Genomic DNA, 144,179 nt, shown 5'->3' on the forward strand with positions numbered 1-144,179 from the left:
TTTGTAGTAGCTAACCCGCACTCCTATTTTTTTATTCATTATTAAACCTACTCCTGCATTACCCCTATTTGATTTTGTATTTATAACCCTGTAATCACCTGACCAAAAGTCTTGTTCCTCCTGCCACCGAACTTCACTAATTCCCACTATATCTAACTTTAACCTATCCATTTCCCTTTTTAAATTTTCTAACCTACCTGCCCGATTAAGGGATCTGACATTCCACGCTCCGATCCGTAGAATGCCAGTTTTCTTTCTCCTGATAACGACGTCCTCATGAGTAGTCCCCGCCCGGAGATCCGAATGGGGGACTATTTTACCTCCGGAATATTTTACCCAAGAGGACGCCATCATCATTTAATCATACAGTAAAGCTGCATGTCCTCGGGAAAAATTACGGCTGTAGTTTCCCCTTGCTTTCAGCCGTTCGCAGTACCAGCACAGCAAGGCCGTTTTGATTAATGTTACAAGGCCAGATCAGTCAATCATCCAGACTGTTGCCCCTGCAACTACTGAAAAGACTGCTGCCCCTCTTCAGGAACCACATGTTTGTCTGGCCTCTCAGCAGATACCCCTCCGTTGTGGTTGCACCTACGGTACGGCCATCTGTATCGCTGAGGCACGCAAGCCTCCCCACCAACGGCAAGGTCCATGGTTCATGGGGGAAGCAAGTTATGATATTATCAACCAAAACAGTCTCGCAAATGGATGTCTTAATTTTTTCGTGGCCTGCCTTCCAGTTTTTGTCATTGGGATTGTTAACATCATTGTTGACCATCAAGATGTCTTTGACTGAATGAATCCAGGCAGTCTTTTGTGCACATCCACACACAACTCCCAAGAAACTAATAAACATCAGCCTTCTCGGAACAATTTTTGATGACTACAGTCCAAAACATCCCATGCAGCTCAAATAAAAGTGAGAATATACGAGATTCAATGGTTTTGCAGATCTAGGTATGTAAATATGTTGTAGGTTCCACCATATAAGGCACCCGTGCCGAAACTTTCGAACGTTCACTTCTGTTATTTCTTCATCCGTGGCTGAAGTTGACGGGCAGTATGGGAACAAAGGCAGAAATCTTCCAGTGAAACTTCATCAAGTGAGTTGCAGTTACCTACAAGAAGCACAGTTTTGCACTTTTTAACACTCAGGCATGTTATACATCCAGACTTGACACTGGTTTGTGTACTCACATGGCAGTTTACATGTTTTTGAAGCAACAGGGATATGCAATTTTACTGATAAGTGGCAACTTCAGTTTCTCTGGCCCACTGACAATGGTGGAAGCATGTACTGTCACTGTCTTTGCTGAGCTGCCCACAGTAGCCAATTTCATTTTATACAGTGGGGGATTGTCAGGTATGACTTTCTAAAGGTCAAGATTTGTCAACATTAAATATGTCATTGGTCATACAGTCCTTTCAGGACTCCTAACACACTTTTTGCACACATGTAGACTTTTTCTCTTAATTCTAGCACGGCCCCTTTAATCTAATGACACAGTAAAATATTCAGTTTTCTTATCTGTAACAGTATCTGCTGAGTTTGCTGAATTACTGGTCCTCTTGGAGGAATTTACACAGCACCAAGTTTAGGTATCGACTGGATTAAAGCGTCATCCAATTCACCATATCTCAGTTTTCACTTTATGGTGGGTTTTTGCCCCTTTACAAGCAATTTCTCAATGTCCTTCCATTAGCAAATATCAAAGTTGGCCTTCCAAGGGACTGCATAGATTCTTTATCAATGGCATCTTGTTTTCACTGTAGTTCCACAAGACTTTCGAAATCTGTTTCCCACTAAAATGCTTTCTTTTTTTACACAGGCATTGTGAAAAATTATAAACATTTAATGCACAGCATAAGTTTGTTGTATGAGCATACACTGTTACAACCGAGCAAATGATAAGGAAATCTTGGGCAACTTTGCCTGTTGGCAGCCAGAAGTAAAACACAGTTACAAGAGACATTTCCATGTCCTGTTGTTAATAATAGCTCCTTTACCTTGTGCTACCCGATAAGTAGCCTGCAATAACTATTGTATCCTACACTGTCCATTTGAACCTGCTTACTGTATTCATACCTTTGTCTGCCTGTACAGTTTTTACTGCCAACTGATGCCCATGGAAGTACATACACTCTGCTAGCTTTTGGAAGTAATTACTCTTTTCGCAGGAAGGGCAAGGTTAAAGAGGGAAGGCACATCAAAAGAGAACCCAAGGGTATGTAAGTTACTGCACTACCTTCCACACTTACCTAGTAAAGATAATTTGAGTTTCACATGAGCTTACTGGACGAAGTGTTAGTCCCCCTTACATGACCAAAATGTTCACTTTGGAGAGCTGTAGATGGTGTAGAGCTGGTTATGGGATACTCCATTTCTGGTGTAAGTCATTGGCAGTGAAGAAGTGTGTATGTTTCTATTGGTTGTATGGTCAGTGCAGTAACATGAGTAAACATTGAGACATGGCAGCAAAGAAGCTATTGTATTTAGATGAGGTAGTCACCAAATTGTAAATGAAGAGTTTTGTCTAACAATGTGGAATGTCCAATATGTCTACCAGGAGTGCTGTACCACTCGCAGCCACGTTACAGTGTAAGAATAGCGGTCACAAAAAATCCTAACTGACAGACCATGGACAGGTGTCACTCCTTGTGAATGCTAGTGGGTTTGAAAAACTATAGGAATTGCTGCTGTCAGTGAATGCAGGTCCCTTTCAACCAGTTTCCAAGTGAATTTATGTCAACTGTTGCACTAAATCACACTACCTTAAGCCAATAAAAAATGTATTTTGAACAGCTTGTGAAATATAGCAAGCAACATCCCCACAATATGGTAGATCTAATGGATCTTGTCAATGTGGTGTCAGTTGAAAGTGGACACTATCACCAGACAAAGCATTATCATGGTTAGAAGTGTGTTACACAATATTAGCATTATGTCTCCCAAGGGATTGGGGGACTAATTTTTTTGTCCTATGTGCTTATTGTGTACTGAGATTTCTTCTACTTACCGAATTTATAAAATTTCAACTGCAGCACATTTTGCTTGTTTATGTGACTAGATGAGAGTAAATATAAGTTGAAACCAACAATTTTTTGGGGAAAACTGTATTATGTGGATCGATGTTCAAGAAATTGCACAGTTGTTAAATGTGGCAACATTTTAATACTTGAAACTTACAAGAAAATGCCTTAACAGACACAGGATGATTTGTAATTAGTTGAAGAGAGAAGCAGCACAATCAAAACATTCTTTGTTTCAGAATGATGCAAGTAGTTGCTGCTTTCAACTTCGTGATCAAGTCTATTGTGTTTGTGTGAATACCTATTGATTGTCCCACTCAAAGACTACAAATACATACTGAATCCATTACATGCCATACTACAGTCCACAAAAATTGAAGTGGCACAATCAATGACAATTTTACGATGTTATAAAACAAAGTAATTTATGATTAATCTTTCTGCACACTGTTGTATGTCCACATCACTAACTTAACACAGTTGGATCAATGTTACATGTAACATCAGAATGAGAATCTTATAACTTGGTTCAATCAGAGCATCATGTCACCGATGTTTCGGTTCTGCTTTTTCCAAGTATAATACATTTCCACATTTGTTACATGACTCACAATGCCACTAGTATTCCCAATCATTCAATTACCCTTTTGCTTATTTTTGTTAATTTATAGGCTGAGCTGGTTGTTGCATTTTACAGCTGTAGACCTTTTGCTTGTTCTGTAAGCCACCATATTTCACAAATTTGCAAAACACATTACTGAGAACAGCATCTTCCTCATATTAAACAAAACCATGCCGAAGTTACTCTCAATAATAGCTGTCACATCTGTTATTTTTATATATGTTTAAGCACAGTTTCTTTATAATGTTAACTTTCAAGCAATGATAGGCAAGAAGCTTGTTAAACAGTAAAGTAAAATCTGAAAACAAGTTTAACCATTGTAGATTAATTTCACAAAATAAATTGATTATATGATGTACACTGATGAGCAACTGAAACCAGTGAAACATGGGACCAAAAAGTTTGTAAACACATAAAAGTTTATGATACTATTTTTTACCACTGCATTATTATTTTTCAATTGTTTTGCAAATTATTACATTTTTCTGGATATTAGGTTCTAAATAATCCCATAAAGCAACACACAAGAACATGCCTATACAAATTCACTGCGTTGATGAAGTGGCCAGACAGTAAGCAAGGAACAAAGCAATCACATTAGCTGTACCATTTATGGCACCGTAAATTTAAGTCCCTATTGTGTGAAACTTCAAACGTCAAGAAGTGTCTTACATTTCACAGTGTGATCTACAACAGTCTTCCACACTACACAATTGGGAACATTGTGATATGTATTGTAGAAATAATAACAAAGAAATATCTATTTTTTAACGTCTTAGATTTTCTCAAGATCTGTTAACTAGTACAGTCTTGACAAGGACACTTACCAACATTTTAAACACCAGTAAGTAGCATGGCTTTTCATTTTAGTGAAAGTATAACTTTTTTGTCTTTAACTACGAAACTTTGTTAGGAAGTCTTCTGCAACAGCATTTGTGGTGGAAAAAAAACCCTTAAATGAGGATTCTATTTTACACTTAAGGAATCAGGAGGTAAAAGACTGAAAACTCAGATACCAATAGTTTACAAAATATAGTTAGTGGGATAAGAAAATAAAATTTTCAATTTGGTTAACACTTCAATTTATCTGTGGGTAATAATTTAAAGTTCAAAACAATTCTTGCATCTTCATCACAGACAATGTTTTACATTCAGTCATACATACTGAAATGCGGCATTTTAAATGCAGTAACACATACTTCAATGTATTCAGACACTTTTTGAAAAACTGGCATGTGTTCAGCCTTTAATAACAGCAATTGGTCGTAATTTGATACACTTCTTGCTAATACCTGCTTCATGGCATGTATCAACAACATCAGTCACATTCTTGTACGATTCAGGTGCCTCTTCCATGACCAGTTTTGGAGAAGCAACACGAATTGAGATACCCATTTCTTCTAGTTTATTGAGGACATCTTGATAGTCCAAGTTACGTCGTGACTTCGCCCGAGAAAGGGCTCTACCCTGAAACAAACATTCTGTTCTTCAATCTAAACTCAAGTTAAAAAGAAAATTTTAAAAATTTAACTTTTTTAGAATGAAATGTTAAGAGATCACCTACAACAAGTACAGATGAATAGGAAAAATAACTAATCCAATGGTTATCCCCAATATGTCATGAGTATTTGATACAAATGTCTTATCACCCAATTTCACAAGCCACCATTCAAGATTTAGTCCTAGACGCACAATAACTGAGGTACAAGGCACAGATTAGTTAAAACTTACAAGCTATAGGTATAGTTTATAAACACATGGCATTGATTATTTGTCAACCAATTTTGATATCAATCGAGAGAATGTTGTCTACTCCCTTATATAGATCCTGTACTTCCTGGTTTCAACTTTTAGCTTTCCATTTTTGCTCATTACTGGCTTACCATCTGCGCTCTTGATACTCCTACAAATGGTTCTGTTCCCACCAAAGGTCTCTACCATTTGTACAAGCAGCTGTCTTTCCACTAGTCATATGTTTCTACAGCTGTCATGTTCCAATTCCTTAATTTAATTCAGTTTGAAGCAAAAATTGTTGTCTATCAAAATACTAATATTAGGTGAGGTACAACAAAACTTACCACTTCATCTACCTGTATACGATGTGCATATACAACTAACTTTGTGGGTGGGAGTTAATAGAAGTCTTAACTCACCCCTTCACCCCTAGTTGATACATCATTGTGGAGACATTTAGTATCTTTGCAAAATATGAGCAAATGAAATGCAGATAAACGTGATTAAAGCATGTAATAGTTTGACCTGAAAGTACAGTTAACAATATTTTGAAGGAAGGAACATCTCGCATAGGCATACAAGAGTACTAGTGGTACAGGACGTATACGTAAATTGCCAAAAATTTACGATTTAAACAAGGCCTCAAAAATATTGGTACATCTGTCATTTTAAATTTCTCAGAAAAATGTAATTTAGAAAAGAACTGTCCTGGCCCACTTATATTCTACAGTGGAGAAACAATACTGCTTTTCCATCTTGAAAGTCCAATTACGAGCTTTGAGGAAAGTACAACTATATTTAGTGCGCAGTTGGCTAATAATTTTCAGATTCAATTATTATCTGCAGTTACAAATCAGTAATTCCAACAAGTGCATTTATGTAAACAAGTATATGTTAATGAAAGCAAACGTCGCGTGCTGGATGAAAAATAATCATTCAGACCACGATGGGCACGAAGAGATCACTTTCATTTAGTAACACTAACTATATTAACAGTTGCAGAGAGCATTCCATTTAAGAGGACTGAAGCCTCTAGTGCTAAATGTTACAGCAATGCTGATTATGCAAGACACAGTGACATTTGATTATGGGAGGAAAATAAACTACATGAACATGTAAATAGAACTGTCAACTAGTTTATGAGAAAAATATTACGCAGTGAATCACACAACCAGCAACAGGCAGCAGTGTTCTTACAAAAACGTGAACATTTGTGAATTAATCCTCTAAAGTATGCGTGCGAGACTTGAGAATGTGTAAAATGATGTACCTGAGCAACAGGAAAGTATTTGATGGGAAACTACAGACTTAAATTACGCTAACAGTGCAGAAACTGCGGCTGACGCAGCAACAACGGGATCTGTGAAATTGTCGAAAAAGAGCTGAATGCACACTTTCGTGTTGCCGCAGTTTTAGAGCTAAGGGGTGAAGGAAGTTTGAAGCATAGCATCTGCTTCGAAGTAAAAATAGAGTATGGTAGTGTGAAAGTAAATATGTAATGTATGTTCCATGCTATATAACTTAAGTTTTTGAAACCTTTTAACTGAGGATATGGAGAAAGTTTTTTTTATTCTTAGAAATTTATGTCTTATCTTAATAGTTATTTTGTTGTCATGTGTTTAATAAATGTTAACTTTAATAAGTGCATTATACTGTAACAAAAATAGAAACATACAATTTTCAATAAATGCCAGAAAGTGACAACTCAATGATCAGATTTGAGAACCTGGTTTTCATGCACAGCATCTACATCGATCATGCAGATGAATACTCACCTGGACCTGGACCTGGACCTGCACACGCTTCCATGCCGAGTGTCTTGTTCAAGCATTAAAACAGCATGTGCTTCTCAGAGCCTCCACTTTTGAGAGTAGCTTTTCATACAGGTAACAATGAATGGGTTGGACATGGATAGTAGTGTAAAATGCCTGGGCATTTTTAAGTTGCGGCGAATGCCCATGATAAATGCCTGGGCGAAAGCCCAAAATTCATAAACACCTCGGCATTTACGCATTTGAAGTTTAATTGCTAAGTGGTGATTATAAGAAAAAAATTAACCTGATATTTTGTACTGGAGAAGGTGTTTTGCAACACTACTTCTTCAGTGGTTGAGTAATCAAGATCAAGAAGCTGCTTGGGAATTATGGGAGAGATGTTAGTGAAAATAAATTGGAAAGTAAACTTAGCTTTCTACATCTTTAATGAGGTCAATTTTATCGTCACAACAATATAGTCATACAGACGTAGATTAAGTAATGAGCAGAATAAAAGACCATAGTCTGATTCAAATGTCACTATATCTGAAAAAGCATTTGTTTTTCTTCACTGAAAGCAATTTAACATTTAAGAATACATTTATCATCAAGAAACACATGCCAGCTGTTCAGTATATTTGGCAATAATCATTACAAAGCAACTCTCTGAGAGTGTCTCAGAGACACCGGTTCTTTTCACCAGTTCTTCTTCCTCTCTGTCTCAGAGAGAGAGGAACTGGTGAAAAGAAGAGAAGACACGATAAATGATAAGCAGCTGTCAACAACATGCCACCCTTCCTTGGTACATCAAGTTGAAATACTAGAGGGAAAAAAGCTTCTCTCTTCTTTCCTTTTGTTCTTAGTATTAAAGGCAATGAACAATATACATAGGTTTAAGTATAAACATTTACTAACTTTCAATATCTGGAAAACCGCCCCATCCCTTATTTTAATGAGTAAATTATACATGCCAGCAGTAAAAGGTTTAAGAAGTACTTTACACATATACTGATTTTAGTCATGAAGCCTGGTTACACCCGAGTGGTTATGTCAAACTACAGAATCATGGATTCTGGGCAGTGGATAACGTGCATAATCACTGCATGATCAGAATATAGGGTTTTGGTTTGAAGTGTCTAAACAACATTATTGCGCCAATCTACTTGTATCAGATGCTGACTTCGGGGCATTACCTTTCCAATGTTTTAAAACCATTTGTGGAAGCATTAACAGAGAAGGAAAATATCTAAAGTTACTTCCAACAGGATGGAGCACCTGCCCATACAACCAGAGGGACCTTGGAGCACATTTACGCAATCTTTGCATCTGAGTTGTTAGCATATGAGAGTCTGGTTGTGGCCCTAGCTGGTCAACCACATCATGTGATCTAGTGTGTGATCACTTTGTATGGGGAGCCCTCGAATCTAATTTGTATCACAACATTCAAATCTAAGGCATATTTCAAACACCCTCATAGTCTTCAAGAACTGCAGCAGAACATTGGGGATGAGAGTTTAGCAATTCCAGCAGTCGGGCTTCGATCTGCCTTCAGCAACTTGCTGATAAGGGCCTGAAAATGCCAAGACATGAATAATGGTCACTTCAACATCTGCTGTAGTCAAGGTTAGTACTGTATTTCCTTTCCTCTGCTGCGTTTCTTTGTATCCTGGAACTCTGTTTTCCGGGCCACTTATTTGCCCCACAATGTACAAGTGATACTCTTAAGTCAATAAAAAATTTCCTTATTTCAAGCCTGGAAATATATTTCGACGTTCATTTTTCTCTTTTCCTGCATATGCACAAGAGTTGGTGAACTACCACCAGTACTTATAAAGAAGCTTGTCCAATTGGCAATGGGTACATACAAATAAAATGTGAACAACTTTTTACTAGTTTCCCAAAATTCGATGTCTTCAAAATCAATCTTAACTTGTATAAGCTGCGAAACTCTTCAAATAATAATGAAATTTGTCAGGTTAATATTAAGACTGAATCTTCATGAGTACATAGCTTCAATACTTACTGCACCATGGCAAGTTGAGCCAAAGGTTTCTCGCATACCCTGTTCAGTTCCAGTTAAAACATAACTGCAGGTCCCCATGGTACCTCCAATCAACACTGGTTGTCCTGTCAATTGATAATCCACAGGAATTAGTGGATGGTGGGGAGGAAATGCCCGAGTTGAGCCCTGCAACAAAGGAAGCGCTTATACTGCTTGTCCTCGTTGGCATTTACATATTTAAGTCTAACATATTTTAAGAATTCTTCTAGTTAAACTGCAAACATTACAAGTTACTTCTGAATGCAGAAAATTACACTCAAAACATTAGCTATGTACAATCACAAGACACTAATTAATGTAAAGCATTACTAGGGACATTTTATCAGATGAAATATTTGAGGCAACAGGTAAAACTTAGCAATTATGTAGAGTGCAGGACAAAGTCTATGTAGAATGCCCATTTCTGGCTCTTAATCCAACTATAATACATATGATAAATAATTGAGAATATAAAGTGTAACTGCTATTCTGTGACAAAAATGTTGGCACAAGAGAGGAATCCATAGCAGAGCCACATAAAATGAGTGAGGAGACCAACAAAAAAATGGTACTATAACACAGATCTTTCAGAAAGAGTTAAAAAATTCATCTTGAGATTTTTTTGGATTTAACTTCACCACATTTGAGTTTTATTTAACAATAAATGTTCTGTTGGGGCCACCATGAGCAAAACAATTTCCTATTCTTTCTACATCCACCCAGGTTTTGGTGATTTATCAACGTGCTGCCAAGTAAAAGAGAAATCCACTGATAATTGTGAAACTGCACCAAAACATATTTGAGTGCAGAAACCCCAAGAAATTGTTTTTCTCACAAGGTAGAATCTCAAAAATATTTAGTGTAATGATATAATTATGACAACCATTAAATATGGTTTCAAACTCTGCACAACAAACCATTTCTTTGTGTTTCCTTCAGTAAAAAATTACACAGCAAGCTTTGCTATTGGTCAGTCTGGCAATGGCCGTTCATTTGACTGGTGAGCTTACTGATACACATGTCATATTAAACACTGTGCATAATTTACAGCAGAACTGGTATACAATGACTTTTCACATGTGTCCTTGCTTCAGATGGGGTAAGATTATGTCCACAATAGGATTGGAATGGTATGTGCTGGGTGGGTGTATGGGACATATCCCTGAAAGACCCAGAAAGGAAGGCATTAGGAACTGTAGCAATATGTATTAACACTGCTTTCCACTACAGCAAAAAGATCTGAACACTAGCAAAGAAGGTGTTCTCTTGGATGTAAATGAGATGAGCTCAGGATTAACAATATTTCTTCACGTATAGCTCACATTCATAGGTGGTCACCCACAATCTTTTAGTTGTTAGCCTTTCAACAGATTGCCAAAAGAAGTCTGTGTGCTTTTTCACTTTGACATTTTTCTGTAAATGCTACAAAAATTTGCTCTAACAGTCAGCCATTTGTGCAGGCCCTCTTTTCTACCATACTCTACTATTTACATGTATTTTGCGAGTAATGGACTGATCTGAGAAAGTTTTTATGATTCCTTTACTAATTTTTTTTGAAATCAGAACTCCAGAAAATGGTGAGAAGATTCACAAAACACATGCTCACCATATACAATAGCTCCATTTGTATGTCACTGACCTGCACGACAAACAACAAAATTCAACATTCAGAGGCACTCATATTTTGATTCTCATTTTTTCATTTTCGCTTTATAAATTCTTGTTTAACAGGTAAAATCAGTCAAACGTGAACACTAACCAATTCTTCATTGATGCTTATTCCATCATGTTATCTTTCATTAGCTTTAATGTACACTAGACTTAAGACTTAATATTCAATATGGTGCATAATTGGTCATTCTTTAAATTCATACTTAACATTCATTGTGCAGCAAATAGTCCTGCACAACTGGAGAGAGAGGGAGGGCGGGTGGGGGGAGGGTGGCATGTGCACAATCACTGGTGAGCGACCATGCTGGCCCAACTTTGACGGGATTGGTCCACTGGTGGCAGTGGGCTCAGCCCGACTTAGTCTGTTGGGGCCAGCTCGGCTCAGACCAGCACGCTGGGCTCGGCTGTAATGGGCAGCCTGGCAGGCTGACAACAGCTAGTGTATTGTGGCACAGGCTGTACCTGCTGAGTGACTCGCTAGCTTACAGAGACACCACCACCCTTTTTCTCCAACTCGGCAGATTGCTTACCTGTAAGCTGTCTCCAAGTGTCACTGACTTGCATAAAATTAAGAAGAAATATGAACTACTGATCATCGAAATTTCACTAGCACTTTCTGATGAGTAAAGTTGTGGCATTCCACAAGTATTTCGCTTTATTTGCACCTAACACAAGGTGTGATTATCCGATAAACATAGCTTATGAGGATATTCAAATTATTTGTCTGAAAAATAAATTAACCACGTAAACATGTCATACATGGTGTGACTATGAGTTTTAGTGGCAGTAACAAGGATCTTGGCCCAGCGTGGGGTACTCAATGAACCCAGGGAGTTGTTGGAAATGGTATGCCCTGACCCACAGAGAAAACAGCATGTAAACACATTTTTTATGTGTGTCAGATGAAAAACTGATCAATAAAAAAGGACAGCAGCCACTACAGTTTCGTATGACAGTATTATAGAACAAAGGGAACTGACATTTGTTGAGTATTTTTAGTAAGTATTGTTTGAGGTCACTGATTTGTGGTGGATGAAATCTAGCGAGAACTACTATATTGAGTGGTAATGCATACATACTGTGAATGCTGTTTTATCACAATTAAAAGAATGGGGTGTTACTGAGTATATTATGGATGGACGTGTGAACATTTAAATAGTTGAAGGAAAGAAGTAATCTGAATAAATAGCTCAGGAGAGGTTTTTGGATTGGAATAAAGTCTCCAGCTTTCAGTGGTAACCTCCACAACCAAAAGCTTGTGGTTTTATCTGAATGATGTGTGAAGTTACAAGAGTACTTTTTACTTTAATGAGCTGTTGCGAAAGAAAGACTTTTTACGAGTGGAAAACGACAGTGTCAAGTCAATATTCTTTTGGCTTTATTATTTTCTTGACGTGGCTACATTCACTGACTACATTCTGTGATTGGAGGCCATGTAGTACGGCGTAAAACATTGACTTTAGAAGATACTTCTGTCATTTATATTTATTTGCACTGTCTCTTGGTTTGGCTCTGACACTGGCAAGAGCCATATCTGCAGTAGCCACCAGAAAGATCGCAGGAGGCGCACATCAGCACGGCACGTCACGGACGGTAGCTGCCGCAAGTACAGTCCCGTCCACCAGAGGGCACGCGAGAATTCGGACGCAACCTCTGCCAGCGTAACAACAACAACAACAACAACAACAACTCAGGCAGCACGGGCCGTGCCCAGTCAGTTAACATCGAACATGCCTAGGGCACAGTCCCGGTCTACGCCAAGTGAAGTGTGACGTAAACATGAAGAGTGTTATTACACAATTGGCAGCGAGTAGGGTCCTTCTTTCGCGTGTTGCGTCGTTGTTCCGGTTTCGCAGCTTCTCCATGGCATGGAGGATTTAGTGCAGGTTTTGGTTGAGCAGCAGACGGAACTCATGGCCACCATGAAACAAGTGCTTCCGGCGTTGCTCTCCACGCAGTCTGCTCCAGCGCCGTTCCCTCCTCCCTTTCCCCCGTATGACGAGACGACGGAGGATTAGGACGCATATGAACATCGCCTTCGGCAGCATTTCCAGGCGATTCATGTTGCCGATGCGGAGGTATGTCGTGCTCTCTTCTTGTCTTGGATATCTCCCTCGCTGTATCAAGTTTTGCGGCAGCTAGCGCTGTTGCAGGAACCCTCATCCTTGTCTTTTGACGCACTGTGTTCATTGCTGTCTTCATATTATCGCCGCCGCACGCATGTTGTGGCGGCTAGGGTCGAGCTCTATCAATGCAAAAAACAGCCCCATCAATCTCACCGGGTGTGGGCCGCTACCCTACACGGTCTTAGTCGCAAGTGTCATTTTGTCACGGAGCAGTCGCGAGAGTCGTATGCCCACGTTATGGTACGCAATGTCATTGTTCGTTCGGCCCCTGATAGGGAGGTCCGGCAATGGGCCCTGCAGTTAGAAGACCCTTCCCTCGAGAAAGTCCTGTCTATTGCTCAATCGTATGAAGTCTCTCACACCGCAGGTCAACAGCTGGAAGCGTGGTGCGACGTCGCGCCGGTTCAGCGCGGTGCGGCCACGTCCACTGCGTCCGGGGTGGACGACGTGCGAGCGGTACAATCCGGCCGTTACGGCCACTCCCGCACGGCGCATAAACAGAATTCCGGCCGCCGGCCCATGTTGCCGTCCTGTGCGTTGTGCTATATACATCATGATCGGTCAGAGTGCCCCCAGCGTTGGGCCGTTTGTCGCAAATGTAATAAAAAAGGTCACATTGCTAAAGTTTGCCGCTCAGCCTCAAAAGAATCGAAGGAAGCAGGTACAGAGGACATGGACGCTGACATTCAGGAAGTTTCATCGGGCTACGCTCCCGACGCATCGGCAAACAAACTCTTTATCGAGGTGTTGGTTCTGCCGCGCCGGTTACAACTGCAAGTAGAAACGGGCGCGGCAGTTTCGTTGTTGAATGCACAAACTTATTCAGACCTTTGATCGCCCCCGTTGGTGCCAGTTTACCGGCGTCTACGGGGTAGTGGTAAACAGTTCATTCCCCTACTGGGTCAATTCACTACCGATGTGACTTACAAATCAGTCACTCGGCCTATTACTTTTATTGTTGTCAGTGACGCGAGCTCCGCTAACCTTTTTGGCCTGGATGCCTTTCAAGCTTTCGGTTTTTCTATCGCTGACACCATTCAGTTGGTCTCCGAAGACGTTCCCTATCCATCATTGGAATCTTTGATCTCAGACTTTCCAGATATCTTTGAGGAGGGCCTGGGGCGTGTTTCAGATTTTGAATCTCACTTAACGTTGAAGGCGTCGGCTCGCCCGCGTTTTCTACGCGCGAGGCAGATCCCCTTGGCGCTCCGCCCTCAGGTAAAGGAAGAGCTAGACCAGCTGACAGCCCTAGGGGTCGTTCTTCCCATTTCTTCTAGTGAGTGGGCTTCGCCCCTCGTTATTGTAAGGATGCCCTTGGGAAAATTACGTCTTTGTGGCGATTTCAAGGCCACCATTAATTCCCAATTGGTGGTGGACACCTATCCTTTGCCTCGTGCTGATGAATTGTTCTCCGCCGTGGCGGGAGGCCAATATTTTTTGAAAATCAATCCTTCAGAGGCTTATCATCAGATACCACTTGATGAGGACTCCAAACGGCTGGCGGTCGTCAACACCCCGTTTGGCTTTTACCAATATCAGCGGTTGGCCTTCGGAATATCCAGTGCCCCAGCGATATTCCAGCGTTATCTTTAGCACATCACGTCGACAATCCCTCATTGTATTAATTACCTGGATGACATAATTGTCACAGGCCACAGCACGAAGGAACACTTCCACAACCTTCGCACCCTCTTTCTCAAATTCAGGTCTGTGGGCTTGCGTTGCAACCTGCATAAGTCAAACTTCTTCCAACCGTCCATTGAGTATGTGGGCTACACCATCTCTCAGCACGGCGTCCAGCCACTAGGAAGTTTGGTCCAAGGTATCGTTGACCTTCCTCGGTCCGCTTCGCTGAAAGAGTTACGAGCTTTTTTAGGCAAGATAGCCTATTACCACCGGTTCATTCCCAGGGCTTCCACCATAGCCCGCCCCCTGTACTGCCTTCTGTGCAAGGGTATTCCTTTTGATTGGTCGCCTGCATGCGAGCAAGCGTTCAACTCGTTGAAGGGCCTCCTCACGTCAGCTCCTTGTTTGGCTACTTTTGACCCCCATAAGCCGTTGGTCCTGGCTACAGATGCTTCGCAGTATGGGGTGGGGGTGGTCCTGGCCCATCGCAACGCAGATGGCTCCGAGCAACCACTGGCGTTTGCGTCTAAAACTCTTAGTCCCGCGCAGGCCCATTACTCCCAGGTGGAAAAAGAGGCTTTGGCCATTGTCTACGCTGTTACCAACTTTCACCCTTTCTTGTATGGCACAAAGTTTCAGTTAATCACTGACCATAAGCCGTTAATATCGTTATTTGGCCCCGCCTCTCAGATTCCGGATAGGGCGGCCCAAAGACTACAGCACTGGGCCTTGTTCCTCTCTAAGTACCATTACGACATTCATTTTCGCCCTACCGGACAGCATGCCAATGCTGACGCTCTTTCCTGTCTTCTGGTGGGCCCGGATCCTAAGTTCGATCGAGAAGAGATTATGTGTTTTCATTTGGATGTGGCGTCCCGCCATGCGGTTGATGGCTTCCCGATCACTAGTTCTAGAGTCACCAGGGAAACGGCAGCTAACCCGGTTCTCCGGCAAGTAGTTCGTCTCATTCAGCAGGGGTGGTCATCCCGCACTCCAGGCCGGGCCTCGGACCCTCTTCGTAATTATTTTATTCTACGAAACCGCCTCTCCGTCTTGGAAGGAGTTCTCCTTCTGGTTACCGATGATACAGCTCCTCGCGTGGTTGTTCCTGCCAGTTTACGAAGGGAGGTCCTCACGTTATTACATGTGAGGCACTGGGGTGTTTCCCGTACTAAAACCTTGGCTCGCAGACATGTGTACTGGCCCGGTATTGACAGAGAAATTGAGCACTTGGTGGCCGCCTGTTCCCAGTGTGCGAGCCAACAGGCATCTCCCAGGGCAGTGTTCTCTTCCTGGCCGCCGGCAACCCAAGCATGGGAACGTGTTCACATCGATTTTGCAGGCCCGTTTCTCATTGGCTTTTGGCTCATTGTCATTGATGCTTATTCCCGATTCCCATATGTGGTTCGCTGCTCCTCAACCACTTCAGAAGTTGCAATCCAGGCACTAACAAAAATCTTTTCTGTGGAAGGTCTGCCAATCACCCTGGTCTCAGACAATGGACCGCAGTTTATTTCGCAGACCTTCCAGGATTTTTGTAGGCGCTTCGGTATTCGGCACGTTTGCTCTCCCCCCTTCCATCCACAATCGAATGGGGAAGCCGAGCGCATGGTGCGCACATTTAAGACGCAGATGAAAAAGTATGTGCACGAATTTCCTGCAGAGGAAGCCTTGACTTTTTCTTGACGGCATACCGGACCACACCAATGGGCGACCGCAGCCCCGCAGAGCTCCTCCATGGGCGTCAACCTAGGACTCTGCTGCACCTCCTCCGGCCTGGTCCTCGCCAGTCTTCACAAAACGAAGTACCTGGCTTTCCACTGGGTATGTCGGTCTGGGCACGTGGGTTTGGTCGCAATCCACATTGGATACCGGCAGTGGTCCTGCGCCGAAATGGCCGCCGGCTCTATACCTTGCAGGCAGGGGACCGGGTGGTACTTCGTCACCAAAATCAGCTACGTCCACGTTTGGGCACCCACCCTCCGACCTCTCGGACACCGGCTTCCCCATTGCCGGCACCCGTGTTGGTTTCTCAGGGGACATTACCGCCTCTCCCCGCTGTGACTGCCGCACTGCGATGGTTCTCAGCCTTGGCAGCCTCCAGTAGCTCCAGCACCGGCATCGCCATCATTCGAGATGCCCCAGTGAGAGCCGGTCCCCCCTCGCAGGCCCGGTTTCTCAGGAGGCTGGTTCATCTGTGGTCGTCCCTTCCCCATCGTCCCCGCCACTGGGTCTTGCGCCTCCCGAGGTGGCACAGGATCCGGAGTTCGACAGCTTGTCGCCCGTTCTGTCGCGGGCTCCGGTGGTGGGACGACAGGGGCCTCTTCGTGTGGGTCACTTCCAGCCGTATTCGAAGGTTCCGGCTCGAGGATTGGCAGATCTCCTCGACTCCGGCCTTCCAATGGATGTGGAGGTCATCGCTCCTGCCCGATGCTCCACCTTCCGATGCAGTGGATCACAGTGGCTTCACCCCCCGAAGGAGGAGGAGTGCAGTAGCCACCAGAAAGATCGCAGGAGGCACACATCAGCACAGCGCATCACGGACGGTAGTTGCCGCAAGTACAGTCCCGTCCACCAGAGGGCACGCAAGAATTCGGACACGACCTCTGCCAGCTTAACAACAACAACAACAACAACAACAACAACAACAACTCAGGTAGCATGGGCCGTGCCCAGTCAGTTAACATCAAGCATGCCTAGGGCACAGTCCCGGTCTACGCCAAGTGAAGTGCGACGTAAACGTGAACAGTGTTATTACAATATCTGCTTGCCCATCTGTTTCTTGCCTTCCTGTTGGCTCTGCCATTTGTTTTTCTTTAAGTACATCTTTCAATCACAACTAACACTGAGCAACTTTTATTTCTTGTCTCACAATTTTAATTTCTTCTTCTGGTAGTGAGGCAGTAAAATTTGAAGGCCAGTATCTATTAAAGTAGGTGTGATATTCACAGTTACACTAACGCCCTCTACATTTGCAAAACTGTGTGCATTAAACATTTTTGGAAGCTATCAGCAGCCTCAAGTAATGTATAAAATGCATGTGTGGCCATCAGCTGCTTTTATTTTAAACTCAAATGTCAACAGGTTTAAGTCTTGGACCATCTTCACAAGTAAGAGTTAAAACGGTTTGAGCCACAACATTACATCTGTTATTACTTATGTACGGGGCAACGGCCTTGCCACAGTGGATACACCGGTTCCCGTGAGATCACCGAAGTTAAGCGCTGTCGGGCGTGGCCGGCGCTTGGATGGGTCACCATCCCGCCGCCACGTGCTGTTGCCATTTTTCGGGGTGCACTCAGCCTCGTGATGCCAATTGAGGAGCTACTCGACCGAATAGTAGCGGCTCCGGTCAAAGAAAACCGTCATAACGACCGGGAGAGCGGTGTGCTGACCCCATGCCCCTCCTATCCGCATCCTCACCTGAGGATGATACGGCGGTCGGATGGTCCCGATGGGTCGCTTGCGGCCTGTAGACGGAGTTAGTTAGTTTTAGTTTTTTATTACTTATGTACAGGGTGTACATAAAATCTGGGAACACTTTCTATTATTTATTGTACAAGAACTAAATATTGTACAGATAGCATACACAATGCATTTTTTTACAAATATTCAATATGCAAACCATGAGTGTCCCAGCAGACATCAATACGATAATTGAATTCTTGCCATACCCGTCCCAGCACGGCATCATCGACTGTGGCAGTTGCTTCCCGTATTCTCTCTCAGTGCTCTGCTGCATCGCATGGTACAGGCGGTACATACACCAGATCTTTAACGTATCCCCACAGAAAAAAATCACACGAAGTGAGATCTGGTGATCGGTGACGACATTTCATGAAACAGCTGTCCCCTTCTGTAGCACAGCCGATCCATTGATGCGGCAGCTCCGTGTTCAGGTACCCATGAACTTCATGATGAAAATGGGGTGGAGCCTCATCCTGCTGAAAGATGAACGGAGAGTCCGACTGCATTTGAGGCACAGCCATTGCTGCAACATGTCCAAGTAGGAATGTTCAGTGATAGTGCTATTGGTGAAGAAGAATGGCCCGTACTGTTTTCGACGTGACAAGGCACAAAAAACATTTACCTTTGAGGAATTTGTTGTGTCAGTGGTAAATGGCCTTCCTTGCTGGTGGCTTCTTACCATACTTGGCTCTATACATCTGTTGAACAGCTGTAGCACACTTGTTTTTGTCGAACTCCAACACAGAGAAAGCTCATTCTGCACCTGAATTCACCATGTTTGCGACTAGTGCTGACTATCGGCAAATTACCAAACTACACTGTGGCGGTACAAATGAAAAGAACTATCTGGGTTTCTCTTCAAAATGACTTATGTATGATATTTATAAAATGTTTGGCTCTTGTGCGATTAGTAATTGAAAGTGTTTCTGAACTTTATGTACACCCTGTATAGGGCATGTCATGAATATCAATATGCGATACGGGACTTTTGGAGGCAAACACTAATACTAAATGTACACAGAGCAGAACTAAAGAGAAGAACAGGACGAAGTATGACACTGTACAATGTAACAAAGTTGTGCGAAGTTGCTACACACCATATAGCAGAGACGCTGAATCACAGATAGGCACAACAAAAAGACTGTCACACAGCTTTCGGCCAGTAAGGCCTTCGTCAAAAGCAGACAGCATGCACAAGCACTTTCACACATGCCTGCAGTCTTGGGCAACTCTAGCCACACTGCGAGCAGCAGCACCAGTGCATGATGGGAGTGGCGACTGGGTGGGGGTAAGGAGAAGGCTAGGGCAGGGAGGAGGTGGGGGGGGGTAGTAGGGTAGGGGTGACCCACAGTTAAGTGCTGCAGGTTAGACAGAGGGCAGGGGAGAGTTTGGGGAGGGGGGGGGGGTAGGAGGGAAGATAGCGGAAAAGGAGAGAAATAAAGAGACTGCGTATGAGGTGGAATGAGGGCTGTGTAATGGTTGGTTGGTTGGTTGCTTGCTTGGTTGGTTTGTGGGATTAAAGAGACCAGACTGCTACGGTCATTGGTCCCTTTTTCCAAAACTTAAAAACATCCACATAGAATAAAAACGAAAAAGACGACAGACGACACAGGACAAGAAAGACGCACAGACAGATCAGACAAAACGATTTAAGATCACACAGTGTGTGACAGTGGTTGGCTGACCATAGAGATAACAAAGGAAAAGCCAACCACTGAGAACACATTAAAAACTCAGTCTAAAATCGTAGGCCAAAGGCCAGAATCAAAACAAAAAGGACATAACAAACACTCAGATTAAATAATAAAAACCCCCTGCCCGAATAAAACGCAAAACTAAGTCCACCGTGGCAGAGTCATCCGTTAAAAGTGCAGGGAGCGTGTCAGGCAGTGCGAACGTCTGCCTGAGCACAGCTAAAAGTGGACAGACCAACAAAATGTATACCACCATCAAAACGGAGCCACAGCGACATAAAGGTGGGTCCTCACGTCGCAATAGATGGCAGTGCGTCATCTATGTGTGCATAATGCGCAGCCAGCAGAGGACAACAGACTCCTTGTGAGAGACCCGCAAGGAGGAGCGCCACACACCGGTAGCCTCCTTGATGGCCCGAAGTTTGTTTCGTGAAGGCAGGGTGCACCATTCAGTGTCCCAAAGTTTGAAAATTTTGCGGCGTAAGATCACTCGCAAATCAGTCTCCGAGCGGCCAATGTCCAGAGATGGTTTACTGGTGGCCTCTTTCGCCGGGCGGTCAACATGTTCATTGCCGGGTATCCCAACATGGCCTGGGGCCCACACAAAGACCACAGAGTGGCCACAACGGGCAAGAGTATGCAGGGACTCCTGGATAGCCATCACCAGACGAGAATGAGGGAAACACTGGTCGATAGCTCGTAAACCGCTCAGGGAATCGCTACAGATAACGAAGCACTCACCTGATCAGGAGGGGGTATACTCTAGTGCACGAAAGTTGGCGACCAGCTCAGCAGTGAAAACGCTGCAGCCAGCCAGCAATGAACATTGTTCGTAGTGGGCCCCTAGAGTTAGAGCATAACCGACATGACCAGCAACCATCGAACCATCAGTGTAAACAACGCCAGAGCCCTGATACTTGGCTAGGATGAAATAAAAGCGGCGGCTGAAGGCCTCCGGAGGGACTGAGTCCTTCGGGCCCTGTGCCAATTCGAGCTGAAGCCAAGGGCGAGGCACATACCACGGGAGTGTACGCAGAGGGGCCCAGAAAGGAGGTGAAAGGGGGAAAACCCCATACCCGGAGAGAAGCTCTCTGACGTGGACTGTGATCGTACCACCCGACCGGGGCCAATGATCTGGGAGACTGACGACCGACTGCGGAAACAGGAGACGATAATTAGAATGCCCGGGCAAGCTACAAACATTCGTAGCATAAGCGGCCAGTAAATGTTGGCACCGTAACCGCAGTGGAGGGACACCTGTCTCCACAAGTATGCTGTCCACAGGGCTGGTCCGGAAAGCACCAGTTGCAAGTCGGATCCCACTGTGAAGGATTGGGTACAGCACCCACAACACAGAAGGGGATGCTGAACCGTAAGCCAGGCTCCCATAATCCAGACGAGACTGGATTAACACCTGGGAGAGCCATAAGAGGGTAGATCGGTCGGCGCCCCAGCTGGTGTGGCTCAAGCATCGCAGATTATTTAGATGCCGCTAACACATCTGTTTAAGCTGCTGAATATGAGGCAGCAAAGTCAACCAGGCCTCAAAAACCACACCCAAAAACCTATGTGACTCCACCACAGCAAGAAGTTCGCCATCAAGATAAAGCCGCAGCTCCGGGGTGAACAGTGCGTCGCCGGCATAAATGCATAACGCAGGTCTTGGCTGCTGAAAACTGGAACCCATGAGCTATAGCCCAAGACTGCGCCTTCCAGATAGCGCCCTGTAGCTGACGTTTAGTAGCTGCAATGCCAATAGAGCTGTAGTAAAGGCAGAAGTCATCAGCATACAGGGATGCGGAGACAGAATTTCCCACCGCTGCAGCGAGCCCGTTTATTGCAATTAAAAACAGGCAGACACTGAGGACAGATCCCTGTGGTACCCCGTTCTCCTGGACTCGGGAGGAACTACGGGAGGCCGCGACTTGCACGCGGAAGGTACAATACGACAGAAAATTGCGGATAAAGATCGGCAAAGGGCCCCGAAGACCCCATCCATGAAGCGTAGAAAGGATGTGATGACGCCATGTCGTATCGTACGCCTTCCGCACGTCGAAAAAGACAGCGACGAGGTGCTGACGGCGGGCGAAGGCAGTATGGATGGCCGACTCCAGGCTCACCAGATTGTCGGCAGCAGAGCGGCCAGTACGGAACCCACCCTGAGACGGAGCCAGAAGGCCCCGCGACTCCAGTACCCAGTTCAACCCCGGCTCACCATCCGTTCAAGCAACCTGCAAAGAACGTTGTTGAGGCTAATGGGACGGTAGCTGTCCACCTCCTGAGGGTTCTTGCCTGGTTTCAGAATGGGGATAACAATACTTTCCCGCCATTGCGACGGAAACTCACCCTCGACCCAAATGCGGTTGTAAAGGACGAGGAGCCGTCGCTGGCAGTCCACTGAAAGGTGTTTCAGCATCTGACAGTGGATGCTATCTGGCCCAGGAGCGGTATCAGGACAAGCGGCGAGGGCACTGCGAAATTCCCACTCACTGAATGGAACATTGTAGGATTCAGGATGGTGGGTGCGAAAAGAAAGGCTCCGACATTCCATCCGCTCTTTAATGGAGCGGAAGGCCAGTGGGTAATTGGAAGAAGCAGAACTCAGAGCAAAATGCTCTGCCAAGCTGTTGGCAATTTCGACGGAGTCTGTAGAAACTGCTCCATTCAGTGAGATGGTGGTGGTTGTTGGGATGTTTAAGGGGGACTAAACAGCTAAGGTCATCAGTCCCCCATTCCAAAAAACAGGCGAGACAAAGGCGCGGAGCAGATAAAACCCCAAGGGGAACGAGACTCCCCCCAGGCACTAAAAGAACACAAATGCAGCAACGAAGACTACAGACAAGAAGAGGACAGACAAACACCAGACAGAATTAACAGAAGAAAAGAAGATGGCCGGAAACTGGTTGACTGACCGCGAGACAAAAAAAAGGGAAAGAGTCAACCAGCAGACTAAACACCAAAACAGCAACAAATTCGGAGAGACACGAGGACAAAAGACACAGAATGGGAAAGGTGCAGGACCTCCCTAAATAGAACCATAAAAAGGACTACCACGGATAAAATTTAAAACATTGTCAGCCATTGAGGCATCGTCGCATAAAATCAAAGGCAAAGTGCCCGGGAGATTAAAAGTCCGCCAGAGGGTGCGCAGTCGGGGACACTCCAATAAAATGTGGGCGACCGTCAGCCAGGACCCACACTGACACAGGGGGGGATCCTCCTGACGCAAAAGATGGCCGTGCGTCAGGTAGGTATGGCCGATGCGCAGCCGACATAGGACTACCGAGTCCCTGCGAGAAGCCCGCAGGGAGGAACGCCACACATCGGTCGTCACCTTGACAGCCCGCAGTTTATTCGGGGCAGTCATGTCACGCCACTCAGCAGCCCACATCCCAAGAACCATACGGCGCAACACCAGCTGCTGGTCGCGAGCCGTAAGGCCGATCTCCAAAACTGGGGCGTCGATCGCCCCTTTGGCCAACCTGTCGACACGTTCGTTCCCCGGGATGCCAACGTGACCCGGCGTCCAAACAAAGACCACCGAACGTCCAGAGCGGGTAATGGTGGAAACAGACTCCCGAATATTGGACACCAGAGGACATGAGGGATAGCAGCGGTCGATGGCCTGGAGGCTGCTCAGGGAGTCACTGCAGATGACAATGGACGTATCTGAGCAGGAACGCATATGCTCAAGAGCGCGCAATATGGCCACCAGCTCTGCAGTAAAAATACTGCAGCCAGCCGGCAGGGAGCGCTGTTCAACGTGGGCAGCGTGAGCAAAAGCGTAGGCAGTGCGACCATCAACCAGGGAACCATCGGTGTAGACAGTCTCGCATTCCGAAAAGGAGGCGAGGAGCGCAAGAAATTGGCGACGGAGGGCCACAGGCGGAACCGAGTCCTTTGGTCCCTGTGCCAAGTCCAGACGGACGGACGGCCGGGACAAACACCAGGGAGGCGTAGGAGCACGGACCCGGAAGGGAGGCAGAAGATGGAAGGAGCCCAGTTCCGACAGCAGGGACTGGACGCGGACAGCTACGGAAAGCCCAGACCTAGGTCGCCGTTCGGGCAGATGGAGGACCATGGCAGGGAAAAGCAGGCGACGATTGGAATGGTCCGGCGAGCAATGCACGTGGACAGCATAGTCGGCGAGCAGTCGATGGCGGCGAATCCGCAGCGGGGGAACCCCGGCCTCCACCAGTAGACTATCCACGGGGCTGGTACGAAAAGCACCAGTTGCAAGCCGGACCCCGCAGTGGTGTATGGGGTCTAACAACTTCAACACTGAGGGTGATGCAGACCCATAGGCCAGGCTCCCATAATCAAGCCGAGATTGCACAAGGGCTCTGTACAATCGCAGCAGCGTGCAGCGATCTGCACCCCAAGACGTGTGGCTAAGGCAGCGGAGGGCGTTGAGGTGCCGCCAGCATTTTTGCTTCAGCTGAGTAATATGAGGAACCCATGTGAGCCGGGCATCAAACACGAGTCCCAAGAAGCGGCAAGTGTCCACCACTTCAAGCAGGTGGCCGTCGAGGTAAAGTTCAGGATGAGGGTGGACCGTTCGACGCCTGCAGAAGTGCATAACTCGAGTCTTGGCTGCAGAGAACTGAAAACCGTGAGTCAGAGCCCATGATGCTGCCTTCCGAACGGCTACCTGCAGCCTGCGTTCGGCGACTCCCGTAGTCGTGGAGCTAAATGAGATGCAGAAGTCGTCGGCATACAAAGAAGGAGACACCGACGACCCCACGGCTGCAGCCAGACCATTAATTGCCACTAGAAATAAGGACACGCTCAACACCGAGCCCTGCGGGACCCCATTTTCCTGTGTATAAGATGAACTAGAGGCAGCACCCACTTGCACCCGGAAAGAGCGGTGCAATAGAAAGGTTTGAAGAAAAGCCGGGAGCCGACCACGAAGACCCCACGCATGCAGCGTGGCAAGAATGTGATGCCTCCATGTGGTGTCATACGCCTTCCGCAGATCGAAAAATACAGCAATGAGATGCTGACGACGGGCAAAGGCCGTACGGATTGCAGATTCCAGCCGCACCAAATTGTCCGCTGCAGACCGGCCCCGACGGAAGCCACCCTGGGATGGAGCGAGGAGACCGCGTGACTCAAGGACCCAACACAAACGCCGCCCCACCATACGTTCGAGCAATTTGCACAAAACGTTGGTGAGGGTAATGGGACGATAGCTGTCCACCGCCAGTGGGTCCGCATCGGGCTTCAAGATGGGGACAATAAGACCCTCTCGCCATTGCGACGGGAACACGCCTTCGCTCCAAATGCGGTTAAATACCGCGAGAATGTGTCTCTGGCAGTCCCTGGAGAGATGCTTCAGCATCTGCGCGTGGATGCAGTCCGGTCCTGGTGCTGTATCAGGGCAATCGGCGAGGGCAGCGAGGAATTCCCGCTCGCTGAAAGGAGCATTGTATTTCTCAGAACGACGCGTGTGGAACGATAACGGCGTCCGCTCGGCTCGCTCCTTGAGAGAGCGAAAGGCGGGGGGATAAGTGGCAGTCGCAGAGCTCTGAGCAAAGTGCGCAGCAAGGTGTTCAGCAACGGCGGCAGCGTCCGTGCAGACAGCGCCGTCCGAGGAGAGCCCAGGGACACCCATAGGGGTCTGGTGTCCATAAATCCGCCGTATCCGGGACCACACGAGCGAGGGGGAGACACGGGAGCCCAAGGATGAGACATACCGCTCCCAGCACTCCTGCTTACGCCGTGTAATAAGACGACGAGCGAAGGCACGTAGCCTCTTAAAGGCGATGAGGGTCTCGAGAGATGGGTGCCGCCTATGACGCTGGAGGGCCCGCCTACGGTCGCGAATAGCCTCAGCAACCTCCGGCGACCACCAGGGGACAGCCTACCTCCGAGGGAGTCCAGAAGAGCGGGGGATGGCAGCCTCGGCCGCCGAAATGATGGACGTGGTTAAGACACGGACCACCTCGTCAATGTCACCCTGTGGGGGAGACTCAATGGTTGCCGCGGAAGTAAAAGCCGGCCAGTCAGCCCTGTGGAGAGCCCAGCGGGGCGGGCGCCCAGAAGAATGACACTGGGGCAGTGACAAATAGATGGGAAAATGGTCACTACCACACAGGTCAGGATGCACTCTCCAGTGGAGAGATGGGACAAGGCCGGGGCTGCAAAGAGAAAGATCGATGGCCGAGAACGAGCCGTGGGCCACACTGAAATGTGTGGGAGCACCGGTGTTCAGGAGGCTAAGGTCGAGCTGAGCCAACAATTGCTCCACGGCACGACCGCGGTCATCGGAGACAGTCCCACCCCATAGAGGGTTGTGGGCATTGAAATCGCCCAGCAACAAGAAAGGTGGCGGCAGTTGTGCTATCAGAGCAGCCAGGACATGCTGTGCGACAGCACCATCCGGTGGTAGGTAAATACTGCAGACGGTAACAGCCTGTGGCGTCCACACCCGAACAGCGACAGCCTCTAAAGCTGTTTGTAGAGGTACAAACTCGCTGTGTAGAGAGTTAAGGACATATATGCAGACGCCACCAGACACCCTTTCATAAGCTGCCCGGTTCTTAAAATAACCCCGATAGCCACGGAGGGCGGGGGTTCGCAGTGCTGGAAACCAAGTTTCCTGGAGAGCAATACAGAGGAAAGGGTGAAGGCTGATAAGTTGGCGGAGCTCAGCTAGATGGTGGAAGAAACCGCTGCAGTTCCACTGGAGGATGGTGGTGTCCATGGCTGGGAAAGGCGTGACGGGACTGGGAAGGCAGATTACGCCGACGGGTCACCTGCTGCCTCCGATTGAGCACCCGCGCTAGTGTTATTCATGGCGTCTGAGGGACCGCCGAGATCGAGGTCCTCAGCGGACGCCAGAATCTCCACCTCGTCCTCCGAGGCGGAGCTTGTAGTAAGCGGTGGGACAGGTGCCACCGCAATGTTGGTATTCTTGGGGACTTTCTTCTGGTTCTGTTTCTGTTTCGCCCGTTGTGCCTTCGGTGGTTCAGGCTTGGAGGGCTTAGAGGGCTTCACAGGGTCAGTCTCGGGGACAGAGGACGACCGGGAGGCCCTACGACCAGGGGCTGGTGGTTGTTTGAGCCACTTGCCGGTGTCTGCTGTCCCGCTGGTCGGAACTTGTGAAGGGAGGTCCCCAAGGGACCCCTTCCGTACGAGAGTAGCCGAAGAAGACTTACGCTTCTCCGGCTGGGAAGGGGGGACTGATGTCCCCGATGGTTGGGAGGTTGTTGTTCCTGGAGAGGATGGAGCAGGAGCAACAGGGTGTGAAGTGCCCCCCACGAGCAAGGGGGCTGGTGGATGCTGACCGATCTTAGAGCCGATTCGTGATGATGGCAGAACCGTCGTTGCAGCAGCGGCGTAGGTTGACGTCATTGCCACAGGATGGAGCCTCTCATATTTCCGTCTAGCCTCGGGGTAGGTCAGCCGGTCCAGGGTCTTATATTCCATTATCTTTCTTTCTTTCTGCAATATCCTACAGTCCGGCGAGCAGGGCGAATGGTGTTCTCCGCAGTTAACACAGATAGGAGGCGGGGCACATGGAGTATCGGGATGCGAAGGACGTCCACAATCCCGACACATGAGGCTGGAAGTACAACGAGAGGACATGTGCCCGAACTTCCAGCATTTAAAACACCGCATCGGAGGAGGGATATATGGCTTCACATCACAACGGTAAACCATCACCTTGACCTTTTCGGGTAATACATCACCTTCGAAGGCCAAGATGAAGGCACCGGTGGCTACCTGATTATCCCTCGGACCCCGATGGACGCGCCGGACGAAGTGAACACCTCGTCGTTCGAGGTTGGTGCGTAATTCATCGTCGGACTGCAGAAGAAGATCCCTGTGGAATATAATACCCTGGACCATGTTGAGACTCTTATGCGGCGTGATGCTAACTGAAACATCCCCCAACTTGTCACAATTGAGCAACCTCCGTGACTGGGCAGAGGATGCCGTTTTGATGAGCACAGAACCAGAGCGCATCTTTGACAAGCCCTCCACCTCCCCGAACTTGTCCTCTAAATGCTCCACAAAAAACTGGGGCTTAGTTGACATAAACGATTCTCCATCGACTCGCGTGCACACAAGGAACCGGGGTGAATATTCTCCACCGACTTCTTTTGCCATACGTTCCTCCCATGGAGTGGCCAGGGAGGGAAATGATCGCGGTTCGTATTTCCTGCCGTTGAGGTTAGACCTCGATCGCTTAGAGACTGCTGGTGGAGGCCCACCAGCGAGAGATGATGTACCACGCTTCATTGCGGGTCATCCACCCTGATGCCACCTACTCCGACCAAGGGCCCTCCCCACGGGCGCCACCCAGCCGCAGCAATAGCCACCTGGCAGGATGGCCATTGCCGGGAGTCCCGATGCCCCAGGGAGATGGGCATCTACTCCTTGGCATACGTGGGGAGTTGACGGCGCAGGCATCAGTAGAGCGATCCCTGTGTTGTCAGGGGGCTACAACCAAGAGGGTACATGGCGGCCCCACCACAACGGACTGGCTACCGTGCTGGATCTTAGGTGCAAAACTGTCCAAGGTCGTCGTCGCAGTTAAAAGAAACACTGCAGAGTGCAGCGTGGTAATCGCCCATGAGATCGAAAACGAGCGGGACATCATTGCAACGACGAGAAATCCGGCTAAAGGTCTAATTGCACGACGGATACAGTGCACCATGTAAGGCGCCCTTCCCCAATTGGCTCGCTCTTCGGAATAATTTAGAAATATGGGGGTCAAACCCGAGAGGGGACCATCACGTAAGGCCGAAACATGTGAGACTCCTTTTAGTCGCCTCTTACGACAGGCAGGAATACCGCATTCAGTGAGAGCGCAGGGACGCAGACAGGGGTCCGATAGCCATAGAGGCGTCGGATCTTGGCCCACACCTGTGATGGAGAGACATGGAGGCCAATGGTGGACACATACCGCTCCCAGCACTCCTGCTTGCTTTGGCGGATAAGGCGGCGGGCCCGCGCAAGCAGCCGTTTGAAGGTGATGAGGTGTTCAATGCAGGGATGTCGCTTGTGACGCTGGAGTGCCCGCCGGCGATCTTTAATCGCTTCAGCGATCTCAGGCGACCACCAAGGCACAGTCCTCCGCCGAGGGGACCCAGAAGAACGGGGAATGGCAGATTCTGCGGCAGTAACGATGCTGGTGGTGACTGAGTGAATCACCATATCAATGGCTTCATGAGAAACAGGGTCAATAGTGGCAGTAGAGGAAAACAAGTCCCAGTCAGCCTTACTCATAGCCCATCTGCAAGAACGCCCAGAAGAGTGATGCTGTGGCAGTGACAAAGATCGGAAAGTGATCACTACCATTGGACAGGAGGTAAGAGGCTAGGGCTGCAGATCGAAAGGTCGATGGCGGAGTACGTGCCGTGTGCCACACTGAAATGTATGGAGGCGCCATCATTTAAAATCGAAAGGTCTAGCTGTGTCAATACATTCTCAAATGTGGCGCCTCGACCTGTTGCCACTGACCCACCCCATAGAGGGTTATGGGTGTTGAAGTCACCAAGTAACAGGAAAGGTGGTGGCAGTTGCGCTATCAGCACAGCCAGGGACATGCTGCGGGGACATCACCATCTGGTGGAAGATAAAGACTGCAGACGGTAACAGCCTGTGGCGTCCACACCCGAACAGCGACAGCCTCTAAAGGTGTATGCAGAGGGACAGACTCGCTGTGAAGGGAGTGAAGAACAAAGATGCAGACGCCACCAGATACCCTTTCATAAGTGGCCCGGTTCTTATAATAACCCCGATAGCCATGGAGGGCGGGGGTTTGCATTGCCAGAAACCAAGTTTCTTGTAGAGCAATACAGAGGGAAGGGTGAAGGCTGATAAGTTGTCGGAGCTCAGCTAGATGGTGGAAGAAACCACTGCAGTTCCACTGGAGTATGATATTGTCCATGGCTGAGAAAGGCGTGAAGGGACTGGGAAGGCAATTTACGCCGCTGGTTCATTCGCTGCCACCGATTCAGTACCCGTACGAGTGACATCCATGGCATCTGAGGGACCAGCGAGATACAGGTCTTCAGCAGACGCCAGAATCTCGACCTCGTCCTCAGACGCTGAGCTTGTAGGAAGCGGTGGGATGGGTGCCACCACAATGTCGTGATTCTTGGGAACCCTTTTTCTTTTTCAGCTACTCTCGCTGTGCCTTCCGTGGTTCAGGCTGGGAGGGCTTCACTGGGTCAGTCTCAAGGACGGACAACGACCGTGAGGCCGTACAACCAGCAACCGGTGGTTGTTTGAGCCGCTTGCGGGTGTCTGCTTTTAAACCGGTCGGAACTTGTGAAGGGAGGTCCCCAAGGAGCCGAAGAAGTCTTACACTTCTCCGACTGGGAAGGGGGAACTGATGTCCCCGATGGTTGGGGGGTGTTGCTCCTGAAGTAGATGGAGCAGGAGCAACAGGGAGTGAAGTGCCCCCCACCATCAAGGGGGGAGGTGTGGTTCCCTGACTCAGAGCTGACTGTGTGTGGTGCAGCTATGGAAACTGTAATAGGAGCGACAGTGGCGGCATAAGTGGACGTCATGCGTACTGGATGTAGTCTTTCAAATTTACGCTTAGCCTCAGTGTAGGTCAGTCTATCCAGGGTCTTTTATTCCATTATTTTCCGTTCCTTCTGTATAATCTTACAGTCCGGCGAGCACGGGGGATGGTACTCCCCGCAGTTGACACAGATGGAGTATCAGGATGGGATGGTCGACCACAATCGCGACAGATGAGGGTGGCAGCACAGCGAGAAGACATATGGCCAAACTTCCAACACTTGAAGCACCGCTTGGGGGAGGGATATAGGGTTTGACATCACAACGGTAGACCATCACCTTGACCTTCTCAGGTAATGTGTCACCCTCGAAGGCCAAGATGAAGGCACCGGTGGCAACTTTATGATCCCTCGGACACCCGTGGACGCGCCTGACGAAATGGACACCTCATCGTTCTAAGCTGGCGCGCAGCTCTTCATTGGACTGTAAAAGGAGATCCCTGTGGAAAATAATGCCCTGTACCATATTTAAACTTTTATGGGGCGTGATAGTGACGGAAACATCCCCCAGCTTATTACAAGCAAGCAAGACCCGTGACTGGGCAGAGGATGCCTTTTTATCAATACCGAACCGGACCGCATTTTGGACAAGCCCTCCACCTCCCCAAACTTGTCCTCTAAATGCTCTACAAAGAACTGAGGCTTCACAGATGCAAAGGATTCACCATCAGCTCTGGTACAGACGAGATACCGGGGCGAATATGTTCCACTGTCATTCATAGACTTTCATTCCTCCCACGGTAGGCCAGGGAGGGAAACGATTTGGGGTCATACACATTACCTTTAAAATGAGCCCTCGAACACTTCGAGATTGCTGGTGGCTGGCCACCAGCAAGAGATGATGTACCACGCTTCATTGCGGGTCATCCGCCCTGATGCCACCTACTCCAACCAAGGGCCCTCCCCAAGGGCACCACCCTGCCTCAGCAAGAGCCACCTGGCAGGATGGCAATTGCCGGGAGTCCCGATACCCCAGGAGGATAGGCATCTACTCCTTGGCATACATGGGGAGTTAACCGCGCAGGCATCAGTAGAGCGATCCCTGTGTTGTCAGGGGGCTACAACCAACAGGGTACATGGCGGCCCCACCACAACGGACTGGCTACCATGCTGGTTGTTAGGTGACATGTTGTCCATGGTCGCCGTCAGTGCAGAAAGTGGCACTGCACAGCGCAAGGTGGAAAGTGCACACAGGAACGTATCCATGCCCAAGAGATGGAGAGCAGGCAGGACTGCAATGCAACGACGAATAAGCTGGCGAAAGGTCTGATCACAAGATGGACACAATGCACCAAGTAAGGCACCCTTCCCCAATAGGCTCGCTCTTTGGAAAAATTTTGAGATATGGAGGTCAAACCCGACAGGGGACTATCACAAAGCCGAAACGTTTGAGACTCCTTTTAGTCGCCTCTTACAACAGGCAGGAATACCGCGGGCCTATTCTTACCCCCGTACCTGCAGGGGGGGGCTGTGTAATGCTGGAATGGGAACAGGGAAGGAGCTGGATGGGTGAGGACAACGACTAACCAAGGTTGAGGCCACGAGGGTTACAGAAACATAGAATGTATTGCAGGGGAAGTTCCCACCTGCAAAATTCAAAAAAGATGATGATGGTGGGAAGGATCCATATGGCACAGGCTGTGAAGCACTCACTGAAGTGAAGGATGTCGTGTTTGGGAGTGTGCTCAGCAACATGGTGGTCCACTTGTATCTTGGCCACAGTTTGTCAGTTTCCATTCATGCAGACTGACAGCTTGTTGATTGTCATGCCAACATAGAATGCAGCACAAAGGTTTGAGCTTAGCTTGTAGATCACATGACTGGTTTCACAGGTAGCCCTGCCTTTGATGGGATAGGTCATGTTTGTGACCGGACTTGAGTAGATGGTGGCAGGACGACGTATTAGACAGGTCTTGCACCTAGGTCTATTACAGGGGTATGAGCAATGAGGTAAGGGGGTTGGGAGCAAGTGCTGTGTAGGGATGGATGAGTATATTGCGTAGGTTTAGTGGATGGTGGGCAGGACATTTCTCATTTCAGGGCACGACAAAAGGTAGTCTATGGCAGAGAATGTAACTCATTTGCTATAGTCCCAGGTGGTATTGAGTTATTAGGGGAATGCTGCTCTGTGGCCGGACAGTGAGACTTTGGGAGGTGGTGGGGGACTGGAAAGATAAGGCATGGGAGATTGGTTTTTGGACAAGGTTGGGACAATAATTATGGTCTGTGAAGGCTTCAAGTGACACCCCCAGTTTATTTCAAGAGGAACTGTTCATCACTGCAGAGGCGACAACCACAGGTGGCTAGGCTGTATGGAAGGGACTTCTTAATATGGAATCTGGTGGCAGCTGTCGGAGTGGAAGTATTGCTAAGGGTTAGTAGGTTTGATGTGGATGGAGGTACTGATATAGTCATCTATGAGGTTGAGGTCAACACCTAGGAAGGTAGCTTGTTGGGCTGAGTAGGACCAGGGGAAGCTAATTGCGGAGAAGTGGTTGAGGTTCTGGAGGGATGTGGATAGGGTGTCCTCGCCCTCTATCAGGTCACAAAGATGTCATCAACAAATCTGAACCAGGTGATGGGTTTAGGATTCTGGGTGTTTAGGAAGATTTCCTCTAGAAAGTTCATGAATAATCTGGCAGAGTATGGTGCCATGCAGGTGCCCATAGCCGAAGTACGGGCACTCGGCATGAATAGCCACCATCAAACTGTAGTGAAAAACAAGTGGACCAACCTGCTGCTGAGCACACTGCCAAACATGACATCCTTCATTTCAATGACTGCTTCACAGCCTGTGCCATACAGAACCTTCCCACCAACAGCAGTTTCTGAATTTCGCAGGTGGGAACTTTCTCTGCAATACATCCTACATTCCTGTGACCCTCCTGGCTTCAATCTTCATTAGTCATTGTACTCACCCATCCAGCCCTTTCCCTGTTCCCATTCCAGCACTACGTAGCCCTCATTCCACCTTCATGCCCGGGCTTTTTACTTCTCTCCTTTTCCACTAACCCCCCTCCCCACCTCTCCCCTGCCCCAATGTCTACACTGCAGCACTTAACTGTCTGCCACCCCTACCCTACTATCCGTCCCCCTCCCCACCCTGCCCACCTCCTTACCTCTACCTAGTTGCCACTCCCATCACCCATCATGCATTGTGCTGCTGCTCGCAGTGTGGTTACAGTTGACTGAGACGTACGTGTGTGTGTGTGTGTGTGTGTGTGTGTGTGTGTGTGTGAGAGAGAGAGAGAGAGAGAGAGAGAGAGAGAGAGAGAGAGAGAGAGACTAAGGTCTTATTGGCCAAAAGCTTTATTTGTGACAGTCTTTTTGTTGTGCCTATCTGCAACTTAGCATCTCTGCTATATGGTGAGAAGCAACTTTCCTTTTCATAATATTGTTACATTCCATCCTGGCTTTTACAGGTTACAATGTAATATTTATAGTTCTGATCTCTTCAGTACTGCTCTCTGTACATTTAGCATTAGTATGTTTTCCTCTAAAAGTCCTGTGTCCTATTGATATTCATGACATGTTCTACACTTTAAGTAATGACAAATGTAATATGGTGGCTTCAACCATTTTAACCCTTATTTGTAAAGATGGTTGAAGACAAACTGGTTGATATTTGAGTTTAAAATAAAAGCAGCTGATGGTTAAACATGCATTTTACACATTGCGTGAATTGTCCACATCTTGAGTGCTGCCTGTTTCATGCTGTCTACATCTACATCATACTCCACAGGCCACCTAAAAGTGTGTTGGAGGGTACTTCTCACACCACTAATTGATGCCGTCTTCCCTGTTCCACATATGAATGATGCATGAGAAGAGTGATTCTCAGTAAGCCTATGTATTAGCACTAATTTCTCTACTTTTCTCGATGTGGTCATTCCGAGACATGTTTGTGGGAGGAAGTAATATGTTGTCAAACTCTTCATAGATAAGGCTCCTTAACAATTACAATAGTAATTTGCTCTATGGTGCACAATGCCTCTTGTAACGTCTGCTACTGGAGTTTGTTGTGCATCTCAGTAAGGTGAGAGCACAAAGAAAGTGGGCTACCTGAGCGGGGGAGGGGGAGCAGTGGGATGTGGCTTCACCCAGTGCAGAAAATATCCCATTGTTACCTAATGAGGCAGCACAGTGGCAGCCAGATGGTGGCGTTCACTGGCATAGCCCTACAGCTGCCAACTAGCCAGAATGAACGCAACAATCTTTGCCCGGTTTCTGTGCATTAGTTGGCAATGAGCTGTGCTAACAGAATCAAAGCACATGCCATGAAATCTTTCTCAAATAATTTGATTGAAACTAATCAGTAAAAAGAATTGATTTTCACTTTGGTCATAGCTTTGCATGTTAGCTTCATGGTGAAGTGCTCAAAATTTTGATAATGGTCATACTTAAAGTGATATTCAAATTTAGGAATGACTCTCAGGGTATTTGGAAAGTTTGCAATGAAAAATAGGGGTCACTATTATTTTGCATTTGGTACATATTACACCATATGTTGCTGCGAATAAACTCAGCTAAGATATTGAATTTTCCTGTAGACATGGCAGAAGGTTTCTGTCTATCTCCAATCTCAAGAAAATGGAATTTATGTAGCACATTCACTTCGAACCGCTCACGAGCATGAAATATTCGTAACATATCTTGTATCTAGTAACCTGTTTGAGATATCGAAATGAGATTTTGGCAAATTGTAGGACGCAAAGAGGAGAGTATTTGGCTACAAAGTTAACATACAGAGCTTTCTTATATATAGTGATATAGCAGAAGTTTTTATTTTATTTTTTCAATCCAGCACTAATTTTTTCAAGATTCAACATATATTGAAAAGAGAATTTGCTAGTATGAAAATAAACAGGAAATTTCTTCTCTTATGTTACTGTAAACCAGAACGATGAGGCTTTCCACAAGCTATTGACCTCTCTGGTTGCCAGTTGCTTGGTTAATATGTCACTGTTTCTGAATTACATCACAATACCTATCGCAAGGCGAGTTTGTCCAAATTATACTTTGTTTTGGCGAAAGAAGCAAAATTAAAGCCACCAAGAAAAACATAGCTGTTACTCATAACTGATGAGGCTTCTTCAAAAGATAAAAGGTTAACAAATCAAACAAAAATAACTCAAATTTTGAAGGAATCCCATAGCTGATAGTATTTTTATTAGTGAATGACTGGTAAAGAAATGCAAAAGGATTTTCTCAATGTTCTTCATCTGAGAAATATGAAAATAGTTCACAGCAAATATGGTGCATCTTTTTGTTCCCATCCTCATTTTGAGTGAAGTGGTGTTCTTCACCTTGTCTTTTGATGTGTTAAAGACAGATTACATATATTTATTTTCTATTTTAATCTTAATATGTAGTCTTAAGTGATCTATAAAGTAACTACTATCATGTTTTTGTAATCTTGTTATCCACAAATACACAGGCACAAAATTTATTATTTTAAATAGCACAATGCTGCAGAGTAGAACTGACCCAATAGAACTCTTTCCTAACTCTACAGTTATGAACACATTGATGATGTGCAGAGCTTTGCAAACTATGTCAAAAAATGCTACTAATAAATTAAGTTATCTTTAGCAATGAGATTCACTCCCTCACTGTACAAGCATAGGAAAGGAAAGATGGTACACTGTTTGCTGTACATTTTCATATATCAAAGATAACAGAAGTGCAAAAATTCAGTTCTTTGGCTCGTTTCAATCCCAGCTGCTCATTATTAAAGATACACTGGGTTACAGGATTTCCCTGAAATTGCAACAGAATTGACGATTTGTTTTTATCTGTATTATTAGCCATTTATCGTTTGAAGAAGTATCTTTCTTGTCCAAAGGTTTACTTTTTTTCCAAAATTCACCTTTCAATAGCTATTGTGACAGAATCTTGAAACACAAGTGTCTTATTAAACATGCAATAGGCAGCCAGAGAGGTCAATACCTTACAGAAAACATCTTTGTAGGTACAGGTATTGTTGGAAGTAAACATGGTGCACAAATTCCGATTTCTCAAGACTGGAGACAGATGGAGACCACCTCCTAAGACTAAAGACAAATCAAATATCAGGTAAATTTCATTTGCAGCAACATATGGTGGAATATGCACCAAATGCAAAATCATAGTAACCATAGTTTTCACTGCAATCTTTTTTGATTCCACGCAGCGTCTTACTCAAATGTCAGTATCACAATGAGTATAACCATAGCTAGATGATGGGCTCTTCACCGAGTAGCTCACGGATGAAGCTATATGTAATATACAAATAATTTTTTTTATGGATAGTTTCTGTAACATTGTGTGAGAAACACTACAGAGCTAACTCAGTGTGCATGACATTCTACCCATAATGGCCCTCCTGCACCTTGTCTAGCAGGCTAATCAGCGAACACTGTGTGCACCTGAGGGCACGTATAGCTGATCTGACTACCTGCTTTCAGTTGTTACACAAAAATCCAGGTAAGTGTGAGTAGTACTTGTGCACTGAGGATTGCGTACAAACTTAATTTTATATATTAAAAAAAAAATTGATCCATCAACCGTATCAAGCATTTCAAAGATTTTTCCCCCTTATCGATATTGGCAAGATAACAAAATATGAGACATAACTACGGATGAGGAGTACTTGCAGACATAGCTTACGGAGTGCACATTGCTGCCCGGGGCCTGGCCACAGCTCATATGAGCAACAGGGAGGTGTGGGGGGAGGACCCAGCCAGGCTGAATAGGCCAGCCACAGCCTGAGTGTTGGCACAAGCTCAGCAGGACTGAGCTGGCCTGCCTTGATGTAAAAGCTCCAATTTTTTCCATCGCCTAGGAACCACACATTTAAATATGCGACAAATTTCAACTTGATATGTCTACCCAGTCCTGAAAAAAATGGTTCTTAATATTCTGACTGCAGACAGACAGTTGGACAAAAAAGTTATATTATAAGAGTTCCAATTTTATCAACTGCGGCATGGAACCCTAAAAATTGAGCTTCCCGATTTCTATTCTTGCTTCTTGCATATTACTTCTTGAGAATGTTCTACAAATACGATGTTTTGTGGTAATTTTATTTGAAATTGACATTTTTTCAATTATATTTCATTAAATCCATTGTATGGAAATATAGAAGTACTTATGACTGTTCATGCTTTAGCAGAATACATCTTCCAGCTTTGGATTACTTAAGTAGTTTATATGAAACATCATGGTCATTAAAAATGTGGATGAGGAATGCTTGCAGGCATAGTTTTCGGAGAGTGCATTGCCGCCCAGCACCTGGCCACGGCTCGTGAGCAACAGGAGGGGGAGGAACTGGCCTAGCTGTACGGGCCGAACACAGCTTGAGTGTTGACAAGCTCCGCAAGAATGAGCCAGGCTGGTGGGCCAGTGAGTGAACAGCCCTCCTAAAATGGACAAACCTGCCCGCAGTGGGCTACAATATTATTAGACAGTAATAATCTCCTCAATCAAAAGTCTTTTAAAACACATCCACAGGCAAGGCACCCGAGTTTGCAAAGCACAAAATCTAGGCAATGATTGACGAGAATAGAGGAAAGGAACACAGTAGACAAATGGGTAGCTTTAAGAGCTGAAATACTGATGGCAATTGAGAATCAAATAGGTAAAAAGACAAGGCCTAGTAGAAATCCTTGGATAACATAGGAGATACTGAATTTAACTGATGAAAGGAGAATATTTAAAAATGCAGCGTGAGAGATAGGTGAAAGGGAATACAAACATCAAAAAATGAGTGACAGGAAGTGGAAAAGTGCTAAGCAGAAATGTGTAGAGGGCAAATGTAAGGATTTAGAAGCATACATCACTAGACGGAAGATAAGATACTGCCTACAGGAAAATTAATGAGGCTTTTGGAGAAAGAATGTCAATAGTTCTCATGGACAACCAGTCCTAAACAAACAAGGAAAAGCTGAAAGATGGAAGGAATATACAAGGGAGACGTACTTGAAAGCAATACTGAAGAAATGGTAGAGGGTGTAGATGAACACAAGATGGGAGATACAATACTGCGAGAAGAATTTGATGGAGTACTGAAAGTCCTAGGCAAGCAGTGGTAGAGGGGTTGATTGGGGGGAGATCAAGCAATAAGGCCATTGGTCCCAAGATCTACGATGGCAGAAATCGAGGGAGGAACGACACGCACAGCATGAACAGCATAGTCCAGTCAAGGGGAAGGGACAACGTACGAACAAAAGGAAAACAGATCAGTGCAGGAGGAAAAGGAAAGAACAGGAGGGAAGTGGATGTGTGGGTGGAAATGAGGAGAGCAGGGGTGCCCCAGAAACATGACGTGCTATGTGGCACCTGCACTATACCATTTTTCACGATACAAGAGGGAGAACACCAGGGGAAGAAGACACAAGAAAAGGGGAAACAGAACAGTACAAAAGATCAGACAAACTGTAGGGAAAACACAAGGAGAACCTGTCTAGTGTGGATGCAAGGTCGAGGCCCTCACAACCAATGCCCCACTAACTAAGGGACTCAAATTCCAGAGTAAAATTCAAGAGCTTATATTCGATAGGACAAACCATTTTTGTGAAGGAAACTGAGGACAGATGAAACCATGCAACAGTTGTCTGCTAACACATGAGACAAGGAATTTTGGAGGGCACATTTAGTGCGAAGGGCCGAAAGGAAGAGGCGGTATAGCAAAATATTTATCATCGTGAATGGATTCCCGCAACTAAAAAGGAGGGGGGGGGGGGGGGGGAGGGGTCACTACTGAGTAACAGAGCAGCAGAGGATGGTAGATTCTCGCTGGGAGAGGCAGAGGGAAGAACGCCACATGGCGGGAGTCCCATTCATGTTGCGAAGTTTGTTTATGAGAAAGGGACGCGGGGGGTGGGGGCAGCCTCCAAAGAGTGAGCCATGATTGAGCAAAAGGGTGTTTGATTTAAACTGCAAATCCACCCCCAGAGGGGTCACTGAGAATGGGGTTAAGAGCCACCCCCCAGCCAGATGAACAGCAAGTTCACTACCTGGGATATCTATGTGGCCAAGAACTCTCAGGAATTTGACCGAGGAAGCAGAATCTCCAATATCAGCAAGACTGTCATGGATAACAGAGACCAAGAGATGGTGGGAAAACAAACAAGTGATAGCCTGAAGGCCACTGACTGAGTCTATACAAAACAAAACTTAGGGAGGACCATTTAATTAAGTAGACAGACTGACAGATGGCCATGAATTCTGCAGTACACACAATACATGACAGACGAGAGATGGTGTTCCATGCCAACAGAAGATGTAAAGGCATATATCCCAGATGATTGGCAGATTTAGAGCCATCAGTGTGAAAAAAATGGCATCTTTAAACTCTCATAAGAGCGTTCGGAACAAACAACCGAACACCATTGGAGCAAAGGAGGCTTTTGTAGCCCCGTAAGAGATCCAGCTGAATCCGTGGCTGGGGAACTAACTAGGGGATGATGGTTGGGTGAGAATGGGGGTAAGAGGACAAGGAGGAGAGATTGAAGTCATGACAGAAGCATGGCAAAGCGCTACCAGTAAACCCATCCGATGGCAGGTAGCAAGCAGGCAGCCCGAAGCTGTGAAAAGAATACAGTAGAGTAGGAGGGGGTGAGGAGGGGAAGAGTGGATAGTGATGACATAGGAAACAAGGAGATCGCATAACAAAATCAAACCAGAAGGCTACAAACAGGGCTAGTGCGAAAGTCACTGGTGACTGACCAGATGATATGATAATGAATCAGATCCAAGAGAAGCAGCATCGAAGGGCATCTGATCTATGAACTCTACAAACAAAGTCCAGACAGGACAGAACTAATGCCTGGTAATGGTGGAGAAGGGTCAAATTATCCACACTCCACGAGATGTGGACAAGGAAACAGCTAACCTTCTGATGATGGATTTGAAGCAACCAACTAGGTTTGTTGTCAAAAAGAAGACCCAAAAAATGGAACTGACAGACCATGGTCACGTGTTGGGCATTAAGGTAGAGCTCCTAATCAGGGTTAATGGTAGTATGTCGGCAGAATCGCAGAACTGAAAACCATTTGAGAGTTTCCACGTGAAGCACACCGGATGGCACTCCTGAGCCGTCGTTCTGCAGAGGCCACCGAATGGGAGGTAGCCAAAATACAGAAATCATCCAAACATAGAGCAAGGGTGACCAATGGCCTGGCAGAGGCCCAAGTCTATTAATAACAATCAGAAAAGTAGGGCACTAAGAATGGAGCCCTGTGGAACAACATTCGCCTCGGTTTGCGGAGAGCTCAGAACAGTGAAATATCGGACTCTTAAATAGTGAATAAAAATAAAGAGGGGCCCCCATGAAGACCCCACTCATGGAGTGAAAAGAGGACTTGATGGTGCCAAACTGTGTCTTACACCTTACGAAGCTCAAAGAAAATTGTGACAAGATGGTGGCGGCGACAAAAGGCCTGCCAAACTGCAGTTTTCAATTGAAGCAGACGATGTTTCTGAGACAGTCTCATGTAACCCACTCTGGTAAGTGGATAAAAGTTCCCGAGATTCAAGAACCCAATTGAGCTGATGAGCCACCATACATTCCACTAACTTGCAGGGGTCCACTGGTCAGGCTGATGGACCAGTAACTATAGAGGGATGACAGATCCTTGGCGTGCTTAAGGACAAGAACCACAATACTGCCTCTCCATTGAGATGGGAAAATGCCTTTGAGCCAAATACTGTAAAAAACCTGGAGGAGATAGTGGCATTGTCGAGGATTGAGGTGTTGAAGCAAATGTCTATGGATGGAATCTGGGAAAGGAGCTGATTTGTGGGGAGAAGAGAGGGCCAGAAGAAGCTCCCGTTCAGTAAAAGATTCACTGCCAGATTCCACCTAATAAAAGGAGTAAAATGTAAATGGGAAGCTTCAGTCCGCTGTTTCCGGAGGAGGCAGCTAGCTGGATAGGACGCTGACACTGATGCCATTGCAAACTGATAGATCTATACAAAGGCCCACTGGAAAAGCAAGCCATAGAATGGAAGACCACCACTGACAACTGTGGAAGATGCAGAGTTTGGCCCACACCCATAATGAAGGAACAGAAGAACTTTGAGAGGAGACAAAGCATTTCTAACATAACCATTTGCTCTGTTTGATTAAGTAACAGGTTTTGACATGAAGATGCTGAAAGGTGATAGCGGCAGAGGACAGGTGCCCCTTAAGACGTTGCAAGCCGCAATGATGATCACAGATAGCAGTAGCAATGGCCATGTTCCACCAAAACACCAATGAACTGACACACAGCACAGATCATCTTATCAGTCAGATCACGGATGACTTCAACAACAACTTGACAAAGAAGATTGAAACACGACCTGGGAGGTATATAGAGGCCAATCAGCACAATAAAAAACCCAGCAGATAAACATGGTCAGCGGGAGATGGGAAGGAAATGAGGGAATCAGCAGGACGTGGCCACTAGCACCAGCTAAGGAAGGAAGAGGAGACGGCAAAGAGAACAAAAGATCAATAGAAGAAAAATTGCTGTATGTGGAACTAAACTGAGTTGGGGAACCATCATTAAGAAAGTGCAGGATGTGGTCCACAAGAAATCTGTCAATGAAGAGCCCCCAACTAGATATTGAAGCACTGCCCCACAAAGAGCGATGGGAATTAAAGTCTCCAAGGAGGAGAAGGAAGGAGGGAGTTGTTTAAAGAGGGCAGTTAGGGCAGGAGGTGTAGGTGGCCTGCCTGGAGGGATAAGGAGAATGCAAACCATGACAGCACAGTCCAAGTGGACCTTAAGGACAACTGCTTCCAATGGAGTTTGAAGTGGGTTGATGTACTAAAAATATCTGTATGGACCAACATGCAGATGCCATCAGAATCCCTCAACAGACTGACCCAATTACAACAAAGCATGGAACGCACGAAGGGTTGGTGAGTGAGCATTCCTGGAGAACAACACAAACTGCTGAGTAAAAGGCAATAAGGGACTGCAACTCTGGGAGATGACAGTAATATCCATTACAGTTCCATTGCATAATCATGGAGAGGGTATGCAAATGAGAGGAAAATAGGCTAGAGCCAATCACACCACCAGGTCACCGTCCGTCACCAATGACAATGGGGTGACATCTATAAATAAGATGTCAGGCTTGGGTTGTGAGGGGCAAATGGCACCTCCGGGGCACCAGATAGGAGGAGGGAGGTATTGTCCTGAGACTTGCATTCCTTCTTCCTCTCATTCATAGGTTGAGAAAGCAGATCACAAAGTAAGAGCAGGACACTGCACGATCCGGAATGAAAAAAGAGCGGACGACCTTGGGGCACGCAGACTGTGTGACACCAGGGGTAGGGGTCCCAGAAGGGAGCCCAATCACCAGCAGACACCAAAGATGCAGAGCACTTCTTCAGCAGGGTGGTGGGGGGGGGGGGGGGGGATGCAGCATTCAAATGGGAGGGTATGAGAACCACAGGCGAGGTGGAGAGGAGAGGGGGACAGGACTGGGGAAAGGTCATAACAGAGGCAAAAGTAGAAGCCATCAGCAGATGGCTAAGTCTGTCAAATTTCTGACAAGCCTAAGAAATGATCCAGAGACTTATACTCTTCAATCTCCTTTTCTTTCTTATATGCTGGGTAATCTGGTGAGCTTGGTGAGTTACAGTCTCGACAATTTACACACATGGTTGGCGAAACATGGGAGCTCTCCTCATGGACTGAGTTTTCACAGCCACCACATATCTGGACAATGTGCCGGAACCGCAAGCACTGAAAGCACCTCATGAATGGCAGGATGTATGGCTTCACATCACACAGGAGACACACAACCTTGACCTCCTCTGTTAGAGAATCTCCCTCAAACACCATAATAAAGGCAATGGTATCAGTGTGGTTGTCCTTCGACCCCTCTGCACACGCTGAACAAAATGAGCACCCTGTCTTTCCAGATTGATGCGGAGTTCCTCATTAGCTTGAAGGATGATGTCCCTATGAGAAATGACTCCCTGGATCATTTTCAAGGACTGGTGAGATGTAATGGATACCGGGGCATGGCCAAGGTGATGACCAGCAGGAGGAGCTGCAGACAGAGGCAGATGATGTTTTGATCAATAGGGAACTCAACCACATCTCACATAGAGACTCCACTTCGCAAAACTTTTCTTTGATATTTTCCGCAAAAAATAATATGGCAGTGAACATATGCCCATCTGTCCTAGTACAGACCAGGTAGTGGGGAAAGTGATTCACCTTAAACTGGCGAGCCTGGTCCTCCTCCCAGGGTGTATCCAGGAAAGGATAGGAGACACAGTCATGTGAAGCAGCATTCAATGATCCATTATCACTTTAAGAGAGAGCCTTAGGAGAACACTCAATTGATACATTTCATATGCAAAACCTCTGCTCTGATGCTACCTACTCTGATCTGGGGTTCTCGCCACGGGCGCCACCCAGCCATAACAAAGGGCTGTCTGGTAAGGTGGCCTTTGGCAGGGGTTCCAATGCTCCAGAATAAAAGCAACCACTCTTAGGTAAATGTTGAGAGGCAACAGCTCAGGTACGACAAGTGTGATCACTTTACTGTCAGGAGGCTGAATCAGATGGGTATATAATGTGCTGGTGACCTATTGAGGCAGACAGTGCTATGTCAGGGAAGGAAGACAGAAGGAAGGTGGGAGAGGAGTGTACGTCGCAGACGCTCAGGAGGGACTTTGCCAAATGGCTCACACTACGAAGAGAAAATTTAGCAGTGGAGGTCAAACCCCAAAAGAGGGGAAAGAACATCAAAACAGAAGGATGAAAAGAAAAGGCAAGGGGAACAAATGTGCAAGAAATATAGGAAACATGATACATAGCCAGGCTGACATAAGTAAGAACACTGAGGCAGGGGAAGGAGTGGGGAAACAGAGGGAAACAGTCCAGGAAGGAAGAATGGGCTGCATCAGGTTGGTTGGTTGGTTTAAAGGCAGGAGAAGGGACCAAACTATGTAATCAGTCCCTTGTTCCTAATAAAACAATGCCACAAGTGTGAGAATAAAATTGACAAAACATACAACACAAAACGGAAAGAAAGGAAAAGTCACAAGAATGAAGGGAAGACAATGAACACTAAAAGGAACAAAAAAGGATGAGAAAACAGAAGGATGCTAGAAACAGAAGAGAGTAAAACATGAAAGCAGATTACAGTGGCTGGCCAACCAAGAGAATAAAAAGGCAAGGGCAGCCACTCTGCAACACATTAAAACCTCCACCCTAAAACCACTAGGGTGGAGGACACAGAGGGACTAAGGACATGCGCTAAAACCTACATAGAAGTATAAGACCCACTCTCATGGATAAAACATAAAACTAAAGTTGCTGTGGAGGCACTGTTGCCCAACACAGAAGGCAGGGTGCTGGGAAAGTTAAAAGTCTGCTGCAGAGTGGCTAGATTCCCTGCTGCAAAAGGCCTGCATGGAAGACTTCCACTCATTCATAGTCTCCTTAATGACATACAGTTTGTTGTGCGTGCTGTTATGCCATTCCGTCTCCCAAAGCCTGCAGTGTAAGACAGAACCCAGGTCAGCTTCGGAGATGCCTATCTCCAGAAGCGGTTTCCGCATCGCCTGTTTGGACAGCCTGTCAGCAAGTTCGTTGCCAGGGATTCCGATGTGTCCTAGGGTCCACACAAACCCCACAGAACGGCGGGAATATACCAGGGCATAGATGGGCTCCTGAATTGACACTACCAGCGGGTGGCGAGGGTATCACCGGTCGATAGCTTGTAGGCTGCTCATTGAGTCAGTACACAGGAGAAATAACTCGCGAGAGCATGAGCGGATGTACTCAAGAGCACAAGATATGTCCGCCAGCTTTGCAGTGAAAACACTGCAACGAACTGGCAAGGAGCGATGCTCAATATTTCCTCCATGAACATATGCAAAGGCTATGTGATGATCAGCCATTGATCTGTCGGTGTAAACCACTTTGACTGATGACCTCAGATGTTAAGTCCCATAGTGCTCAGAGCCATTTGTAAACCACTTCACAGCCACGGAACAAGTCAAGAATCAAGATGAAGTGACAGCGGAGAGTGGCGGGGTTAACAGAGTCCTTAGAGCCATGCAAAAGGTCCATACGAAGCTGCGGCCGAGGCGTACACCATGGAGGCATACGTGAACGGACCACAAGTAGAGGTGGTAAAGGGAATGACTCCAGTTCGGAGAGAAGGGACCGCATGCGAACCGTAATTGCTAGCCCCAATCTGGGATGCCGACGCGGGAGATGGGCTGCGGTGGGCAGGAAAAGGAGACAGTAATTCGGATGCTCAGGGGAACTATGAGTGTGTGCTGCATAACTGGCGAGCAGTTGCACACATCTGATCTGCAGTGATGGACACCAGCCTCCACCAGTACGCTGGTCACCGGATTCATCCTAAAAGCTCCTGTCGCTAATCGAACCCCCACAGTGGTGCACAGGGTCGAGTAAATGCAATGCTGAAGGCGCTGCTCAACCACAAACCACACTCCCACAGTCAATTCGGATTGGACAAGGACTCTGTGGAGCTGCAGCAGCCTACACCAATCTGCACCCCAATTGGTGTTGCTCAGGCAATGGAGGGCATTGAGGTGCTGCCAGCACTTCCGCTTAAGCTGACAAAGATAAGGGAGCCAAGTCAATCATGCGTCGAAAACCAGTCCTAGGCATTTATGTGTCTCCACTACAGTGAGTGGATCGTTGTTAAGGTAAAGTGCGGGTTCCAGACGAACGGTACGATGCCGACAGAAGTGCATGACACATGACTTTGCGGCTGAGAACTAGAAAGCCATGGGCTAGAGCCCATGACTGCGCCTTGTGGATGGCTCCCTGGAGGCACCGCTCAGCAACAAAAGTACTGGAGCAACAGTACGAAATGCGAAAGTTGTCTGCATACAGAGAAGGTGAGATGGAGGGCCTGACAGCTGCTGCTAGACTGTTAATGGCCACTAAAAATAGAGAGACACTCAATACAGAGCCCTGTGGGACTCCATTCTACTGCATATGGATGGAACTATGGGAGCCACCAACTTTGACACGGAAGTACAGAACGACAGGAAGTTTTGGATAAAAATCTGGAGTGATCCCCAGAGACCCCACTCATACAATGTGGCAAGGATATGATGTTGCCAAGTCGTGTCGTATGCTTTAAGTCAAAAAAGATGGCAATCAGGTGTTGCCGTTTGGAAAAGGCTGTTTGGATGGCAGACTCTATGGACACAAGATTATCAGTGGTAGAGCGACACTGGTGGAAGCCGCCCTGACATGGAGCCAGCAAGCCACGTGACTCCAGGACCCAATCCAACCGCCGACATACTGTACGTTCTAGCAGCATACAAAGAACGCTGGTGAGGCTGAAAGGCCGATAGCGATCCACATTAAGTGGGTTTTTACTGGGTCTGAGCACCGGAATGATGGTGCTCTCCCGCCATTGCGATGGAAAGACGCCTCGCACCAGAGCCGGTTGAAGATGACGAAAATATGTCATTTGTAGTCAGATGAAGAGATGTTGAGTCATCTGGCTGTGGATGCAATCAGGCCCAGGAACTGTGTCTGGGCAATATGCAAGGGCACTGAGAAGCTTCCACTCTGTAAATGGGGTGTTATAGGATTCATTGCAGTGTGTAGTGAATGAGAGGACGTTCCCTTCCAGCCACCGACAGTGTGCGAAATGCTGGGGGGTAATTCTCTGACGCAAAGGCACAAGCCAAGTGCTTGGCAATCTTGTTTGCGTTGGTACGTAACTCGCCATTTATGGTAACACTGGGGACAGCTGTTGGGGTCTGGTACCCGAAAAGACTTTTGATCTTTGCGCAGACTTGGGAAGGTGACGTGTGGCACCCAATGGCGGAGATGTATCTCTCCCAACACTCCTTCCGTTGTTAGAAAAGGTAGCAAAAACAGGCACGGAACTGTTTAAAGGCTATGAGGTGCTCCAGGGAACGGTACTGCTTATGCCACTGTAGAGCTTGCCGATGCTCCTTAATTGCTTCAGCGACTTCCGGCGACCACCAAGGGACTGCCTTACGTCTCGGGCACCCTAACGAGCGAGGGATCGCGTTTTCTGTTGCAGAAACAATTGTACTAGTCACCTGCTCAACCATCACATCAATATTACCGTGTGGGGGAGATTCAACAGCGACAGCAGAGGTGGAAGTTCCCCAGTCCGCCTTGTTTAAAGCCCATCTGGGTAGGCGTCCATGTGCCTGACGCCAGGGCAGTGAAAGGAAGATGGGGAAGTGGTCACTACCGCACAGGTCGTCATGTGCTCTCCAGTGGATAGATGGGAGATGTCCTGAGCTGCAAATTGATAAATCAATGGCCGAGTAACTACCATGAGCCACACTGAAATGTATGGCAGCCCCAGTATTTAAGAGGCTGAGGTCGAATTACGACAGTAAAGTTTCGACATCTCTGCCTCGGCCAGTAAGCATGGTACCACCCCACAAGTGATTATGGGCATTAAAATCTCCCAGAAGCAGGAAAGATATAGGGAATTGATCAGTCAGTGCAGTTAATACATTCAGGGGTACTGCACCATCTGGACAGTTATTTCTTGCGTCGTACTTATTCTGACAGCCACAGCTTGAGGGGTTTGAAGGGGCACATGTTCACTACAAACCGAGCTTAGGACATCAACGCAAACTACACCTGACACTTTATTATAATCGCTTGGGTACCTGTAATATCCCTTATAGCCACGGAGGGCAGGGGTCCGCATTGCTGGTAACCAGGTTTCCTGGAGAGCAATGCAGAAAGCATGTGTAAAGCTTAACAGTTGCCACAGCTCAGCCAGGCGGTGGAAAAAACCACTGCAATTCCACTGGAGGATGACATAATGAGACAGGGAAAGCATGGAACATTCAATGAGGCAATTTACGCCTCAGAGTCACCTGCTGCCACCAATTTATTGCCTGAGCAGTCTATATCCATTGTGTCGGGCGAGAATTTGATCCTCAGCGGACGCCAAAATCTCCACCCCATTCTCAGCCGCAGAGCCGGTAGGTAGTGGTGGTGTGGGTGCCACTGCAATTTCCTTGGTGTTAGGGGTTTTCTTTTTGGATTTCTCTTGCTGCTCCTTGGGTTTCCCTGGCTGGAAGGACTTCACTGGTGGGCTCTTCAGCCACTGGCAGGTGTCATATTTCCCCCTAGAAGTAACCTGGGAAGGGAGTGACCTAAGGGACCCCTTCCTAGCAAGAGAAGCCGAAGAAGACTTACGCTTCTCCGGCTTAGAAGTGGGGACGGACATCCCCGATGGTTGGGGGGGGGGGGGGGTGTGTGTGTGTGTGTTTGCTCCCGAGGTAGGTGGTGCAGGAGCAACAGGGAGGGGCAGGTGTAGTCTACCAGTTCTGAGAGGTGACCTGGGTTGGCAGAGCTGATGGTGCCAGAACTATTGTAGCGGCGGTGTAAGAGGATGTCATACGCACAGGATGCAAGCGTTCAAATTTCCTCTTAGTCTCAGTGTAGGTCAGTCGGTCCAGTGTCTTTTACTCCATAATTTTCCTTCCTTTCTGGAGAATCCTGCAGTCAGGCGAGCAATGCGAATGGTGCTCTCCGCAGTTGACACAGATGGGAGGCGGGGCACATGGAGTATTGGGATGTGACGGGCATCCGCAATCTCAGCATGTGATGCTGGAAGTACAGTGGGAAGACATATGGCCGAACTTCCATCATTTAAAGCACCGCATCGGGGGAGGGATATAGGGCTTTACATCACACTGGTAGACTATCACCTTGATCTTCTCGGGCACTGTGTCACCCTCAAAGGCCAAGATGATGGTACCGGTGACAACCTGCTTATCTTTCGGACCCTGGTGGACACGCCGGACAAATGTACACCTCGCCACTCTAAATTGGCATGCAGCTCGTCGTCGGACTGCAAAAGAAGGTTGTGGTATCGATAGCTAAGATGCCACGGCATAGGTGCAAGTTCTTAGGTTGGCATTACGACACCGACACCAACGACAGTGCCCCCTAGCCGGTGCTGTGCAGCTGTACGAGCGCCGCTCCATATTCAGCCCAGTTGATTCCGAGGAGACAACCAAGCAACACTGTTCCTATTTCATAGTGGGTGAGCCACTACAGATTTTATCTTTGTAACTTCTAGATGTTGTTAGATTTGATGGATGAACGGCTTTGCAACGATGTGCTCATCTGTACACAAAGTTAAGTAAAAGAGTCATAACCTAATTGCAGTACCTCACCTGCTGCTCCTAGCTTCCTACATTCGGCCTACACTTCAGTTTTCAAGAGCAGATCCACGTGCCGCCTTCCAGGTGGGATACTAAAAAGGTCTCTGTGAAATATGATACCCTGGACCATATTTAATCTCTTATGGGGCGTGATGGTTACAGAAACATCCCCCAGCTTGTCACAATTGAGTAACTCCCGGGACTGGGCAGACGATGCTGTTCTGATCAAGACTGACCCAGATCTCATTTTGGACATGCCCTCCACCTCCCTGAACTTGTCCTCTAAATGCTCAACAAAAAACTTAGGATTCATCATCATGAAAGATTCCCCATCAGCTCTTGAACATACAAGGTATCGTGACGAATAAGATCTGCTGCCAACCTTAGCCTGACATTCCTCCCATGGTGTGACCAGGGAGCAGAACCATTTGGGGTCGTACTTCTGTGGGTTGAATTAAGCTCGTTTTTGCTTTGAGACTGCTGGTGTTTCACCACCAGCAAGATATGATGGACTACACTTCAATGCGTGCCATCTGCCCCGATGCCACCCACTCCTACCAGGGGCCCTCTCCACAGGCGCCACCCAGCCGCAGTAACGGCCACCTGGCAGGATGGCCATTGCCGGGAGTCCTGATGCCCCAGGGGGATGGGCATCTACCCCTTAGCATACGTGGGGAGTCAACGGCGCAGGCATCGGCAGAGCGATCCCTGTGTGGTCAGGGGGTACAACCAACAGGGTACATGGCAGCCCCACCACAACGGACTGGCTACCATGCTGGATATCAGGTGCAAAGACGTCCATGGTCATTGTCGATGCAGAAACACACACTTCATAGCGCATAATGGAAAATGCACCCAGGAAGGTGTCCCCGCTCAAGATATGAAGAATGGGCAGAACTGCAATGCGACGACGAGAAAGTGGGCTAAAGATCTCAATACCTCGGGCCTATTCTAGCCCCCAGACCCGTAAGGGAGGTAAGGGGGGGGGGGGGTTCAATCTTATTCATTCTGTACACTGAGCAAGCAGTAAAAAACCTAAGAATACTCTGGGTAGGAATTAACATACAGGGAGAAGAAATAAAAATTTTGAGGTTTTCCGATTAAATTTTAATTCTCTCAGAGATGGAACAGGATTTTGCACAGCAGTTTAACGGAATGGACAGTGTCTTGTAAAGGAGGATATAAGATGATTGTCACCAAAAGCAAAATGATAATGGAATTAAGATTGATTAAATCAGGTGGTGCTGAAGGAATTAGATTAGGAAACGAGACTGTAAGCAGCAGACGAGTTTTGCTACACGAACACCAAACTTACTGATACATGAGCACCAAAATAACTGATGATGGCCATAGTAGAAAGGATATGAAATGTAGACTGGCAATTGCAAGGAAAGTGTTTCTGTAGAAGAGAAATTTGTTAACACTGAATATTGATTTAAGTGTTAGGAAGTCCTTTCTGGAAGTATTTGTATGTAGTGTAGCCACATATCAAAGTGGAACATGGACAGTTATCAGTTTAGATGAGCCCTAGAAGCTTTTGAAATGTGAAGCTGCAGAAGAATGATGAAGATTAGATGGACAGATCATGTAACTAATGAGGTGGTACTTTACAGAAGTGAGGGGAAAAGAAATTTGTGGTGCAACCTGACCAGAAGAAGGGGTAGATCGAAGAGTTGCCCTCTGGAGCCGACTAACTTTTTGCGCGGTGCTATTTTGCTCAAAGTAGAATTCATGTCCTACCGTATTGTGTAACTAACTAGGGGTAATACCACAAAGCAAAAAGAAGGGGGTAAGAACAAATTACGTTGACTGTACAGAAGTCAACTGTTTGTTGCTAAGATTCTGTGAAAGTGGGGCACCTGTAATGGAAACTTTACACAAAGTTGTAAAGTGACCCATTTCTTAAGTTGTGTCCCAATATTTCAGTCCTTTGAGTCCTTACCACGCAGACATGGCAGTATACACAGATTGGTTAGAGAGGTGCACTGCTAGGATCTAACATTTCAGTACAGATCATATGGAAGTATACCAGAGATGTTAAGGGAACACAAATTGAAATCTTTGGAAGAAAATGTTCTTGTCAGACACTGTGTGATAAATTAGAAAACTAGAATTTCAGAAAAACTTCTGCTTTCTCAATTTTACATTCCACTTAAGGACCATGAAAGTGAAATTCTAATGATCTGAGCACTTTTTATATCCCCATTTTTCTTTATAGAGCCACCTGAACAACGATTACTTTAACCTGTCGAAGTTTGAGTATTAGTGCCATTTTTTTCTGTTAGTACTTATAATAGCAAAACGTTTCTAGTTACTAATAGTATTAACTGACAGGTAATAAATACACTATACTGGCAGCAAAGGATCCAATTCATTTTCCTGGGATACACCTCACACTACATCCACATGTTTCTAGTACACAACATCCAAGATAACAAGTGATCTCTGTACCAAGAAATCCTTAAACCCGTCACAAATTTTGTTTGACACCCTTGGATTGGAACCAACACTAACACTTTACGAACATCAAAAAATACTGCATCCGCAAAGGACATGATCCATGGCTTTCAGGATGTGATGGGAGAAGAGTGAAAGTCAGGTTCTCCTTAGGATACAGAGACATTTCTAATACAACTTTATTTACTTGCAAATTATTAATTCCCATTCACTGTCGTTAGAGCAGCAAACACTGCCATTAAATGAAACCAGTTTTTGAAATAAGCATCTCCTTCATAGTAGCACAGATTTTTTAATGTGTATGTTATTGACAGGAACGAGTCATTTCGTATTTTGCATATCTCTAAAAAGTTTTCTGCAGAATTTGTCCAATCAGTGTAAGTAACATTAATACTAATCAGTTTGATTTTATTCCAAGCAGTACAAAGTCTTTGGGCATATTATGTTCCTAGTCTCCCAAATAACCTTCAGTACCCCAAGTTTTCTATTTCAAGTATCTGTTGGCAGTCCAGTTGCATTCCGGCATCCATACCACCACTTTCTACACAGCGTCTTTATGCAATCATCCAAACCTGTTATATGATAAAAGTAATGTAAACCTACTACAGTTTTAATTCTCACTGCATGTTCCTTGCCAGTGGCCTTTAACCCTTGAGCAGCTGCACCATCTTCCATAAAAAGTGGGCACATGGCATATTAGGTACACATGTGTAGAATAGCTGTCTTTTATGTTATGAAGGTGAACATGTGTGGTAGGAATCACAGTTTAATCTCTGATTAATTAAGCAATAGTAAAATAAACTTTCATTAGATTAGTTAAAGCACTGTTTAATTAAACAATAATGAAATAAACTTTCATTATATCACTTTGTTGCCATGTACAAGTGTCACCTCATACTAATGATCCACCTGAATCACTGAACAGTGCAGTTGCAACACATCCCAGCCAACCACTTATTTTATTACTAACTACCTCTTAGACAACTGCCTTGTTGTGGTATTGTGCAGCTAACTCCAAATCTGGGGCACTTTTTTTGCATGGATTGTAAATTTTTCTCACTTAGCTCACTGTTTATTTTATATTACTGATGCTCACTTGGACATATGACAACACAGCTTATCACTGTGTTAACTGAAGCAATAAAGAAGGAACAGATACTTGGTTGCAGCTGTAAAACACCAATGTAATAGTACAAGACAATGTTATCTGTTCAAATGGCTCTGAGCACTATGGGACTTAACTTCTGAGGCCATCAGTCCCCTAGAACTTAGAACTACTTAAACCTAACTAACCTAAGGACATCACACACATCCATGCCCGAGGCAGGATATGAACCTGCGACCGTAGCAGTCGCGTGGTTCCAGACTGTAGTGCCTAGAACCACTCTGCCACCTCGAATGTTATCTGTGGTTGGCGCACTTTATACATTAGCGCGCCCACTTGAGGATTAACAGTTTTAAATATTTCAGTCACAAATGAATGTACACACCAATCATTTTCTGTGCCAACTTGAAACTTATGTTTTGATGCCAGCATTGTTGCAATATATACATTATGATACACCATAATTCATTTTAATTACAGTATGCATATCAACTAGTGACTATTGCTAATATATCCCAACTACTTTTGTTGCGGAGTATACAACATGCAACAAATGGTATTACCTGATAATCCTCTCAATGTTAATCACTGAAAAAGTTTATACCAAAGTAATTACATGGAATCAACTGTCTTTTGCACAGAGTTCATAACACTGTGAGGTATATAAAGAAACAAACCACAACTTAAGAAGATAGAGAAAAGGAGGGGAAACTGTGCTGTTATCTGCAAGTGATAGCTAAGAAAGTTTACTCTTGATAAATTATTAAAAAAAAAGTACAGTCATCAAATAACATAATTCAACGTAACTCTACTCACCAACTTTTAGCAGGAGAACACACACAGAAAAGAAAGGTTTTACATATGCAAGCTTTCAGAGCCAATGGCTCCTGGCAGAAGGGTTGAAGGGAAAGGAAGAATGTCGATTCCAAAGAACTGGAGAGGTTTAGGAAAAGTGTTAGAGTTCAGATAAGTCACCCAGAACCACAGGTTAGGGGAGACTTACCAGATGTGGTGAGCAAAGAAGACTCATCCTGCCCAGTAAGTCTTCTCTGACTCAGTGTTTTGGGTACTTTTCCACATTCTGCCTCTTTTCCTATACCTCTCTAGTCCTCTTCCTTCACCCCTCTTCTTTCCCCTTCAACCCTTCTGCTATAAAGAGCCACTGGCCCCTAAGGCTTGCATAAGTAAAACTCACCACCAATTTGTGAGTAGTTTTTTATCTATCTAATTACAGTATATTGTCAGTAATCAAATAATGGATCACTGAAGTTCTGGAATAAATGTACCTATAGATAAGCTCCAAGGTCCATAAATCTCAGTTCAAAGATGTTCAGGAATATTTGATAAATTTAGTACATTTCCAAGAATGCTCATACTCATCAAAATAATCTATAATAGGTATTAATGGTAACATTTAAATCCTTAAATGTGATTGGCACTTTGTTTAATCATTCTGTTTATAGGTAAGAGTAGACTAAATAATAATCTACACAGAACCCCATTCGATGGAGCCTTGCATTTTTAATACACTGCATGTTGCTAAATGTTCTGAACTGAAACTCGCCACAACCTCAAAATAGCTCTAATTTTACTTGCCAGGAATCACTTTTTGGTAAGTAATCTGCTTTTTCATTTAAATCAAAGAACTGTAAACAGGCATCAATCAAACCTTTGTACAGAAAGTCTAAACTCATCATTCAGAATGCAATTCTCATACCCCAGAACTCTTCTACTGCAGAATCCTCCTTTCCACAAGAATTATTTAGTACCCTCATCCTTAAATGAAATTTTTCTCAGTTATTCTGAAATTAGTGCCTGCACCTTACAATTCTGATAGTAAAACAAATCAGAAGTATGACTAACACAAAATATGTCTTGCACTGTTTACTGGAAATACTTAAAGAATTTGTCGTGGTGGTGTAACTGTTGTTGAACCAACATTCTTTGAATCACACTGTAAAAACTTCAACACACTTATGAAGCATCATGATTTACAAAAGAAATGCAACTGAAACAAAGGAAGAATGAATTCTTATGGAGTAAATTAACGTACAATTAACTACATAGCACATACAATATTTACAATTTTAATCACTTAAAATTGTACACTGTCAGTCAATAGCTATTATTCTTACCTTCCTGTGTACCAGCAGTGTCTTCTGTTTACCATCAATATAATGTTCCTCAACTTTAGCAATGTTGTGGGAAACATCATAAATTACATGCATATCTAGGTCATCAGGTGTCATCCGGAATTGTTTAGCAAAAGCCTGGAATAAAAGTGCCACACACAAATTGATTGATAAGTTTAGCTTCTTGTTTGTTACCAGGATCACTACCACAATAATCCACTACGACATGCACAGTCAAAATATCAGTTATTTTTCAAATGATTCCATGATGGCTGTTTTGGTTCAACTTCTGATTTATATTATTTTCACTTTCCTCAGACCAATGTTTATATTCCAATTAGAATTTTTCCATCAACTTAATCTCTACAATAATTTAATGAATTACCTGCCGACTGAGAAATGTCATTGAGCTCCTGTTGACCCACGCAAAATTTGCAGCTGCAGCCATAGCTTTGAGGTAATCCTGACCCTCTGGGGACATAATATGTGCACATGCCAGCTGTCTATCATTGGTCTCAATGTTATCACGTTTCATAGCTCTTTCCATGGCAACTAATGCATCTACAAATAGATAGCAAAAACATGGATTTCAAATGTTATGGTACACACTGAATAACCTTACATAATAACTGTTATTGTGATTACTCACTATAATCCCATGTCTCGAGTGCTTGAACTTTGAAGAGGAGATGGTACAATGGAGATAGAGACATTCTTGGCATTAATGTAACAGCTGCCACAACCTAAACAGAATCCATTTTTGGCAGAAATACTAGGAAAACTTGGCAACAATTATCCACCGCAAAGATGTGTGAAATATTGTGAAAAGCAATTATGATGCTATTACAGGGACATTATCACCAAATGTAATGACATATAGAAAACCAAGAGTATTTGTATATGGTGACACCTACACTGTACTCTCATTAGTATGTCCCTCATTACTCATTTTTCCAAATAGTTTATCCATTTTTGGATCTGCCAGTCCCAATTGCATTAAACATGTTAAACCAACTTGTTAATGCACTCTCCCTCCATGCTTAGAGCATTCAAATTTGATGGTATTGGTCTGTTTGGTTGCTGCAACTTTTGCTGCTGAGAGTTGTGAGAGTGGTGGGACGAGGACATTCATGGGCACATGGTGCAGAAATATGCACGAAGACACTGCTATTCAGTGCTGGCAACTTTGCGTGTCACATGGATCGTTTGTTATGGTAGAAATGATGGCAGAAGTAATGCCTGTAGATTGGTAGTAGCTCCAACAACTTCAATAGCAGTCAAGCAAACTGAATAACTTAATTCAAATGCTTGACTTCTTTGTTCATTTTAGCATTTGACTGACTCCACTTGTAATTTTTTCATTTTTTTAGTCTGATTTTTTTGTGTTTTAAACAGTTTATCTATTTGTCATTGATAAAGACAGTGAGATAGCTTACAAATGAAGAAAGTGGAACACTATTCAGGGAGTACACAAAAATTCATACATAAAGCTTGTTAATATTGCACAAAACATGAACTTTCCTCCATCAATATTACATACAGAAGTGAGCAAATGAAAAATAACTGAAGCAACATGTGTGGAAACAGCAAATGTCACATGAAAACGAGAATGAGTTGGTCAGTTTCCAGAACTGGAAAAGATGCTACTTAGTGGATGAAATAAGCTCATGCTTTAAACATTTCAACTGACAGTACAGTGGTTCATGCAAGAGCAATACATTTGACACAAAACTTGGAACTTGTGGATTTCAAGGCATTCGATGGTTGGATTGGTAGGTTGAAGAACAGACAATGTAAATGTGTTCAAGGTGGTGCAGCAATTGTGAACATTTACATTGTTCAGTCATGAAAAAAATACTCTCCCAACAATCATGGAAAACTGTTTTTAATGCAGATGAAACAGGCTTATTTTTTTCACTTTCTGCCTGATCAACTCAAGTCAGAGGAGAAAAATACCATTGCAGAACATTTCGTAAAGAGAGGTTAACTGTTCTATTATGTTGCAACAAAAGTGGAACAGTAAGGTTGGTGCTGCTAGTAACTGGAGGGCAAAGAGAATCTGATGCTTCAAAAATGTGTGGACATTTCCACATCAATATATGAGGGGTGTAAAATAAGTAGTGCAACATTTTTTTTCTCAGCCAACTTTGTTTGACAAAAATGTGGAGTTTGCTGTGGGATAAATATTCCTGCTTCAACTCCTATAAGTTTCACAAAGTTCTGACAGGTAGTGGCGTTTATGTAACCTTCAAAATGGCGTCTCTAACATAGGTGTATTACAAGCAAAAAGCTGTCATCAAGTCTTTTGATGGAAAACTAGAGCATCACAGCTATTCATAGGCACCTGCGTAATGTCTATGGTGACCTGGTAGTGAATAACAGCATGGTGAGTCACTGCCTGAGATGTCTCCTCATTGGAACAAGGTCTAAACCTATCCAATCTTCCACAAGCTGGCTGGCCTCAAACAGCTGTGACTCCTGCAATGGTGGAACATGTGGACACACTCACTTGAGGTGATCAACAGATCAGAAACACCTAAATGCTCAATTGGACATCTGTTAGTAGTGTTGTCACTCTTCTACCGGTTAAGGAAGTAAAGGTGTGTACCCATGGGTCCCTTGCCATCTAATAGAAGACCATAAAGAGTAACACAGGACCATCTATACAAAATTGCTTATGTGTTATGAGGCAGATCATGACAATTTTTGTTGAAGGTCAGCACAGGCAATGAAACCTGGGTTCATCGCTTTGAACTGGAAACAAAACAGCAACCCATGAAGCAGCACCACACCACCTCTCCTCTAAAGAAAAAGTTAAAAGCTGCACCTTCAGCAGATGAAGTTATGGCAATAGGCTTCTGGGACTCTGAAGGGTTATTCCGTTTGATGTCCACCCTGACAGCACAACAATCAACTCCAAAGTGTACTGTGCTACCCTCATGAAATTGAAGAAATGACTTCAGCATGTTCATTACCACAAAAATGCAGACAGATTTCTCCAGGGCAATAAGGCCTGTACACCTGAACAAAGCTCACAAAAATTCATTTGACTGTTCTTCCTCATCCACCCTACAGCCCATATCTCAAAATTTCTGCCATCCATCTATTTGGCCCAATGAAAGAACATGGAAGATGGGGAGATTATTGATGCAGGAAGACATTAGTCCCATTGCCTACCAGTAAAGTGGCACCATGCAGGCATACAGGCATTCCCTATAAGTTGGTATAAGACTGTCACACTGAACAGAGATTATGCCGCAAAATAGGCTTCAGCAGACGAGAGTCGGGAATAATATGCATTGGAATCCTCAATAAAACCAACCCGCTTTCATAAAGGAAAAATGTTGCATTACTTATAGAATTCCCCTTACACCTGATGCATTGGTACAGTGTGTGCAAAATGCTATGCTTGCTAGATGCGCTGTTGGCTGGGAAAGTGTGGGGAGAGTGACAGTGATGGGGGTTCACTCAGATGGGGAAATGCCAAGTGGTGGAGGGGAACTGCCGTTCTGAATTGAAGCCTATGCTCACATTTTTGGTAAATATTAGGCAGGGCCCCTCCACACCCACAATTGCATGGTGACCATTGAAAAAGATCTGTCACCCATTCTTTGGCTCGTACCTAAAAGGAATTCTGCCAAAAATTCTGTGATTTATTTTCCTCTGGTTTGTTAACCATATGTAACTATCAGAGAAGAGTGACAAGTGTGGAATTTTGAGTAAAACCTACACATTTATCTTGTTGGCACATTAAAATTTGCTTCTTTTGCCAAAACACAGCCGAGTTTACACAGTCTCACCTCACTAACATGTCGTGCAGATGCAACTGCTAGAGAAATCTGAAATAGTGGTTTATTGAGGAACTGAGGAAAAGTAAGGTCAGCATCTTATGAGAAAGCACATCCTTGGTACAAAATAAATGTCATGAGTTCACTTATGTTGTTCCAAAACTGATAGAATTTCATTTCATCAGCTATCGATGGTCCTTAAAAATTACATTCCTTCATCAGAAAAGTCAGTAGTTAGTGGAACACCATGGAAGATAATGAAGTTTTGCATAATAACCATATGACGAAATGCTCTCCTCTTTGTGTACTATCATTTGGCAAAATCTCATTTCGATATCTCAAACCATTTATGAAATATGAGGAATGTTGTGGGTATTTCACTTTGGTTTTATCACTGGTGCAATGCAATCACAAATAAGACCTACGTCGGACCAATTTTCTCAAGACTGGTGACAGACCACCAACCAAGTCTAGAAATATTTAATATGTTCACTAAATTTCATACACAGCAACATATTAGGTAACATGCACCAGATGCAAAATCATAGCAACCCCTATTTTTCCATTGCAAACTTTTTCGAATTTTGCGCAGTGTATTACTTCCACGTAAATATCACAATATCTATGACCATTAACAAAATTATGGGCACATCATAATGAACCTGATGTAGAAAACTACAAATTAAGTGAGAATGAATTTTTTTACCAAATAGTTTCTGTTAAGTCATTTGAGAAAGATTGCAGGGCGTACACATTGTCATCGCCGACTGGCCGCAATGTGACAAACACTTGCTGGCCACCTCTTCCGAACAAACTAATGAACTCGTCCAGTTCTTTGGATGAAAACTGGTCACTGCGCATTGGCCACTGTGTCCTGTGCGACCTATAACTCCAACTATTTTAGAAGAATTCTTGCATGCCTGTGCTGCAATAGTGGGCATTAGAAATACGAAAATCATGTCATTTATTGATCAGTGTGTAGCTTGACTTGCGACAGCAATAAAAACTCTTAGGTAAAGCTAAATAATGACGACTTACGAACTTCCCTGTGTATGTGAAAATATTTTTGTCTTTTCGTTCACGATTTAACATGATAGTGATATGAGTACTCAAAGTGTTTCATCCAGACTGTGGTAGATGGAAGTAGTTGACAGCTCTCAGTATAATGTGCAATCTGGAAAACCTCATTCTCTTCGAAAAAGCTGTGTTATCTATGACTTATTCCATCCGTATCTGCATTATCATTACTTTATGCAGACATATTTAACTGCAAGTAACACCATGGGGCCAATGCTAGTTCAGTAATATTGTCTTAACATAATAGTATTCAAATGAAGCTGAAAAGGGATGGCATTAGCAAAGTTATTAAAACATGCTAAATTATTGAAGGATTATACTCACGAAGAATAAGCAAAATGTTTATCCAAAATCACTGTAGCGTACCCTTCAATTATTCATTTGTTAGTTACAACTATTTTTATCTCTGACTATCTGTATTTATTTCTGTGTGTGTCTGCTCATCGTTGGTGAAGTGTGATAAATGAAAATGTACTGAAAGATTAAAAACTGATCTATTTGATATTACACTGTTACTGAAGCCTGAATGACAAAACTGGGCATACCTTGCATTACATTGGATGAATGAAACTATAAACCCATTTTCACATGTATGGCCAAGCTCGTAAGTCACAGAACAGCTTTCTCTAAGAATATTTATTGCTCAATAGTTCACAGATTTTTGCTCACTACACTCAGCCACTGCCACATACTGCAACCAAACTCCCTTACTAATAGGATGAGACCATGGCAGTGGGCAATCATGAAGCACGGCCTGTCCATTACCTACACACACAAGGCTTTTATATATAGATATAGAATGGACTGTAACAGTTACAGTCTAGCACGACTCTGCTTAATGTTTAGAATTAAAAGTTAAATAATAGCCATAGAGAGTGAATTTTATAAAAAATTCAGCCCATAAAAAAAAAGAAAAACTAAGAACAGCCGTAGAAGCATCAACTAGAGACAGGAATTTTTGTCCTGACAATGGTTTTAAGGGGGTCAAAAAATCCAGCAATTATAGCGTTAACATTTGCCTCCTTTTCTGAGTGGTCAGCAAAGCGTGCATACAAGGCCCTACAAAAGAATGAAAAGTCTACGGTGCACTGCACATGGTCCCATTTTCTGGTAGTACGCAAATCTGACATCTTTTATTATATTCTACAGTTGTTTAGTGATTTCTGTGGAAGCTAATATCCAAAGTACTGATAACTAGGAAATGAGCTTGAGTCAGAAAAACTGCAAATAAGCAGTCTTCTTTGTTTTTTAGGCATTTCTACAACATTCATCCCTACAAAGTTATTTTTATCAACAACGAAACTGAATAATGGATCCGATAAAAAGAACAGTTTTCTCAATTTTTGTTGCTCTAACAATCTGAAGTGATCACATTTGGAAAGTTAATTTTTTTGGTTTTTGTCTTATCAAAATTTCTTCTCAAACAATCCCATCAGTGACATCTGACCAGCAGCAGTTTTCCTCGTGGCATTCTACAGCAAATTAATGAAACCTGTAAAAAAATTCAAGTGCACGTAGGCTCAGAATTTTGAAAGAGATGAATTCTAGCTATGGCCTCCCACAGTTGTAGAAATTTAAAGAAACACTCACCACGCTTGTGAACTTGTGGTCAAGAAACCTACCCCTGGCTCCTGTTGCCCAGGTATTTAACATTGCTCCTATGACAATGGGGATGCACCATGGACCATAGCAACAGCCTTATATAAACTTCCTGGCAGATTAAAACTGTGTGCCCGACCGAGACTCGAACTCGGGACCTTAGCCTTTCGCGGGCAAGTGCCAGGAAGTTTCATATCAGCGCACACTCCGCTGCAGAGTGAAAATCTCATTCTGGAGCCTTATACAACTTTTGATCTGCACACTAATGTTCCACATAAACTGCAAATTATGCTGACACCAAGTACATTTTACCTTAAACCAGAATTAAACTGGTGCATCAATAGCATTACACAGCAAAAAGACATACTAATAGTTCTCTATAATATGAATCCATCAGAAAAAATTTCAGGAAGACTTCTGAAGTTCTTCAAGAACTACAATATGTGACAAAGTACACGTAAAACCTGAAGACCGTTTATACAAAGTATGCAGCAGATGTTAATTTTACTACCATAATCTCCACCGTCTGGGAAATACACAGTTAAATTGTGAAAGTCTTTTCATAGTGCCTTCCCCAGAGACAAACAACTGCAGAAGATAAGAAAAGATGTCAAATTTAATTTAAGTACAACTGGAAAATGGGCCCATTTTCGACACACCTCTACCTTGTCTTCTTTTTTAGGGCCTTACATGCCTGCATTGCAAAATAAAATACATGTTTTTAGGTGGATTAGAGCATTGTCTTTGTAATAAAAACAGTTTAAAAAAATTTGCAAGATATTTTTGTAAAAGTGGGCCAAAAATATCGACTTTTAGCGTTTTTAGAAAAATTGTTAACTTCGGCCTCAATTTGTAAGTCACTGGAAAGCAGCAGTAGACTAAAATTTAATATTTTAAGATTTTGTATTAGTAAGTTGATATGTGGTAAGTTTCATGTTAATCCCATAATTACTTTCGGAGATATAAAAAGCTTAATTTCACATTTTTTCAAGCATCTATTTTTCCAGTTGACTTTGCTTCAAATTATGCAGAGGGAAAGCTTTTTTTACCGTTCCGCTTAAGCGAGCATAAAAAGTTTTAACAAGATGACCAAGTTTTGTTATTTTCCAAGATCATACTGCCAGAGATATCAGCTCTTGAATTTGCCAAAAACTCACAGATGCCCTGACGATAGTTGCGCTATGGGGTGAAACAAATGACTGCATCTCTATAAGTATTAAACTGGCGAAAGTAAAATATCACCAATGTGACGTGCGAATGTTCATACAAAACTGCAGTAAAATCCGCGAGTCATACGGTAATCTGTAGACCACTTGGCACGGATCGATCTGATAGTAACCACGCATAATTGCAGGCTCCACCATATACAACAGGTAAGAACAGCACTTAAAGATGTGGAACTTTCGTGACATTCTTTATAATGTATGCCCAATATACATAAAGAGGTTTGAGAAGGAAACATCTCTTACAACAAAGTTACAAACATTTCTTGTTATGAAGTATTTCTACAGTGTAAATGATCTTTTTACATATCTACAATCTATGCTGTGTGTCTTTGCACAGAAATATTTCTACTTTCGGCTTCCCATTTTCTCTGTTTCACACGCAGAAGAATATACTGCCTTAGAGAAATAAATATGTTGCAAGAGGGGTAGTGATGGTTCTGGTACTGTCAAGTGTTGTGTGTGTACTTTTCAGAAGTGTAACAAAGTTTCATGTTCTAGTTAAATCACTGATTGTATTTCTTGTGCATGATGTAAGCTCCTTATAGACAAGGTACACATGGTTTTCTTTCGAAATCATACCAGCTGCGATGTCTAAGGAAGTGTTAATGCACTGGACTTGCATTTGAGATGATAAGTACTCATCGAGCCATACTGACTGTTTGTTCCATACTGTGAAGTTGAATACTTGGATGGTTCCACTGATAAGGCCATGGCCAACTTCCTGCCCTACCCTAACCTAATCTTACTTTGTATATGCTTTATAAACTTAAATATTATTTCTGTAATGTATGAAAAATTATACTTTTGGGCAGAATGGTCGAAGGACAAGTAAATAAAATAAATCTACGAGCAAAATTATGTATCAACATTGGTAACATCAGTGATAGGATCCTAGAACATATTTTAAGCTTCACCATTATGTTATTCCTAGAGGAAAAGTAGCCTCTATTGAAGTATCAGTGCAGATTCAGGAAAAAGCCACTTTCGTGGAAAACATCTCACTGTTTTCACCCACACTATCATGTAAATAGTAGACTCATGTTATCGGGCAGATTTCTGAAAGGTGCTGAACAATGAGCCACGTCGTCCTCTAATAACCAAGGTACGATTGGACAGAGTATCTTCACCAATGTGAAACTGACTCAAATTTCTTAATAATAGATTCCAGTAATGGATGGCCAATATAGAAAAACTAGTAGCACTGAACTTGACAGTAACATTACAAGATTTGTGGTGATCATTTTCAGCAAATGTTACTGTACAAGCAATGAAGGGTGATATTCAGATGCAATACATACACACACCAAAAGGTTTGCATCACCCCAGTTCCCAGAACTCTGGAAGATAAGACATTGACTATGTATATTGTATCACATAGTCCCTTTGACTGTTCATAGATGTCAGTAAACCCACCCAAAGAAGTAAACAACCATGCATGAGCAGCACCTATTACTCTGAGGGGGTCTGACAACTGATCAGTTCCAGTCATCCCACCAGGAAGGAAGTACACGGCTATGTAGCTGAACCATGCCTAGACGGCCACTACTGCAGTTCAATCGCATCCGCATTGTTACTTTGTGCCAGGAAGGGCTCTCAACAAGGGTAGTGTCCAGGCACCTCAGAGGGAACCAAAGCACTGTTGTTCGGATATGGGGGAGATACAGAGAGACAGGAACTGTCAATGACATGCGTCGCTCAGGCCGCTCAAGGGCTACTACTGCAGTGGATGACCACTACCTACAGATTACAGCTTGGAGGAATCCTGAAAGCAAAGCCACCATGTTGAGTAATGCTTTTCGTGCAGCCACAGGACGTCTTGTTACGACAAACTGTATGCAATAGGCTGCATGATGTGCAACTTCACTCCCGACATCGATGGTGAGGTCCATCTTTGCAACCAACATGCCAAATGGACAGCTCAGGATTAGCATCACATGTGCCTTCACCCAGACAATCATCCGAGACGTGTTTGGAGGCAAATTATGCAGTTGCTTGGTCTTTGGCGTTGTACTCTTATCATACCAACTCTAATCAGCAATACAATAAAGCATGTTCCTAAAATTGCATCATATCTGGCTGACAGTACACAGGTTAACAGTTACACCAAAGGTTAAAGGTAGTTTTCAAGGTTTACATACAAATAATATCACAAAAACTCACATTAATGAATATCTCACCTGTAGCAACCTGATGCCCAAAGCCTCTGCTTCCTGAATGGATCATGACACATATCTGTCCTTTCATTTCTATTCCCATTTTACTGGCAGCCCACTTATCGTAGATCTCATCAACTACCTGTATCTCAGCATAGTGATTCCCTGCTCCCAAGGTACCTAGCTGAGGCAGTCCTCTCTTCTTTGCTCTCATGCTGACTTTACTTGGATCGGCATTCAACATGCGGCCATACTCCTCACAGTGTTCTTTATCTTCAGCCCATACATAACCTGAATCAAAGAATCCATATGACCTTTGTTAAATATGTTAAAATATCCTTCAAAGTCCATGCATAAATAAATTAACATACTGTTAGCCATTCTCCAAAATTTTCTGATACATCAATCTTTACAATATCTGTCATATAGTATTTCCCTTTGTTCTTGCAGTATTTCTCTGAAATACAAGCATTAAAGTTTTATTTCCAGTGTCCTAGCCTGTATTCATATCACAAAGTTCAAACTTGTCTACAAATGTTACTGTTGCTTCATATCAACAAGAGAATATTTTCTTGGTTTAAAAGTACCAATCTCACAAATTCATAGTTCTGAAATTTTTATAACTAGAAAAGTTCATGACAGCACAAAGAAAATAAAAATTACAGTACAGTCACAATTTCAGTGACCATTTCATTCTGGATTTGCACCTATTGAATATAATTTCTCTATAAAGACAAATGTTAATAGCTTGAAATATTAATAAAGCAGGGCACTTTGTAGTAAAAATAACCTACCACATTAAGACTGCAGTTTTTATAGACTGCAAATATAAGTAACATTAAACAGTAAAAAGGAGATGGAAATGTTCCATTCCCACAGTGAAAGTATTATAGGAATCAGAAACATTTCTCTTTCACGTAACATTATTTAGGAAGTATTAACTAAGAAAGGCAAATGCCACCAAATACCTTCACGAAGTGACCAATCCATTCCCATTTCCAGTGCCTCTTCCATATCTCTTGCATTCATAGGGATTATTCCCTTTGAGCCAACACCAACAGGAATATGATCAAACATGCTCTGAGCTAACTGCTCCTGTAATTAAACAGTGTTAACAATCCTTTTTTTAAAGCTTAGACAATTTGTGGAAGAAAGTTATCCTCAATCCAAAGACTAGTGTGAATACTGCAATGCTTTCCTAGGCACAGCCCCATTGGAAGTGATAAGCCATTGCTTTCCTATGATCTTCCAAAGAACTTATCAAGCAATTTATAAGGGAACCTACATTTAACACGGGTTCTGAACCTTGGTACAATTTTTCATATTAAGAAATTGTAGCCAGGGTTGAAAAATGAACAGAAAAAAGTTATGGTTCATTAAGGACTGTGCCCAGGACCTTTGGATTTTTTTTGTCTGGCATCCATGTACATTTAATGTAAATACACTAATTCTTCCAATCATGTGCCACACTATCATTCCATTGTTGAACATATGACTTAAAACAGTATGAACAACCACATAAGCAGATGAAAAAGAATGTCTTCTTGTTTAGCATATCCAACTTTTTCTTGCAAGGTTAAGTTTCACCCTTTCACACAAGTAATAACTGGATTATACAGCAAGATATGTATGGAAGATAACATAAGCATGGACAGTAGGTGTAAAGGGATAAACAAAAAAAGAAAGTGACAGATCATCCATTTATACATCATTTTGCATAATGTTATGGATTTCAGCACAATACAAAGAAAAACAAAACATAAGTCATTCACCTGCTCATGAAAATTACAGTTCAATGAAGATTTATATGTATATTCTGAATAATGCTCTTCAACAGACAAGTCCACTGATCACTACTACCCCCCCCCCCCCAAAAAAAAAAAGGAAACCCCTGCTGCCAGGACCATTACAACCACATGGCTTTCACATTACATCATTTTTCTTTTTGCATTGCTTATTCTGAGAATGGAGTAAGCATCCCCAGAAGGGGTTTACGATTTCACATTACGATATTTACGGTGAAATAATAATGTAGAATGACAACAGTTTTTTAAATTTTTACCTGTCCACTTGTACTATCTAATTCTCTACATTACAATAAATAAATAATATTTATGTAATGTACTTGAAATGCTTGTTTTTATGTTAGTTTGGTTTTTTTTTTTTTTTTTTTTTCCTTCCCTGATCAAACATTTCTGAGTTTTCATTGATTTTTAATATTGAAAATAAGACTGACTGACAGCCCATGACAGAACAGTGGGTGCAATGTTGTGCAATTAGTACATCTTTTTACTTGTGTAGTTGCAATGATCTGAATTACCACTTATTAGGAACCTTTGACATGGCATGGGAACTATTCATAACTTATCCACATCATTCCAAGAAATGACTCCACAGCCAAGCACTCCAGTATATGTAAGGAATGCTATGTAATTATATGTACAGCGACAAAACTCAAAGCATGAGGTGCTGCTTATGTTATATTTGTTATGGTCTGTACAATGTGCTCTTTCCACTTCAGCTGACTTCCAGTAAAAAAAAAAAAAAAGGGGAGAGTTACATAATTACAGGCCAGTGTGCACATGGACAAGATTCTTTTACTTGTAAGTTTAAATTCATGCAATTTGTTTTCCTGTTATTCAGTGTTACATTTAAATTCCTCCGGAAAAAAAAAGAAAAAAAATCCCAAGTTAGAACAAAAAGTGCTAATATCTCTTTGAGCTATAAATTCAATGTAATGAATAAAATTTTGCTAAAATCAGCAGTTACAAGTCACTAACACACTACTGAATCAAGATTGCTAACTGTAGATTTTTCTTAAGTAAGCAAAAATTTATCAATTTTGGAGGCTTTACCACAACACAGGAATAAATTTTAGAAATTTGGACTGCTTTTTTGTGGAGAATAAGTAGCTAAATACACATCTGCAGTATTCAACAAAATTACTTCACTACGATCAGTAATTACGTCATAAGCAATTAAGACTTACTTTATTCGATAGGACAGAAAATAACCTGTTTCCTCATGTGCACATACTTCAATAATTTCACTTCTTGTTTATTTTATAACATATAAGCCCCTAACATAATTTTTAATGATTTTTACTACATTTCTACTTCAGGTTTTGCTGGGTATTAAAGTGTGTTCCATGTGTGACAACTCCATCTTTATACAACCCTTTTTGTTAATTTCTTTATATGTGCTATGCATTTGTTGCCTAATTTTTATTATTACTATTTTTATTTTAATCTGTTCTTGTTTCATAGGCCTCGTCTAGTTGGCTATCTCGATGTTAAGAAGCTGACGCCTTTTTAATAATACTATCTGGAACATCTGTGTTATCAATTATAACTTCTTTTTTTCTTTCTTTCTTTCTACGGCTACACAATGCCAAAGACTGCTAGTGCAAGTCCAAGTCAAATGCAAAATATGCGTGAATAACCGTAATGCGAAACCTAAGAGTTTCAAAAACGGAAAACGAGTGGATTTCGCAAAAAGGATGAAGAGCAAGGTACAACTGAAGGTGAGACGAATAAACTTTGAGTAAGAGAGGTATCTGAAGTGACTGCTGAGGGCAAAGAAAAGGGCTGCAAGCTTAAACAGTAATCTCCCTCTACCTCCTCAAGGATATGTGGGTCCAAATCAATGTTTGCAGTTACTTGGAAAGGCCATATGTAGAACAACTGCTCTGCCCAAATTATAAGGGAAGAAAACAGCTCTTTTGACATGCATAACAAAAAGCACTGGTTTATCATTAGCCATGGAAGTGTTTCATTCCAATGCAAAATCCAAAATAGATTACTCTAAAATGAAGGATTTCTCCTTTACGCCACAGATTGTATATACATGCCCAAGAATGAATGACTGTCATTATCTGGGAGAATGGAATCCAGGAAAAGTTACAACACACACACTATATGACCATGTTCTTACAAGTAACTTTCTCATTTTTAAAGAAGAAAACAAAGGGCTTATCAATTTCTCCAAATTTTGTACCTAGCAACCAAAGAATGCTTTACTTCCGAAAAACATTCCATCTGATCAATGCAAGTGAAGACTACACATGCACTATTTTCAGACTTGAGCCTAAAATACACTTATTTAAACTCTTTCTAAAAGAAAATACTGTAATGTGGAAATCTCTTCTGCTTGCTGGTAAAATAGATGCTGCTGTAACAATCTCTTGCTGATACTAGAAACTAAGGCTTCCAAAAAACTTGATCTCTGGGAAAACTCAGTTCAAGGATTAAACTTTCTACTAGAGAAGTCCCCGTCTGAGATCTATTTGAAGACGAAGGACAAGATCTACCAAGCTTTAAAGCCAACATAAATTTCCAATGAATATATGCTGCAGCATTTGAGAATGATAAACTGGAAACAAGTGGTAACTGCATTTTTGCTGAGCAATTTTTCCATGTCTTTCTCATGTGAATACAGGAACGAAATTATGAGTGTACTATCACCTAGACAAAGTATTCTGTACTCAGAGTGGCCTTATTCTTTAAAGGAAAATGTCAAATATTCCTTCTTCGTTTCAACACTAAGAACAATGAATTTTTACTTCCACTGATCCTTTTTATGATTTTCAGTAATGAACTAACAGTTACAAATTTTCTGAAAAGGTAATTTGCAGTAACAGCGGGGCCTCTGCATTTAAAAGCAGATACATGGCCAATGTGCTACACTTGCTGTTTCAGAAAAACTGTATAAAGTTTTCAAGGAAGTATTTCGCACACTATGGAAAGGGAATTGATGCAGTAGTGGGGAACTAACAACTTTTTCATGAGAACGGTAATGAGCTAAGGAGAAAATGTCCCTGCTGTTCAGAGTGCCAAAGATTTTACTGGTCTTGCTGCAAAAATCTCAACTAATGAAGAACATCTATATTTATGAACAATTCATCAACAAAAAACTGAACAAGAAAAACCTTGGTTAGAGGGTCTACCTAACCCTGTAATTTCATCATTTCACATACTGAAATCAAAAGCACTATCCACACAGTGTAAAAAATATGCCCCCCCCCCTCCAGATTAAATCAGCCTACTCTTGGAGTTGAGGCTAGTATGGTCCATCTTTTGCACATAGCTATCAACCAGTAGGGACTTAATTACGATGTTGTTCACTACAGAGGACAAATTTACCACAATACTGTGAAAGGCCCCCCCCCCCCCATGAACCATGGACCTTACCGTTTGTGGGGAGGCTTGCGTGCCTCAGTGATACAGATTTTAGCCGTACCGTAGGTGCAACCACAACGGAGGGGTATCTGTTGAGAGGCCAGACAAACGTGGTTCCTGAATAGGGGCAGCAGACTTTCCAGTAGTTGCAGGGGCAACAGTCTGGGTGATTGACTGATCTGGCCTTGTAACACTAACCAAAACGGCCTTGCTGTGCTGGTACTGCGAATGGCTGAAAGCAAGGGGAAACTATGGCCGTAATTTTTCCCGAGGGCATTCAGCTTTACTGTATGGTGATTGCGTCCTCTTGGGTAAAATATTCCAGAGGTAAAATAGTCCCCCATTCGGATCTCCAGGTGGGGACTACTCAGGAGGGCGTTTTTATCAGCAGAAAGAAAACTGGCGTTCTATGGGTCAGAGCGAGGAATGTCAGATCCCTTAATCAGGCAAGTAAGTTAGAAAATTTCAAAAGGGAAATGGATAGGTTAAAGTTCGATATAGTGGGAATTGGCGAAGTTCAATGGCAGGAGGAACAAGACTTTTGGTCAGGTGAATACAGGGTTATAAATGCAAAATCAAATAGAGGTAATGCAGGAGTAGGTTTAATACTGAATAGGAAAATAGGAATGCAGGTAACCTACTACAAACAGCATAGTGAACGCATTATTGTGGCCAAGATAGATATGAAGCACACGCCTACCACAGTAGTACAAGTTCATATGCCAACTAGCTCCGCATATGACAAAGAAATTTATGAAATGTATGATTCGATAAAAGAAATTATTCAGTTAGCGAAGGGAGATGAAAAGTTAACAGTCATGGGTGACTGGAATTCGGTAGGAGTAAAAGGGAGAGAAGGAAACGTACAGTACTAGGTGAATATGGAATGGGGGTAAGGAATGAAAGAGGAAGCCGCCTGGTAGAATTTTGCACAGAGCATAACTTAATCATAGCTAAAACTCAGTTCAAGAATCATAAAATAAAGTTTTATACCTTGAAGAAGCCTGGAGATACTAAAAGGTACCAGATATATTATATAATGGTAAGAAAGAGATTCAGAAACCAGGTTTTAATTTGTAAGACATTTCCAGGGGCAGATGTGGACTCTGGCCACAATCTATTGGTTATGAACTGTAGATTAAAACTGAAGAAACTACAAAAAGGTGGTAATTTGAGGAGATGGGACCTGGATAAACTGAAAGAACCAGAGGTTGTACAGAGTTTCAGAGAGAGCATTAGGGAACGATTGAAAGGAATGGGGGAAAGAAATACAGTAGAAGAAGAATGGGTAGCTTTGAAAGATGAAATAGTGGAGGCAGCAGAGGATCAAGTAGGTAAAAAGACGAGGGTTAATAGAAATACTTGGGTAACAGAAGAAATATTGAATTTAATTGATGAAAGGAGAAAATATAAAAATACAGTAAATGAAGCAGGCAAAATAAATGAAGCAGGCAAAAAAGGAGTAGAAACGTCTCAAAAATGAGTTCAACAGGAAGTGCAAAATGGCTAAGCAGGGATGGCTAGTGGACAAATGTAAGGATGTAGAGGTGCACATCACTAGGGGTAAGATAGATACTGCCTACAGGACAATTAAAGAGACCTTTGGAGAAAAGAGAAGCACTTGCATGAATCTCAGGAGCTCACATGGAAACCCAGTTCTAAGCAAATAAGGGAAAGCAGAAAGGTGGAAGGGGTATATAGAGGGTCTATACAGGGGCGATGTTCTTGAGGACAATAATATAGAAATGGAAGAGAATGTAGATGAAGTTGAAATAGGAGATATGATGCAACGTGAAGAGTTTGACAGAGCACTGAAAGACCCAAGTTGAAATAAGGCCCCGGGAGTAGACAACATTCCATTAGAACTACTGACAGCCTTGGGAGAGCAGGCCTAACAAAACTCTACTCTAGTGAGCAAGATGTATGAGACAGGCCAAAAACCCTCAGACTTCAAGAAGAATATAATAATTCCAATCCTAAAGAAAGCAGGTGTTGACAGATGTGAAAATTACCGAACTATCAGTTTAATAAGTCATGGCTGCAAAATACTACCACAAATTCTTTACAGACGAATGGAAAAACTGATACAAGCTGACGTTGGGGAAGATCAGTTTGGATTCCGTAGAAATGTTGGAATGCATGAGGCAATACTCACCCTACGACTTATCTTAGAAGATAGAATAAGGAAAGGCGAATCTACATTTCTAGCATTTGTAGAAAGAAAGCTTTTGACAATGTTGACTGGAATACTCTCTTTCAAATTCTGAATGTGGCAGGGGTAAAATACGGGGAGCGAAAGGCTGTTTACAATTTGTACCGAAACCAGATGGCAGTTATAAGAGTCGAGGGACATGAAAGGGACGCAGTGGTTGGGAAGGGAGTGAGAAAGGGTTGTAGCCTATCCCCAATGTTATTCAACCTGTATATTGAGCAAGCAGTAAAGGAAACAAAAGAAAAAATTTGGAGTAGGAATTAAAATCCATGGGGAAGAAATAAAAACTTTGAGGTTCGCCGATGACATTTTAATTCTGTCAGAGACAGCAAAGGACCTGGAAGAGGAGTTGAACGGAATGGAGAGTGTCTTCAAAGGAGAATATAAGATGAACATCAACAATAGCAAAATGAGGATAATGGAATGTAGTCGAATTAAGTCGGGTGATGCTGAGGGAATTAGATTAGGAATGAGACAAAGTAGTAAATGATTTTTGCTATTTGGGGAGCAAAATAACGGCTGATGGCCGAAGTAGAGAGGATATAAAATGTAGACTGGCCACGGCAAGGAAAGCGTTTCTGAAGAAGAGAAATTTGTTAACATCCACTATTGATTTAAGTGTCAGGAAGTCGTTTCTGAAAGTATATGTATGGAGTGTAGCCATGTATGGAAGTGAAACGTAGACGATAAATAGTTTAGACAAGAAGAGAATAGAAGCTTTCGAAATGTGGTGGTACAGAAGAATGCTGAAGATTAGGTGGGTAGATCACATAAATAATGAGGAGGTATTGAATATAATTGGGGAGAAGAGGAGTTTGTGGCACAACTTGACTAGAAGAAGGGATTGGTTGGTAGGACATGTTCTCAGGCATCAAGGGATCATCAATTTACTATTGGAGGGCAGCGTAGAGGGTAAAAATCGTAGAGGGAGACCAAGAGATGAATACACTATATAGGTTCAGAAGGATGTAGGTTGCAGTAGGTACTGGGAGATGAAGCTTGCACAGGATAGACTAGCTTGGAGAGCTGCATAAAACCAGTCTCTGGACTGAAGACCACAACAACAACAACAACAACAACAACCACAACAACAACCAGTGAAAGCTTATGTTATGCATGATCCAAAGGCTCCCAATGTCTTCAGATGGAACAAATAATGGTATCAGATACCTTAAACCCATTACGAAATTTTGAAGATAATTCCTGGACCGGCAATAAAATGGGACTACATTTATTGATAGTTAACAATTTTGGTCAACTTTAATGTTGCAACATTGCAACTTTAACAAATGAGTTGATATGTGTTTACTTTCCCTGACAAATCTAAAAGAATGAATTCACACTATGTCCTCTAGGCGACAACAGCATGCCCCACGCGAAAAATCAGACAAACCTATTTTTTCAATTTGCTCATTCTTTAAAATTTATATTTATGTTGGATATGTTGTTACTACTAAAAAGTTATGTTACAGCAAAAAGTTCTCAGGTTCACAGAATTTATATATCATAAGTTTTTCCCACCTCCAACACATGACCGTAATCTCTCTCAGTATTTCCAATACTTATGTACATTCTAAATACTCCTGTAAATAACAAGTGTGTGCATGTAATTTTCATTCTTACACTGGCTGGTTGATATATTTAATGTTTTAAAGCAGAATAGTAAAAGAAAGTATTAATAAAAAAAGTATAAATGTACCAAACATGAATGTGGACTGCTCCAGCTGCAGTGTTGCTGACACCTTTTCCTTCATTCTGAAAACTCTTTGATATGTACAACAACAATACTGGTATTAAGATGCTACCAAGACACTTTAAAATTAATGTAGTTTTGATATACCAAAAGTTTTAAAGGAACGTGGACCTCATCTAAGTCCCTTCCTATCTCTACCCCGTTTACTTATTTTCCATTTGTAGCATTAACCAAGAACTATGTAGTAGATTTCCATGGACAGCACTGGGTCCATTGCTACTGATTCTTTACATAAATGATAAGAGTGCACCAGATGATGATAATAGATCTCCTATAGCTACTGGTAGCATTGGTAATGAACTGGAGAAAATACTTGCTCTGCATATAGGAAAAAGCAACCCAGTATTTTAGCAGTAAAAATTTCTTCATAAATGGAACAAAAATAATGAACATGGAGGTCCATGCCAGCAGAAAACATTACATTGAAAACTTCAGCCTGAAGTTCCGAATGCAGACAAGCAGATATCTTTAGGTTTAGTAACAGGTGAGTACTTTCCCCTGGGGAAAATCACACTGACAATATATTTTCAGAAAATAGCTCACACACATATTCATAATGAAGATGTCTAGCACAGTAAATACTGACACTACTAAAGATGGACTATGATACATAACTTAGTGCTATCTTGTCAGAATCACATTTTTTTGTTACTTTAATCTTGCCTTGCATAGGGTACTTCGGTGACAAATAGTGTATATACGTTGATAACATGAGTTTTGCTAGTGTTGAATGTTCATCTTATATTCTCCTTTGAAGACACTGTCCATTCCGTTCAACTCCTCTTCCAGGTCCTTTGCGCGCACGTGTGTGTGTGTGTGTGTGTGTGTGTGTGTGTGTGTGTGTGTGTGTGTGTGTCCATACAAAGAAATTTAATTTGTCTAAGGATGAATAAATAATATCGGTTAAAAACCAGTCTTGGTTGCAATTTTGGTTTTTTTATTTTTCAACGACATTTCGCCTTATTTAGGCATCTTCAGGTTATCAATACTGTTAAGCACTGGTTTGCTGTTATGCCACATGTGGCCTGGAAGAATTTCTATGAATAAATAAAATATATGTATGAATAGATTTTTGAAGGAGATCTGCAATAAACTCTTGCCTACTACACCACGTAAAATCAGCATCAATGGCTTCATTAGTAACACTTTGGGGCTGTCTCTCTACATGATTTATTTTTGAGAGTCATGACAAATATACCAGGAGTTTACATCTTCGGCTATATCGGATCAACGACTAACCGCAATGTCCTTCCTATATATTTAACTGCCACTTCCTGCTCTACAATACCAGTAGCACATCCTGCACTATAAAGAATGAACCATGAAAATAATAAAGAAATCTAAGTACAAACTACCTGAATTTAAATATGGAAGATGAACTTTGCCACTTCAGAAATGTTGTGTGTATCTTAATTGCTATATGATTTCCAGTTCCTAAAGTTTAGTACGATGCAAGCGAATTACGTAAGCACGTGCGTACAATATCTTCATAAAAAACTAAAATTTAACTTACTTTAACAGGCTGAACATCCCTTTCATGAAGATTCGTCCTCAAGAGCCTCACACCACAGTTTATATCGAAACCCACTCCTCCTGGAGACACGACGGATTTTGGATCACCCATATCAAAAGCTGCCATGTTACCTGAAATATTGTAATTTGACGGTAGTAATAGTTATCGCGTATCCCTACGCACAGTAGTAAACATAACTACTCACCTATCGCAAAACCATAGCCGGAATGCACATCCGGAAGACCAACTGATCTTCCTACAATACCCGGCAAGGCAGCCACATTAGCTATTTGTTTTACACCAGGTAGAAAGCCTCCAACCATGCCAGGCCGACATGCATTGCGAAGCTCATCGAACATCAATTTTTCCAGGTGATTATTAACATAGAACACACCTTCAACCTATTAAAAAGAGCAATATAATTTAGTCTAGTAATATTAGCAATAATCGAACAACTTATGTACAATACCAGCAAACAACATACATTTATTGTATGTTAACTTACATTCATGTTTGGTTGGAAACCTTTCTTAATTTTCCAACAACTTTGCGAAATCTTCTCCAAATACTTAAGCTCTTCATTGTACTGCCTAACAACCATAGCGATAACTTACACTTATAGAGTACGCAAATACAGTTACGGACACTCTTTAGTCCTACCACGACTCAATACGACAGTTAGGATTAATTGAACGTTTATCAACTCTAGCTACATACGATTGCACAAGTTGTCAAATCAAACACAAGCCGACCAACTCACGCTGCTTACGAATCACAGAAGTTCACCCACATGTCAAAACTGTCCAAAGTTGAAAGGTTAAATTCTTTGCCGCAGTAGTACTATCTGCGACGTTTTTTTCTGGCTTAATGGTTGGTTGGTTTTTTGGGGAAGGAGACCAGACAGCGTGGTCATCGGTCTCATCGGATTAGGGAAGGATGGGGAAGGAAGTCGGCCGTGCCCTTTCAGAGGAACCATCCCGGCATTTGCCTGGAGTGATTTAGGAAAATCACGGAAAACCTAAATCAGGATGGCCGGACGCGGGATTGAACCGTCGTCCTCCCGATGGCTTAATGAAAGCTTGCAAGTTGCAAGTAACGTAGCGGTCGTTTGCATGTACGAACATGGACGTCGTTCATACTAGAGGAATTATTAAATTGCTAAAGAGAGTTCCAGATAAGACCCAAAATAATAGTTCATTAATGGAAAACTATTGCAAGAGACTACAATTACGTCAAAAAGCTGAGAGTCAAAAGTATGTGCGTTGTAAGTTTTTCAGAAGCAATTAGGATTTGCAGAATGACAACAGCTTATTGGCAGTTCACGTCTGCTGCGTATAATACTAACATGGGAACTTTATTCGAGTACCAAGTAATAGCGTTTCCGCTCACTACATGCAGTAGTGAAGCCAATCCACAGAAGTGGAGCAAGGGATGAAATAGTAGTAAGATGGTGCCGAATGAAAATGACGAATGCAATAGCTTCATAAGTAAAATTAAAAATTACGATGGAAAGTACATAATGTGCGAAAAAGTCAGTAGTTATTGTGATATACCTGTCTGGCGCCATATATTATTAAAAAAGTTAATAAAAGAAGAAGTGCAAACACTGAAAAATACGAAGATGAAGTTGTGTGTGCAGCATCAACTACCATCACGAAACATTTGCAAGAAAATGGGACGTCTTCCCACTGCTATTGTGAAAAACGCGCTGACAAAGGAATAATGTGTCTAAAATGTGAAACAGTTTACCACTATAAATGTGCAAACGTAAGTTCAAAACGAAAGACTTAGTACTGTTTGAATTGCTGCAAAGACGAAACGCACGAAAATGTAAACAGCAAAGACACTAAAGACGATATTATAGCGTTTCTGTTAGATGAAACTCATGGGTTAAAACTGATGAACTCAAACAACAGTGTGAATCTCCATTGTACAGTGATGTGGTAACAGAAAATTGACTAGTAAAAATACAGGCGACAGGACCAATAAACATTGTCGAAAATGCTGACCAAGTCTGAAATGTGTCAGACTTAGTCAAAACGTAAAGGGGACACTAAAGTGAGCTGTGCACCAAATCTAGGTGGCTTGACTTCACTGTATCAGAATGTACAAGGACTGGGCAACAAAATGTGTGAGCTGGAAGTAATTTTAAACTGTAAACTTAAGGAGGTTTCTGTGCTGTGTATCAGTGAGCACTGGCTTTGGGACACTCAGATCTGTGCAGCAAATATACCAGACAAAGATTTAGTAAGTAGCTTTTGCAGGGAATCTTATAAATGTGGAGGTGTATGCATCTATGTTAGAAGTAATGTTAAATCTAAGGAGGTAAAACTTAGCAAGGTGAAGTGCACAGAAAAAGATTTTGAATGTTGTATTTGCGAACTTACAGACTGTCAAACTATCATTGCTTGCATCTATAGTTCCCCATCAGGTGACTTTACCCAATTCTTATATTATACAGACGATCTTTTAAATGAATTGAGAGGCAGGTCAAAATGCACAATAGTTCTTGGTGACTTTAACATTAATGTTTACAAAAATAATAAGAACAAGGTACAATTATTAAATCTGTTTAACACATACAACATGCAACCTACAATGCAGAAAATTACCAGATATGGGGATGTGTCTGAAACAACACTTGATCAGATATTTACCAACAAACAAAGCTGTCAGTACAGTGTTGAAATACAATGGTGGAAATATTTATTGCATCAGCATGAATTACTTCGCCTTTTTGTCTTTTGCAGCAGTTTGCTTCAGGTTATCCCTGTCCCATTGTTACTAAACTTTGATGACATATTCTTGCCTTAATAATCTGACTTCTTCACGCATGTTTTCCAGCAATACACAACTCTTTGTTGTTGTGGTTTGGTTTTACAATGAAACTATCGTTTATAATGCCATTTTGAGTTGAGACTTTGCAGTGGGAAGATGGGCAGCTCAATTGAATTAACGGCAGAAAAGAAAGCTGCCATACTTGCTTATTCGTCTGTTGGTCTCAGCACCAAAGAGATAGCCTTTAAGACAGGATTTAATCAGTCTACGATTTCGAGATTACTGAAAAAATTCAGAGAATAAGGAAATGTTGATCGTGAGGAAGGAAGAGGTGGGAAAAGGGCGTCTACTGGCAAACAGGACAGGGTATTGAAAAGGCTTTCGCTCAACGATCGTCGTCTCTCATCAACTGAAATAAAATGAGACTGAGACATCCCAGTAACCAGTACAACTGTAAGAAATAGACTACTGGAGGCTGGGTTCTCAGCCCTTCGTCCTAGAAGCAAGCCTTTATTGACCAAGACAATGTGACAACAGAGACTAAAATGGGCAAAGGCACATGCATCATGGACACCAGAGATGTGGAACAAAGTAATCTTTTCAGATGAGTCCAAATTTAATCTGCAAGGCTCAGATGGAAAAGTGTTTGTGCGTCAAAGAAAAGGTGATGAATTTTTGCCATCATGCATAACACATACAATCAAACACCCACAAGGACAGATGGTCTGGGGGTGCATTTCCAGTCATGGAGTAGGACGTCTCGACTTCATCAATGACACTGTCAATGCAGATGCCTACATAAGCATCCTTGAAATGAACCTTATGACAACATTAGAGACCAGTTTGGAGATGTTTCCAATTGCATTTTTCAGGATGACTCCGCTCCCTGCCACAGAACTTTGAAGGTGAGTCCTATGTCTAATATTTGTACCAAACAAGAAGCAGATTACTTTCTTGGTTAATTATCGTGTACTTCTAGATTTCAGGTAAAATTTTTCCTTCGCAAAATGGGATTCGAGTATTATAGTGACGTGGAAACAGCCCTGATCTCAGTCCTATTGAGAACTGTTGGAAGGTTATGGGAAATGCTATCACCAAAAAGAAGCCATAGAATAAACGGAAGCTGTTGGAGACCCTTGTGCATGTGTGGTTTCATGAACTGAGTGAGGAGTACTTTAAAAAGTTAATTCTTTCAATGCCAAGCTGTGATTAAGGCGCGTGGTGGAGTATCGAAGTATTAAATGCAACAATGTGTTCATATGAGGCAATATAAACACTAAAATCCATCAGTGTTATGTTACAACATTAATATGCAGTGTTTCTTTCAACATTAGTATTCATACTTCAGAATACCAAACAGAATAGCTGACATATCCACTTACACTCATTTCTCAAGAAAGTGTTACATTATAAAAAACAAACATTTCTATAGAAACATAAATTGAGAATAAAAAAATTGAAAAAGTTATTGTGTATATTCATTTCTGGTAGAAATCAAGAGAAATCAGGCAAATTTAGCTCAGTTATTTAATGATTGTAACAAAAATTGTTAATTGTAAGAGGTGATGCAATAAATATTTCCACCACTGTAACAGATACAGGCTTTTCTGACCATATGGCTTTAAAAATGATGGTAAGGAATGAGAACAATATGAAATAAACTGTCACCGAAAAATATGTACAAAGAAGACTTATTAATGCAAACAACATAAGGGTATTTGATACTATGCTAAAAAGGGTGCAGTGGGGCATAAAACAAACTGATCATGCAGCAAAAAGTATGACAGTTTTCTCACTGATTATAAATATTGCTATGATGCAGATGTTGGCAGCCCTGCAGCCAGGCGACTAGCGCGAGTTTTGGTGTACTCGTAAAGATTAGATTAGATTAGATTAATACTTGTTCCATAGCTCATGAATGGGACACTTCGTAATGATGTGGAACATGTCGGTTAATAAAAGATGTCTGTACAAGATATTACATTACACAAAATATTGCATGACACTAGTGTTTAAGGTTTTTTTTTGCCCCCCTTAATTTATATCTAAAAATTCAACCAATGAGTAGAAGGAGTTGTCATCTAGAAATTCTTTTAACTTATTTTTAAATGTTAGTTGGCTATCTGTCAGGCTTTTGATGCTGTTTGGTAGGTGACCAAAGACTTTTGTGGCAGCATAGTTTACCCCTTTCTGTGCGAAAGTCAGATTTAACCCTGCATAGTGAAGATCATCCTTTCTCCTGGTGTTATAGCTATTCACACTGCTATTACTTTTGAACTGGGCTGGATTATTAACAACAAATTTCATAAGTGAATATATATTCTGTGAGGTTACTGTGAGGATCTCTAGATCCTTAAATAGATGTCTGTAGGATGACCGTGGGTGGGCTCCAGCAATTATTCTGATTACACGTTTTTGAGCAATGAATACTTTTCTACTCAACGATGAATTACCCCAGAATATGATGCCATACGAAAGCAGTGAATGAAAGTAGGCATAGTAAGCTAATTTACTGAGATTCTTATCACCAAAATTTGCAATAACCCTAATAGCATACGTAGCTGAACTCAGACGTTTCAGCAGGCCATCAATGTGTTGCTTCCAGTTTAACCTCTCATCAATGGACACACCTAAAAATTTTGAAAATTCTACCTTAGCTACAGACTTCAGTTCAAAGTCTATATTTATTACTGGAGTTGTGCCATTTACTGTACGGAACTGTATATACTGTGTTTTATCAAAATTTAAAGAGAGTCCGTTTGCTGAGAACCACTGAATAATTTTGTAAAAAACATCATTTACAATTACATCACTTAGTTCTTGGTTTTTGGATGTTATTACTATACTTGTATCATCAGCAAAAAGAACTAACTTTGCATCTTCATCAAAGTGGAATGGTAAGTCATTAATGTATATCAAGAACAGTAAAGGACCTAAGACCGAACCATGTGGGACCCCGTACTTGATAGCCCATCAGTTTGAGGAATCAGCTGTTGTTTTAACATTACATGAACCACTTATTTCAACTTTCTGCATTCTTCCAGTTAAGTATGAATTAAACCATTTGTGCACTGGCCCCCTCAAACCATAATGATTTAGCTTATCTAAAAGAATTCCATGATTTACACAATCAAAGGCCTTTGAGAGATCACAAAAAATACCGATGGGTGATGTCCAGTTATTCAGAGCATTTAATATTTGATCAGTGAAAGCGTATATAGCATTTTCTGCTGAAAAGCCTTTCTGAAAACCTGACTGACATTTTGTTAGTACTTTATTTTTACAAATATGGGAGGCTACTCTTGAATACATTACTTTCTCAAAAATTTTTGATAGAGCTGTCAGAAGAGAGATTGGGCGGTAGTTGTTCACATCCGACGTATCCCCCTTTTTATGCAATTAAGATAATTCATTTTAGATTATAAAACATATAGTTTAGTACTGATTACGTCGTAAATAGGTGTATTAGTGTGCCTTTTAAGTGTAGCATTAAATGTTTCATTTTTATTTGCGTAATATAGCACAAAACGCGAAAAGATCGTTCAGTCGTATTTTCTGTTTACGTTTTGCTGCAGCAAATCTATAGAATTTCGTTTAGTTGTTCATTGCTCCCTCTAGCAATTTAACTTAGCGTACCTCTTCATTATTTAACTAGCTTTTCCGGAAAGTAGCGTAAAGTTTAAGTTGTTATTTCAGAAACATTGCCCTCTTGATTTTGTTTACACACAGTTGCGTATAGGTCAAATGTGTGAAACCATATTTTCGTGTTTATCTGTAATTTAACTGACTTATTCTTAATAAACTATTACGTTTATCATGAGTGAAAAGTGCTTGACTTGCCGTAGAATTGTTAGGTCGGGGCTTTGGTGTGATGGGTGCTGTAGTTTTTACATGTGGGTGACTGTAGTGGCGTGGGAATAGGGGAAGTAAATGAGATTCATCAGTGGTTTTGTAGGATTTGTAGTAGAGATAGGAAGATACTAGAACAGGAGGGGAAAATTGCCGCCCTTCAGGCTGAGTTAGACAAGGCCAGAGGAGATCTCGACAGGTTAAGGAGGAAGAAGGGTAAAGAGAGGTGGGAAGTGGCAACAGGCATCAGGAGGAACAGGCCTAGAACTTTGTCTGACCGACCTCATTTGAACTCTTCTGTCAAGAGAGTTAATTTGGAGCTGGAACGGTAGCTTATGTCAGGTGCAGGGTCACATATTGGTGTGGTTCCTGTTGATTCTCTCAGTAGGTGGGATTATACTAAGCATGGCCTTCACCTCAACAGGAAGGGGAAGGGTAAACTGGATGGGGAAATAGCAGGAAAGTTAAAGGGGGGAGGCACTGTCATGAGTGGTAAAATACCAGTGGTTATAGGGTTCAGAAAATACCCTTTTTAGGGTAGGGAGGACAGAAAGAAAGCAAATTTTAAGAGAGGTTAGAACTGAAACAAACCTTCAGTTTGAGAAAGAAATCAAAAAAACATAATTCCAGCTTATTACATCAGCATAAACAGCTATCGGTTAAGAATTTTCAACAGTCAGCAGATATTTCAACTCTACCCAATTTTAGCTCAGTCAATGTGAAATTCCAGCTGTCTTTATTGAATCAAAATATTCGAGGACTGAGAAATAAAATTAATGAATCAATTATCTGCCTAGCTGAATTAGAGTCTTCAAACCCAGCTGACATAATCTGCCTCTCTGCACATCATGTGACCACTGGTATACAACTTTTAAGTGTTACATGGTTTAGGTTAGCATCTTGCTTTTGTAGATCAGAAATGGAGAAAGGAGGAGTTGCCACATTAATCAGGAACTGTCATAAATTTAAGAACATAGACATTCATAAATTTTGCGTAGAACAGCATATGGAAGCATGTGCAACAGAAGTAGAATTTCACAAAAAATCCTTCATAATATTAAGTGTATATCGAGCACCTGCAGGTAACTTTAATCTGTTTGTAAACCACCTTGAAGCTGTAGTGGCCCATTTAACAACCAAAAACAAAGAAATAGTGGTTGCTGGTGATTTCAATGTAGATTTCCTTAAAGACTCTGCCAATAAGAACTTATTTGAGTTAGTAACACTATCATTCAACTTAATACCCACAGTAAAGTTCCCCACTAGGGTAGCCAATGGCTCACAAACAGCCATTGATAATATCTTTATAGAGAAGTCCAATGAACAAAATTATATTACAAAACCAATAGTCAATGACCTCTCAGACCATGACATGCAGTTCCTTCAGTTAAATGTTAATACTGAACAGGATATAAAATCTGTTAAATCTGAGCTCAAGAGGGTAATCAATAAGCCAAAAATTGATTATTTTAGGACACTCCTCAGAGACATTCACTGGACTGATGTTTACAGTGCTCAGGCATGACTGAAAAATATAACACTTTTGCTAATAAAGTGCTTACCTTATTCGAACACTGTTTTCCCCCAAAACTAACCAAGGTTAGAGCAAAGTCTACAAAGAAGCCATGGATTACTCAAGGAATAGGAGTATCTTGTAAAACAAAAAGAAAACTGTATCTGTCAATCCAAAACAGTTCCGATGTTGATGCTATAGTATATTACAAAAAATACTGCAAAATATTACAGACTGTAATACGGATGTCAAAGCAAATATATTGCAAGGAAAAGATAGTCATACCAGATAACAAAATAAAGACAATATGGGAAATAGTGAAGGAGGAGAACGGTAGAACCAGACATGAAGAGGAACAAATAGCATTAAGAGTAAATTATACATTGGTGACAGATGTGTATAGTGTTGCATAACTTTTTAACAAACATTTTATAACTGTTACTGAAAAGATGGGGTAGTCAGGTTCGGTAGATGCTGTTATGGAATACCTCAGACCAGACATTTCAAGTAACTTCCATAATATGAATTTGACCCTCACTACCCCAACAGAATCATGAAACAAGGAACAGGGATTATTTTCACAGACACCCACAAAGGAGCACTCTACCAAAAAATTGTAAACTACCAGCCCAAAATACTTTTTAGTGCATGGCCTTCCACAATGAAGAAAATTAAAGACTTTCAAGAATTTAAGGTAGATTCTAACAATTTTTACTAACACATAGTTTTTATGGCATTAAAGAATATCTGAATATGGAAAAGTAATATTATTTATATATACTGATATAAAATATTTGTATTTATTATCCAATTTTTTGAAACACATTGAAGATAAGAAACAATATTGTAATTGACCACATCCATACAATTATATTGTTAATGGATGAATAAAAAGATTGATTGATTGATTGAAATGATAGTGATGCTGTGGTTAATTCTTATAATTCTAACTTCTAGCTAATCTTTGACAGCCCTATGATTCTTGCTGATGACACAAGTACCAAGATAGAACAAATCAATACTTTTTTCAGACAATGCTTTGAACACAAAAACAAATACTGAATATACTTACATTCGAGTCGATCTGCAGACCATTACACATTACTGGTAATGTTAAATAAACAGTACAAACGTGGGTTCTGAAGGTTTATTTACTTCCTTAGTTTCGCAACTTATAGATCTCTACTTACCTCACATAATCAAGATCTTGTACAATAATAGTTCATTTACAGCAGGATTGACACAGAACACCTTCTGACTATCAATCTTAGAAATTATGGACTTTCAGGTCAGTCTTTCCATTAATTTTTGATAGGCTGAAACGTTCAATAAATCAAACCACAAGTTCAGAGTAAAACTTTTTTCAAATTTTTAAAGTATTTTATAATTTCCAGAATAATTTTATAATTCACATGGGACACCAAGATTTTTTCTTTAATTGTTACTTTACATATCGATAAATAAGCCCTCAGATTATGTGGTAATTTCTACCTCTATGCTGATTGATATTACAGTAACTCTCTAATAAGCACATAAGTTCATTTTCGACAACTGGAATAAATATGAACAGCTGTCCATCACTCGCTATGTGCACATACAGCACAGTTTTTTTCAAGGGGTGATGTGAGTGTAAGAATCCATTTGATGCCTAGCTTGTGGGCTTTTACAGGGAGAGGAGACACATTAATCATCGGTCAACTTTGTTCCAGTATATCCTCCAGATTCGTATGTATTTAATAACTTCTTTTGTATCATTGCAAGTCAACTAAGGATCACATCAAGATACATAATTTAGTCCTCTTTTCCTACATTTCCCTCCAAAACTTTTTCATTTATCAGACTGAGCTCTTTTCCTCTCATTTGTCAATTTGACACCATTTTTTAAAATTTGTTTTAGCTTCCTGAAGACCTTTGAATTTCTTGATTTCCAGTTTGAAATTATCTCCGTTAAGTAAGGAGTCCTGAGAAGTCTACATTTCTTCAAACTCCCTGATTGTCTTTGCTCTCCACCCACTTTTGCCATCAGTTTTCCTATTTTGGAAGAATGTGTGGACCTTCTTGGTTTATTGGTCTTCCTTCATTCTCTCTAGATGTTCATAGAGTGTAACACATACTTCTCTGATCCCCTCTGTTTTAGAGTAGAATGAGTATATTTCTGTATTTGCTGTCAAACATTTTTTGCAGTATTCTTCTTTCTATGTTTTTCAGATCTTATAATACTCTTTGGCATCCATATTAAAGGAGTAATACCGATTCATAGTGGACTTCTGGTTTTACAATTATATTATAACGCCTTAATTTAAGATATTTAGGAAAACATTATCTATTCTACAGTTTTTTCATGCTCTTTTCATTTTTTTCAGCCCCACTTTAAACTGAGCTTCTTCATGTTTTATGCTTATATTGTCATCCAGGTATTTAATGTTGTCTGTTCTCTCGATGTTGCCATAATTGTCTTCCAAAATTCTTGCAGTGTTACATTCAGTGTATATGTATTCCGCTTTTAAAATTATATTTCTAGATCTGCCATCTCGGTTGTTTCCTTTAGAAATTCTACTATTTTCTTTCCACTTTCTGATTTCGTCTATTATTACGATATTGTTTACAAAGGCCAAAAACATGAATTGCTTTTTTCGACCTGCAAAACGTTATGTCCTGTAGTTATTAACTTCTTGTTTTTTCCACCGCAGAGTTGTATTAATTGTGACAAACAGTCACCTTGCCTAACTCCTGGTACTGTTTGGATAGGAATAGAAGTTCTTCCAAGAAATTTAACTTTAAACACTGCTTTGTAAGAGTATTTCCAGAGTTTTCCTATCTATTGTAAATTCCCTTAGGGTTTTGAGGAGGGACTTTCTGTCTGCTGAATCATATGCCTTTTCAAAATTAGCAAACATTATCACCATCTTTTCGTTCGTTATTTTTATATACATAATTAGTTGTTCAAGATTTAGAATTCCCTCTGGGCAGTATCTGTTACTCCTAAATCCAGCTTGATACTCTCCAGTTGCTTTAATTTTGGATTTAATATTTCAAGAAGACATTTCGATAAGATTTTGTATTCTAACAAGGGAACCTCCCCTCACAGCCTCTCTCAGAGCCAACCCTTGTGGCCGAGCAGTTCTAGGCGTTTCAGTCTGGAACCGCTCGACCGCTATGGCCGCAGGTTCGAATACTGCCTCAGGTATGGATGTGTGTGATGTCCTTAGGTTAGTTAGGTTTAAGTAGTTCTAGGTTCTAGGGGACTGAAGACCTCAGAGCCATTTGAATCTTTAGTTTTAGTGGAAAGAGGGCCCAGTGGACAGCCCATCAAACACTGAACATGGATCAAGCATGAAAACAGAAAGCATGTGTACTGCACTGTGAAGAAAAGCAAAATAGAAACAGTGAATGCTCCAAGACCAAGAAACGCAATACAGAGTGGCTGGGCAGAGAAATAGCATAAAGGTTAAGTAGTAACTGTGTTGAACTGATAAGTTGGCGAGATATGTTCAAACCCTATTCATGTCAATTTTTTTTGTCCCACTCGCTTTATTCAAATTTGTGTCTGTGTCATGATGTAAAATCCGTTTGTAATAGCGAGGTATAAGGCAGAGACCCATAACGACACATGATTGTGAGCAAACACTCTAGTAGCAGCTGAAAGCAAGTGGCTTTCAAATGGGAACCACAAACTTTTGATGACAAGGCGACAAGTCAACCGTCTCTTCCACTGGAAAACATGTCTGGTGTGTCATACACGGCATTAGTGACAGTACACGTGTCATGTAATAGCAATCTCTTATGGATGCATCCAATTTGTATGACTGGTAAGTGAGTGAGATATGCCTCCTTTTCCTAAATAGGTGCTTATATGAATGTGAATGTGATCACTCCCAAGGAAATGATGAAAACATAATAATTTGTCACATAAGCTGCAACAAGTGGGTGCAGCGGTTTCATAATCACACAGTTTCTATATGCTCTGCCAAACCATACGATTTTAACGTTTTTGAAGTTCTGCTTCGATTTGGAATTCAGCTGTTCATTTGTTGTTTTCATTTCTGTGAAATGTCAATTTTGTATCTCGCCTGCTCTCACTATCCATCACATTTACTTGCAGTGGTAATGTATTCTTAGCACATGACTCAAATTCTATATCCAATATCTATTGTGACAACTGTCAAGACTACAGAAAGGGAACAACATTTCAGTGACCGACTGGACACTTCATAATGTTGTAAAAAAAAAAAAATAACAGTTCAACACCATGACCACTTACTCACGACGCCGTTGCTGTGTTGGGCTGCTCTTTATTGCACTTCTTGTACTTGGACTGATCACTGTTCCTATTTTGCTTATTTTTCACAGTTCAGTACACCTTCCTCTTGTTTCCATCCTTGATCTGCGTTCGGTTTTTGATGGGCTATCCAACAGGCCATCTTACCACTAAATCTGAGGGGGCTGCAATGGGGAATTTCCCTTGTAGGGGTAGTAATTAAGTTCCTCTGAATTTACTAATATCCGTTGAGTCCCCTGTTTTATGAAGTGAGTGAATTAATGCAACCTTCCAGTTTTCTGAAATGGTTTCAGTGTCTCACACTTTCTCTAGTCTTTTGTTTTATAACTGTTAAACCTAGTGCTCCTCCAACGGTTAGAATTTGTACTGTTAGCCATCTTCACCTGGGGATTTGTTCTGTTTTATTGTCTGATGTAACTTTTAATCATATTGATACTTTGTCGTTTTGATTTTCATTTGGAATATTGTCATGGAATTCCAGTTGTTTGGGCGGTTCTTCACACTTCAGTGGCTTTTCGAAAGATGCTGTCAGTAACTTACAGTTTTCTTCAGTGTTAGACGCAAGTTTTCCATTTTCTGCCATGAAGCAAAGAGAGTGAGGAATGTAGCCAGGCATAAAATTCTTACATATTTTGTCTCTTGCATTTATTTCTTAAAGTGTTCTTCTGTACTTTTAAATTAATCCTTCTCAAAACACCCCTTTTGTGGCCTAATGGTTTTATTGTCTCACTTCTTCTCAAATTGATAGGTTTTCTAATTAGTGGTTGTTTTCCTGCTATATCACTTGTTCCAAGCTTTTCTCTTTTTGGTTAAGTACTTCTTTGACTGTTCTCTAGAGCTATTTCAAAGGCAATATCTCAAATAGTTTCTGTAAGGTGGTAGGCACCAAAAGTTAATTCCTTCAGTATCGTTTGAAAATCACATTCCTTTTCCTTCAAAACTTCGTTATTAATTCTTCAAGTCACCTTGTGGTGTGGGGTGCAGGACACTTTACGTACCACTGTCACTCCCCCACCCCCTTTCCTGCTCCAGTTGTGAATAGTTTGTGGGAACAATAATTGCTGGTAAGCCTCCATATTGGCTCGAGTGTCTCTAATTTTATCTTCGTGTTCTTTTTGTGAGATGTATATGCAGGAGGCAGCAACATATTTGTTGACTCTTCTAGGAATGTGTGATATTGGAACTTTAACAATAAACCATGCCATGATGCAGAATACATCTCTTTCAGCTTCTGCCGCTGGAGTTCGTTGATCATCTTGTGACATTTTGGTGCATACTAAGTGAACCTGTAACGAAACATGCTGCCCTTCTTTGCATCTCCCCTGTTCCCTATAAAAGTCCAACCTGGTACAGGTCCCATACTGATGAGCAGAATTCAAGTACAGGTCGAACGAGTGTTTTGTAAGCTTCCTTTGTTGGTGGACTACATTTTCTTAGCTTTTTTTCAATGGAACCATGTTTGCATCTGCCTCACTCAAGGGAATTTTTGAGCGATCATCCCACTTCTGTCTGTGTATTCGCAATGTGTTACTTTCGTTTATATTAGGGGTCAGTGCCACTCCCAGCATGAAGTGTGAATCCTCCCCACTACAATTTACTAGCATCGTGACTTCTCTGTAATCAACAGCAACATCCGCACAAAGCCTCAAGGAACTACTGATATTATCTGCAGAATATTTATATATGCTGTGAAAAGTAACGATCCTGACGCTTCACCATGGGCACAGCTAAAGCTAGTTTTGTGTCCGAAGACTTCTCTTCGTTCAGAATGACATGATGTGTCTGCTAGAAACAGTTCAGTCCAATCACACAGTTAGTCTAATATTTCTTATGCTTGTATTTCGTTCATTAGGCGACAGTGCGGATCTCCATCGAAAACCTTCAAGAAGTCAAAGAACACAGCATCCTCTTGAGTACCTGTATCTACTGCTTTCTGAGTCTTGAAGACGAATAGAGCAAGCTTGCTTCCACACAGTCATTGTTTTTGGAACCCATGTTCAACCCTACAAAGGAGATTTTCGGCCTCTAAAAAATGTCAAAATATATAAGCATTAAACATGTTCCAGAATTCTATAACTGGCCGATATCAGAGATGTAGTCCTATAGTTTAGTGCGTCTGTTTGACGACCGTTCGTGAAAACGAGGATGACCTGCACTTTTTTCCAATCGCCAGGCACATTTCACTCCTCCAAAGACCTATAATACATAACTGCTAGAATGGGGGCAAGACCTTGCGCATACTCTATGTAGAATCGTACTGGTATCCCGTCAGGTGCAGAGGATTTCTGTCTGTTGAGCGATTTCAGCTGCTTTTCTATGCTATGATCACTTATTTCGATATCAGCCATTTTCTCTTTTGTGTGACGATTTACAGTGAGCACTAAAGTCCGCTCTTCCTCTTTGAAGTGGTTTTCGAAAAAGACTTTTAGTATTTCGATCTTTTCTGTGACGCCCTCCGTTTCAGTGCCATTATGGCCATAGAGTGTCTGGCTATATGGGTTCGACCCATTTACTGATTTGACACGAGACCAAAATTTTTTAGGATTTTCTGTGAAGTTAGAATTCGTTGAACGCTTCATACATGGCTTTCCTTATGCTGGTTTTGGCTTTATTTAGTTTTTGTTTTTCTGCGAGGCTGTGGCAACGTTTAAATTTGCAGCGAAGATCTCTTTACCATTGTATCAGTTTTCTAACATGACTGTTGAACCATGAAGGGTCTTTTCCATCCCTCACAACCTCTCTCAGCACACATCTGTTTGAAGTGTATTGTGCAATGCTCTTGAACTTTGTCCATTGATGCTCAACATTGTTAGTGAGGGAGATGAAATTTTTGTGCTGCCACTCAGGCAATCTGAAATCTGTTCCTTGCCGCTCTTACTGAGTAGAAAGATCTTCATGCTCTTGGTTTAATTCCTTCTTACAGCCATATTCAGAGATGCTGTAACAGCCTCAAGATCACTGATTCCTGTTCTATGCTGAGTCGAGAAGTTCGGGTCTGTTTGTCACAATCAGAGCTACTATATCTATTGCACAGGATAATTTTCAGATAAAGCACTTTAAAAAAATTCACATGATTCTCTGTCCCTACTCCCTGTTCTAATCACTTGGGTCTCCCAGTCTATAGCTGGTAGGTAAAAATCTTCACCTAAATCTATGACACAACAAGGAAATTTACGTAAAATATTCCTCAAGTTTCCTCTCAACCATTCTGCCACTACTGCTGCTGAAGGGCATTTGATGACATGTTTGATCCAACTTTGACACTTATCTTCATCCAAATTATTTCGAATCCGGAATCTGTGCATTCTCAGTAGATATTGTTGTATTTTTTATTGCTATAAACACGCCTCCACAATTGGTGTTCAACCGGGCTTTGCAGTGTACATTCCAATTGGAATTTAAAATGTCAGTGCTATTGACATCTGGTTTCAGCCAGTTTTCGTCCATAGTCCTATGTGGGTACTGTTACTGCTCATAAACGAGACTAGTTCCATCCCATACATGCTCCTGCAGTTAACTAATTATATTAACATTTTCTTTCTCTGATCTGCTATGACAAATGCTACTTTGTCTGGACTCAGAAAGCATTTTATTGGGCTTGTGGGGGTATTTCTGTATCCTAAAAAACCCATATGTGCACATCACATGTACTTTGCTACCCTAGCAGCCACTTTCTGCGTGTAGTGCACTCCTGGTTTGTTAATAGGAACCCTACTCTTCTCCAGCCAATAGCAAAGGTCAAGAAACTTGCATCCAGTCCTGTTGTATAATTATCTGAGCTTCTGATTTGGACCTTACACTCTGCTTCAAACCAGAGAATACGATCGATTCACCAAAACGGGCAACCATCTGCAGAAACTGCCTCTGAACCCAGATGGCAGACATCATTCATGCCTACATGAACAGCAAGTTACAGCTAGGTACACTCAATACGCTCAATCATTGATGGCTGAGCTTCCTCCACATCTCAGACGAAACCCACTTGCAGGCAAGCAGAGTGGACATTGACCTACTTTCCTGACCTGCCTGCTGCTGGTTTGTTTCATTATTTTATGTTTTGTAAGAAGTATGATGTGGATCTCAGTTGGGTAGTGACATGAACCAACCTATTTTCCTCCCTTCACTCTACAACATTCTAGATTTTTTGAAATTTATATCTGGAGACAGTCACATGATAAATTTGAAGATCTCCCAAGTTGTGATTTGCTGATATCCATGTTTTTTGCTGTCTAGGCAATTTTTTGAAGTGCAGTGTCATGATTTTAAGAGCAAATGGTTTGTATATATCTACTGATTTTGAGACATTTGCATTAATTCTCTTATGAGATGGATAGTGTCAAATAACTTTTTGGACTGATTTATCCTTACCCACCATGATTATTATGTTGTTCTTATGCACTATTGACATCCTACTTTCCAAATCTTCCCAAAAGTTTTCCACTTTCTCTCGTTTTTCCTGTTGTCTTTATTTGTTTGTACATGGCAATTGATATTGAGTAATACTTATTCTTACATTTAATTGCTGAAACAGAGAGTCTTTCATTGAAGGATTCAAAATCAACAACATTTCACATTGTACTTTAGTTAATTGCAAAGACAGTTCCTAAAATTTTGAGATTTGAGTTGGAAAGTCTAACTTTCAGTTTAGCTTCAAAAATTCGCTCATGACATTGGCATCTTTCCTTCATTATGTACGAATGATCCACATTAAATATACCGGTTCACAGTAAACAGCTGTAAGGAGTGCATGTTGATTACAGTTACTTATTTGTATTTTTTTATGTCAGCATGAGATGGGAAACCACTTTACAAATATCTACATTTATGCACCTAAATCGCACTCTGCAGTGTGAAGTGCATGTGGCGTAGTATTTTCCATCTTGTACCTATCTTCTGCAATTTGTCTGTCTTCTTCACCGAGTGTGTTGGTGCAGTGGTAATCATACAGAACTCGCATTTTGGAGGATGATGGTTCAAACCCCTGTCTGACCACACAGATTTAGGCTTTCAATTATTTCCCTAAATTGCTTAAGGCAAATGCCAGGACGTTTCCTTTGAGAGAGGACAGTGATTTCCTTCCCCATCCTTTGCACAGTCTGAGGATATGCTCAGTCTCTGATGACCTTGATGTCGATGGGATGTTAAACACCACTTCCTTCCTTCCATGTTCTTCTAGACATACATAAATTAAAGTTCCCCACTGTATTTCTGTATGTTTAGACTAATCTCAGGAACAACTCCATGGAATTTTGGTATCACATTGCCAATGGGAAAAGCAGGAATTGTTACATACATTAAGAGAGATCAAAAATTCAAAAACATTAAATATTTTGATTTGATTTTGCCATTGGGAAAAGCAGGAGTTGTTACATACATTAACAGAGACCATAAATTCAAAAACATTGAAACATCTAGATTTTGTAGTTATCAGCACTCAGAAGTGTGTGCTTATGATTTAATTTTGAAAAATAGTTAGCTTTTAATTGTAACTCCAAAAAATCCACACAGTGAAATTTTGAACTGTTTATGAGGAATACCAATTCCCTATTACACCATCTGTTGAAAGCAGCAACAGGTTAATAATATGTGGTTATTTCAGTAGAAATTTTCTAAAGGATTCTGATACAAAAAATGATCTGGAAACCTTATTTGGATCCTACAATTTGATTTCAAGACTCAACTTACCTCCATGGGTGGATAATTATAGTCTGAGCCCAACTGATAATGTTTACTTTGGTCAACCTCGAAACAAGAAAATAGTTGTATACCCAATAACAAATTCTTTCTCTGATCGTGATGATCAGTTAGTTGGAATAGAGACGGTGGTTTACAGTGTAGAAACTCCTCAGTGGAAATCAGTTGAATAATTAATGAGCCCAGGAGAAATATTTTTAAGAATGGTTTACAAGAGATGAAGTGAGATGAAATTTATAATGAATCATTTGCTGACATAAATTTTAATCTATTCCATGATACATTTAAATTATTGTTTGAAAATAAGCTTTCCAAATAACCTAATCAGAAAATACATTAAACAGCCATGCAAAAACAGATAGACCACTAGAGGGATAAAGTATGCACTGAAACGAAAAGGCAGTTGCATCTATTGGCAACAACAAATAAAGATCCTGCAGTAGTTACCCACTGCAAAAACTACTCAAAAGTACTAAGAAAAGTTCTCAAAAAATCAAGAAATATGCACATTAATCAGAAATCAATAATTCCAACACCAGACTTAAAGCTAAATGGAATGTAGTAAAACAAGCAACAGGAAAAGCCATGGCACTGGATAAAATTATTATTAATTTAAAGGGAAGAGCTATAAATTATTAGTGACAGGTAGCAGATATGATTAATGATCGTTTATTACATGTAGTAGAAAATTCAAATTCAATCATATGGGTGTCTCACTCATTTCTCCTTGTGAAATTAAGAAAATTATGTTTTCTCTCAAAAATACAAGTTCATCTGTATTTGATGGGGGTTTCCAACAAAATACTAAAGATTTGTTCCCATATAACAAGCTCTGTCCTTTCTGAAATACGTAATGTATCACTAATTCAGGGCATATTTCCAGAAAGATTGAAATATGCCACTGTGATACCCATCTACAAGAAAGGTGTTAGGAGAGACGTCAATAGCTACTGACCCATTTCACTACTGACATTATTTTCCAAAATTTTTTAGAAGATGGTGTATTCTAGAATGGTATCCCAATTGGGCAACAACAATATACTCAGTAAATCACAGTTTGGATTTCAGGAGAGTTGCTCAACTGAGAAAAGCTTTAACATGTTCATTCTCAAAATTTTACATGTACAAAAATAACAAAATAGCACCAATTTGTATTTCCTGTGACTATGTGAATCACAATATTCTCTTGGATAAACAGTGGTTTTATGGAACTGATGGTACAGCAAACCAGTGGATAACCCCTATGGGGTTCAACAAGGCTCAATCTTAGGTGCACTATCGTTTGTATATTCCATCTAATATACAACAAGCAAAATTAGTTCTTCTTTTGGATGACACTAGTATTGTAATCAATCCAAAAATACATACAGCAACAGAGGAAATGGTAAATAACGTCATTAAAAGTATTATTGAGAGATTTTCTGCAAACAATCTCCCCCTCAATTTCGAAAAGACACATCATACTCAATTCAGCACATTTAGAAGTATTATATCAATGATAAGTGTAACACAAGTGAGAAAATAATAACTGCAGTGGAGAGGTCAAAAAATTTTGGGTTCCATACTATTGAGAACTTAAACTAGAAAAAACACATTTTGGAACCCCTAAAATAAATTAGTTCAGCCACATTTGCACTTAGAACCATTGCAAATCTTGGGAAGGGACAAATCAGTAAGTTGACATACACACATCAAAAAAAGCTTTGCATCATCTCGGTTCTGAGAGTTCCGGAACCTGTACAAAATGGTTCAAATGGCTCTGAGCACTATGGGACTTAACATCTGAGGTCATCAGTCCCCTAGGACTTAGAACTACTTAAACCTAACTAACCTAAGGACATCACACACATCCATGCCCAAGGCAGGATTCGAACCTGCGACCGTAGCGGTGGCGCGGTTCCAGACTAAAGCGCCTAGAACCGCTCGGCCACTCTGGCTGGCGAACCTGTACAGAAAACTGGAATAGAAATCAACATAAACATCATTTCCGCCCTTTTTATCGCTCATGAAAACCACACATTGTATGTTGTACCACCATACAGCGAGACCTTCAGAGGTGGTGGTCCAGATTGCTGTACACACCGGTACTACTTATACCCAGTAGCACATCCTCTTGCATTGATGCATGCCTGTATTCGTCATGGCATACTATCCAGAAGTTCTTTAAGGCACTGTTGGTCCAGATTATCCCACTCCTCAACGGCGATTCGGCGTAGATCCCCCAGAGTGGTTGGTGGGTCACATTGTCCACAAACAGATCTTTTCAGTCTGTCTGAGGCATGTTCGATAGAGTTCACGTCTGGAGAACAAGCTGGCCACTCTAGTTGAGCGATGTCATAATGCTGAATGAAATCATTCACAAGATGTGCACGATCAGGGCGCGATTTGTCGTCCATGAAGACGGATGCCTCGCCAATATACTGCTGATATCATTGCACTATCGGTAGGAGGATGGCATTCATGTATCGTACAGCCATTACGGCGCCTTCCATGACCACCAGCGGCGTACGCCGGCCGTACATAATGCCATCCCAAAGCAGCAGGGAACCTCCACCTTGCTGCATGCGCTGGACAGTGTGTCTAAGGCGTTCAGTCTGACCGGGTATATTGATATGAGCATTATTGTCTTCTCTTTTAGCTCAACACAGCAGTTTTAAAAAGAGACTCCTCATTTGAGGAACCAAAATCTGTCTTTATTTCACTAGTTAAGCAGGTATCATGAAGTGTGCATGAGCCTCCATGGCATCTCTCTCTTCTGCAAGAGCTGCTTGCCACATTGAAATATTCTAGTTTATTGAAAATTTCTGTGAAGTCACTAACTAACTAATGTTCATTTAAGTAGACAGCTGTGGTATTTTTGCTTTTATTAAGGGTTATTTGTAGTTCTACAATTTTGGTATTATTTGCCTTCAAACCATTTATATTCCATTGCATTATGTGCTTTGTTTAACTTTTATTAATCTGTGTGAGCATAACTTTTCATACATTTCTTACCTCATTGTTTTCTTCACACCAATTTGTACTAACAAATCCTTCAGATGGCTTGGTGGTGAAATACTTCTCTTCTAAAGGGAATATGATGGGCTCCAGTTCCTTCTATCATTATTAATGTTGCATTTTCCGTTGTTAGTGTCGCTGTTGCTTCTTCTCTTGTCGTCTGTGTTCCTGATGATACTTATTCTGGTGATGCAAATGCTGTTGCCAATGTTGACAGTGGTTCTGTTGCTGCCACTGATGGTGGTTGTGGTTCTGCTGTTGGTTGGCGTGACGATGTTTCTTTTGTTGTTGCTGCTGCTTCTGATGATAATGTTGTGCTTTAGTTGATCCTGGTTTCACTGCCACTGGTGATGGCTCTCCTGAAAAAGCTCTAGGTTGTGAATTGGCTGTGCATTGTTCGGCTTTTGCTGTACATTTTGGTACTTGTGCCACTGCAGTTGGTGTTTGTTGCTGTGCTGTTGTTTGTGGTTGGCATGTTGTAGTTGGTTCTGCTGTTTGAAGCACATTATTTCTTATTCTGCCAGCTGCTGTGAACATTTCCATGCCTTGTGCAACTGTGTATTTGCAGACAGTCAACAGGTAAAAACTAAGTGCTTTGATAAATTTTTCATATCTTGTTGAACTGTTTGTTAGGCCTAATAATTACTTTATTTACATACAAGTCGTTTATAAGTCGTATCTATGTGGTATTCCACCACTCTTCTGCTCTTTTTAGAGTTCAATACTATCTTTGAGTTTTGGACAACACTAAATAAATCATTCTTGTAAGCATCGTTGGCACCCCCTCTATTGCTGTATATTCGCTTGCTTTTGACGAAGTCCCTGTTTTTATGTTTATCTGCGATTTCGAACATAGGCGCTTCTGGTTTCCAAATAACCAAAAGCATTTACACAGTATTCTTCCCGTAAAATCTCGACTCCACGCCAGTGGCTCTCAGTGTGTATGTTTACACTGAAAGGTTTTTCTCCAGTCTTTGTTGATGCACTTTCGTTTATGATTTCGTCTTCACACGTTTCTTCTGCACTTGCTTCTGCACGCTCGTCTGTCTTTAGCACACTAAAACGGTTTTTCGATGGCATTTGAAACACTTTTTCCTTCCGTTTTCAGCGAGCGAACTTTTTAGGCCTAATATACTTGCCATAACTTTTGTTTAGCGTAATTCGCGGTATATTTGCAGTTATAGGACTGAAGATATTTAAAATCATTTTATAGTTTAATTACATCATTACATAGTATGTTGATTTTTTTTTCTTTTGTAGATATTTCACAAAGTATTTCGCTTTTATTATGCTCGAAAGAGCAGAGTTTTCTGAGCTGATCACTTTCATTCTGTTTTCTTACTTTATTAAAATTTGAGAAGTCACGCATATATTATCATACACTGCACTGTATTTTTCACACAAGGAACACTTCTGCACAGGTTTTTTGCCATTATATGTGGAACTCGCTATCAAAGATTTGGCAGATCAAGAGCTACTAAAGAAATTATTGTATCAGAAGACCTAGAATGTAAATGAACTCTTCAATAATGTGTGTAGTATCATGTGTCTAAAAATGTATTTGTTGGTCCCATGACTCTGAAGCTAGAAGTGTTTGAACCTGTAATAAGTTTTAACGGTAGGGTATATAAAAGACTGAATGTTCTGTAGAAGTTAGGGGGTGAGATTAAGGCAGAACGCAGCTAGAGGACTGTGAGAGCTGGATGTGCTTCGTGTATGCCATGCAGAATTTGCTGGTCAGCAAGATTAGGGAACTAAGAAAGATGGATCAGGACAATTCTAGTGCATGGATGAGTCATAACTGTAGGTCTGTATAGAAGTTCACAATTAAAAAGCTTTGAACCTCAATATCACAGTACTAGTTTTTTTTTTGCTGTAAATGATCCTTTTTCTCAAAACGAAATACTGAAGCTAGAAACATGAAATTTTCAAAGTAAGTTAAGAATAAAATTCGTCACATATGGAGATAGAATAATAAAAATAGCGTATGTTGCCAGTGTTTGGTTTTTATTTTCAATATATTTACAAAATTGCACCAGAAAAATAAAGTATTTGAGAACTATATTATAACAAACATAATAACACAATTTTTTCACAGTTTCAGTTCATGTACTTACAGGAGTACATTCGTTAATTATGGAAAATTATGAGTTGTACTGTTAAAACCTTGCCCGGATAGTGGGTCACAGAATTTGATAATTTAGCATTGGCAGCATAGGACACACAATTTCCCTTTAATACTGCCTTTTGAAATTCGCAAGTAGGCTTTTGCAGCATAATTCCATATACCTACGAGTGTCTACATTTTTAGGTTTCTCTGCATGTCTGTGATACTCTCTTGTGGACCAAATAGTTAAGTCACCATCCATGTTCCCCATCTTTAAACACACGCATTATGCCCTGTTAGTCACATTTGGTATGGGTTCTGCACACTAATTTGATCATTCCATTTCATGCCTCAGAAATTTAACATCAAACTATTCATTTGAGTTCCCTGACGTCAGTCATTACTCACTTATATTGTAGACGCAGGGTACTACCTTTTTGCATTTTGTAAAATGTTGAATTTTATTTCTCTGAACATTTAATACCAATATTCACCCCACTTTGATATCTTACTATATATTTATACAACTTTTTGCAAAAAATACTTCGTTAAGATAATTACATCAGCTACTAAAGCTGAGGCTATCATTAATATTGTTTTCCAAGTCATCAATAAATACCACAAACAGCAGAAGTTTCCAACACACTTTTCATGACATTTGCTTGAAGCATCCACATCTAAAATAACATGCTGGTCTTTCCTACCAAGGAATCCTCAATCCAATCACTAATATCCTTTGCTACTCCACATGTTCAGGCTTACATTAACAAGTATTAGTGGGGTTCTTAGTTAAATGCCTGTCAGAATTCAAGAATTTTTGCATTCATCTGACTGCTTTGGTCTATGGCTCTCAGGATGTTATGAGAGAAAAGTGCGAGTTGGTTTTCACATGATCAATGTTTTCAAAAATCATGATGGTTGGATGTAAAAGATCATTCTGTTGTGTATATCTAATATGTTGAAGCACAATGGAAGAGGCAGTCAATGGAATGGCATCACAGAAACTCGCCAAAGAAGAAAACGTGCAAAACTGCATTGTCAGCAGAGAAAGTTCTGGCTACAGTATTCTGGGATGCAGAGGGTGTGATTTTTTGGAGTAGGGATGTCCAATACGTCAGAACCTTCAAGCAGCTTAAAGCACACCTTCAGTGAGTTCGTCCAACAAAAGCTGTAGCAGATCTTTTTCTTTAGCATGACAATGCGAGACCACACACCAGTCATCAATCCACTGAAGAGATTTTGAGAACTGAATGGGAAGTCGTGCCTCATCCCCCATACAGCTCTGGCACAACACCATCAGACTTTCATTTCTTCAGGGCTCATTGTGGGGTCGCTCTGAAGATGAGGAGGCCATGGAAATCTCTGTGCATCAATAGCTTCAGAAGCAGGACTCTGCATTTTACCACACTGGAATCCATGCCCTTGTTAAAAGATGGACCAAAACTGTGGAATGGATGGGGATTATATTGAAAAGCCAAAAATTAATAATCAATGTTGTAGTTTTCAACCTACATATTTGCATTTAAAGTTCTCGAAAGTAAAAAAAAATAGGAAGCATTATTTTTTGACTGACCCTCAAAAGATTAAATGCAGCACATCATTTAAACAGTCATTGTTCCCACACTGGAAACATGAATGAAATGTGGAAAAAAACAAGAGCATGTTCACTCTATCATGCACTACACAGTGGTTTGTAGAGTAATGGTGTAGATGCAGATGAAGTCAGATCTGTCTACAGGACTAAACGACCTTCGTGTAGACATATGGAAGATGGAGGGATTTAACGACAAAGCGAACTCCATCATTCATTGCAGCGATTCACCCACAGATTGGTCATCTAGTGTCACAGTAGTAAGGCAAGGGTGGCCCTGCTGAATCAACCAACTACTGTTCAATCTGACTCCTCTTCCACAACACTAATGTTTTCAAATGTATGCCTGACAACAGGCTGCAGAACATAGTCTAGCTCTCAACAAATCAATGTCGGTTTGTGAAGTGATGTGGACGATAGATGCGATTCTTGCCACACATGACATGATATACAATTTCCAAGAAAAAATTAGGTTTTCACATCATGCATTCCTCAACCTTGAGGTATTTGGTCGAGTACCACGTCAGATGATTTGTAACTTACATAAACTGGATAAAAATTGTGTACAACAACACCAGCAACCAGGTACAATGCTCTGCAGGACTGACTGACAGCTGCCCTGTGACAATTGGCGTTCATCAAGGCTCAGCTCTGTCTCTGCTACTCTTTTTTGTTGCAATGGATACCGTAACATGCGATCTGCAGAAGTGTGTAACATGGGCAATACTATACACTGGTGATACGATGCTTGTGGTGGATACTAGAAAAGATCTTGAAACTCGAGTCCAAACATGGTTTGTTCATCTCCAAACATTTGGTCTCCGTTTGAACATCCACAAGTCTGAGAAACTCAAAACCATTTCACCTCCTGGAAGTAAACAAATTAACAGAGATCCTCTCACCAAAGTGGATAAACCCTGATACCTAGGTTCTCGACTACAGAGTGACGAGTATGTGAATGAGGATGTGCGAGCAAAAATCAATGCGACCTGTATCCAATCCAGCGATGTTACTGATGTTCCTTGTGACAAGATGTCTATCCACCTAATATCAATGAAATACCACACAATGGTGAGACCAGTTGCATTATATGGTACTATGTGTTAGTCCACACCTAGAAGTGCCGATCCCTCATTACATGTCGTCAAAAAGTGGATACTGAGATCATTAGGCATTCCTCTGCTCGACCATATCAACTATACAATGATTCGACAATTACACTGACGGGAAGAAAATATCGCAATATCAAGAGCGATTTGAGCGACATAAACAAAAGTTGGTAGGTATATTTCTACACCTGAATGATAATGTCTATTCAGATTTCGTGGCAATCGTATAAGAGTGGCGATAGTAGCGCCACTATGATGTTGTAAATCAGACTTGCTTTAAATATACGCTGTAACTGTTGTGAGCGCTAGTTGCCTTTGAGATTGGATGTGGTGAGTTGATATTATTCAAGAATCCTGTAGGCGACAAAGACGCCATTATCAACACCTCTGAGTTTTATAGAGGTCGTGTAATAGGGCTACGAGAAGCTGGATGTTCCTTCTGCCATACTGCAGAAAGACTTGGCAGGAATGTAGTCGTCTGCACGATTGCTGGCAACGGCGGCCACGGGAATGTAGTCACAAGACTGCTTTTTATGCAGGGTGATGGTAACATAGTAGTTGTGATTCTGTTTTTAATAGGGCGGCCCTTACGCATAATGTTTGTTGCCGGCGGTAGAGTCCTCTATGTTCAGCTTCAAACGTCGGTTCTCAATAATGTTGCACGATAAGAACATTGTCTTCCCTGCAGGGATTCCCATTTTAACTATCCGACTACTGAAAAAGAAACATTATTCGCCATGCAAAACGACTCTCGTGTCTAGTTTAATCAATTAGCCTATCAATTTGATAACAGTGACATGCCACCTGGTGGGTGGAGGTGATGACTAGGGCACCACAGATATGATTCTTGACTTGGCGTTTTTTCGTTGTGACAATATCTTTTAATGATATTTTAGTCTCTCACCTACACAGGGAGAGACGACCATCGTAATAAAATCAGATGTATTAGCGAATTTAAAAAGTGATACGCACTATAAACCTTATATTTATAACTGCTCTGTGCTGTTGCCTTTAGAGAGAGTCCGAAAGTGAGGAGGCGTCCTGTAATAGTGGTAGATTTTAGCACTCCATCATGAGCCAAAAATGAGTTTAATATTCTAGTCCTGTGATGCAGGACGTGACAGATAAGACAAGATATTTTTCTACTTGATGAAAGAATATGGCAACGGCCTTGCCACAGTGGATACACCGGTTCCCGTGAGATCACCGAAGTTAAGCGCTGTCGGGCGTGGCCGGCGCTTGGATGGGTCACCATCCCGCCGCCACGTGCTGTTGCCATTTTTCGGGGTGCACTCAGCCTCGTGATGCCAATTGAGGAGCTACTCGACCGAATAGTAGCGGCTCCGGTCAAAGAAAACCGTCATAACGACCGGGAGAGCGGTGTGCTGACCCCATGCCCCTCCTATCCGCATCCTCACCTGAGGATGATACGGCGGTCGGATGGTCCCGATGGGTCGCTTGCGGCCTGTAGACGGAGTTAGTTAGTTAGATGAAAGAATACTTAGAGGAAATATAGCCTATGCCATAGTCCTATACATGATTTTCACAACAAGTAACGATACTATAGCGATGTCCGATTTCTTTCATCTTCGAAAATAACTGGCATAAACGGGAAGAATCTATATTTCGCGTGAGAAATTCGAGGTGCATGGTCAACAACTTCGCTACCTGGGATTGGGTAGAGAAGGTTTTTTTAAACTGGGTGGTCTATATCGGTGTGGAATTGTTTAGAACTATTGTGTACGTCCAAGCTGCAACTGATTGTTTTGCAGTGCTCCGAGGCTGGTTGCAGCAGTGGTCATGAGGAGTTGGCAACCGGAAGTAGCGGATTAGGTCAGCCTGTGACGGGTACAAAGAATGCGCCAACCTGTCTGATCTTGCCCACGGCAGCGAGGGCTGGCGAAGTAACCAGTATGCTGCGTGAGCGAGACGTGAATGTGTTACGTGAGAGAAGATTCCAAATAACGGAAGTTTGCGCTGGAGGTATTGATAACATCCAAATTCCTACCACTCCATCATCCCCGGATGCCCTCCATGGTCGGCGGTGCTGCACTCTGGCATACATGCACGTCCACGACTGTGGGTGCAGCCATGGCAGTAATTTGCACCGACTTCTTTACGCGACGCTGGCAGTGTACATGGGGCATGGGCGCACTGCATGTGGACCTCACAGCAGTAGCACGTGGGATGTGGAAGTGTTTCCAGCAATCTACAACATCTAGTCATGATAGCCATTACTACAGACTGGATCGTGGTTTAAGTGCGCCATGTTTAGTGCTTCTCAATACATCGCAGTGGACTCTGTCTTGCAATGGTATTTGCTGTTGTCTCTATCCTATCACGCAATAGGACCTTCCTCATCCTCCTCCTTCCGAATATGGCGGAGAGAACAAATTTAGGAATTCTATCGTGCTTGAAAAAAATGCAACTGCGACATCAGATTCCCGATTGATAGCGATCTCTGACATCTAGGGATGACAACTTATTGCCACAGACTGGATTGTGGTTTAGGTGTGTCGTGATTAGTGCTTCTCAATACAATGCAGTAGGCTCTGCCTTGCAGTGGTATTTGCTGTTTTCTCTATTGTATTACGCACCTTCTTCCCTCCTTCTGAAGGTAGCAGAGAGAACCAATTTAGGAATTCTACAGTACTTTTAAAAACGGAAGCACGACATCAAATTCCCGATTGATGAATTTACTGTTTCTGATGCTTGTATTGTGTGCATGCATGCGTTTGGGTGTGGGTCTTTCTCCTGGCCAGTGTGGATGGGGGCTACACTATAGACAGCAAGCAGCCCACACCTCGCGATAACTAGTTTGTGTAATCGGTAGGATTTTTTTTCATCAGATATATTTAGTGGAACCTTATGGTGGAGGAAAATGTTTGTGCTCTCAAACGTTGGTGTGTATAAGACCTTGGATATATTTAATGTTGCAATCTATTTGTGACGGAAACTTCATTACTTGCTTTGCGTAAGTTTGTGTTTTATACTCAAACGTTGAAAATATGTTTTGTTCAGATGGTTCAAATGGCTCTGAGCACTAGGGGACTCAGCTGCTGAGGTCATTAGTCCCCTAGAACTTAGAACTACTTAAACCTAACTAACCTAAGGACATCACAAACGTCCATGCCCGAGGCAGGATTCGAACCTGCGACCGTAGCGGTCTTGCGGTTCCAGACTGCAGCGCCTTTAACCGCACGGCCACTTCGGCCGGCTATGTTTTGTTACGAAGAAGGATTATCTAAGGTGGACGTGAGTGTTTTAAGCGATCTGTTTGACTCCTGGCAATTATTAAACATTTAATTTCAAAGGGTAGTGCAAATGGCTTATTTCACTCTATTTTTAATATCGAAATTGTATCAGCTCTCCCTTTGTCTCCAGCATTAGGCAATAGGAACACTGTATTCTGAGGAGAGATGTAAACATCCACTGCATGTTTCGGGACGTTGGCTCACACAGACAATCAGGGAGTGGTCTCTTGAGAAAGACAGAGACATGCTACAGTCGCAGGTTCGAATCCTGCCTCGGGCATGGCTGTGTGTGATGTCCTTAGGTTAGTTAGGTTTAAGTAGTTCTAAGTTCGAGGGGACTGATGACCTCAGATGTTAAGTCCCATAGTGCTCTGAGCCATTTTTTTGTAATGCTACATCAACTGTAGGTGGAGGTGAAAGGTGACTACTAGATAAATACCATATTCCAATGTTGGAATCAGCTGTGGGACCTGGCAATAAAGGAACGTGTATGTAGAAGTGGCATTAAGCACGGTATTTACGCTTATAATTCATTTCAGGTCCCATCTATTACCTTGTCAGTTCCATCAGGAATGTATAGGGCGGATGTCAAAAATTGTTAAACTCCTTTCTTGGCAACGCCAGAGACAGAGCAGAATGGGTCAACAGTCAGCCAGAATGCCAGAGAGAGAGAGAGAAACACTGATGGACTAACAGCAATCACGGAAGATACTCTAAAATAAACTTTGAGACTTAACTGCAAAAGCTTTGGGAGTCATTCATTAGGATTTTTAGAATCACATCAGTCTTGATTAGGTGAACGGTTCTTCAGGTTTAATTTTGCGACCTCTTACAGTTATATTTCTCTGAATGAGATGGAAAATCATCTAATCTAAAACTCTAGTGAACTCCGCCGAAATTCTCTTAAAAATGCTGGTCATCTTAAACCTCTCTGCCAGCTGTTGGAATGAACTAAGTATGTACTTGGAGCTTAGACAGTTGACATCATTTATTCCTATGTGTGTCACATTTTGTCACTGTTTGAATCCTGCCTCCTCAATGGCTACTACAGTAACATCATCAACATTTTAAGGGGAACCCACTGAGCGCACAAGGTGATCCTCCTTATCCTTTGCTGCCATTCTCATAAGGGGTACCATAAGTGACATCTTTTATGCTGTCTTCCCACGGACATGGGATACAGAAGATTTGCCTACAGGAGGAGTGTGGTATCGATGGCTACGATGCCACGGCGTAGGTGCAAGTTTATAGATTGGCACTATGACACCGACGACAGCGCCCTCTAGCAGGCGCTGTTCAGCTCTACGAGCGCCGCTGCAGATTCTACCCATTTGATTCCGAGAAGACGACCTATCAACATTGTTTCTATTTCACAGTGGGCTAACCACTACTTGTAACTTAGGAACTTGATGTACAGCTTCGCACCTACGTGCTCATCTGTACACAAAGTTAAGTAAAGGTGATTTTAATTCACACTGCAGTGCCGAGAGTTCTACCTCACCTGCTCCTCCTAGCTTCCTACATTCGGCCTACCCTTCAGTTTTCACGAGCAGACCCACGCGCCGCCTTCCAGGCGGGATACTAAAGGGAGCTTGTCGCATCGGCTTGGATTCAGCATCAGTGAGAGGCAGCACCTCAGACTCGTTGGTATGGAGGTGGATGTAGCACCCTGAGTTCTCCCGTGCCTCTACCACCTCTGTACAGAATCTCTAGACTTGCCAGTCAACAAAAGGTGACACATCCTGTACTTCTCAAACAGTTAAAATCATTTAGCAAAACATTCTTATTGCACAAATGAGAGAAGTTAGAATGATGAGCGGCGTTCATCCAAGACATTCTTGCAGAAATCTGTTCCAAATGTTTGTCACCACATCTCAATACTTATTTACTTTGATAACTTTGTCTCTAACAACCATCATCTTTGTCTCTAACAATCATCATCTTGACCAACTACTTCTGCAGCAGCAAGTTCCATATAATTGTGTTCTAAATAAAAAGTAATTGTATTAAATAAAATTTTTACTTCATGTCTACACCCCCATCTCAGAGTGTCTCAACGAGGTCCCTATTAGATATGGCAACCCTATGTGTATGAGACGTGCATATCTCGTTACCATCGTTGTGCATGTGTTGTTTTTTGTGATGAAATGCGAAAGAAGACGGACAACTCAGGATTAGGGATGCAAACGCATCAGGAAAGCTAGCAAGGAAACGAGTTTAGAGGATAATCGCGACAACTCTTGTGTTGTGGGTGGGAACACTCTTGAGAGGGAGGAGGAAAATGGGAAACCTGTCTTACCGGTTTACAAAGTAACGGCGCGAACTGCAGCCGCAGTTAATATTGGTTAATTGACCGTACTTCTTAACGGTAAAAAAAAATACGAGAAGGAAAGAAGTGAAGCAGAACAGTCTTGTGTTCATACGTCGGGCCAGAAGAGAAGTACGAGGGTGGTTCGAAAAGTTCTCGGAATCACCACGAGAGGTCAGCGATAGCGCGACGAGTCATTCACGTGATACTCATTGGACTGTTGTCTGTAAACTCGTGACATGTCAGTGCTCTTGGAAGAGAGCTGTAGCGGTGACGTGGCTGTGTTGTTGTTCAAGCGTAGTGGTTTGCGAAGATGGAAAAAATCGAGATTCGAGTTGTGATTAAGTACTTTGTAAAGAAAGGTATGAAAGCAAAGGACATTCATTCCGATTACCAGAATACACTGGGGGACTCTGCTCCTTCATATTCAACTGTTTCCAAGTGGAGAATGAATTTAAATTTGGTCGGGAGATGATGATCCGAGCAGTGGTCGGCCAAGATGTGTCACTACTCCAGAAATCATTGCCGATTGAAAGTGCGTGAAACTGCTCATGCTTGCCAGACGTCATCTGAAATGGTATATCACATTTTAACTGAAGAATTAGAAATGAAAACATGATCTGCAAGATGGGTGCCGCAATCTTGATCCTGGAGCAAAAACATGTGCCGTGGCAGTGGCAAAATTACACTAACTAAGGTATGAATTGTTGCCACACCTGCATTATTCACCTAATATAGCTCCGTCAGACTGCCATCTCTTCCCCAAAACTGGAAATTTTTCTTGGTGGACGAAGATGGACTTCAAATGAAGAATTGATAGCTGGAGTTGACAACTATTTTTCAGGCCTGGAGGAAACTCATTTTCGAGATAGGATCAAGGTACTGGAACATGGTTGGACCAAGAGCATTAATCCACAAGGAGACTATATTGAACAATAAAAAAAGTTTCAGTGATGTACATACTTTTTTTCTATTCCATTCCGAGAACTTTTCAAACCACTCTAGTAACCAGAAACGCGTAACAAATGTCGACCCTTTCACACAAGAAGCGAGTCACCGTCACATATACAATTATCATAAAAGAGATCGGCCCAGATTAGACGCGCTTCGTAAGACAGTGCGCAAGGCGAACTTTTTGAAGACAACTACTCGTCATTGCGATTGGTTCTGCAGAATCTGTTTTAAAAACAAAAATATTTCAAGGCGTAAAATGTTGATGAAAGGAAAAGACATAGCCACATGGCAATGCAGATTTTTGCGTGAAATAAAAGCCATTAATTTCGAGGGTATTGTTTGTATCGAAGAAACGTGGCTGAATGAAGGTCGTATTGTTACGAAAGGTTGGAGCGACGACGAAGGAGAAGGTATGGCACTCCCCACGGGCAAAGGTGGTACAATTATTCTTTAGTGTACTGGTACTAACATGGCTTTATTCCCTGCTATCAACTGCTTACCAGATCGAAGAAAAGGGCAAAGTACTATGAGGTACAGCCCGCCCAGTTAGCCGTGCGGTCTAACACACGGCTTTCCGGATTGGGAAGGAGCGCTGGTCCCCAGCTCGAATCCACCTGCCGGACTTGTGTCGAGGTCCGATGAGCCGGCCAGTCTGTGGATGGTTTTTAGGCGGTTTTCCATCGGCCTCCGTAAATGCGGGCTTGTTCCCCTTATTCCGCCTCAGCTACACTATGTCGGCGATTGCTGCGCAAACAAGTTCTCCACGTATGCGTATACCACCATTACTCTACCACGCAAACATAGAAGTTACACTCGTCTGGTGTGAGACGTTCCCTTGGAGGGGGGGGGGGGGGGGGGGGTCCACCGGGGGCCGAACCGTGCAATAACCCTGAAAGAGTGGTTCGGTGTGGGGTGGCGGAGGGGTGAAGTGAACTGTGGTAGTCGTCGTAGAGTTGTGTGGACGGCTGCGGCGAGGATGAAGCCTCTCCATCTTTTTTAGGCCCCCAGTTAACATACAATACAATACTATGAGGAACTGATCAATGAAAATTTTTTTAATGCGTTCGAAAACAGGATGCAACCAAGTTCAGAAAATCCATCAGTAATTATTCTCGACAGTACTCGACGCCTATGAGTTATAAATGATAAGGCTCCAACAATGTCTTCTTGAAAGAAAGACATATTCAGTGTTTACGAAAACTAAAACTGTGTGGATGAAACACTAAAGAAAGCAGAATTATTTGAGCTCGCGTCACTTTATGAGCCACAATTCCCGACGAACGTTACCAACGAAGTAACCTGTAAAGACAGACACAGAGTCATAAGACTACCACCTCATCACTGCCAACGCAATTGAACTTAACTGGGCGCTTATGAAAGGATATGTTGTTCGCGAAAATAAAAAGTTTATTGTGAGTGAAGTTGAGAAACTGACTGTTCAGTGCTTGGAATATGTCGCTGAAACGGACAGGAAGAGTGTTGTGACGTATACGAAGCGAATAATTGACGAAACTTGGAATAATGAAAGTCTTTACGAAGATAGTGGTACGGAACTTATTATGGCTTCCAGCTGTTCATCCATTTCGGGAAGTTCCAATGATGATTTTGTTCTTAGCTGTAGTTCAGCAGTTGCAGAATATTTCAACAAATGTAAAAAGTCTGTCGTCAGCTGCACAATAAAACCTTTGTTTAACTTACTTCACCGGCTACAGAGGTGAAATAGGTTGAAATCATTGGTAAGCCAACACCGAAATAATGACCGGACGGTAGTGTATTACAAAGCATTGGCAAAAAATACATACATGAAGTAAGCACATTAAAAGAATGTAGAAAGATCGAACAGCATAAGTAAAATAGGTCTGTTAAAACAAATGTAAAATAGTTAAGCTTAAGAGTCACAACATATGTTTGCTACAAAATCAACAAAACAGAGTGACATCGCTAAAAATATATGATACGTGCGAGATTGGCGAACAATTAACTATCAAATGTCACATCACACATAGTGTGTCCGACAAAAGTCACCCACCATACTGATGACGTGAAGGACACTTTGTGTATGGGCGTGTTCACGAGGTTGTGGTTACGTTAGCATATCAGTCATTAGAAACTTGAAATCAGCTGTTGACAAAGCATCTCGCGTTCCTGTTATTCCTCGTGGCAGGCCGCTCCCAACAGTGTGCCGCGTAAGTAAAGGAGCCCTTCACAGATTCAATAACACTGCTACTCCACAACTATATTGACAGCCTGAGGATGCATTTGACGTCTTGTCAATGCTAGAAATACTAACGAGCAGCATTGATGGCTCCAATATTATCAATATTGTCGTTAGGTGCTGAGCGTGTGACATTGAGCATCGACTGCTTGACAATATTATACGCCATTCAGATTTTGGCAGTGCTTCATGAACCGACCACACAGTATTAACGGCCCCTAGAACTGGACGGTCCATAACACGGCACAATAATATTGTGCAATATTATTGGTGTTCGGCCTACAGTTCCCAATAATAATGTCATTCGGAATGTTGCTATAAAAACGCTGCAGCTGTGAAAATTGCTCAATTTTGTTGCAACATAAAGGAAAGGTGGATGATGAGAAAGTGAGTCAAGGAGCGTCAAAAATCACTCAACGAAAACTTCTCAAGAGAATTGAGGCTGAACGAAAAAGAAGAAAAAAAAGAAGGTTATCGTAATTCTTATGTGTTGATGTCCAACATCTGATAAATCGCTGGAAATGGTTGTCAACGTCCCCATCCAGAGGGACTTGCCCCCTCTCCCCCCGTGAATCCGGAATACCATGGTTTTATTCGGTACAAAATCATTGTGCATGTCTAGAAGTGATTTCCCATGATTCCGCTAAAACTCACGTTTAGCCAAACCTGGCTGACAGCAGTGAGGCAATACTACGTTGTAGCAATTGTTGTATAATCGTTTGTTATTTCTAATATCGAAGTAACGTGCATATAATAAATATTGAGTGGATAACCATCAGTTCTCTGGGATACACTGTTTTTTGTGCCATCTATGAAATTTAGTTCTAGTGTCTCAAAACTTACAACTCATTCACATCGAAAACAGCAATCTCAGAGTTTTGCCCCCCCTCCTTCACGGATAAATTTCTGGGGATGGTCATATTTGCATGATCAAAAAACAAAATAATACAATGAGAGACGTAATCCCACCGAATCAGCGGTTATACCTTATATTGCAATACCTTGCCACTGACATTTACTTCGAAGACTTGAAATTTACAAGTGTAATGTCATCCTAAAGTATTTGAGGCGCAGTAATGGAAACGTGTCGTGTCACGCAATAATAATTGCACTGGTCGATTATATTTGGGTGGATAATGTACACACACATAAATATAAGTGTAAAATTTTATTCATAATTTTTCTTTAATTAATTTTTTAAAACATTGTCCTTTGTGGGGTTTCGCCGTATTTTCTGGGCAACAACATTCGATTCATTCGTAACATTCCTGTTTTTGTGCTCATCTGACCTAACCTCCCAAAATGGCGGCAATTATTTATGCATTTCGATGCATTCCAATCATAAAGCTCTTTCGTTTTGTCTTGAAATTGTTTTCAACACAACAGCAAAACGAACAGTGAGCACACTGATATCCACAGTCTGTAGCACATGAGAGACTGGCAACGATATTGTGAATACTGCCCACAGACAGCACAATATTTGCGGCAGCGCAAAATATTTCAAAAGTGTTGATGTTTTCAACATTATTGCGCAGTCTCTCAATCTCACCTCTAGAAGATCAGCATTCTCGCATTCCAGGAAAAATTGTGCAATATTGTTGACCGTGTAGGGGGCTCTTTAGCAAGCACTGTTTATGTCTTCAATTCGCCTTAAAGCACAACACTCAGATTCAATTTTTCAAGTAGTTTTTTTAACATAAAATAGTCTTGACAGAACTATGCAGTGTAGTAATTTTTCCCACTGTATGGTGGTCAATGGTGCATTCAGTATGGCATTGCTTTCCTTATTAATATGGAAACAGGTGGCTTCGCTATATATGTATGCAATGAATGCAAATTACTTGTCAGGCTCACCACATTGTCACAAAACATTAAAAATTTTTACATTAATAACTACCTGAATATATCGTTATAGGACAGATACACTGCCGGAAAAGAAATTAGTACACCCTTTCACAGGTGTCATTCCCACTCAAGATTTATTGTTGCAACAGCGCATATGGAGTACATGAAATGATTACATTAACAGATCAATAGCACAAGCGTTTCTGAGGTACGAGGTATCGACCCATGCTGAAAGGTTCAAATGGCTCTGAGCACTATGGGACTTAACATCTGAGGTCATCAGTCCCCTAGAACTTAGAACTACTAGAACCTAACTAACCTAAGGACATCACACACATCCATACCCGAGGCAGGATTCGAACCTGCGACCGTAGCAGTCGCACGGTTCCGGACTGCAGCGCCTAGAACCGCGTGGTCACATCCCATGCTGAACCACCTATATTAGTATACGGTGCAGCCTCCAAGGGCTGCAATGCAGGCACTGACTCTGGCATCCAGTTGATCATACAGATGTTGATTACTGTCCTGGAATGCGTTATGCCACGCCTGCTTGACTTGTTCACGCAGTTCTGTAACATAAGTTGGTTGACAAGTTGCATAAGACACTTCTTGTCCCATCATTGCCCACACACGCCCGGTTGGAGACAAGTACTAACATCGTGCTGGCCAGTGTAGTGCTACAACGATGAAAATTAATATTACGACGATGTCAAACCTTATTTTCATGATTTAAAGAAGTATTCATGATATTAAAAATGTAATTATAATTTTATTATTTTCATTTTTGTGCTCAGTGTATCAAAGACTTTCTAGTGCACGGAATAAATTAGCATTGTTTGTACCACGAAACTATATACGATTGTTGAGGGTTAAGCATGTAATAATTCGATGTAAGACATTTTGTTGAGTCTGAATTTTGTTCTCGTACTGGTCGGTAGAGAAGGAAAAGTTCCTTAATCGATGTGAAGGTATAAAGGCTGTAAAAAGGAGAGAGGGAGAGAGAGAATATAAAAAAAAGTTATTCAAAACAAATATCTTCCAAGTGTAACGTCTTGTCATTTGCTATAACTAAAAATTGCAAGGTCTAATCTGAGCCTGTCCTGAATAACAGCGACGAACATTTATCATATATTTTCTTCGTTTGACCATGGTTGTGATTCGCATGTTTCTTTTTGTTAGGCGACGTGTTATGGATATTTTCATTATACGCGCAAAAGTGCACACAGCTTTAATGGAACCTGCGTCTTTCGGAAACGATAACTTTTAATCAGTACAATTACGCAAATACTGTCTAAATCGCAACCGTGATCGCAAAAGTGTTTCCTGGACCAAATAATTCTTATAAAATGTGTATTTTCCAAAGCGAGCAGCATTGCACTATCGCTGACTCGCAACAACCGAAAGAGTAAAATCAATGCTTAAATAAAATTGCCACTTTTTAATAATTATTATTATCCCATTAAATAAATAAATAGCAATTCAGTGGCTATTCAATCAATAAACTGAGGGGGCAATTCAGTGGCAACCTATTGACAGGACTAGCTTTTATGTGTGTGCTAATGTGCGTATTTTCTATTTGTTTCATGCTGTAATGAGCGGAAATCTACGACGACCCTAAGCGCGATATTTTTGCTGTACCATTCCATCCCAGCGGCAGCAGAAAGATGCACTGCATAAGGTAGGCACAACATCATCTTCTACCTGGTGCTGTATCTTACTAATAACGAAAAAAACAAACGAAACAAAAAAAATTTTTACATTTTATGAGTGTGTCCTCTTAGGAAGCTATAAGAGTCAAGTATATTTGAATAACTTAGAGAAGGATCAGTAAAATACAGCATCAAGTGTTTTCAGTAGAGGTTAACTGAACGAGATTGGAACTGAATTTTAATCAAACGAAAGTGAATATTTATAGTACTGATTCCAATCTGGTGCAGTGTAGTAATTATTTTATGTTTTGTGTAACGGAATAATTGATGTGTTGCGTGTGACGTTTTCCCGATTAGACTTGCACCCAAACATTTGCAAACATGGTGAAAACAGTGCGACATGTAAGAAAAGCTACACAGCAGGAAGTAACTGTAGAACATTCAGGGGAGGAAGGAATAACTAGTGATGTAGAAATTGATAATATTTTTTCAGATCAGACAGAGGATATAGAACAGGACACTAACATTAAAGTCAGTGATCCATCTGCTGTAGAACACTCAGGCAGAATACAGACGGTAGCTCAAGTGCATACTGAAGCAGAACCACAAGAAACACCAGTTAACAGTCGATTTACCACCGGTAGAGCCAACACAAACAGTAATGGATCCATTTTCTCTCTTAATGATGAAAATGGAACAAATGTTTTAAATACAGGAACAATCACAGGAACAAATGTTTAAAATACAGGAACAATCACAGATACAGCGAGGACAAGAAACTGCTAAACAGCTTGCAACTGAGATTAATAATAATTTAGATAAACGTATTAGCAGAGTAGATGAACGGATTAGGACCTTGGATGAACGCATCAGTCAATTAGACGAGCGAACGCAGTTAAGCTTTTCACAGTTCTCAAAAGAGATAGATCAAAAGCTTGAAAACCGGTTAAAAGAACACGATCGCCAGCTGCGACAGCAAATAGATGCCCAGTTGTCTGCTATACAGAACAACATTTCAAGTATGCAACAAACATACCATGACTTACCACAGAATGTAAAGCAAGTAACCCAGGATGTGGACAAATTACAACAAACACACACTTCTTTGGAAGCAGAAATACGCAACATAAGTACGCTTATAGAAAACCTTACGGTTGATAATCAAAACGTAATAGAACAAAAATGCAAAGAACAAGAAGAACGCGTTGTGACCACATTCAACACATGGCTAAATGACAAAGACAAACAAATTAGTACTGTTATACAGAAGGAACTACCTGTGATGTTACAACGAGCAGGAACACAACTGATACATGAAAACAACACAAAGATTCATGAACTCCAAACTGAATTACAAAACGTGCAGAAAGTGCTTAATGAAACACGTATGCAAACATCTCATAACAGTTCACCGGAGTGTGTTAGTATCACAGAAACACACCCTGATCATTATGAAACGCCTTTAACTGAAAGTACGGGGCAGACGGGCAATAATTTCAATCCAAAACGTGGACTAACATCCGTTTGTCAAGACCATAGACAATCATTGGTTACTCAGGATGCTTTGGTGAAGAATTCACAGTTTCAGAAGTTTACCAATGATAAGAACGGACCCCATCAAATTGTGTTTATCAAAGGGATCCGCGGAATAATGCCAAAAAGTTGGAACGAAAGGGAGAAAATTGTCTTTACCATTACCCATATTCAAGGTGAGCCATCTTTCTTCGCGACACAGGTAGCTGAACAATGCAGCTCCTTCGACGAATTTGAACAAGCTTTTCTAAACAAGTACTGGTCGCGTGGAGTACAAGAACGATTAAGAAAAGAAGTTTATAGTCCTGAGCCATTTAATAGAAAGGGGGTACTTTGCGGAAATATTTCGAAAAGTATCTGGACAAAGTGAAATATTTATCCACCCCAATTCCTGAGTGTGATGTTTTAAAGATATTAAAGGAGAAGTTACCGCGTGATCTAAAGGAGAAATTGTTTCACATTCCTGAAGACAACGTGGAACATTTTCTATCTGTACTGGACTCTTTAGATTTGGTTATCGAAGAGGACGGACACCATTATGGGAATAATTCTTCGAATAATGGTAATGGTAATGGCAACGGGCGAAACCACAAGAACAATAGTAATAGAAACACCTACTATGGGAATCAAAATCATTGGAATAGTCCGAATTATTCAGGATGGCAGAACCACAATATGAACACAAATGGACAGTACAGTAATGCACCGAATCACAATTATCATCCACAGAACAATAGCGGACAAAACAATAACGGAAACTTTTCGAAGAAACGGAAACGAGATTTTAGAACTAACGCCAATTACAATAACGGTAATTTTTCAAATAATCAGCAAAACATACAACCACCACATAACTGGTCAACACAGAATTATGAACAACAGCAATGGCAGCAGACTAGGACACCGCAATATCACAACAACAATCATGTACAACCCCCGTACAATACAAATATGTCAAATAACATGCTGCAGCATATGAATGCGCAGCCATGGCAACCACCGAATCAAAATATCAAGATCATATGAGGTAAGTGAACCGCAACCATCAACCAGTACCAGTCAGTCAAACTAGATGCGACGACATTCTGCTCCCGTGTGTCAGTCGCAGGGTGTCTAGGGGGCACTTGCATGAATGATGTTAGTAATAACGAGCCACCAAACGTGCAGACAACCAGCTGTAGTAACAATGAGAATGTGTGTCGCATAGAATCAGCAGCGATCGGGTCGAACAAACGCAAAAGAGGCAGTGTGTAGGAATAATTCTGTTGATGTTGCTCAGCAACGTAGTTCAACTATGCAGATGTTAAGATTTAATGACGGAGTCGATATACGAGAGGAATTATGTCAAGATTTTCGGAAGAAGTGTAATTTGTTTGAACGGGAAGTTGTACAAGCAGCTATAGTTTGTGATATTTATGGTATTCAAACTACGGTGATTTTAGATACTGGAGCATCTGTTTCTGTGCTGAATGAATCGTTCTTTCTTCACTTAAAGAAGATTAGAAAGATTCCGGTTTTTCCAGTTACTAATTGTCGAGTTACAGGAGCCATTAGTCAGAAAGCCCAACTAGTTCGGGAACAGACACGGATTTGTATTAATTTTGGAATGGGAGCCAAAGAGTGCACCTTCCTTATTGTAAAGAATTTAGTCGTGAACTGTCTCCTCGGATTAGATATTTTGCGAGAGACGGAAAGTATAATCGATCTCGCAAAGGGTGAATGCAGCATGTGTTTCGGTGATACGAGAGTCAGGTTAGACTTGGTAAAGACCAAAGAATTGCATGGCAAATATTGTCAAATTTTAAAGATAGAACCGATTCACGCATATTTATGGGGGTTTCAAGATAGTTTCAATTGCAGTACATTCCCGGTCGTGGAAGATGTGAAGGACGAGGAGAATATCCACCTCTCTGAAATAGTAGAAAAAGTACAACAATCCTCCGGTCTTGACAGTCTGCAACAAAAGCAATTATTAGACACACTTACTAATTATCGTAAAGTATTTTTGAAAAAACCTGGACTAATTAAAGGTTACGTGTACGACATGCAAGCGTTTCCCCATGAAATTTACTGTCATCAAACGTACTCAATACCCAGCGCGAAAAGTACTGCTTGGAGGAAGAGACTCTCAGAATACCAATTAGTTGTAAGAAAATTTCAGCTCCAGTTCGACGGAGAAGAGGACGCCGAGCTGCAGCAAGGAGAAGAAGAATTGCTTCAAGATGATTCCACCCTAAGACACTTAATCAAACATAATACAAACTTGTTGAGATTTAGTAAACTTTCAGGAACTTACGCGTGTGAAATTACGAACCGTGAACAGAACTGCATATTTCACACAGCAGTAGGATGTAGTGACTTTAGAAAATAAACGTTTCATTTTGTTGATTGTTAACTATTTTGAACTCACTAGGGTGAGCAGGTTATGTTCTTTTTTTTTTCTTTCAGACTGTGTACAGGATACACTTAACAACATGTAAAGTTTACGCGAGTTACGTATAGGTTTAACAAATTTTCCACCGTAAATTAGTGCTCGGACTTGCATGAGTTATAAACCAGGTCGAACAAGATGTTGTCCATGACTGAACAGACAAACATATACAGACTTGTGTTTATCACTGCACAATTATTTGTAAGTCCAGGAGCACCTTTTCGAGAAAATATATGACTTAGGATTTGCTTTTATATTGTAAATGACTACAATTATGTACTTCATTTGATATGTACAACCATTCAGTTATTTATCATTATATAACTAGACTGTGTAAAGACATTCTTATGGGTAGCACAAGGACTTTACCTTGTCAGATTTGATAACTGTGATCAAGTGACTACGTGGTGGAGTGAACATGTCATAGATGACCTATGAACAAAGACTTCCTGTGAACATTATCCTCTACGCGTACGAACTTTATTTCACTGGCGAAAGAGTGGAATTTAACACAAAAGTGGAAGCTCAATGAGTGCGTTGTGTTACCATGATTTCGTTTTCAAATTTTGTGCTACGAGTGTTTAGTAATGCCAAAAATTCAGAGTGTTATTGGGACCACATGCGTGGACTTAACATTCCAGGCAAACTAAAACTCAAGAGCAAGCGTTTTTATCGATCAGTCAGCAACAGTTGTGAGTCGTAACAGTGTTGGGAACTGCTACTGACTATATCATTAAACCCGTTGCAGAACTGTGTCAATGTTGGAACGTAATTACATGAACCTTTAATTGCAGATAGTTACGTCGGAAGGACGAATGGACTTGCATCACAAACAGTCGAACACCTCACAAAAAAAAAAAACAAAAAAAAAAAAAACACATTCTTCTTGTTGAGTGAAAGAGTGCGTGAAATATGATGTAATTTAGATGTTAATTTAAGGAACTGATACTGCTGTTTGAATTTCATGTGACTGTATGCTGGGATGCTGAGCACACGTGTCGGTGAGGGCAGCATACTGCAGCGACATCATCCGTGATCCCTTGCCGCACCCGGCCACGTCATTGCAGTCCATCGCAGACTTACCTGATGGGGCGAGACATCGGTGTTGCAGTACACCAAGTCGCCAGCCGTCGTCACCAGCAGCACTATCACGAAATTGTACTATTATTGAATGTCATACGAAGTGAATATTCAAATGTTGAAAATTAAAAAAGACGGTATGGAAGATGTGCTCGCTCTGCCGTGGTTTTTTTCCGGGGTTTTTCCCATTGGCCTTTGCCCGAATGGGGGAGCGTAACTCAAAATCCCTGAGACTTAAAAGTAAACAAAGCATATGCTTCCAAGTGAAAGAACACAGTGAACTTTAAACAGAACAGACAAGGAAAATAAGCCTGCTTGGATGTCCAGTCAAACAACTGTGACTGTACATCCAAAGAGGGCAATGTAGTGATACAACGATGAAAATTAATATTACGACGATGTCAAACCTTATTTTCATGATTTAAAGAAGTATTCATGATATTAAAATGTAATTATGATTTTATTATTTTCATCTTTGTGCTCAGTGTATCAAAGACTTTCTAGTGCACGGAATAAATTAGCATTGTTTGTATTACGAAACTATATATGATTGTTAAGGGTTAAGCATGTAATAATTCGATGTAAGACATTTTGTTGAGTCTGAATTTTGTTCTCGTACTGGTCGGTAGAGAAGGAAAAGTTCCTTAATCGATGTGAAGGTATAAAGGCTGTAAAAAGGAGAGAGAGAGAGAGAAGGTAAATACAAGTTATTCAAAACAAATATCTTCCAAGTGTAACGTCTTGTCATTTGCTATAAAAATTGCAAGGTCTAATTTGAGCCTGTCCTGAATAACAGCGAAGAACATTTATCTTATCATATATTTTCTTCGTTTGACCACGGTTGTGATTCGCATGTTTCTTTTTGTTACGCGACGTGTTATGGATATTTTCATTATACGCGCAAAAGTGCACACAGCTTTAATCGAACCTGCGTCTTTCGGAAACGATAACTTTTAATCAGTACAATTACGCAAATACTGTCTAAATCGCAACCGTGATCGCAAAAGTGTTTCCTGGACCAAATAATTCTTATAAAATGTGTATTTTCCAAAGCGAGCAGCATTGCACTATCGCTGACTCGCAACAACCGAAAGAGTAAAATCAATGCTTAAATAAAATTGCCACTTTTTAATAATTATTATTATCCCATTAAATAAATAAATAGCAATTCAGTGGCTATTCAATCAATAAACTGAGGGGGCAATTCAGTGGCAACCTATTGACAGGACTAGCTTTTATGTGTGTGCTAATGTGCGTATTTTCTATTTGTTTCATGCTGTAATGAGCGGAAATCTACGACGACCCTAAGCGCGATATTTTTGCTGTACCATTCCATCCCAGCGGCAGCAGAAAGATGCACTGCATAAGGTAGGCACAACATCATCTTCTACCTGGTGCTGTATCTTACTAATAACGAAAAAAACAAACGAAACAAAAAAAATTTTTACATTTTATGAGTGTGTCCTCTTAGGAAGCTATAAGAGTCAAGTATATTTGAATAACTTAGAGAAGGATCAGTAAAATACAGCATCAAGTGTTTTCAGTAGAGGTTAACTGAACGAGATTGGAACTGAATTTTAATCAAACGAAAGTGAATATTTATAGTACTGATTCCAATCTGGTGCAGTGTAGTAATTATTTTATGTTTTGTGTAACGGAATAATTGATGTGTTGCGTGTGACGTTTTCCCGATTAGACTTGCACCCAAACATTTGCAAACATGGTGAAAACAGTGCGACATGTAAGAAAAGCTACACAGCAGGAAGTAACTGTAGAACATTCAGGGGAGGAAGGAATAACTAGTGATGTAGAAATTGATAATATTTTTTCAGATCAGACAGAGGATATAGAACAGGACACTAACATTAAAGTCAGTGATCCATCTGCTGTAGAACACTCAGGCAGAATACAGACGGTAGCTCAAGTGCATACTGAAGCAGAACCACAAGAAACACCAGTTAACAGTCGATTTACCACCGGTAGAGCCAACACAAACAGTAATGGATCCATTTTCTCTCTTAATGATGAAAATGGAACAAATGTTTTAAATACAGGAACAATCACAGGAACAAATGTTTAAAATACAGGAACAATCACAGATACAGCGAGGACAAGAAACTGCTAAACAGCTTGCAACTGAGATTAATAATAATTTAGATAAACGTATTAGCAGAGTAGATGAACGGATTAGGACCTTGGATGAACGCATCAGTCAATTAGACGAGCGAACGCAGTTAAGCTTTTCACAGTTCTCAAAAGAGATAGATCAAAAGCTTGAAAACCGGTTAAAAGAACACGATCGCCAGCTGCGACAGCAAATAGATGCCCAGTTGTCTGCTATACAGAACAACATTTCAAGTATGCAACAAACATACCATGACTTACCACAGAATGTAAAGCAAGTAACCCAGGATGTGGACAAATTACAACAAACACACACTTCTTTGGAAGCAGAAATACGCAACATAAGTACGCTTATAGAAAACCTTACGGTTGATAATCAAAACGTAATAGAACAAAAATGCAAAGAACAAGAAGAACGCGTTGTGACCACATTCAACACATGGCTAAATGACAAAGACAAACAAATTAGTACTGTTATACAGAAGGAACTACCTGTGATGTTACAACGAGCAGGAACACAACTGATACATGAAAACAACACAAAGATTCATGAACTCCAAACTGAATTACAAAACGTGCAGAAAGTGCTTAATGAAACACGTATGCAAACATCTCATAACAGTTCACCGGAGTGTGTTAGTATCACAGAAACACACCCTGATCATTATGAAACGCCTTTAACTGAAAGTACGGGGCAGACGGGCAATAATTTCAATCCAAAACGTGGACTAACATCCGTTTGTCAAGACCATAGACAATCATTGGTTACTCAGGATGCTTTGGTGAAGAATTCACAGTTTCAGAAGTTTACCAATGATAAGAACGGACCCCATCAAATTGTGTTTATCAAAGGGATCCGCGGAATAATGCCAAAAAGTTGGAACGAAAGGGAGAAAATTGTCTTTACCATTACCCATATTCAAGGTGAGCCATCTTTCTTCGCGACACAGGTAGCTGAACAATGCAGCTCCTTCGACGAATTTGAACAAGCTTTTCTAAACAAGTACTGGTCGCGTGGAGTACAAGAACGATTAAGAAAAGAAGTTTATAGTCCTGAGCCATTTAATAGAAAGGGGGTACTTTGCGGAAATATTTCGAAAAGTATCTGGACAAAGTGAAATATTTATCCACCCCAATTCCTGAGTGTGATGTTTTAAAGATATTAAAGGAGAAGTTACCGCGTGATCTAAAGGAGAAATTGTTTCACATTCCTGAAGACAACGTGGAACATTTTCTATCTGTACTGGACTCTTTAGATTTGGTTATCGAAGAGGACGGACACCATTATGGGAATAATTCTTCGAATAATGGTAATGGTAATGGCAACGGGCGAAACCACAAGAACAATAGTAATAGAAACACCTACTATGGGAATCAAAATCATTGGAATAGTCCGAATTATTCAGGATGGCAGAACCACAATATGAACACAAATGGACAGTACAGTAATGCACCGAATCACAATTATCATCCACAGAACAATAGCGGACAAAACAATAACGGAAACTTTTCGAAGAAACGGAAACGAGATTTTAGAACTAACGCCAATTACAATAACGGTAATTTTTCAAATAATCAGCAAAACATACAACCACCACATAACTGGTCAACACAGAATTATGAACAACAGCAATGGCAGCAGACTAGGACACCGCAATATCACAACAACAATCATGTACAACCCCCGTACAATACAAATATGTCAAATAACATGCTGCAGCATATGAATGCGCAGCCATGGCAACCACCGAATCAAAATATCAAGATCATATGAGGTAAGTGAACCGCAACCATCAACCAGTACCAGTCAGTCAAACTAGATGCGACGACATTCTGCTCCCGTGTGTCAGTCGCAGGGTGTCTAGGGGGCACTTGCATGAATGATGTTAGTAATAACGAGCCACCAAACGTGCAGACAACCAGCTGTAGTAACAATGAGAATGTGTGTCGCATAGAATCAGCAGCGATCGGGTCGAACAAACGCAAAAGAGGCAGTGTGTAGGAATAATTCTGTTGATGTTGCTCAGCAACGTAGTTCAACTATGCAGATGTTAAGATTTAATGACGGAGTCGATATACGAGAGGAATTATGTCAAGATTTTCGGAAGAAGTGTAATTTGTTTGAACGGGAAGTTGTACAAGCAGCTATAGTTTGTGATATTTATGGTATTCAAACTACGGTGATTTTAGATACTGGAGCATCTGTTTCTGTGCTGAATGAATCGTTCTTTCTTCACTTAAAGAAGATTAGAAAGATTCCGGTTTTTCCAGTTACTAATTGTCGAGTTACAGGAGCCATTAGTCAGAAAGCCCAACTAGTTCGGGAACAGACACGGATTTGTATTAATTTTGGAATGGGAGCCAAAGAGTGCACCTTCCTTATTGTAAAGAATTTAGTCGTGAACTGTCTCCTCGGATTAGATATTTTGCGAGAGACGGAAAGTATAATCGATCTCGCAAAGGGTGAATGCAGCATGTGTTTCGGTGATACGAGAGTCAGGTTAGACTTGGTAAAGACCAAAGAATTGCATGGCAAATATTGTCAAATTTTAAAGATAGAACCGATTCACGCATATTTATGGGGGTTTCAAGATAGTTTCAATTGCAGTACATTCCCGGTCGTGGAAGATGTGAAGGACGAGGAGAATATCCACCTCTCTGAAATAGTAGAAAAAGTACAACAATCCTCCGGTCTTGACAGTCTGCAACAAAAGCAATTATTAGACACACTTACTAATTATCGTAAAGTATTTTTGAAAAAACCTGGACTAATTAAAGGTTACGTGTACGACATGCAAGCGTTTCCCCATGAAATTTACTGTCATCAAACGTACTCAATACCCAGCGCGAAAAGTACTGCTTGGAGGAAGAGACTCTCAGAATACCAATTAGTTGTAAGAAAATTTCAGCTCCAGTTCGACGGAGAAGAGGACGCCGAGCTGCAGCAAGGAGAAGAAGAATTGCTTCAAGATGATTCCACCCTAAGACACTTAATCAAACATAATACAAACTTGTTGAGATTTAGTAAACTTTCAGGAACTTACGCGTGTGAAATTACGAACCGTGAACAGAACTGCATATTTCACACAGCAGTAGGATGTAGTGACTTTAGAAAATAAACGTTTCATTTTGTTGATTGTTAACTATTTTGAACTCACTAGGGTGAGCAGGTTATGTTCTTTTTTTTTTCTTTCAGACTGTGTACAGGATACACTTAACAACATGTAAAGTTTACGCGAGTTACGTATAGGTTTAACAAATTTTCCACCGTAAATTAGTGCTCGGACTTGCATGAGTTATAAACCAGGTCGAACAAGATGTTGTCCATGACTGAACAGACAAACATATACAGACTTGTGTTTATCACTGCACAATTATTTGTAAGTCCAGGAGCACCTTTTCGAGAAAATATATGACTTAGGATTTGCTTTTATATTGTAAATGACTACAATTATGTACTTCATTTGATATGTACAACCATTCAGTTATTTATCATTATATAACTAGACTGTGTAAAGACATTCTTATGGGTAGCACAAGGACTTTACCTTGTCAGATTTGATAACTGTGATCAAGTGACTACGTGGTGGAGTGAACATGTCATAGATGACCTATGAACAAAGACTTCCTGTGAACATTATCCTCTACGCGTACGAACTTTATTTCACTGGCGAAAGAGTGGAATTTAACACAAAAGTGGAAGCTCAATGAGTGCGTTGTGTTACCATGATTTCGTTTTCAAATTTTGTGCTACGAGTGTTTAGTAATGCCAAAAATTCAGAGTGTTATTGGGACCACATGCGTGGACTTAACATTCCAGGCAAACTAAAACTCAAGAGCAAGCGTTTTTATCGATCAGTCAGCAACAGTTGTGAGTCGTAACAGTGTTGGGAACTGCTACTGACTATATCATTAAACCCGTTGCAGAACTGTGTCAATGTTGGAACGTAATTACATGAACCTTTAATTGCAGATAGTTACGTCGGAAGGACGAATGGACTTGCATCACAAACAGTCGAACACCTCACAAAAAAAAAAACAAAAAAAAAAACACATTCTTCTTGTTGAGTGAAAGAGTGCGTGAAATATGATGTAATTTAGATGTTAATTTAAGGAACTGATACTGCTGTTTGAATTTCATGTGACTGTATGCTGGGATGCTGAGCACACGTGTCGGTGAGGGCAGCATACTGCAGCGACATCATCCGTGATCCCTTGCCGCACCCGGCCACGTCATTGCAGTCCATCGCAGACTTACCTGATGGGGCGAGACATCGGTGTTGCAGTACACCAAGTCGCCAGCCGTCGTCACCAGCAGCACTATCACGAAATTGTACTATTATTGAATGTCATACGAAGTGAATATTCAAATGTTGAAAATTAAAAAAGACGGTATGGAAGATGTGCTCGCTCTGCCGTGGTTTTTTTCCGGGGTTTTTCCCATTGGCCTTTGCCCGAATGGGGGAGCGTAACTCAAAATCCCTGAGACTTAAAAGTAAACAAAGCATATGCTTCCAAGTGAAAGAACACAGTGAACTTTAAACAGAACAGACAAGGAAAATAAGCCTGCTTGGATGTCCAGTCAAACAACTGTGACTGTACATCCAAAGAGGGCAATGTAGTGATACAACGATGAAAATTAATATTACGACGATGTCAAACCTTATTTTCATGATTTAAAGAAGTATTCATGATATTAAAATGTAATTATGATTTTATTATTTTCATCTTTGTGCTCAGTGTATCAAAGACTTTCTAGTGCACGGAATAAATTAGCATTGTTTGTATTACGAAACTATATATGATTGTTAAGGGTTAAGCATGTAATAATTCGATGTAAGACATTTTGTTGAGTCTGAATTTTGTTCTCGTACTGGTCGGTAGAGAAGGAAAAGTTCCTTAATCGATGTGAAGGTATAAAGGCTGTAAAAAGGAGAGAGAGAGAGAGAAGGTAAATACAAGTTATTCAAAACAAATATCTTCCAAGTGTAACGTCTTGTCATTTGCTATAAAAATTGCAAGGTCTAATTTGAGCCTGTCCTGAATAACAGCGAAGAACATTTATCTTATCATATATTTTCTTCGTTTGACCACGGTTGTGATTCGCATGTTTCTTTTTGTTACGCGACGTGTTATGGATATTTTCATTATACGCGCAAAAGTGCACACAGCTTTAATCGAACCTGCGTCTTTCGGAAACGATAACTTTTAATCAGTACAATTACGCAAATACTGTCTAAATCGCAACCGTGATCGCAAAAGTGTTTCCTGGACCAAATAATTCTTATAAAATGTGTATTTTCCAAAGCGAGCAGCATTGCACTATCGCTGACTCGCAACAACCGAAAGAGTAAAATCAATGCTTAAATAAAATTGCCACTTTTTAATAATTATTATTATCCCATTAAATAAATAAATAGCAATTCAGTGGCTATTCAATCAGTAAACAGAGGGGGCAATTCACCAGGGAAGCTACTGCACATCTTGCAGAGCACATTGACTTTCACGGGCAGTCTGTGGGTGAGCATTTTCCTGTTGGAACAACACATCACCTTCCTGTTGCAAGAATGACAAAATTACGGATTTAGCAATATTCTGCACGTACCGAGCGCTGGCCAGCGTCCCCTCCAGGAACACCAAAGTTGAACTAGAGTTGTAGCTTATTGCACCCCATACCATAAGAGCTGGGTTGGGGCTAGTGTGTCTTAGAATGCACTCTACGATGGTGACGTTTGATTTGTGGGGCGCTCAACTGCACGGTCATCAGCGACCATGCAAGGTCTCAATTTTTACGCAGTCTAATTTTTACACAGTTCAATCTAGCCACTGTCACCAATGATGATGATCATGATGATGATCATGATGATGATGATGAAATGATGATGATGATGATGATGAAATGATGAGGACAACATGAGCACCCAGTCCCTGGGCAGAGAAAATCCTAACCTGCAGGGTATCAAACCCGGAACCCTGTTCAAATGGTTCAAATGGCTCTGAGCACTATGGGACTTAACATCTGAGGTCACCAGTCCCCTAGAACTTAGAACTACTAGAACCTAACTAACCTAAGGACATCACACACATCCATGCCCGAGGCAGGATTCGAACCTGCGACGATATCAGTCGCGCGGTTCCGGGCTGAAGCGCCTAGAAACACTCGGTCACACGGCCGGCAGGGACCCCGTGATCCAGAGACAGCACTCTTAAGAGTCAGTGCTCACCACGTCTACATAGTACACACAAACGAACATGACTTGTGTGCGTATATGGGATCTGTTTCATAGCAGATCAAGGCACATAACTCCATTTTCCAGTGATTCTCTGACAACACCAGTTGAGCCAAGCACGTCGATGCTCTAGTGTGATTGGAAGATGGACTAGAGATGTACATGCCCATAGTCCTGCTGCTAATAACCCGTTCGCAACAGTTCGAGTTGACCCATGTGGGATCGCAAGCCCCCTTATCTGAGCTGTTGTAGCTGTACGATCTGTCACTACTGTGCTTACAATACAACGATCCCGGCGGGCATCTGTGGGGCGTGGATGCGCAGAACCTCGTCTATGGGTGTGAGAATATTCCCGTGACCACTGATATAGCACGTCCAACTTGCGTGACAGTTCTCGGAAGAGACCGTCCTGCCACTCGGAATGCCACAATATGACCCCTTTCAAGCTCACTCAAGTTTGCTGTGAGAAGCACAAGTGCATCTCTGTGGAATTGTTGCCTGCTTCCTTCACATGTTTGCACCACAGTGAGCCTTCTGGTTCTAAGCACCAGACGCGGATTAAAGGGTAGACACAGATTGTGCTCTCTTAGGTATGACACTATTCTATCTGTTGGTGGATGACATTGGAACCATTATCAATAGATCTGCTATCCCCCAGGTGGCATACGCCATCATCGAGTCAAAACAGACGTCGTCTTCCCAGATGTACAATTTTTTTTCCGACAGTGTATACACTGATCAGTCAAATAATTATAATCTTTGCCCACAGCGACGTTGGATGCTGGCTGGTGGCACTGCGGCCATGCGACGCGGTAACAACAGCATGTAAGCGGGCAGACATGGGCCGGGGATCACCCTAGCCAGGATATGGTCTGCAAACGGGAAAATCCATTGATATAAGCATTGTTCACAATGAGCAGATTATTATTACGCAGAACTTGTGAATGAGTATCTAGAAAAGGGCGAAGGCGGTCGAGTGTTCACGTGCCACTGTCGTGAGCATCTACAGGAAGGGGCAGAAGGACAGTGAAACTACCACTAGGCGCTAAATGGTTGGACGTCCAGGACTCTTCACAGAACTTGGGGTTCGGATTATTGTCTGCTCCATAAAATAGGATACATGGTGGTCTGTGGCATCTCTGCTGAAAGAGCACAATGCTGGTGCGTGTACAAGTGTTTGAGAGCACACCGTTCAGTGTATATTGTTGAACATGGAGCTCTGCAGCAGACCACCCCTATGTGTTCACATGTTGTCCCAACGACATCATCAGTTACGATTACTGTGGGCAAGGACCATCGGAATTCTACTGTCGGTCAATGGAAGCGTGTCGGTTCTTCGGGTGAATCACATTTTTGCTGCACTAGTTCAACGGTCATCTCCACAAACGCCGTCTTCGAGGTGAACAGTGGCTCGAAACGTACAGCACACCACAGACACAGACTGGTGGGAGCAGTATTATGCTATGGGAGACGATTTTCTGAGCTTGCATCGACTCTGTGGTAGAAATCGAAGACACGTTGACAGTTACGAACCAACTGCATCCCTTCATGCTTGACGTCTTCCATGATGGCGATGTCACCTATCAGCGGTACAATTGTCCGTGTCTCGGAGCCAAAATTGTGCTACAGTCGTCTCAGAAGCATTATAGCGATCTCACGTTGATGCCTCGTCGTCACCTCATGCAAATCCTATGGAACCTGTCATGGTCGTTATCAGGCGCCATCACCGCGTACGCAAGTCAGCGAATTACATGACCTGTGCATAGACGTCTAATGCCACATATCTCCACAAACCTACCAACAAACTGTTGGATACCTGATACGCATTATTAGTCATGTACTTCGTTCCAAAGACGGTCAGGCAAGCTATTAAGTAGTGGTCATAACGTTTAGGTTCATCAGTGTAATTACTTTACAGGTTTCAATAACATTTTGTTAATGGTGTTTGCTGATATTTCAGGAAACTCGAAGCATTCAAATGACCCGCCTGTCGCCAGAAATCGCAGTAGGACTAATCTCTCATTGCCTGCGATTGTCTCTCCTATTAACTAACTCTGATTCTCTGTTTTATGTCGTATGAACATTATTAACTTGTCGAAAGTTGCAGGACTCATGCGAAAATAGTTTAGACGTCTTTTGTTTCCTTGGTTATGATTTTAGGCGCTAAATTATGTAACGTCTAGTAAGAAACAAAAACAACATATTATGTAGTAATTAGAAAATTAGATGTATCATATTGTGTCATTGTGTAAAATTATGTATTTTTTTATTATTTATTTTTGAGAACGTCTGCGTCGGCGAGTAATAAAACCGCCACAGAAGATAAATGTTGAACAGAGATTACAAAAGGAACTAGTATATAATGCGTGATGTAAATTAAATTCTTTGTCTTCTTAATCTGGAAGTTGTGAGAGTAAGATCTCCTGTTGTTGTCGTGGAGAACGCGAATGTAGCATTCTTTTGTCGAGACTGGGAAATGTACGCCATTACGTGTGAATTCACACAGGTCTGTAATCAATGAGATATTTAAATGTTTTAATAGAGTTGTTTAAATGAAAACTTGTATTATTAATTGTTAAAGCTTGCTTGCCTATTATCCCATCCTGTTGAGACATTTTTCAGTTATATAAATATTATCTGTGGTGCTGAGCTGCGTGGAGAACGAAGAGCCGCTGCCGCGGCGTATTTAAACGACTTACAATATAGTCGAGCATACCGCAAGGAAGCGGTAAAATAATAGTAAAATAATATTATTTCTTTTAGCTCCCAGGCTGGCAGTGAAGATCAGCAGATTTTATGATGTGTTGCAGGTTGACGCGGGCTGCTGATAGGATATAATTTACAGTGCAAATAATTTAATGTACCTTCAACATCTGATAGTAATCTTGCTGTGCTCCGTTCTGATCTGGCAAATTTTATAGTGATAACGTAATTTTTTTTATGAGAGTCTCATGTTCTTGGGCTAGTCGTGGTATGAAATAGTATTTCACCAAGAAATAAAATCCACTGCGAACTTGTGTTTTTGAACGATCATACGAACTGTAACATCAGTGTTCATTAAAAGTAATTTCAACTTTTAATAACTATGAAGTAGGGAAGTTATATTGATCCTTAGCATGAGTTGCAGTTAAGAAAAATCGTTCTTTAAATTGTAGGCCAGATACAGAACAATAAGACTTCCATAGATACATTTTATTTTGCAAAAAGGTAACGATGATAAAGAAATTCAAAGCACAGCATTGTTAAAAGTATTTCACGTAACTCTTTCCATATATGCGTTGTTACGCCAATAATCAAAAAATAAATAAATAAACCAAAGAGCAACAATTTAAAACAATTCGAGAGAGTAGTGACGTGAAACTGGCGCCCAAAAACGCGGGGCCCGAATTTGCAGTGGCCACAATTATAAAATTTTATGTATTTTTCTTTCAGGGTTGATTGTTATGTATATATATATATATATATATATATATATATATATATATATGTATGTATGTATTTAGTGATAAATGTATGTATGTATATCATGATCAATGCTATGCATTAATGAATGTGCAAACACTCTTTCATGACAAAACGTACTACTGCAAGCGAGTCTGAGAAGACGATCCTGATAGTACTGAGAAGCTCTAATGACTACGTAATCCGGGGGCAGCCGAACCCCGAGATAAGATAAACTAAAGGTAAGACTACAGTGTAGTTGTCCTGTTTGTAGAAGTTGAGCTCCAGTGAAGTGATCTCATATCGCTGGTGGTGTGCATATTGTGCGTAGTTTGATGTTAGTGTTTGGGACAGGACAAAGTTGATGGTAGATAGTAATTTTTAGTGTGCAGTGTAGTGTAGATAAATTAACGTATTTTGTGTGCAAGTGACAAAACTGTCAGGTTTGTGTTTTAGTAAGCAATTTAGGAATATGGTTAAGTTGCGTAGTCAACGTCCGAGCAATATGGATACTGAGGAACAGCAATTAGGTAGCGTAGGAAATGTGGAACCGGGTACCTCAAGTAGTACTAGTACTCTCTTTGAGGATATAACATGCGAAAATGTGGGGGCAGGGGCACAGGAAGTGGTGCCACCGCCCACTAGTGATCAAGGAGATGTAGATAAAGAAGTTGTACCACCACCAGGAAAGCAGGAACCAGAGAGTGGTAATCTGCCTGGTGGGTATTCGCTTCAGGCTATCTTAGAGCGTGTGTTAGATTACCAGGAAAAATTTGCGCACCAGCAAGCCGAGCGAGATCGCCAGCAAGCTGAGCGAGATCGCCAACAAGCTGAGCGTGACCAGCAACTTGTGCAGTCGTTAGAAAATATGAAAAAAGAGATTGCAGATATGAAACAGAATTATGAGTCGATACCTAAGGCCGTGCAGGAGCTGACTGAACAGGTCAACAACCTGCAAGTAGCAAACACTAACAGGGTAGACGAAATAGGTGTATTAGCCAACCGGGTAGAAAAGCTAGAAATAGATTCCACACAGCTTGTAGAGCAGAAGTGGAACGAACAAGCAACTAAGATTGAAACAGAATTCAACTCATGGCTAGAAGTGAAGGAGAGTGAGATTGACAAAAATATTAATTCTAAAGTACAAGCAGCCATAGCAAATAGAGATTCCGAATCGTTCAGTACCGCAGTAAATAGTCAGGTACAGAACGACGTGCAAACCATCAAACAAATACTCAGTGAGGATATTCCGCAGTGGAAGTGAATATGAACAAACGGATATCCGACCTGGAGAAGGGTTTAGCACAAAGCAGAAAACATCTGGAACAGGAACCTATGTCGCCAACAGCCCATGGTTTTGGCAACGCACAAACTTATACGCGATACAACAATGGGGAATCTGTAGTCGATAATGCGAAGAGCTGTAGCTCCGGTTCGGAGCACACAGCATATGTCCCAGGAGCAAACCCATGTAGTTCAAAAATATTAGTTGAAGAAAGTTTAATCAAAAATAGGCAATTTCAAACGTTTACTACTGAACGGAAATCAGTACACCCAGTAGTATTCATAAAAAGCTTTAAAAATATCTTGCCCAGTGTATGGAACGAAACACAGAAAATTCAATACGTAATGTCGTACATTCAAGGTGACGCAGCGTTGTGGGCTACAGAAGTAGCAGACAGCTGCAGGACATACGAACAGTTCGAAAGGGCATTTCTGTCGAAATATTGGTCGCCTTGTATACAACAGCGGCTAAGAAAAGAAGTATATAATCCCGAACCGTACTCACCCCGTCTTGGGAATTTGAGGCGGTATTTTGAAAAATATATAAACAAAACGCGCTACTGGGACGAGCCTATATCACCAAGAGACATAATAAGACTGCTAAAATCACATTTACCCATTCATATCAAAGAGAAATTAATACACGTACCAGAAAGCGACATGGAAAACTTCCTGTCTGTTCTAGATTCAATAGACTTGATACAGGAAGACGCAAAATCAGCGTGCGATCACTCGCGGAATAATGGGTCAGGATGGAAACATGACAGAAATAGTAGTGCACAAAACCACAACCATGGAAATGGTGGGGGTGGTAACAAGCGACAAGAACATTCGAAAAATGGTAGTAATGGTAGAAGCCAGAACGGGTATGGACAACCAACTTATAACAAAAAGCGTCGATTTGACGACCGGTACGAATCCGGAATGTCAGGGACCAACCGCTGGAAAAATGCGCGAGGTCAGTGGCAGAGCAATTATAGTGATAGTAATCGAAATTGGCAACAGAATCAGCGAAGAAACCCAGAGCGACAGGGTAATGACCGGTATGACAACAATAGACCACCACCGCAAAACGCGCCTATTGCGCAGCCGTGGCGGCCTACAAATCAGAATGTACATATAGTGGAGGTCGCGGACAATAGCCGTCCAAGTACCTCACAAGTAAGCAATCCAACAAACTAGAATCGGCCTCGATATGCTCTCCATCGATGGCCGAGGGATGGAGTGAGAGCAACACGAGTGATAATAATATACCTGGGATACGTATGCTGCGATACAACGACGGTGTCAGTATGGATAAAGATCTACTGAACGAACCGCACGAATGTAAGAAAGATAATAACGAAAATGAGCAAGCTATTATCGAAGCGAAAATCAATGATGTTGCAGTGAATATAATCATCGACACAGGTGCCTCAGTAAGTGTAATGAGTATGGAGTTATTTAAAGCACTGGGAAAAGGACATAGCATTCCGACTTTCCCGGTTAATAATTGTAAGGTGTCTGGAGCCATTAGTGCACAGAGCCAATCAGTTAAGTACCAGGTGCAGGTGGAGATTTGTAAGGAGGGCGAAGCCATAGTGAGCTCGTTCCTCGTTGTTAAAGGATTAAAGGTGGCCTGCATTCTGGGAGTAGATTTTCTCCGTGAGAGGGACGCATTGATCGACCTCTCCTTGGGGAAATTAAGCATAATTAATAGGGGTAGGAGGATTGAGTTATCTATGATGAAATCGAAGGAGGTACTTGTGCCGTGTTGTAATCGAATCAATGTCAAAGGTAGGAACCCTTGGGTACTACACCTCGATGATTTTTCACATGCAGCAGACCTCTATTACCCGAATTTAGAGGAGCGAAATTTTGAAACAAATGTTGAGGCATTTCAAACCAAAGTGCACGAATCTGAAGGTTTAAGTGATACACAAAAGCAACAGTTGACGCAGCTGCTATCGGAATATACTATGGTATTTACCGACCGACCAGGAATAGTCAAAGGGTACCACTATCACATAGAGGTGATGCCCCATAAAACATACTGTCGCGCAACTTACTCCATCCCTTGGTCGAGGAGAGAAGTAGTGGCCAAAGAAAAAAAAGAGGTACGATCGAGGTGTAACTAACGAACAGAAATATAATGTAGGAGACCTAGTACTTATTCGTAACCACCCTAAATCTTCAGCCACCTTAAAACAAAATAGTAAGTGGCAATTGCTATATTCAGGGCCCTTTGAAGTAATAAGCGTGCCACACGAATGTAGCTATTTGTTAGCACATCCCCATACGGGGAAGATCAAAGGATTATATCCACGTAAAGATGTGAAGTTATTTATTCAGTGACATATCACATATAAAGAGTAATAGTTGTAAGAAGATTTTAATTGTGTTTTAGAATATAAGTATGTTAGTATTAAGAAAGAAATTTGTGTGTAATTAAACTTGGAGGAAGTGGAATCAGAAAATGAGCAATAGCTTACACAGGAAAGATTTTGTTTACAGACAATTAGTCATTAAAATATTATATGCTCATTAAGCAACGAACAATCTTCTTGTTGATAAGGTGAGGATTAATTTCTTGAACCATTTTACAAAGGATTAATTTATTGAACCATTTTCTATGTGTAGTGTGTAAGTGCAATTAATGATGCAATCTTATATAGTAAGGTAATTGCTGTAATTGTATTAGAATAAGGAACCCTGAGAGAGAGAGTCTTTACTAGCCAAACATTGACTTTGTAATATGCAACAATTATGTGATGTGATGTTTGCTGCCAGTAGTGATTTGAGAACGACACTGGAGCAGAAGCTAATTAAAAACAAGCCCGTTCCGTGGAAACTCCGCTCTGTATGTAGCAATGCTTCAATTGAAGCCTGTGTACTTGGTACACGCCCTTGAATATTCATTACGCGATACGCGAATTAAGTCAACCAATGCGGAACCTACACTGTAGTCATATAGGAAAATTCATTAAAAATAATGCTAGTGCTAAATGAAGTATTTATTGAGCAATATGCCCAAGTCAAGCTGTCATGCACATGGTAAAATCTGTTTGCTAGATGGGTGATAACCAGGCAAGCTACACTGAAAGGAGGAAAGGAAAACTATGTACAAAAAAAAAAAAAAAAAAAAAATCACACACCTTTAAAAAATTTACAAAAGGGCTATATACGCCTAGTAACAATATGAAAACTGAGTTGTGATAAGGTAAAAACAAATAGACGCCATGTAGATGAGAGTAATTATGCGAAGAACAGTTAAAAGGTATTAAAAAATAAACTGTGTGCATAAACAATTAAGGAAAGGACGGAATATTGTGTGTAGTAGGGACAGAAAATGACTGTTGTATCTGCACCAATATATACGTCGATAAGTCTAGTGTTGAGTGATAGACTGTCCTAGTGCAGTGCTCAACGAACAATAGACGGTGTATAAAAACAGTAGTTATTGATCCGTTCGAAGTCGATTCAAACAAACATCGCTCGACGGAGACATTTAGTATGTGTGTAACGAAACATTTTCGCGTGTTGAAAGACGCTCTGGCAGTGTATCAACCGTGGGAGTGAGTGAAAATGTGTAGTACAATGTGCGTGTGACGAACCCTGAATACCAGTGTCACAATGCCACAAGAAACCTGTTATCACGCCAAAACATACCAGTGCATACCAGTGAAGCGACGGCTACTGAACAATAAACGCTTTTAACAAGTTGCATCTTCTTCCACAGCTAGTAATCTGTGTCCTTAAAGACAGTACACCGTTGTGGAATGTTTGTTTCATGCGCTACGACGGGGAGCCACGCGGAGAAGCAGAGACGAGTGCCGTGCCGCCAGCCAGCCGGTCGCGGTAAACCACTGCCACTCGCCGACATCGGCGAATGGTTCGCCGCGGTTCGCGACTGCTTGGGCGCCACGTCAGCACGACGTCGCTGTTACTGAGAGCCGGTCGTCGAACCCAGCGGCCGTCGGTACGCGGCGTTCCAGACGACGCTACTCAACAATTGCTTCGCGCCGCCAGCTCCGTACAACATTGTTGTCATTCAAATGAACTATCAACTATGTATCTAATGCACTAACATGAATAGGGTTTAGTGGACACGAAATGATGTGACAAACATTTTTTTTTTTTTTGAGTTATCCAACACAAATTCAAAGTATTCATGGGTTTAGTGATGTATCGATCTAATATGTTTTCGTCATGTTAATGAAGGATACTCGCACGAATGCTAGACATTTTAAACCAACTGTCGCGAGTAAGTGCAAGGACGATTCATTATACTATTGTAAAAATGTGTAATAAGTGACTTTCATTACAATCCAGAACACAAATATTATATTGATAACAAAGAGACTAAAAGTTTAACATACTATCACAAATAGCCTTTGTTATATGTGAACATTGAATAGAGTCTGAACTTTTTGTGAGATGACCATGGCTCCGGCGCAGTTTTCCCAGGTTTTCTGATCGCACGTAGCCCGAATGGGGGAGCCAAATAAATGTAATGACCCTGGGACTAGGTTGACGGTCACCTCGCAAAGTGTAAGAACAGTATAAAAAGTGTAATTAAACCTACAGTGTGAAAGAACTAAGAAGTGTAAAGTGAATGTTCCAACCAAGGTAACAGACAATAACCAAACAGACGTTAGTGGCAGCATATTGCCGAACATTTTCAACGTTAGTCAATTGCTGCCAGGGGGCATTGTAACGTCTAGTAAGAAACAAAAACAACATATTATGTAGTAATTAGAAAATTAGATGTATCATATTGTGTCATTGTGTAAAATTATGTATTTTTTTATTATTTATTTTTGAGAACGTCTGCGTCGGCGAGTAATAAAACCGCCACAGAAGATAAATGTTGAACAGAGATTACAAAAGGAACTAGTATATAATGCGTGATGTAAATTAAATTCTTTGTCTTCTTAATCTGGAAGTTGTGAGAGTAAGATCTCCTGTTGTTGTCGTGGAGAACGCGAATGTAGCATTCTTTTGTCGAGACTGGGAAATGTACGCCATTACGTGTGAATTCACACAGGTCTGTAATCAATGAGATATTTAAATGTTTTAATAGAGTTGTTTAAATGAAAACTTGTATTATTAATTGTTAAAGCTTGCTTGCCTATTATCCCATCCTGTTGAGACATTTTTCAGTTATATAAATATTATCTGTGGTGCTGAGCTGCGTGGAGAACGAAGAGCCGCTGCCGCGGCGTATTTAAACGACTTACAATATAGTCGAGCATACCGCAAGGAAGCGGTAAAATAATAGTAAAATAATATTATTTCTTTTAGCTCCCAGGCTGGCAGTGAAGATCAGCAGATTTTATGATGTGTTGCAGGTTGACGCGGGCTGCTGATAGGATATAATTTACAGTGCAAATAATTTAATGTACCTTCAAAATCTGATAGTAATCTTGCTGTGCTCCGTTCTGATCTGGCAAATTTTATAGTGATAACGTAATTTTTTTTATGAGAGTCTCATGTTCTTGGGCTAGTCGTGGTATGAAATAGTATTTCACCAAGAAATAAAATCCACTGCGAACTTGTGTTTTTGAACGATCATACGAACTGTAACATCAGTGTTCATTAAAAGTAATTTCAACTTTTAATAACTATGAAGTAGGGAAGTTATATTGATCCTTAGCATGAGTTGCAGTTAAGAAAAATCGTTCTTTAAATTGTAGGCCAGATACAGAACAATAAGACTTCCATAGATACATTTTATTTTGCAAAAAGGTAACGATGATAAAGAAATTCAAAGCACAGCATTGTTAAAAGTATTTCACGTAACTCTTTCCATATATGCGTTGTTACGCCAATAATCAAAAAATAAATAAATAAACCAAAGAGCAACAATTTAAAACAATTCGAGAGAGTAGTGACGTGAAAATTACCATACGACAAGTAGCTTCTTTTTTCAGCCGTTCTCGGAATTTATTCCTCTTTTCCGTTGCTGTCTGTTGTTAACCAGCTGCAGCTAAAATAATTGCTGCACACGCCGTAGTTTTGGTGTTCAGCATGTTAAACTTGTAAAACTGCGTCGTCAGCTGACAATATTGACCATATTATTGATGGCGTGAGGCTCACTTCAATTTATAGAAGATATAACAGACTGGTATTGTCAGCAAATATTGAACGTGTACTCCCGTAACAACTATTGTGACGTGACTGCCGTGTGTCGCTATAATGGAGTAGGAGCCGGCAGTCGATGTGGCAAAGCAACACTAGTGGGAAGTGGCAGACGTCAGCTATCGAACAGTTTTAACCGGACTGTAGTGGAGAAGGCTCTACTACTGTGGAACTTTTGAAATAGTCTCTACAGAAAGTAAACAATGGACTAAAATAAACCTCCATGGAAATTTGGAAAACAGGAGAGTGGGAAGAAGCCTTGATGCATCCACTGCACAAAAAAAAAAAAAAAAAGGTAATAGACAAGACGTCCACACCTACAGATGACTTTCTTTGCTGCTAGGTGCACATAAAATATTTTCCAAGATTTTACTGAACATAGCAGAAACGACAATGGAAATCATTTAGGTCAATACAAGATGATTTTAAGAAGGACAGATAATGTTCTGAACACATATTTAATCTGAAGTTGGTCATTAGCCACAGATTATTGAACTAAAAAGGCCTTTGATTCCGCTGGCAGACAAACGACAAATAAAATAATGTGGTGATTTGGTGTAAAGTCTAAATTTCCAAATCTGATTCATGGAACATTTATGGGAGAAATATTTCAATTCCTTGAAGTAGCTATAGGTATATGGCAAGTTGATGCCCCATGCCTAATATGTTTTAACTGTGTACTAGGAAAACCGCGAGAATTTTCGATGAAAAACTGAATGAGTATCAGATTTCACCAGAAAGGTTGGAAAGAGGAAACAAACATTTTGGAATAAACAGCCTCACATTTGCAGCTGACTGTGCTATACTTTCTGAGAAAGTGATATCTGCTGTAACACAAACCAACATTTTAGAAGAGATGGCCAGTTGAACCAGCTTAAGAATTTTTGCGGAGAAGACAAATTTTTACAGACAATAAAACGTCCATAGCTATATTTCCAATAACGGATACCGAACAAACTGAAAATGTTAAAACATTTAAATACACTCCTGGAAATTGAAATAAGAACACCGTGAATTCATTGTCCCAGGAAGGGGAAACTTTATTGACACATTCCTGGGGTCAGATACATCACATGATCACACTGACAGAACCACAGGCGCATAGACACAGGCAACAGAGCATGCACAATGTCGGCACTAGTACAGTGTACATCCACCTTTCGCAGCAATGCAGGCTGCTATTCTCCCATGGAGACGATCGTAGAGATGCTGGATGTAGTCCTGTGGAACGGCTTGCCATGCCATTTCCACCTGGCGCCTCAGTTGGACCAGCGTTCGTGCTGGACGTGCAGACCGCGTGAGACGACGCTTCATCCAGTCCCAAACATGCTCAATGGGGGACAGATCCGGAGATCTTGCTGGCCAGGGTAGTTGACTTACACCTTCTAGAGCACGTTGGGTGGCACGGGATACATGCGGACGTGCATTGTCCTGTTGGAACAGCAAGTTCCCTTGCCGGTCTAGGAATGGTAGAACGATGGGTTCGATGACGGTTTGGATGTACCGTGCACTATTCAGTGTCCCCTCGACGATCACCAGTGGTGTACGGCCAGTGTAGGAGATCGCTCCCCACACCATGATGCCGGGTGTTGGCCCTGTGTGCCTCGGTCGTATGCAGTCCTGATTGTGGCGCTCACCTGCACGGCGCCAAACACGCATACGACCATCATTGGCACCAAGGCAGAAGCGACTCTCATCGCTGAAGACGACACGTCTCCATTCGTCCCTCCATTCACGCCTGTCGCGACACCACTGGAGGCGGGCTGCACGATGTTGGGGCGTGAGCGGAAGACGGCCTAACGGTGTGCGGGACCGTAGCCCAGCTTCATGGAGACGGTTGCGAATGGTCCTCGCCGATACCCCAGGAGCAACAGTGTCCCTAATTTGCTGGGAAGTGGCGGTGCGGTCCCCTACGGCACTGCGTAGGATCCTACGGTCTTGGCGTGCTTCCGTGCGTCGCTGCGGTCCGGTCCCAGGTCGACGGGCACGTGCACCTTCCGCCGACCACTGGCGACAACATCGATGTACTGTGGAGACCTCACGCCCCACGTGTTGAGCAATTCGGCGGTACGTCCACCCGGCCTCCCGCATGCCTACTATACGCCCTCGCTCAAAGTCCGTCAACTGCACATACGGTTCACGTCCACGCTGTCGCGGCATGCTACCAGTGTTAAAGACTGCGATGGAGCTCCATATACCACGGCAAACTGGCTGACACTGACGGCGGCGGTGCACAAATGCTGCGCAGCTAGCGCCATTCGACGGCCAACACCGCGGTTCCTGGTGTGTCCGCTGTGCCGTGCGTGTGATCATTGATTGTACAGCCCTCTCGCAGTGTCCGGAGCAAGTATGGTGGGTCTGACACACCGGTGTCAATGTGTTCTTTTTTCCATTTCCAGGAGTGTATATTTGGGAGATAATTCAAGAAAAGAGTTTGAGAGGAGCTGATGTAAAGAAAAGGATACGTAAAATGAGAAGCGCAGATGGTATAACTAAAGACTTCTACAACAAAAAATGTCTATATAAAAATACAAAAGTAAGGCATTACAAATATAGCAGTGAAGTCAGAATGTCTTTACGTGAGCGAATGCCAACCGCTGAACTATGAGTTAGGTAAATTAGAAATACTCGAAAAGTGAACCATTAGGAAGAAAAATCAACGGAAGTTTGGAAATTACGTAGTGACGATGAAAGTTATCAAAACAAAGAAAACATTTTAGAAGTAATGGGAAAAAGAAGACTGCCATTTTTTAACAGTCATGTCGAATACAAGACACTAGCTTAACCAGAAAAATCTTCAAATACTTTTGGGACAAGAAGTCAACAAGAAGTTGGATTCATGGAGTTAAAAATCATTTAAGCAAAATAATGTAAAATCTGAAGAAACGACTGACAGAGAAGTGTTTAGGGAAAAAATATTGAATATGGAAGAATTCCAAGATTGGAGAATGAAAAAAGACTGGTATATAGTGATCAGAAGACAGTACGAAAAAACACAGCAGAAGAAAGAGTACTGGAAGAGAAGAAAAGAACAACGAATAAGGAACTGAAACTGGTTCGCGGTTGGACCAAAAAAGAAGGAAAAAATTGGTGATTGTACTGACAGGAGAGAATAATGCTTGAGGTGTCTTTGATTTGTTTGATATAAATCCTCGAACAAATAGAAACGAAGAATGGTTCAGTTCAGGTCACGAGCCCGTCATGTAGAAAACTCATACGTGGTCTGCGTACGTATTTTTTTTGTTTTTGCAAAAATTTGTAAATAAAATGTGAGAGGCAGTATGAACTGTAAATAGCAAAGACAATGGATCCTCGGGCGATGCTGTTTTTCACATATTAATTAACTCCGCAGGGTGCAGGGCGAAAACGAAAACGGTGAAATGATTTGTAAATGGACATAGAGATGCATAGATACCTGTTCACCCTCCTAAGACCTTATATAACACGACAAAAAATCTATATGAGGAAATCAATTTCTCCACTTGAGACGCTGACAACGACATTACGATTCCTGATAATAGAAAAAGTTACGAAGATATGTCTGCAACGTCAATACAAGCACTGAGCGAAATAAGTCAAAAACGCCGTTCTTCAGAATGGAGCCATAAAAAAATTATAGTAACTGAGTCGCGTAATGTGACAATATATAGATAATATTTTACCCTGCCTTAAGTCTAACAGCAACCTGTTACAGAAGTTTAGAATAGAATTTCAGTATTACAAAGAGCTGTCTTCTTATGTCGAACATTGTATTCCTTGCTCTTAATTTTCTGCAAACATGTATAGCTCCCAATATTTTCAATAAATTTATCAATAAACACTTAGAACACTATTGAGTATCAAACATTTTCGAATTCGCTGCACACTCACAGACGAGAATCAGTCGACTGAGCAAACACGTAAGTCAAACGAGTTTTGCATGTGACAGCTTTGCGGCGATCTCCTGCCCACACGCTATGATTTGTCTGCACAGATATGTTTGTACCTACAAACTGGAGCAGTTTCCACGAAAAACTAAAATGTGCATAGTTCAACTGTAATGGTCCACTGAAATTTTATGTTATGCTACAGGTCAATCTGTTACTACAACCATTATTTCTATATCTGCATAACACTCCACAGCTTACAGGTAAGTGCCTGACAGAGGGTTCGTCAACGAACTTCATAAGATTTCTGTAAAATCCTGCTCCCGGGCACCGCGCTGGAAAAACGAGCACCTCAGTCTTTCTGTGCAAGCTCTGAATTTCCTTATTTTACTAGGATGTAGGTGTTTCGTGTCAACAGAATGTTTTCGCATTCAAAGGAGAAAGTTGGTGATTATAATTTTGTGAAAAGATGCCGCCACACAAAGAAAAACACTTTTGTTTTAGTGATTTCTACTCCGGCTCACTTATTACATCCGTTACACTGCCTCCCCTATTTCACTATAATAGAAAACGAGCTGCCGTTTGTTGAACTTTTTCTATGTGTTCTGTCAATTCTATCTGGTAAGGATCCAATTCCTTGTAGCAGTACTCTAGAAGAGGATGGATAAATGTAGGCAATCTCTTTAGTAGATCTGTTCCATCTTCTTACTTTTCTGCCAATAAAACACACTCGTTGCTTCGCCTTACCTGTAACTTTTTCCACATGATAGTTCAAATTTGTTTGTAATTGTAATTCCTAGATATTTAGTTTAAGTGACCATCTTTAGATTTGTGTTATTTACTGTACAACCTTTTAGTACTCATATTGATGACCTCAAACTTTTCATTATGAAGAGTTGGTTACCACTTTTCGCACCTTGCAGATATCTTGTCTAAATCGCTTTGTAATTAGTTTTGATCTTCTCATTCGGTGGCACCTACCTTAGCCATTTGTCTATGCTACGGATCAGTCTGTGACCATAATCACATTGATTGATTTCAGCTAAACTCCAAATGTACTGTATTCATTTTAAGACCATTACACACGCAAAAACTGTCCACGCAAATGTCTATGCACATCGCATCTGCACAGACAGATCGTAGTGTCTAAGCAAGAGATTTGTGCAGATATGAGATCTACGCAAATCTGAAAGTTGAAGTTGGAAGTATGAGCAAAATTGCTCAAATATATGGGCACAGATCGCATCTGCACAGACACATCGTCGCATGTCACAAGAGGTCGCCGCAAACCTACCGCATGAAACATGCTCGAATCAGTTGTTTGTTCAGTCTAATTAGTGATTCACGTCTTTGAATACATCGTGAAACATAAAATGTTTGATATTTATAAGTGCCTTAGTGAGTTCATTGCTAAATTTAAAGAAATATATAGGAGTCATATATGTTTGTGGAAAGTTAAGAACAAGGACTGCAGCAAATCGTTGCCACCTTAAACAAAATTATTATTCATTCAATACTGTCCTATGCGACTACCGATCAGAAAAATTCACAGTTTGCTTCAAATGCGAATATAAACGCGAATTTTTCGCCCAAAATGCGAATATGTGAAATAATGTAACGAATGCTGTTTTGTGGCGAATTGTGTCCAGATGAACGGTATTTTCGGTCATTATTTCAAATAGCTTTATTTTCTACATATCAGTATCTGCAAAGTAACCAGTATATATTCACTACTGGTATTTTACAATATCGGCCACAGAATTCTTTGGAAAGAAAATGACAGAAAGACAGCAATTGTGCATAATGGTGAATCATTGCACTCGTCAGTTAAGCTGTAATGCCACATCAACTGTAGGTGAATGTTAAAGGTGACTACTAGATAAATACCATATTCCAATGTTGGAATCAGGTGTGGGACCTGGCAATAAAGCAACGTGTATGTAGAAGTGGCATCCAGCACGGTATTTACGCTTATAGATCATTTCAGGTCTCCTTCTATTAACTTGTCAGTTCCATCAGGAATGTTTAGGGCGGATATAAAAAATTGTTAAAGTCCTTCCTTGGCAATGCCAGAGACGGAGCAGAATGGGTCAACAACAGCAAACACGGAAGAAACTCTAAAACCCTAGACAGGCTGAGTGCTTAGACAAGCAACCTAAAAGTGTCACAAGAAAGCTCAGATCAAACGCAAGAGCAAGTATTCAGTTACTGGCACAGCAGAAAAGTGTGTCTGAAAGGCGAACTTGCGGCATCTTGAAGTGACCAAG

The 144,179-nt window shown here is 41.7% G+C and overlaps 2 protein-coding genes across 2 annotated transcripts; both read right to left on the reverse strand.

Annotated features, from left to right (window-relative positions):
• Positions 1-4,717: 4,717 nt before the first annotated feature.
• LOC126192070 (RNA-splicing ligase RtcB homolog) lies at positions 4,718-76,468 on the reverse strand. Its single transcript, XM_049932576.1, has 9 exons — positions 76,167-76,468; positions 75,867-76,062; positions 75,662-75,792; positions 65,975-66,101; positions 65,031-65,297; positions 55,549-55,724; positions 55,167-55,301; positions 9,164-9,328; positions 4,718-5,119 (listed from the first exon to the last, which is right to left on the reverse strand). The coding sequence occupies exons 1-9, from the start codon at positions 76,260-76,262 to the stop codon at positions 4,892-4,894; spliced, it is 1,521 nt and encodes a 506-aa protein (XP_049788533.1). The 5' UTR covers positions 76,263-76,468; the 3' UTR covers positions 4,718-4,891.
• A 20,432-nt stretch (positions 76,469-96,900) lies between these two features.
• LOC126210911 (sex-determining region Y protein-like) lies at positions 96,901-97,314 on the reverse strand. Its single transcript, XM_049940001.1, has one exon. It carries the CDS (start codon positions 97,312-97,314, stop codon positions 96,901-96,903), a length of 414 nt encoding a protein of 137 aa, XP_049795958.1.
• Between the last annotated feature and the right edge of the window lie 46,865 nt (positions 97,315-144,179).

This window comes from Schistocerca nitens, chromosome 1, assembly GCF_023898315.1.
Source record: "Schistocerca nitens isolate TAMUIC-IGC-003100 chromosome 1, iqSchNite1.1, whole genome shotgun sequence".
Taxonomy (NCBI): Eukaryota; Metazoa; Arthropoda; class Insecta; order Orthoptera; family Acrididae; genus Schistocerca; species Schistocerca nitens.

Coding starts and splice junctions, on each gene's coding strand:
- LOC126192070 (XM_049932576.1), bottom strand. CDS start 76,262: ATGGTTGTTAGGCAGTACAATGAAGAGCTTAAGTATTTGGAGAAGATT. Junction 66,102..75,661: donor GGGATGTTCAGCCTGTTAAA/GTAAGTTAAATT, acceptor GTTTAATTACAG/GAGCAGTTAGCTCAGAGCAT. Junction 55,302..55,548: donor TGACATTTCTCAGTCGGCAG/GTAATTCATTAA, acceptor CTTTTATTCCAG/GCTTTTGCTAAACAATTCCG.
- LOC126210911 (XM_049940001.1), bottom strand. CDS start 97,314: ATGGAAATGTTCACAGCAGCTGGCAGAATAAGAAATAATGTGCTTCAA.